This window comes from Takifugu flavidus, chromosome 17 (assembly GCF_003711565.1).
Source record: "Takifugu flavidus isolate HTHZ2018 chromosome 17, ASM371156v2, whole genome shotgun sequence".
NCBI classification, from domain to species: Eukaryota; Metazoa; Chordata; class Actinopteri; order Tetraodontiformes; family Tetraodontidae; genus Takifugu; species Takifugu flavidus.
The window spans coordinates 6,367,652-6,509,459 of record NC_079536.1 but is presented as its reverse complement, the minus strand read 5'-3'; the positions used below and the strand labels follow the sequence as shown (position 1 = coordinate 6,509,459).

Genomic DNA, 141,808 nt, shown 5'->3' with positions numbered 1-141,808 from the left:
TACTGCCTCCGTCTTTCAGCTGTTGCCCAAGACTCACTGTCAGCCCAGACAATGTGTAACCCCTGCTAACATCCATCCTGGGGGGGGGCATTGGCCCTCAGCCAGACAAGCTTGAGCCCTCCGTCGCCCTAAAAGACCAAAGCAGCATAAATGGTTAAGTCAGAATGGAGGGAAGGACGGGAATGGTCGTTTGAATAGGATCCAGTTTAAACTGCCAGGCGCATATTCCAATTTCATTAGGGGGCCAAAGATGGAGCCTTGTGTCGGCGGCATTAGCGGTTATAGGGGTGACCGCGTTTGTCTGCTTGACACTGCGTAAAAGAGGGTTAAAGCCAAAGGGGATGACGAAGGAACAGGGGGCGCAGGGCGGGAGAGATGGGAGAGATGGAGGAAAAGGAAGTTCGCAGCCCTCCGAGTTAGGTTATGGCGCTGCAGCACGGACGGCTCATGAGCAAGCGAAACCACTGTTTTAAATAGCAGGTATCTGGTGTCGGCGTGCCCTGAGAGAGGCCCTCTCCATCAATATGCTCCTTTTCCCTTGTCTACTCCTGATATCTTTATCTTGTCAGGACCTCTCCTGGATGTTCCACCTCAATGCTTCCGTCTGTGCTCGGGCCTGTAGAGCGCAGATGGGCCAGTGCTGGGTCTGGGCTCCGCGGGCCAGATGGGAGGCGGAGGTGGGGTGGGAGGGTTGGTGGGGGTGCAGCAGGCTAAACTCAAGGCAGCTTCATGTCAACCTGTATCCTACTGGGGCCTCATTACACAGACGCCGATGAAGAAGCTTTTAGAGGGTAATTAGACCATTACAGATAGCTGGGGGAATAAACGAGCGCTCCCCAAGTCCTCCCGACAAATGAGACGGTCAAAAGTGCATCTATTTTTCCATTAGTGGCGCATTTGGGAAGAAAAGCCAGTAGTGCTCAAAATATTCCGATTTTATAGGTGTTTTTTAAAAAATGGCGTGGTGAATGTGTTGACAATATTAAAAAAAACAGGGGAAAAAACAGCAAAACCTCCACATTTAAACAGCTTTTAACAACATGCTTTTAAAGTGATTCCATTTCTTAAATAGATTTGATTTGTTTAATCGAGCCGCATTCTTGGAACTTCCTCCGAATGGAACCCCGTGCGGCAGCTCGGCGGCGAGAGGAAGCCTCCGCTGCTCTTTCCTGTAATTTCGGGCTTATCCAGGGATGAAAATGGGAACGGGGGATTGTGGGAAATGACAGATGTGGCTCGGGAGACCCATTGGAGGGGTCATATGTCATCACGGGGTCGCACACGCTCTTTGAGCTAAGGGGCCGAAAGCGGAGGGGGGCTGGGTTGAGGGTTCGCCTTCCCACACTACCTGGCGGGACAATGTCCTGGGAATGCGGCTAACGCGCAGCCGACTGTCTCCACTCACCTGTCAGTCTGGGCACACGTGTGTCCGGGATTTATGGTGGCCAGTAGTCTGTCTGACTCTGTTCTGCTACATGAGAATCTCAGCCGCCCCAAAAATGTGATTTATTCCCATAAAACCTTTTCCCTTTGACCAAACCCATTCTAGATCCTCTTTGCCTCCGCCTCTGTGTAAACGTCCTCCATGTTGTGCTGGATTATCCAGTGGTACTTGTGCTGCCATGTTCCTCTGGAATGTTCTGTCCCATCAGAGTATCTAACAGACCCACGCCGACTCCATATTTAATCTCTGTATTTTATCTCTTGCAGCAACGCCTGTGTGTGCCTGTGCGCGTGCGTGTGTGTATGTGTGAGTGAGAGAGAGAGTGTGTTTGTGATTTTAATAGCCGCCGGTTACCTGCACACATATGATCTCCCTCCAGCCTGCCGATGCAGATGGCTATTATGTTCCAGTTGTGAAAACCTAGCTTATCCAAACACAAGACTAAGACATGCTGGATCGTGTGTGTGCGTGTGTGTGTGTGTGTGTGTGTGTGTGTGTGTGTGTGTGTGGCGATGAAGGCCGCTTCTCTGGCGTCTGTCATGCGCGGTACATCCTGTGGAAATCATTAAGTAGGAGCACAAGTCCATCACTTCCTGGCAAGATGAAGAGCTTTATCACTTTCCAGGACAGGTGGGGGAGATCGCTGACGGCGGCCCGATCAGTGTCAGACCTGAAGCAAAGCTGGAAAGTCATTTTCACTTTGGACGTCTGGCCGCAGCAGTTTGGACGTCCATCTCTGCGAACATCCGAGCTTTTAAACCCTCCCAGCGAGCGTCTCTGCTGGTGTGCAAACGTCCGATCTGCTGACTGTAAATTTCCACTTTCATGAATTGTTCATTTTCTGTCTGAAACCCGAACTTGCTGCTGTCCTGAAACCCAATCGTCCTTTTAGCGTCGACGCTGTCCTGCCGCGTCTCTCATGGAATCCGCCACCATCTGATAGCTGTCTTGAGATTATTGATCACACCCCGTTGAGAGGGAGACATTTATTGTAGCCGCACGCCGGAGAGATCAGGCACAGATCAGCTCGATGGAGCATTTTGTAGTAAATTATTCAGTCGCTAAGGAATGTTGTCTGTGTCATATTTAATAATTCATGTTAATATCAGAAATTCAGAATTTTATAGAAAGTGAAGGGATGTGAGTAATACATTTCCTGTTATTCTATTTAGAATAGTGTAGCAAAGATTAAACACATTTAATTTAATCTAAATTACTAAAGCTAAATACTTACACGCTCTCCACGTGATATTAGCAATTAATTATAGGGTTGGATGCAATAATTATTAGAAAAATATGTAATTAAGTTTAAACTTTCTGTTTTGACATTTTATTACAGCTTTAAAATATTGATCACACTTATTGTTACAGTAGCATCTTGTCTTATAAATATGCTGTAATTACTTAAATATGCCATACTTATAAATTAAACTGTGACATTAAAATTACATTTTGTTTAAAATAAAATTTAAATCTGACCTCTGACCTTTTTATTTACTTTTCGCCTTGTGTGTAAATTCTGATTCCCTCTTTTTTTTATTTCAGAACAATAAAGTTAAAATCAGGAATTCAATTATCCTACCAGAGGTCAAATCCATGGAAATAAAGTAAAGTAATACAGACTTTTAAAACTGGCCATTAAAAACGCATCAATAAGTAAAGAGTTTTAATGAGTCCGGGTGAAGAGTTGATTATTAGTGGTGGTGAAGGTTAAGAGGCCAGATCAGGTGTCCTGCTTTGACCTTTGACCTCTGCGAAGCCACCAGCCGCTCTGCCTGGAGACCCTGAAAGGCCTGTCCTCATTGGTGGACACCACTTCCGTGTTCATATACCGCCATCTACTGGCCAAAAATGATAACACGACAACTATAAATAAGAACGCAGTAGAATAATGCAGACAAATAAAAGAAATTATTCCTTTATTATTGCTACTGCTACAAAAAAGGACCAGTCCTCCAATCAGAATTTTCACCCCCTGGTTTAAAAATGCAGCCAAGGTCCATAAAATCATGCATACACGTGGAAAAAAGTGAATCTGAAAATGCTCTTTTGCATCGACAACAAAACAAACATGGCAGCAACCCTGGTGTGCATCCAATATATGCCGGCTTCATTAAAATACTAACGACCCGAGCTACTATCAGAGAATAATGAGCTAATATGGAGACAGGGGGGTGCTGGAGGTCCCTGCACTCTTGCAGAACAGCGCCTCGCTCGGCCTCATACGAGAGCTGCGTGAACTTTCCGCAGATGTCACCCTAAACTCTTGGACGGCTCTGGCACAAATCCTCATCTGCCAGTTCTCCGACGTGGAGCGAAGAGAGGATAAATTGCTTCTAATTGCGACGCTTAGACCATCTCTGCCCTGACTATTATTCAGCTTGACTGCTGCCTGAGGCTTTGTGGTTTAACCTAAATTGTTGTGAGCGGCAGCGGGGAGAAGACAACACCGCGTCTGCGGCACATGCTAGCGAGGGAAGACCACTGGGAACCTTTTTTTTACAAAACTGGGGAGACAGTGATGTCATCAGTGTTGCTTTATCTGAGTTGGGAACTGAAGTCAACACTGGGGCCCAGGGGGAGGAGCCTGTTTTAGGAGCCCAGCAGTCACCACACCTTTGTTGCATTATGGGCCGGAGCCAAAGGCCGCGCACCGTGGACATCCCAGCGAGACCCCCAGATTGGCAGCTTTCTGACACGCCAAATGAACTGGGACAGATATCATCACTCTTGTGAGCCCAGTCCCTATTTCTTTCTGTTAAAACGGAGGTTTAAAAATGTTCCTACTACGACCTTTTCGTGTCCCTCGTGACACATTTTCTCGAGGAGTCGCCAAGTTTTTCACCATATCGCCATGTTTGGTGTCACGTTACCTTCAAGACAGGATCGTGAATGAGAAAAGAATTCGTGCTGGATTTACTCATAAAGCCCGTGAAGTTAATGAAATTAATGAAAGACCGCTGCTCAGAGTTCTTGATTTTACCATATAAAGCTGGATTTCTAACCGAGCTTAAATGGAATTTAGCCTCTTTAGTGTGTGTGTGTGTGTGTTGTGTGTGTGTGTGTGTGTAAAAATGTAATTAAGTTTCATGTTGATGTTTGATTGCTAACAAAGTGAAAACTGAAAACTGAGAATATCATTAAGATTCTAAGGTTCTAATTGCCATGAAAATCTGGTTTACATGTATGCAGCTAGCTCATCAAGCTCCTAACTTTAAATGATTTCTTCTCAGTGTTTTGGGCGCAAACTTATAAAGATAAATATTATGTCCATGATTCCAATAAAAGAAGAGGAGGCATTCTGAGGCTCTGTGGCAGACGCCCGTAGGCGGGGGAGTTCCAGTCTGCGTTCCAGCCACATACAGCCTGATTTTATGGCTTTGATAAAAAGTCCTCAGGGGTAATCGTGACAAGCAGTTGCCCCCTTTCATGCCCATGCTGCCACAAGAGAAAAATCACACATTCCAATTCTCACAGTGACCCGTCCCACTTACTGTGGCCCAAACTGTGTTTAATGGACACCCCCCCCCCAGTTCCCCGCAGATGGGATAAATATGACATCAAAGCATCTTTAATGTTTCACAGTGCAGCTCGTATTTCCCCTCCGTATCGAGTTCAAAACTATCGCTGGCTGCGTTTTTACAGTAGATTTAATGGATCAATGTCCATAATCACATTAGCACTGGCTTAGCATATAACAAATTTCACCATACCGGCATCAAAGACCTGACCTCTCGGTGGAATCGGCCATGGCATCTTTTCCTCCACTCCAGAGAAACAGCAAAATTGTCAAGGGGGTGATAAGCTGTAGTGAACGCAGCTCAGATGCTAAAGCATGGCAGAAAAAAAAACATTTGTCCCCCATAGTTGGACAGTCTGGGACCCTTGGAGGCCTCCTCGCTGTTTTCACAGCACAGGCTGATAATCCCCTGCTCCAGCAGCTCGACCTGCTTCAATAGAGAATCGATGGCAAAAACGGGACTTTTTTTTAGAAGCTGGGAGCAAAAGGTGATCAGATGCAGGCTTTTTTTGAGGCGGTGGGGGGGTAAAAAGGGCGTGATGTATTATGTCTGAGTGGAATAAATAACATCGGTCTTCCTGAGCAGGACCAACAGGCCAAATATCCCAGATTAGCAAAAAAATTTAAACAGACAAACTGCAGACAAACTAAAATTGATGGCTTCCACCGAGCCGCTCGGGGAGCGGGGCATGATGTAAAAGGAAAAACATGTTGAGTTCCCCCGGCCAGGTTAATCAAGACAAGCCTGATCTGCAGGGGGAAAAAAATGTGTATATGTGTGTTTGATTGCATCTCATGTGTGTGTGTGAGAGCCCATTCCTTATTCATTATATGCAATCTTATTTTACGGATGATTGTGCGTCTTTGCCATCCAAAGGTTGAATGCATGAGGCCTTCCTGTAACCGGCACAGCACAAATAAACAGGAACATTCAATAATCCATCATGCTGTGTGCTTTGTGAGCATGCTCAACACAAACACGGCTTCTGTTTTCTGTCCGTGTGTGTGTGTGTGTGTGTGTGAGGGATGTGGACAACACTTATATTAGCCTTCTCTTCATGATGGTGAAACTTAAACTTCCTGCATTAATGAGGATTATACAAATGAGCTTCCTCTTTCGTCTTTATTTATTTGAGTACCTGAACATGACACAGAGGGGAGCGTGCACCACGTCCCACAATCCTTTGGGAGTCCTTTGAAGATAACCAGAGAAGGCCTGATTATAATCACATATTAGCAATAAAGCGGTAAAGAGTCTATTTGTGAGTTATTCAGCTGCTAAATAAATTCAATTAAAGATGTTCTAAGCAGGAATTAGAAGCATGGAACCATTAACCACCACTGGTGCCATAAAAGAGACAAATAGCGCTAATTAGCAGCTAGCTCAGTGTTTGAAATCCACACAAGAACAAAATGGGATGGCAAAATATGCTAACTATGATTGCTAATGAAAGTACATGCATAGATTCCAGAAAAACTACTAATTATTGCAGCAAAACCTTACAGAAATGTATATTTGGTTTGAAAGATTGTGATATAGTCTTCTATAAAGCTCTCCAAAAGGCCAGAATTGGGTCACATTTTGCCCAAATGTTAGCTAGTATAGGAAACAGGAGAGTGATAAATGAGCTTTAATTTTAGAAATATTTCTTGACGTCATATATGCTTAAATATTTATTCAATAAAAAACATATCCCCATAAAGTCCCAGAGAATACAGATGTATCCAGAGCTAATTCGCTGTGTGAGAGGGTAATTGGTGTCTCATGCTTGATTTATGATAAAAACTGACCTCATCCCAGGGGCGCCTGTGAGGAGTGGGAGGGGAGACGTTCTGTGGATGCCGCTGCTTCGAGGGCCCGGGAAAGTCGCTACCCGCCGTGTTTATATTAATATAATAGCAAAACCATTTACCAGAAACTGCCAGAGGCTTTCTTTCCCATTTCATTTTCTTTTTTTTTTAAATCATACCTATTGATTGCTGTGTAACAGCACTATTGTACCCAGAATGCACCTCATTCCTCGCATGAGGACTTTATTTACAGAACCCGGTAGGTAACGCAATGCCACGCTCTGATCACAGAACCAGCCCACTGTATGTAATTATCCCCGGCGTGCTCTCCAATCCGTCACTGCCCGGCCTGCTTTGGGAAGCGTGTGATTAAAGAAACTTCTGCGCCGTCGCAGAAGTTTGGGGGGGGGGGCTTCCCCACAGCTCCCCCTCCAGCTCCGCCATGGCGGGGGGGAGCCGGGCAGATGTGAGCCGATCGCCAACAATGCAAATGCGCGCGCGGCGCTGGTGCGGCAGCCAGGCCATAATAATTACAGACATGCAACATCTCAGGACTCCATTAATCATGGTTTATATGGACTTTGAAGCTCTAATCAAAAACAGCCGCCCTCTCCGTGTTTATTGTGTCTGTACAAATTGTGGTGATGGTGCGTGCCAGGAATGCCCCCCCACGCTCACACACACACACACACACACACACACACAGAGTCTCTGCTGGCTGACCCGTTCTTACAGGGATGTGGTGATGGAAAACGAAGAGATAAAACGCTGGGGGGGAAGTTAAGCGATGGGTATGCAGAGGTCAGAGGTCAAGAGTGTTTACGTAGACGCCGAGCGCCGTCCGGTCAGGCGAGCGCAAGCCGGCAACAGTGACAGCAGCCTTGCAAACTGGTCCTCTTCGGTGATTCATGTCTCCCACCAGATTTTTCTGCCGGGCCTGGCAGGGCCGCTCTGGGGATCCACCTCTGGCTGTCACGCGTCACCATGTGCGAGTTGCTATTAGGTTCTCCGATGCTCACCCTGATCTCCAGTCATCTTGAAGGTGCATTAGAAGCGAGATCAGAGCGGGAGATTACTCGGCATTAAGCTTTCAGTGCCAGAAATGGAAATCGCAGCGATGCTGTCATCGCCGGAGTTCTCTCGCTCCCCCGGAGAAGGAGCGGTAAAGCCGCGCTCAGCGCTTTTCATCCCGATGGCTTGTGACGGGTCCCTGGCAGCACCATCCGTGGTGAGTCACAGCCAAAAGTATGTAGCCTATGGAGCTCTCTGATCCAGGAAACATGCATCATCTGACAATAAAAGTCCACCTGGCATGTCTACAATTCAACGTGCATCGATTGAAAAAAAAAAAAAAGAGCTTCTATTGTGACGTGTCTCATCTAAAGATGGGACGACGCTGTGGACGGGCAGAAATAAACATCAAATAAATCAGAGATAATCATTTTGAGACAGTTGAAGCTCCAGTAAAGCTTAGCAATGACTCATTTCCTTTTCTAGCAAAAGCTCTTCACTTACAAATGTGACTTTATGGGGTGTTGCTGACAGAAAACATCTGACAGGTAAACGTGCACCGGTCTCTAGGAGCAGACAAAATTAGTACAGCTTTGTTGTTCTTAGTCAGCTCAGCCGTGACCCCCGGGGTCCGTTGTTACTGGAGAGAAGAGAAGTGCTGGGCTGACACCTTAAAGATCCTGGGGGATTAGGGTGTATATATTTATGGGTATTTTTCAAGGTTGCGGTGGTTGGAAGCAAACCTGAAGACATTGTTACCTGAGCAAATTCAATTTTTAACATTATGAGAATGTTCAAGCATATTACATTGGTCTGAGTAGAAAAGGAAAAAGTTTAAACGTAATTTTAGTTTATTTTTACTGTAATGAAACTGTTAATGTTTCCACAGAGATAAAGAACTCATAAAGCTCTAAAAGTCAACCTGTGTAGCACTGCCCTCTAGTGTTCTAAAGATGTATTACTATCCAATTTCTTGACGTTTTAAACTTCAGTTATTTATTAAATTAGATTAGATTAGATTCAACTTTATTGTCATCACACATGTCACAAGTACAAGGCAACGAAATGCAGTTAGCAACTAACCAGAAGTGCTTAAGTGCTTAACAAGTCACTTTAATTTAATGTTGACTTTAATGATAAACAAATTTACTTATACAAAATAATAATAATTCTGAATTATTAGACAGAGTAGCAGCAGTGATTAGCAGTTAATGAGATCCAGGTTTGACTCCACCTGGACTCTGAATGTTCTTTTGGGGGATTTCCAGTGTATTCCACTTTCCTACAAAGTCCCAAACCATTATCACAAAAATAAATTTTTAAAAAACACTTCAAAGGTAACAACAGGAAAAGTTGAGGCAGCTTTAAAGAAGGATATCTGCTGCGACTAGACTAAAATAAAAAAAAAGAAAAGAAGAAAGCATTAAGGATGTATAAAGTTATTTAACCTCTGTTTGGGTTGTTCTTTGGTTCCCAGGCCGTCCACCTCATCTGCCTCTCGGCAGGCTTTTTTTGGATGCAGCTTCAGGTAGTAAATCACCAGACACACCAGCCCCAACACTGAGCCAGAAGCCATTAAAACGCTGACACACAGCAAAACTGAAAACGCCAATAACTCTGGCCTCAGGATAAACAGCAGCAAAGGACCTAGGATGTTTATCAAAGAGTGGAAGAAGTAGTAGATGATCATGACATCTCTAGTGCCCTGGCCTTTGACGTTGAAAAACGTGAAGGTGAGGATGACGCCCACGATGGCTCGATACAGAAACTCCAGGCTTCGGGATGAGCAGAAGTCCGTGTGAAGAGAGTGTGTCCAGATCGTCCCCACCAGCCAGATGAAGGCGAGTGCCACCGTGCTGTAGGTGCTGAATATGAGGAACAGGGCGTAGCTGAAGATGTGGCTGGTAATGGTAGACAGTTTATAAAGGAGGTAGATTACTGTCGGGAAACCAAAGGGCATTTCGTTGACGTCAGGAAGAGATTTGCGCAGACACCGCCGATAGTCCACCAAGGCCCAGGCTGCATTCAGGAAGGAGATCGTCATCCCTACACCTGCAAGCGAAGGATGCATCAATAATATGGATGCAAATTCACGCCTACTTGGAAAACTTGGCTTGTCTTACTTTGAATGAGCGAGCACTCCTGTCGGCCCAGTGTGATGTACAGTTGGAGGAGCAGTTGGGGAACACTCTCCAGGAAAGCCTCCATCAGTCTGAGCATGCTCAGATCAGCAGACAGCCTAAACAAGCATTGGTGCTGTTTGAGCGTTTCCCCTGGAAGTTGTGCAGTCCTCCAGACCAGCCTGAACCCTTCCCTCAGCAGGTGATAATACCTGTCAACATAATGAAATCCATCCATTTTTGCTAACCATCCCATAAGTCACAAGTAAAAAGGTGGGAACACACGCTGACCATGTCCCAAGGTCGGAACATTCACTCACACACTCTCAGCTGGGGGACGTTTAGAGTCCCCAGTCACCCAAGAAAACCCACCCAAGAAACCAGTGAACGTGCAGATGATGACGCATGTTTGAGAACATGTTGCTGGGATGTCTCCCAGAGCTACAATGCAGTTAGACCCGTTTGCACATTCCACAACATGGAAGCACTGGTGGTATTCACATTTTTCAGGTATGATAACAGAGATGCATCCGCTCTCACAGCTGTTCCATACCTGACGAAGATGCCCATGCCCAGCAGGTGCAGGGCAGCAAGTCCACATTTGGACACGCCAAGAAGGGGCATTTCCGCCTCTGCTTTGATGAGACCAAGGTTCAGGTCGTCCAAATACCAGGCTGAGCTGAAGAGCTGCGTGACCAGCAGCCCGACCACGACAAACAGCAGCGTCAGCGCGGCGAAAGCAAAATGTTTCTCCTTAAAGTACGTGAACACCAGTACGGCGTCCGTGCAGATGTCTGCCATGTACATGAACAGCCCAGCGATGGTCAGAAACCATCGAAGTTTGGTGAAGTAACTCATTCTGAAAGAACTTTTTTGCAGGTGGCGTTATGGTTCCTTGTCCCAACAGCTGGTCTGTGGAAGGGGGTTGGTTCCGTTGCAGTAATTTCTCTGTTAAGAACAACAATGTGATAAAAAGCTGACCTTTCTGACATTTTAGTTCCTGATCTCTTGCAGCACACAACGACCAGGATCAGGTCGGTACCATTCTAATAAATAAGTAACATGCTTATCAAATTTAGAAGAGGTATATTTATTTGATTTTAGTTCGTATTTAGCGTTTCATAGACGGTAAAACACTACTCACCAGTGTGCAGCCATTGAAGCAAACCTTGTAGTGGGAGTTCTTTTTCACTTTCTGTGAAACCCATAACCTCCACCGGAATCAGAAAAGGGTTACGTAATGATAAAGATTTTGTTCCAGGGTGCACTTGATGAGGGTGTGTCTGACGATGGTCACGCTTGGCTCACACGGGTTTTACCCTGCAGGCACGTTGCTGCTAAGCACGTGGAACTGCTGCTCGATTCTACAAGTGGACTGTGGACAAAGATTGTTGTCATTCGTCAGAACAAACACACCCTCACACTTTTTACAGTAAACCTAGGAAGACCAGGAAGTCACACTCAACTTCAGATACCCTTTTAACTTTTTAAAAATTATTCTAGATGTAAATATAGAACATTTTGAGAAGTAAAACAAATGATATCTTTGGCTTACAAGCTGAGAGTTTGACAAATAAGTTATAAAACTCACCTCAGTCAGCGTTAATAGTTCTTTTTTATAATTTTTGGTTTGGTTGTCAATTTTTTTTTCATTTAACCACTAATTTACCACATAATGATGTGACCATTATTGATTAGGTACATGCAAACATTTTCAAGAGAATTCCTAGAGTCATTTATCATTTTCTTACTACCACCTTTAACTTCATAAATTTTAATTTTGGCATACACTTCTTGTGTTCTATACTCAGTCTTATTCAAAATCAAGCTGTACAATGTGCCGCGTACTAACTAAGTAATTAAAGTGCCAAATAAATTATACTTTAGTTGACCTGGCATAGAAATGGGATTGGCAGATGTGCAGGTGGTTGTAGTTCTCCTCCGAGCCGTTAGATGGCAGCACCGCCCACGAGGCGTCTCCCCTCTTCCTGAGCGTCGTTGGGCAGGCGCGTGGGATCCTCCCACTAGCTGAAGAATGACACGCCATTCAAGTGCAGCCTGCCCGGCCCTGCGACGAGAGGAAGCAGAAGTGAGCTCGGCGCGTCCTCGGACTGAAGCCTGATTATATTCTCTCCTGAACGGAACCGACTGCTCCTTCTCAATATCCCGTCAAAACCCACGGCGTCGACATGCCTATCCGAAAGAAGACGAACAAGAACCCACCCGTGATGAGCCACGAGTTTATCATCCAGAATCATGCAGACATTGTTTCCTGTGTTGCTATGGTGTTCCTCCTGGGGTTGATGTTTGAGGTAAGTTTTCGCCTTACACTTTATGGCTTTTAATCGTGCGTGCTGTTGATGATACTCATAAGGACGGCACACCTGCTGACGGGGAAATGGGGTGTCCAATTCCCGTAATCATTCAGTGAATACGAACAAGCCTATCTGGTCTATTCTTCACATTAGTTCCATTTGTGTTCGAAAGTTTTGCTGTTAACGATGACCCAATGCCCCCTTCTTCTATTTAAGTTATTGCAGATGCACTGATTTGCATTTCATACATTGTGATCACCACAACATGGAAACCAGCCGCTACTTCTACCTGATTGTTTCTATGTTGTATTCGGTAATTCAGAGCACTCAAGCACAGGCCCTGCGCTTATTTAAAAGAGAAACGGTCTCCAGGGCATAGTGGTTAACGGAAATATGTCTTAATGTTGCAACAGTGTCGACAGAAGGGTGTTAATAACACCAGACACAGCAGTTGCATCTGGGCTACTTTGTGCGTGGTTGTGTTACGTGGCAATCGCACAGCGGCTGAGAGCGCTGTCACTGCACAAACCCGCTCGCAGCTAAACTGAAAGTTGACTTCTTTCCGGTGCTGTTTGCTCAACGCTGGTAAGAGCTCAGTCCCCACACCTCGTCGGCATCCGTGCTGCTCTACTTTAACGCACTTTTTGTGCTTCTTTAAGAAAAAATGTTCTCGGCAACAAAAACTGCACCAGTAATATAAAGCGAAACTTATTTCGAAGTATTTCCTTTTTATGGTTCATAGAATAAAGTGCAACCCATAACGTTTTGCTACATATTGGCGTAATTAATGTAATAGTGTAATGGCAGTCTAAACGTATATGTTTACTTTTAAAAATATATTACAATTGACGTTGCTTTATGTGTAGGTTAAATGTCTCTCAAACTGTAATTCTTTTATTTTGAAACTACTTCCTGTGATGATGCCGCTTTTTCCACTGCATGGGCAAAGCTTGTTTAATAGTTCATTTACCTCGTTTATGGTGAAAGCCAAACCGCAACACGTTATTATTCACTTATTTAATCCTTAATAAAACATTTTAATCTTGTTTTTAGTCCCCCCCCCCATACTTTGATAGCTTTATCACATCATTTTAATGTGTTTTTCTTGCTTCTACAGATCACCTCAAAATTTGCAGTGATATTCATAACTGTCCAATACAATGTCACCATATCAGCAAACGGTAAGTTAAGGATAAAATAACAGGTGGGAATCTGTGGTTAACCTATTATTAACCTATAATGCTGTGTTTTCACCAGTTGTTTCAAGAGAAGTCAGACTGCTCATTGAAATTAAGGACATTTCCTCTCCCTTTGCCAGCTAAATTTAGGCAGTCTCATTAAAAATGTTCTCCTGTGACAAGAGTGTGTAAGGTGAATTTGAGATGAGGGCCTCTCAATTAAAGTGCCCCTCACTTCAAGGTTAATTTCTTTCAGCTACTTTTGAAAGATAAGCTTTTTGTACTCTGCCTGGAGCTTTTCAGCCTGGTGGTTTGGCTCCTATCTTAAAAAGAAATCTTACTCTTGTAACTCATTTACAGCCCATATCAAATTAGGTAAATAGCACACCAATCTCTATTTGGCAAGAAATTCAATAAGCCTATTGTTTTGTCTCCGATTACTTTTGAGTAATGATTAGGTTTTTCTTTAGGTGGATGTGCTATGTGATACTTCTGATGTTTTAAACATCTCTTTTGGCAAGAGTTCATAAGAAATGGTGACGTTTTATGAGGCATTTAATACTCAAGTCGGGACACATTAATCCAAAGGGCTCACCTGCGAAATTCCAGCTAATAAACACATGAATCACCGTCTGTTTTGAGTTGTTGCTCAATGGTTCATATTTAGGATCAGATGAACTGGGTGCAATATGTGTTTTGAAAGCATAAACAAATTTCCAGATAAAAATGAATATGTAATTATAAAAAGTTTATTTAATCCATTTGACGTTTGTTCAGAAGGTCCAGATGAGACAGCTGTAAATTACTTCCACCATGGAATAAAGGACCTGGCCACTGTCTTCTTCTACATGCTGGTGGCTATCATCATGCACGCCATCATTCAGGAATACGTGCTGGATGTGAGTGTGACACACGGGCACAGGAAGCACAGGGATAGCTCGGAATTATTCACCGCCATTTGTCTTTGCAGAAAATCAACAAGAAGAAGCATTTCTCCAAAACTAAGCACAGCAAGTTCAACGAGTCGGGTCAGCTCAGTGCTTTCTACTTATTCTCCTTCGGCTGGGGTGCGAGCATCCTGCTTTCTGTATGTATAGTAAATAACCTGGGGTGTTTACTCATTTCATTTGTTCTGAGAACAAAAGCTAAAGGATTCTAAGGTAAAAATGTGTTTTTCCCTCTCTAGGAAAACTTCCTGTCAAATCCAGTCAATTTATGGGAAGGATATCCCCATACACTAATGCCGTAAGTTGTGCTGCAGAGGGAGCGTTTGATGCAATGTTGTTATCTGCATCTGAATCTTGAAACTATTAATATATATATATACTTTTTTTTTATAATTCACATGAAGATTCCAGATGAAATTCTACTTCATTTGTCAGCTGGGCTACTGGTTGCACGCACTCCCAGAACTTTATTTCCAAAAGACAAAGAAGGTGAGTGTGTTTTTTAGCTTGTGTTTAGACCCTGAGGGTATATCCTGTTTGACTTCCCTCGGTTCTTTTGCATTGTTTTAAAGAATTACATTCTTTACTATTAACGCACGGCCCGAGGCTGCTGTAAATATTGACATCTTCTGCTCGCCCATTCTCTGCGTTCAGGAGGACATTCCACGCCAGCTGGTCTACATCTTCCTGTACCTGGTCCACATTGCAGGCGCCTACATTTTGAAGTGAGAACCTTCACATAACACAAACGGCGACATCGTCGCGATATCTGTGCCGTCGGCGTCCGTTGTGGCTGACGTCAATCGCATCTGTGTGTCCTTCAGTCTGAACCGCCTGGGTCTGGTCCTGCTGGTGTTGCACTATTTCATCGAGCTCCTGTTCCATGTTTCCCGTCTGATCTACTTCAGCAATGAGAACAGGCAATTCGGGTTAGTTCTCAGATTTAACAGTGTCAGGCTGCGACGGGAGGTCTTGGTTAACAGTTGGCCTCGTATCTTCCAGCTTCACCATATGGGCCGTCTTGTTTGTCCTTGGACGACTGCTCACCCTGTCCCTGTCTGTCCTCACCGTGGGCTTCGGTCTGGCCACAGCTGAGAATCAAGGCTTTGATTTGGCAGCAGGAAACTTTAACATTGTTTTTGTCCGGTAAGTGTCCCTGAGAAGAAAGATCCATCTGCAGCCATACTGTAAACATATTTTCAAAACCAAGAGTCTGCTCTAAAATGCCTTTAAATCATTGTTTTAGAATTCCTTAATGCAACAGTCTGAGCATTTAAACAGAAAAGAAAGGTGAACTGAGCATCTCAGGCTGGCTCTTGATCTGTATTTTTAATCTAATGTCTCTTTTCTCTCAGGATAACTGTCCTGGCCGCCATCTGCCTCTCTCAGGTCTTCATGATGTGGAAATTCATCAACTTCCAGCTTCGCCGGTGGAGGGAACACAGCCAAGTTCAGACCTTGAAAAAGAAGCCAGCTCCCGCCAAGAGCAAGTCAAAGAAAGATAAAGGTGAGCTACGAGCCCAGAAGGTTTCAAGAAAGCACCAAATATCCTCCCAGGAAATATAATTGAGATGGACACTCAGATATAATTCTATTCTGATTTTGCTTTGATTTCTAGCCAATGGAGTTAATGGAGTGAACTCCCATGCAGCCGATTCGCCAAGAGCAAGAAAAGAGAAGTCATCATAAACGTGCCCCCTCCCACCTATCAAAGAACTTCCCCCACTGACCTGAACGGCTGTGTCAAACCAGCACCTCCTCCTCCACCTTATGCATTCCCAGCTCCGACACAGGACCCCCCCCAGCCGGACCTCCAGGGTCTCAACTGGGCAGTTTCACTGGCTGTCCAGCACGCCTTGATTAAGTAGTCAACAATCGACTGTGCCATTTTTCAATGAAAAAGGAAAACATTAAAAAAAAATACCAACATGCTATTTAAAAAGTGCCTAATGAAACAGAGTGTTTTGTACAGGGTAAGTCATTTTAAGATTATAGGAACTATGAGGATGGTTTTAGACGTTTCTGTCAAGTCATTTCATGCTTCGACCTCAGTTGTATTTTACGTCCATTATTTCCCTTTTCTCTACATGCTAATCCATGCCCCCGCTCACTTTTGTTTAATGCAAGGAGTTTATGAAATTGTCGATTTTTGAAGACTCGAGCTTATCTCCATCGTTCAGATAACACTGCATACTGCCGTTGTACGTCTTCGCATAAAAGTTGCATCAGGCCGATGGCTGGAAACAAACTTTTCTATTCGGTCATGCTGTAGATTCACTGTTTCTATTGTGCATAACTGCACAATACTGATGTAGCATAACTGAATATTGTAGTCTACTGCAACTTTGTAATCTGAAACAGTTTCACCTCCTACACTAGAGGAACACCTTTATGTTTGAGCTGACATGATCTGGGTCAAGATGTAACTTCCTCATGGTTGAGTTACTCTCATTTACACTTCCTTGTTTCTTTGCTCTGTAAGTGGAATGAAAAAATACTGACAGCATTTGCCATAAAATCTCCAGTAGGTAAATGAGAGGGCCCTGTTTTTCTGTTTTCACTCCCATCTCAAACTGACTGTGCCAAATGAGCACGACCAATAAGTGGCAACGTATTTTTTTGCAGCAAAATGCTTCTGCGGTGTTGTGGAAGTGCAATCAGCCGCTTTGTAAAAACAGTCACCTTGGCAACGTTGAGTTATTCTAAAGAAACAACAATTCAAAGACAGCCACATCCATTGTTTGCCTCCATACGGTTTTGCCAATTGCCTCAATGTTTATCCTAAAGCAATGAACCTAAAGCATCTAGTAGAATTATTAATCAACTTAATATGCAAAACAAGATTTGGCTTACAAATTTGGGCTCACCAGAAGCTCAGTACTTAAATTCAGCAGCTCTCCAAACATGTTGTGGACGGGAGAAAAGTGTTTTATGTGCAGTAAAGCAATGATGTAACGTAGTCACGTTTGGGGGGGGCTCAGGTCCACGTTTGTGTTGAAGTTCCACCCAACGGCCGCTTGGTGTCGCTGTCGCGCGCTCTTAAATTGGACGAAAGCGACCACCTGCGAAAATGGTCCATGTTTGACCACACGACGCGTCAAAAATGACCTCTCAATGAGGTTTTACCCGCTATTTCTTTTACAACCCATGTGCAATTAATTTATTAGACTGCTACCCAATTGACTTTGAGGGGTAGATCCAAAGCAACGACCCTTGTCTCAAAAGTTAGTTACTTTTACTTTTCACACGAGCGTCCTGCTGCTCACACCCATCATTCCACCCGCCGTATTGTTCTAAAGCTTTATGACTTTAATTGTGCATTAATTGCGCATTGCGTGATGGTCAGAATGCGATTGTAAAACACTTCATGCCCAAAATTAAACCCCTCGATGGGTTGTAGTTAAGTGTATAATTGTGAAACCCCGGTGATACCATTAAAATGAGCAACCACACTAACACGGATGTGGTGTTTTCAAGTCACCGGATTAACGTCCTCCATGAGCAGCCGAACTGTCGCCGTCGCGTTCGCGGAGCTCGGCGGTGACTGACTTGAAGCTGCCGGAGCCCCGTGATGTGGTTTGGTGTGGGGGAGGATAGCAGCTACCAGCCAGATAAACACTCAGCATTGGTTTGCACAGCAGGAGTAACATGGCGGCACAGTTAGCCAGCAGAAATGTTGTTTCACTACAGCGAAGGTCAGACCTGCGCTGCTAAAACGGGATTTAACGCCGAGGACGCCGCGTAAAGTACCAAAACGTAAGTGGCCACGGGTGTTAATGCTCGCCGTCGAGGCGATTTGTTGTGTTTTGGTTGTAAATTCCACGGTCCGACGCCAGGTCTTCAATCTCGGCTGTGTTTCTGTCTGGCACAGGCTGTCGCTTCGGCGTTAGCCTATTAGCCAGCGTTAGCTTCCCGGCTAAGCCCGCTGCCCGTGTCAATAGTGTTCTATGCAGCAAACTCAACAGGACGCCTCAGACAGCGGGCTTGCAGGCGAGTTGTTGCAATGTTTGTCAGCCGTATTTACATGCTGCTCTCACAGTGACGCGTACGTTTCATGTCAAGATCAGCATAGCGTGCAGAGTAGCTTCGTACGGCATTGTTTTTTATGCTGAGTGAGCGGGCGACCGAGCGCACTACACCGGACTAAGTTCGCCCCAACAACACGAACGTAGTTAGCATGCTAATTGTTTAGCTGTAGGCTAGTGGAGCTGGTGGAACGTCGTTGTCAGAATATCGGAGTGAGTCGGGAGTCAGGACAGTTGTTTGAGCCGTCTCTCGCTGCTGTTTCAACCCTACCCTGGCGCTACTTGTTACGTCGGGTAAGTAAATCACATATTCCGGGTCGGTTCTGGCTGCACGGACGCGTCGATGTTCAGCGGAACTGTTTCTGTCATGTTTGGCTGGTGTTACTATGTGGACTCCACTCATGCTAGTTAGCAACCGAGCTGTAACGTGAGCTCGTTGAAGGCGAACAACTCGCACCTTCGAGCCTTTTTATAGTGTTTTTCCCCCCTTTGTTTTTAACCCAAAAAGTTCTCCAAGGACCCGTTTCCAAGCCACCACCCCTAACGTGCAGGGTCCATCCGCGTTTAAAAAGGGGGGGGAGTGTTGCACGTTGGCTCGGTGGTGTTGTTGTGGCACCGTTTTCCAGAGTAGTAAAGATCTATTTGCACATCAACTACGGACGCCACTGCGGAAATGTGGTGGAAGCAGGAGCCGAGGGCGCCGTGCGTTTCCCCGCTTGCGCCTGTTCCGTGCGCGTCGCGCTCCTTTTAAGGGACTCTCCTGACTCGGGACGACACGGGCAGACAGCTTGTGCCATGGCGATGATTGTCAGCGCTCCTCCGGGTAACGCGCCAGGAACGCATCCCGCCGAACCAGTTGAGCAGATTCTGTTGCATCACTCTGCCCACCTGATGGTGCACGGCGCTCGGCTCACATCAGCCGGCCGAGATTGAACCTGACAGCTTATCCAGCTGCAACTCGGAGGCTCCCGTGCTGATGGACAGTCGCATGCAAGAATAAACCCAGGACAGGTTCTTTTTGACATCATTTAAGGTGCACATGCGCCTTTTTAGTCGGGAGTTCAGGTGTTTGCTACCTAAGTATTACGTTTACCAGTTATACTGCATATTTATGTTTAAATGCAGGGGTGTGCTGGAAGCTAATTGCATCTTCTTTTCTACAGATGGTACAGTCCTGTACAGTTAATGTAAGCATGCATATGCTCACTAAAGGGGAAAGTGTGCAAGTTTTGACTCAACAGTGTCGACTTCCTTTTAGCAATTGGTGTAACTGCTGTATATAGATTTTTATACACTGGCTCAGATCGTGAAATACAGGTTTTGCAGTACAATTGAAGCCATGTAAGCATGTTGCTGATCTCTCCTTTAATTCTTTCTTTATATTCCATCCCGTTGTCTCGCTAGCTTTGGTCTTCTGGCTCCCTTTGCTGTCTGTATCTGATCTAAGTGTGTTGACGAAGCCTCAGAACCCCCCCCAGGAATCGCACTTCTGCTCTGGAAGCTGACGCCTGAGCTGGATTCCTCCCAGCACTCACCTCCGCCGCTGCCGCTCGGCTGAATAGCAGCAGCGGCATAATTCCCACGCACGTGCGGTGCTGAGGTCTGGAAGATCTGCTCGTGTTCTCTTAATTTATTCCGTTCGATTGGGCGTTGATTGCAGCGCTTTTGTGACCAAGCTGCAAACGCAAGTTTGATTTTTAATTTAATTTCCCCACCTAGATATCGGTGGTAAAGTAGTTATTGTCACCTTGCTGCCCCCCCCAGCAGCAGAGGTGGTTATTTTCCCAGCGTTTTTACAGACAACCCTTCTGTATTTACTGACTTTTGCCCTGCACCTTGTTGCATAATGCAGTACAGTAACTGCCTGACCTTTGCTCTGTGGCACGCTCTCCTAATGTTTATCAGATAAACACAGATTTTCCTTGAGTTTAAAATAGATATAAAATGATGGGCTAAGCCCATAAGTGCAATCTAAGGGATTTTACACAGATGTAACAGTGCGAGGTGGATTTAATCAGGTTTTGAGCGAATAGCTCTATCTTCTGTCTTTCATCCATTCCACTATCACGACTGGTGTGTTAGCAACCCGGCAACAGTTTAGACTTTAACGTTCGGCAGATCCCCTCTTTAAATGCAGCAGTAGATTCTATCAAACGTGTTCATACGTGGCGCGAATCAGGCTTAAAAATAGATATCGACATCCTTTTATTCCCGGCTTCATTCAGGAGACGCTGATATGTTAAAGAGAACTGGGAAAAGATGCCAAATCTCAATGGCGTCCGGTTGAGGTTGGTTGGTTAAAAACCCCCCACCACAAACCAGCCTGTCCATCACATGACCAGGCTCCACGGTGAATTCCTGACACGACGCGCCGCTGCCGTTCGCCTCGTCTCACTGGGCATCTCACCCTTCTGTCTCCGTGTTTTGTGCTGTCATGGCAACAGCAGTATGACAGGTCCTGGGTAGGCGTGAGGGATGAGCTGTGGGGAAACGGCCAGGATTTTACAAGGAGGACGGAGGGAGAGCGCGTGCACGGAACAAGGAAGAGCGCCTTGATACAGAGGAGGAGAGAGAGTATTTATCCCCCCCTCGCTCTGCTCCGGGGCACGATGCTATTGTCTTGTTTAGCTGACCTCAAATCAGCCAAGCCATCTATCTGTGTAGAGACGAGAGCCTGTCTTGTAAACAAGGGGCCGGCCTGTGCGATGGGTGTTCATTTTATTAAATCTAGAGAGAAAGAAGCTGCAACTTCCTGCTGCAACATAAGGAACTTGAAAATATTGATGCCACCATTTGACCCCCCCCCGTTACGGCCTATAAAACGGATCAACCGGCGTTGAAAATATCCGTCAAGCATTTTTATTAGTTCGGGTTTTTCCTTTGGTGGGAAGGTCGTGTGTGTGTGTGTGTGTTTTCAGATTCATAACATCACACGCCACATAACGCTCTTCTCCCAGCGAGGGCTCCCAGGATCCTGACGGGGAATCCAATGATCTCCACAGTCCATGGTCTTCCACTTAAGTAGGTTAGCCACTGAAAAGTGCATATTGATCTTCCCGGCTAAATGATGCGACGTCTCCCGCTCGGCGCTCAGAAGGTGCCCTCAGCCAGCGAGCAGAGGAAGCAGCAAAGGTCACATGACTGTGCCTGCGCCTCCGCTCCGGTTTGTGTTCTCTGGTATTGGCGTTCGACGCGCTCACTCATCCATCTTTAAAGCTGCAGGTTTTACTATTTAATTGTGGAGATTTCTGAGAGTCGTGCGATTTAAACAGCTAAAGTGTTTCTATAAGATTCCGCGCGCATCACGAGCAGAGCGGCACGATCCGATGTCTGATGTCGAGATGCATTAACCACATTCTATGGTAAATTTACATTGAGGGTGCATCCACAGGGCTCTGGCTGCTCACATGTAGAGACTGTGGATAGCATGAACAATAAGAGCTCTTTAAATATAGACGAGATGTAACAAGCATAGGTTTTATGAAGTCGCTGCCCCAGTTTGGAAGCGAGAATCCAACTTCCTAAAATCAGTATTTTAAAGGGGATGATGTTGCTGGTCCATCCACATTTGGAATCAGTATTTTAACTACAAGTCCAAAAGCACTGGTGCACTTTGCATTTGTCAAGGCAGTTGTGCAGCCGCGTTAAAGTGCACTCCAAAGTTTTTTTGTGTGTGTGTGTGTTTATGTGTGATTTTCCCCTTCCCCACAGTGATTTGGGAAATGGGATACCAACACGTGAAGGGCATCTTTCCAACTGAGGTAGAATCTTTGGCACCAGGAAGGCGGAACAATTGAATTAGGCCAGCTGCCTGATGGTGCAGGACTGGTACTTCCAAAATAAAGTTTGTAAGGCTTCCAAAAAAAAAGCGGGGGGAGTGAAGGTTTCCCGTTTATTCTCTATAATCCACATACGCATGTTTGTGTATTGGGCCTCCACTGAGGATAAAGCCATCAGCTAAACTAACTGTTTTCCTTGTTTTAATGACTGGGAACATAAAACTAGAGATTCATGAGCCTCATATCATGCCCGTTTAACTCCACCAATGGGCCATAAAGGCTTAAGCTTAACAATGCCACCATCCCCGTAGCACCTAAAGGTGCACGCGCACGTGTGCTAGCAGGTTCCTGTCCCCCAGGTTATGGACAAGATAGGCTCCACACTGGAAAAACAAGCCAGAACGCTACTGAACTGTAATGTTTACAGATCATTAGAGAGGCCAGATAAGGTGCTCATGTGGGATCTGATAAAGGCAGCTGTTAGATTATAGCGTGACAAAATCAAGCTACATCAATTGTGACAGTTTATAAAATCAAAGGTACTGCTTTAAGAATTATTTCATGCCTTGCTAAAATGTACAGCTTTTCAGGGTTTTTACATCCTTGAATTCATCAGGAGGGTTCTGCAGCCTGACTTTCAGTTTGCTGCTGCAGCGGCTCTCTTGATCAGGCCATTCCAGGGATTTAAACACACCATCCAAATGACCACGCACACGTACTGCTTTGCTGGAACAGACGTGCAAGCTCTTTTTCTCCAAAACCTTCAGGTTTCTTTAGCCACTGCGTGTACATTCTGTCTGACTGCCGGCCCGCTCGCCTCGCTCCAACGTTCTTCTGATCAACTGACAGTTGTTTCAGCGGATCTTTTCTCCTCCTTGCTATGCTAACAGGGCACCTCCTTATCCGGAGCGTGTTGCCACTGTACACCCTCGGGCCTCCACGGGAACTAATTCCGTACAGAGTGTGACAGCCAGTTAAAGATGGCACTCGCACACAATAGTTACGAAATTGGCATGCAGGGCAGTCACAGGATGAGTTCAAAATATTTTTGAGAACGATACCATCAGCTCCGCACACAAATCTGTCCCTGACCACTCCGTGCTCCCTCTGTATCTCTGGCTATTTTAGTTTCACACACTTTGAATTTGTTTTCCCTGCTCAGTTCATCCTACCTTTGTTTGTGACACATTTATTGAATGGCCGCAGCATTTCATACATTTAATATAGATATATGTTCAAAAGTGGGCTGATATTTGCCCCATATTGCACGTATCCTATTACATATTTGATCTGGGCTCATTTTTAATAGGAAAGAGCAAAATGTGCCGCCGGATTGTGTCTGTGCCGCATCTGTCTGAAACCACGACTGCAGTATGCTCCGGCACCATTGACAATTGTGTGGGACGCACGGCACAGCATTTACAGTAACCTGCTCTGACATCACAGCGTCCACTGTAATTATCCCCAATCCAAACGCAGTTCTCTCTTATCTCTGTAAATATGCGCTGCTGTTCCGTAGCATAAACCAGCTGTTTGCTAATATAAATGCTCAGTCAGCATCTGTGCGGGGAGTTAACTCATTTCACATTATTATTTTTATTATTAAGCTATTTATGAGCCAAAGCTAATTTTATTTAAGTTAACACTCTGTCATAACTAAGAGAAAATGATCAAAAAGAGAAAATAATCCTACATATTTGTATTTGCTGTTATTGAGCGCTAATACTATTTTAACTGGATATGGGAACCGCAGAACTGCAAATTAAGAAACTTTGGTCTTTCTTTCATATAGATTTTCTAGCACATCCCCTTTTACATATATTTATGTTCTGTGAGTTAAATGATATATGGAATTCCTCACATGCGTGTTGCGATCAAATGCTGAATATGCGGACACATTCCAGTCATGTTTGCTCGTGACGGTTGTTACCTGTTAGCTTCCTTTAGGGTAGTAGGGAAGTTGGTTGGCCAATCTGCTGGTTTAAACGCACTGTTCTGAGCTTATAAAACAATACTTCTTTACACCGGACCTGCCTAAAGCCTAATTTGTGTTGAATCATGTATATTTTCCGACCCGGCGCTTAATGCATATGACAAAATCCCTTTTTTCCCCTCCCGTAATCCGATCATGCGGTTCATTACTGTTGCTTGTTTGTAGCCCCACCCCTCTAAATGGAACAAAGTCAATTGATTATTGATTACAATTCAGATCTTGTCCAAATGTCGGTGTTGATCGGAGCTAAAAGGCAAGGTGTTTTCATTAAGGTGGTCACTGGCCTTGATTCTTATTGAATCGAAGGCCATTAGCCTTGCCGGACCATTGAAGAGGCGACCACTAGGAGCTCCATTGGTGTTTACCCCCCCTATGACCTGGCCGTTATGTTCAATTTCTAGCACATGAACTATCTGCCCTTTGTCCTGCCTGAACCTGATTAGTAGGCTCATTAGTATTGTTGGCCAAGCCCCAGTGACAGTCAAACGAGTTGCACATTGCCAAGTGTGTGAGAAAGTAGTGATTCCAACCACTCACAAGGCTGGGCTTTAAGCAACATTTCTGCTTACTTTCCATGGGCTCTTTGCTTTGTTACAGCCAGTTAGCATATCTAATTTAGTTTAATAGTACTACTGTTATGGAGTTTCACAAAGTTAAGCACATTTAGTGCCACAGACTCCCAAATTTGTGGATTTCTCCTGCGTAATGAAAACTGGCTATAACCAGTGTAATTGTGTGCAGCCTGAACTTTCAACCCGGTGACCCTTGACCTCTCTTTAAATGCCAACAGATGGCTGAACCGCGCATGCACGAGGCAAATAAGATATCCCCTTATCCCGTGTCATGGTTGGGAGAAGATGTGCTGCAATTCTGGATATCTGTGCCTGTCCAAACAGGCACCCGGCACCATTTACTGGGACGCAGCATCGCTGGTTGTGTTGATGTGCGCGAGCGCGTATTAAGCTTAACGCGGAACCTGGAAGTGCCGCAGCAGCATTGGCAGGGTTGCGCGTCATTGTTTAGGTTGCACATTTCTGTGCCAACTAGTGTCAGCGCCGCTGTGCCAACTAGAGAGTTTGGAACCGTGTTCCAGTCTGAAGAGCAATAGAGCGATTCCAGAGTCATCATACCGCTGACCACACCAGTAGGGTGCAACCGTGAATATGCAGCCCTAATCCCTATAAATCTTTTCCCCACGCTCTCAGTTTTGATCCAGTTTGCTCGTTTTTAATCAATATACTGGCTCGGTATTTTCACACTCTCCATTATTCTGAAGTCAGCTTAGAGATCCAGGGCTGGACTGAGACTGAGCATGTGAGAGCATTAAAGCGAAGAGGAAATTCCTCCAGAGGATGAGAACTAAGAGTGACGCCAGAAAGTCGAAACGAAAAGAGGAAGCCAAAGTTAAGATAACCCAAGTTATGCAATTTAATTTGGCAGCTTATTGATAGAAGTATTATTAAGCAGATGGAAAGCATCCCGTCTTTAACATGGGTTATTTTGTACCTATGATCCTGGGTCGACTGATTATAATAGTTAGAATCTCATTTGCTGTATTTATATTACCCAAGATGCCTTGCTGCTCAAACAACACCAAAAGAACAAAGCTTTTACAGCTCCATCCATAAAAGCGCACACACCAATCCATTCAGTCGCCTCACCTGACAGAAAAGCTGTGCGTTTGCGCCACTCTGGGATCAATTCACGCCGTTGACGTTGAACCTCTTAAATGTAGCTGCATTTCTGGGTCCAAATGTTCAGGTTAGAGTGTTTTAAAGACACGCTTGTGGTGCATTTTGCATCATTCCTCATCATGACAGTTGAACGTTTTAGTCCAGATTTTGGAATTTCAGTTGCTTTTTTTGTGATATTAAATCCTTCTTTCTGTCATTTCCTTCAGCAGGGTGAAGTGGATGATGTGTAAAGGTTTCCTATCATTACTCTCCTGCAGCAATGGCCTGAGGGACTCTCTGGACTGAAACTGAGGTAAAACAACTCAAAACATGAGCAGTTTTTTTTCAATATACGATAACTTCTTTCAGAGCTGCCCTTTTTTTTTTTTTTTTATCATAACACAGCTCAAGGACAAGAAAAACAGGTTTTTTAAAAAGCAAATAGGGCAATGGTGTATATTACTACAATACTGTTTGTTCTGTCAAGAAACGCTCTGAGTGTGTGTGTGCAGGGGGCAGGGGGACCAAGTGGACAACATTTTGATTTTCTATCTTTATTATAGTACGAGACCCACTACCGTGTATTATTTTAAATGTCACAAAGAAAATAGAGACATTCAAATGTGTTCTGAGGCTCTGAGGCATAATAGGATGCTATTTTTAGAATGATTTTGTGTGCTTGAAGCTGCTGTGCATTGTCTATGTGTCAGCGTCATTCAGTGAAACCGTCAGCTGGCTGTTTCTGCTGCCCCACAATACATTTGTTTCCACGAACAAACAAAGCAAAGCACGGTGTCGACAGAGATGACACTCATATGTTTATGATCGCCGGGGAGATGCAAATATAACGATTAATCAGGAGTAGCCGAGCCTCTGGGCAGACAATCTGAGCACACTCTCTGAAACTGTCAAGTCAATCTTCGATCCAAGCTCAGCCTGGGCCGATTAAATGCAACACGCGGAAACAGGAAGTGGGATATTTCCGGTACGGGAACGCCGGCAAAGGGAGCGGCAAGTTGCGACAGATTCGCATCTGTGGAGACGTCCTCCGAAGCAGAGAGGCAGCCGGTAAGAGGCAATCATTAGCTCAGCCACGGTTCGGCATGTCACTCAGCAGACGCAGCTATTGTTTACCTGCCAGAACTTGACTGACCTCTCTGAAGGGTCGGAATTTCAAACCATACCCCGAGAGGAGTTTAAAGCCCCTTTTCACACCAGGTTCATAGGAATGTAGTTCTAGGAACAGTCCTCTTCTAAAACAGGTCTGCTACTAAAGCGTGCTTACTCATTTGATTTGTATCTACATTTTGTTTGAAGTGACCTAAGAAAAGGAACTGAATAGAGAAGTCAGTGCATCCTCAAATCAGAGAAAGGAAAAGGAAACCATCTCATTTCATCATTTGAGTGGAATCCAGTGGAAACTGGGTCGATGTCCCGTCCTTCTCAAGTTGGGAAAGATGCACAGAGGATTGACGAACTTGACAGTCACCTTTATTTATTATTCACACAAACGCCTGAGTCATAGTTCTACCAATATTTTTCCAGTAACAATGCCGCCCCATCAGTCACACTATCACGCTGTTACGAGGTGTCATTGAAGCATGTGTTTCTTTGCTTTAAAGCTAAACACAATGAAGTCTTTGCCAGTGGGTGGTGAGCAGCATTGTACTGAAAACTGGAAAAACCCAACATGTGGCATAGATGTTCATAATAATCATTTGGAATTTCTTTAAGAAAACGACCGCAGGTCAAGAGGACAGGCCATCTAACTTTGACATGATGACTACATAATGTCCCTCAAAATAATAACTTTAATACCTGTTTAATACCTTTAATCCAACTTCCCTGTCATTGATGATTAGAACCAACATTTTGGGGGCCTTTCTGTTGCTCCATCGCTGCGACAAATATAGAAACCTGTAATTATTTTTGTTATAGCTTGAAAATGGAGGGAGCCAACCCTTAATGCAGACACTCCTTCTCCTCCTGCGCTGGGACAGCCTGAAGTGACTGCCAGGTTTAAAGATTCATGACTGTGATCAGCTTTCATCGGATGGGGAAGGGAGTGGCTCCTGGTTTGCTCTCTGCCACTTTGTGGCCATTATACCTGGCAGGGATTCTGGAATGGCCAAGCTCTTGAGTGGGATGAAGCAGTGAACAGTATTTGTTTTTAATGAGAGCACTAAGAAGTGATTTTTATTCTATACGGTGGCAGTTATATAGATGTATCTCTCTCTATTGCTCAATTCTTTATGACTCAAATGCCATAACATCTGTTTTAAGGTAGTAATAGTTGCAAGCACGGCAACAGTTTAGTGCAGACTCTCATCAAAGCTGATTTCTGGTGAATCCGGTGCAGATTTCTATTTGTAATAATAGCCTGTTTTGTGGTCGGAGACTCTTTCTGCGCGTTTTCGTTCCCTCAGCACTTCTCACCCTTGCAAATATTGAGAAGTAAAAAGAAAAGTTCTTTGTTACCTCATTCTGACCTCCCTTTCAGAGCAGGGGAAAATGTATGTCTCATGTTGCTGCTCTCCCCAACTTCTCTTTATTGGCATCTCTTTCTCCAATACTCTCTGAGGCCCCCATTTTGCCAAGAAGACACGTGAGGACAGATTACACATCCGTGAGCGATTGCTCTGTGTGAGAGTTTCAGACTAGTTTTGCATTCTCTGGAACAGTAGGAGACTTCAAAAAGTCCCCCAATAGCCTTTGATGGAGTTTAATGTACAGTTATGCCCACCATTTAAAAATCAAAGTCTTGCTAACCCTCATAATTACAGGAATGACAGGGTGGCACATGCCCTTCCTCCTATGTGTCTCCCACCTCCCACATCTTTATACTATGACTGGAATGGGTGATTCAGTGTTTTGGTTGCCCCACCCCCCGTCAAATTCACACAGCTCAGCACACTCTGTGCAGTTATGGCAGCCTCTGAAAGATTAAAGGTTTAATAGTTGGAAGGAATTGAGAGAGAACTGGCCCAGCTGCAGGGCTGTTTGTTTGTTTTTGCAGGTACCGGTACATGTCATGTTATCCATCACATGTGCATAAAACTGTTGTTACTATGGCGTGGACAGTTGTGTTAGCCTTTAGAAGAAGATGATTGGCATATGGACCTCAGCAAGACAGTTCCTAGTTTGATTCCGTTTCAGGCCATTGAATCTGAAACGTGCATGTTCTCTTTATGTCATTCTCGGTTTCATCTAGTCTGTTTAGGAAGAGAAAACTGCTCAGTGTGGGTGTCTTCTGTTGGGGACCTCCAGCCTGTCCAGGCTGTATTCCTCGAACAGTGATTGCTGGGATTAACTTCAGCATTCCAGCTTAGAAGGATTTTAGCTGTACTGATGGGGAAAATTGCCCGCTCCCCAGATACAGATGGATGTTTACATTGTTGTACGTTTAGATTTATTGCGTTGTGATCAGTCATCAGCCGTACATCGTGACCCAGGTGAAATTGACTGGAGAAAATGTCGGTCCAGAAGCAGCTACAACCTTGCACCGTCTCTGCATTCCTCCCTCACCAGACAGGTCGGCTCCACCACAATCCTGGAGAGTCTGCTCTGGTGACACCCAAGACATGAGCAATGACACATCTATGATCACCTCAAGTGCTTTCAAAGTCAATAGATTTTTTTATTATTTAAAAAAAAAAAAATCTTTCTACTGTCTCAGAGTAGAAGCTGATTGTCATGAAAAAATAAAACCTTCATGAAAAAAGGTTGAGATGAGCAACACCAGTGCAGTGCGTCGTATTTAGGAAGAAATCCCTGACTATTCTGCCTGCGTGAGTATCCGGCTCCTTGGCAACAACAACGAAAAACGGTCTGCCTGCTGGCCGGGCTGTCTCGCAGTCTGCTGTGGTGTCATTGAGACGTGTCTTGTACTTCCAGGCTCTTATTTATCTCAACGAAAACCCAGCTATCATTACTGCCATCTCAAGGAGACCAATGCAACCAATCATATCCAAGCCTCTGGGATGAGCAGACCCAATCAGGCCTGGTTTTACCATGGTAACTTGCCCAGGCGCGACCAATTGGGATGTAGAGAGCCGCTTGGGCTGTGAGAGTTTAATGGCCTGTTTCTGTTGTCATTATTAAAAGTGCATAACCTCCAACATAGACTGTTATAATTTTTGTGGACAGCCCGTTGCAGTAGCACAAAGACACCTTGATGGCGCACAAAAGAGCATCATGCAAGGACACATGCACAGTATTTGTGTTCATTACATGTCAATGTACTGTACAAGTACCAGTCGTGGTGAATCGTCAGGAGTAAAAAATGTGTTTTACCCTTCAGAGTCTCCTCTGCCTCACTCTGACCAATCAACACGGCTTTGACTCTTCCATTTAAGCACAGACCCTGCCATTAGCTTAAAGTAGGTCACTCCAGACCAGAAGGGAGACAGACTCAAGTTTGCATGGTCACTAGCTCCCTTTTTTAGCTTCCCCTGCTTCTGTTAAGCTTTGCTTTTCTTCTCTACATTGTACTCTGGTGTCATCTGTTCTGTCTTATGTAATGGGTGAGCAATGAGTGTGTGTCAGCTGTTTCTATGGTTATAGAGTGGTTGAAGCGCAAGTGTGTCGTATTGGAGCATGCCTCACTCCTATGCTGGCATAAAACCATTGTTTTGTATTCCATATTTGTCTTGTTTTTATTTAGATGACTGCTCAAACACTTGAATCCAGATGTTCACATGGATAATAGTGCAATTGTTATTTAGATTATGGCGGTTGTGATTATGTCAGAAGACAAAAATGCATAATGAATTCTTGAACTTTTGTTTTCTATTTTTACATCTGACACGCTATATTGCACCAGCACTATGACCGTGCAAAATATAAATTTGGAGAATGCTAAGTGTTCACGTCTGGTATGCAGCATATCATCTTATATTGAGATGCGAGTCCATTAGCTACCATCAGAGTTTGGAGCCAGAGATGTAGCTAATTAATAAGACATTACTATTATCAATAATTGATTATCTTTCATTTAGTGACATGATGTTTAAACTGCACTGATTCAGGGTTTGTAGCATAGGGGTATGTCTGGATTTTTGGCCTTTACCAAGGATTAAACCTCCTGAAGAGGCAGGACTTTCTGAAGGCATTCCATGTTATGGCAACATAAACTCCTGCTACAGTGTAACAGCATTTCTTCTACAGAGGAACCCCAAAGATAGCAGTTTTCAACAGCCCTGAGCCAGCATGTCACTTAGAATAACGCAAAACAGTAACGGCATGAAGCTAATTCTTACTACAATCTTAAATGAGGCATTGCTTGAATATTAGAATGGTTGAGTAGCACTTACAACTAAACTACTGCCAAAAACTCACGACAAAGACGTAAATGCGAGTTGTCGTCAGGACCCCTTTTTGTTCCCGCTGAAAGCTGACTTTGCCCGGTATCGTGTAACGAATGGGTTTTTCTTAGTACGAGTTTGAGCGAGCAGCCGAGTGCTGTGGGCAAAGCGCCGTGTTCTCATTTCAGCCTCTCTAGGGAGGGCTGCACCATCAGAGAGAAATGATTGAATCTCTATCTTCGCTCCATTTTTACTCATGTCTCCTGGAGTGGATCAGCCACTGCCCCCAGTGTTGGTGTGTGTCTGTGTTGTACGCAGAGGCCCGGGCCGGCCTGTTCACACCCCTGAGTTATAGTGGCAGTTTCCTCGTTATTCTGCTTGTTGGAGGTCAATATTGATTGTTGATGTTGCCACTAGGAGAGGGCGGTAGGATGTGGGGGCATTCGGAAATGTACAGCACCATCACTTGACTGCCAAATCTGTCAAATGCTCTTCTATGGTTTAACTTACAGCATCCACAATATTTTTGCCTTTTTCAGATTGGGCCTTGAATTCTGTCGCTACATTAAAGTTTTGCTGTTTGCATATATGCTCAATTAATGTGCTGTGTTTGTTTTTTAGACGCTGATATGCATTGATGATGAGTGGAGTCGGTGAAACCCCATCTGACCCTGCCAGGGCAGAGCCGCGAAAACGCAAGGATTGTTCTTCAGAACTTTTAGGACCCAGGTGAGACTTTTTCTGAAATCAGACCTTTTTTTTCTTTTTTTATTTGGTTACTGTGGTCGATGTCTGTATATACATTTCTGTTGTTTTTCATTATATCCACGCTTGATCCGGTATTTTTTTCTTTCATTTTTAGTCCCAAGCGGAGCAATGAGAAGCGCAACCGTGAGCAAGAGAACAAATACATCGAAGAGCTCGCTGAGCTAATCTTCGCCAACTTCAATGACATCGACAACTTCAATGTCAAGCCTGACAAATGTGCAATCCTGAAGGAAACTGTGAAACAGATCAGACAAATAAAGGAACAAGGTAGATCCTGTTTTTTTCTATTACATACTCTTAAGTATTTACTGTGACTGGTAGCATGGGCCATCGACAAAAAAGTGTCAAGTCACACGCGGTGGTGTGATGACAGCCACATCCAGGGTGACGCTTTAATGATGGTGTGTTTGGATCAGCGCTATTGACGCCATTGCAAAGGTCACCACATTTGATCTAATATTTTCAAACACTGGTTTTGAATTTAAAAATACCTTCGAAATAAAAGACAAACACTATATTGTGAGAGAGCTTGAATGATGCATGCCTAACAGACAACCAGGCAGCTGGCAACCACAGAGGGGCTCACTCCAGCCACACATGAATCGGACCAGCAGATGATGTCATCCATTTTCGGTGACTCACAGATCTGCGTGTTATGTAATAGTGACAAAGGTTTGCAAAAATCACACGCGCACTCAGTCTGTCCTTGTTCATTTCGCCCTCTTCTTTGAGCTTGTAGTCACTTAGCAGGTGTCCCATCATAAATGCCCTAATTATCTTTTTACATTAATAACCAGACAGTCCCTGTGCTGTTTAGAAGTTTAGATGTTAAAGCCCTTTAGATGCTCTATACGTCAGTTTCAATGTGGCTTATTTACAGCATAGTGGCAGTAGGTTAAATGGACATGATATATTGATGGGCTTCTTTCTTATTCCTCCACTTGTAATGCAATTGTTGGTGATCTACTATTAAGAACATCGCAAAATAAATTAACAATTGCATCACTGAGGTTGTTGATTTCCCTGTAAAGTCTTCGATGCCTACTGGCACCAAACTGTCTTTCTGACCGGGGCTACCAAACCTTTGGCCTGTTGCTCAATGCTACCCAGAAGCTTGAAACCCTTTCTTTGTTTTGCTGTCGTAACTGTTAATAAATAAAAGTTAGGGAAACGCCTAAATTCTCTTCAAATTTCGTCAAGACAACAGCATGTTCAATATGTGAGCATGCTTCTGACAAGATAACGAACGGTCTCTGGAGGAAGCTCCTTCCTGACCTGCAGTGATCCATGAGGAGCTAACTAGAAAGGTTAATATCCCAAAGGTGTGGTTGATGTATTTTCTGCAGATGCAGGTTGTTTGATTTGGTGATTTATTTAGTCTTTTTTTTTTACGATTCACTTTTTCTTGTTTATGAATTAAAAATGGTGTTTTCAGGGGCTTTTTAAATGCAGGTGAAGTGGTTTTATGTTGTCTGTATTCAGAAAACCAACATACACTTTTGCCCTGGTTCTCATGGTGCCTTTTTAGATGAGTGATAGATCCACACCTTCAACAGCTGTGCCGGTATGCTAGGCCCTGCTAGACCTGAGACGCCCTGCTGATGCACACATCATTATTGCTGAAAAAGATAAATGCGGGTCCACAATCTCACAAACCGGGGGAAAAAAACCTCATTTATGTTATTAGAGGAGACAGAAATAAAAGAAAATGTGGTTTCTGTTTTCAAAATTACCTTCTCACCGTGTAGAAAATCCATTTTCCTTCCTCTGTTGGAACAGTCTGACAGTTCAGTTTGTGCGCCCAACAGCCTCCTCATATTCTGCTTCTCATATGATCATCTTCAAAAGTAGGGCAGCCTCCACTATGAACATAAGGCTTCTCTGCATGGTTATTAACCCGATCACTCACACGCACTAATGCACAGCACCGTCATGCAGGTACTGAAGTTAACACAGTATTTCCATCCCTAATTAAATCTACTGTAGTTATTTTATTTAAAGGTTATGGGTAAATATTGAATTGAAACATCTTTTTTTCCTGTTCTTTCCTTGAATATTTCTTTTGCACATAATTCACAATCCATTTGTTGCACAACAGTCAACTTCAGTCGCTCCAACAGTTTTTTAGTTGAAGATGTTTAAATCTCCTCGGAAGTATGTGGGTTAGTTTTGTGGGCGTGTAGGAGTCAGCATCTTTTTTTTTTTCTCTTCCTTCTAAACTGTTGCATTTGGCTTTCTTTTTAACAGAAAAGGCAGCAGCAGCTAATGAGGAGGAAGTACAGAAGGCTGACGTGTCATCAACAGGTCAAAGTGTGATTGACAAAGATGCCCTGGGACCAATGATGCTAGAGGTGAGCACATCTTTGTCAACACTAGAATTATGACAAATTACCTCTTGTATAACACACCCATAAAGAGACATAAGACATGTATTAAACAGTAGATTGAAGAGCACTTGTCAGAGAAAACAATTGCAAAGGGCCATTAGTTGCTGTCATAGTGTGGTTGTGAGGCATTAAAGCTGCCAGCATCTTGAATCTGCTCTGGGTTGGCTGTAAATCACCAAGTGGAGCAATGGCCTCATTGTCCCATGGAGGGCCTCTCAAGTGCTTACGTATACCAGCAAAGAAAGCAACTGCGCTGGCGAATGAATTAGTTCATTGAACTCATCCTCTCACTCATCCTCTCATTTCCCCTCTCCTCGGTTTTCTATTCTCTCCCACTCCATTTTATCTGCCTTTGCTTCTAGATCCGTCCCGTCATAGGATATTTATAGCTCTTCTGGTCTACCGTCACTCAATCGACATACTAACCCAGGCTAAATATAGCCCGGTGCAGCCTGCATGCTTTCCCATCTGTCAGCATCCCCCAAAACGGAGATTATCCATTCACACCCACTGATGGTGTCACTCTGACATAACCGGATGCTCTGAAGACCATAAAACAGAAACTTATCCATGCTGTCCATAATGTTCCTATTTGATTGAATGCATTTTTTAAAAGTCATTTTTACATAATCTATGCCATTATAGGGTAAAAAATATAAATGCTTTTCAAACTATTACATCCAGATACTTGTAATCATTAACTAAATACAACTTGGAGCCAAAGCAAACAGTTGTGAAATCGCCCTGGACTCTGATGCCACGCGTCTGTGGTGTCTCACCCAATTTAAAAAGCACAGCTTACTTTGATTTGTCAGTTCACGCAACTTCTTTTGTTGACACATCAGTTGCGCAACTAAACACACCTGTAAGGGTTTTCTTAAGTTAGTGATATGATCTATTATTGGCCCGATCTAATCTGGGCTGCAAGCCTGTGGTTACTATTAGTCATTTAGTCAAAAACTAGAAAAAGCATAGTCTTGTCTTCCAAACCATACAGCTCTTTGTCCAGCATCTGCTACGTGTTAGTCCTAGTGAATGTGGATGTGAAATGTTTTAGCTTCTGTAAAGTCGCCTTTTGAATATAGTTTTTTATTTGATCCAGCAAGATAGAAATATTTTGTCATCTACATAGTTTAGTGAGGATTTCTGTGGAGAAATACTGTGTGCAAAGCACCATTATGTCCAAAATTATATCTGCCCGTCAGAAGAAGGGTTATTCCGATACTATTCCCTTCTTTCGGAATTTCATCTTGCTCTGAGTTTAACGCAGTGGTACATTCCAATAGATATAAAATGGAACAGAGAGAGATAGTGATGAGTTGCATAAGAAATTTGTGCATATTTCTGTGCAGCAGCTTTACTTTTGTCGACAGTTCATGTTTGATCAGTTGCAATAGGCTAACTGCATTTTGCAAGAGTGCCTGGAAGAAAGCTAAAGTTGGCACTGAAGAATGTTTGCTCTGTTTCTGGTTGTCCTACTTGTCCAGCGTGTGTTTTTTTCCCATTATTCAGGGTGAATATGCACTGTCATTTTGCTTTTTTCAGTGATGGGTGACATCTCTTTAAATCTATTTTCAGCGCGAGCCCATTTGTTGTAGGCAAGACAAAACATTTTTTTTCTCTTTGTGATTTTATGCAAATGGTAGGCAAGGATTGGCTAATGCAAAGAGTTAGCCTGTTGTTAATTATGCGTCGTATACAGGGACTGTGGGATTTCACAGATATTAACACATGTAACTAATGTTTATAATGTAAATTATAGGCAGTCATTATGGAAGGAGAAGTGAAGAGCAGGCACTTTAGCTGAAAACTCTCCTCTGAGCAATGCATTTTATAGCTTTGCCACACTACAATTTCCTTTTTTTAAGGCCTCTGAGTGGTTTGATGGCCTAATTGACACCATCTTGCATGTAATGGCTGACCCGGGGCTGTATTTTTTCAATTAAGGGTTCCTCCTGCCTCACATCCTTAGGTCTCTACAGACACATGCTGTTATCCTGCTTCCTGTCAGATGTACTGATCCTGAGCATCCGCAGGAGTGATGGAAGCAGCCAGCACACGATGTACTTATTGCATCCATTAAGGAGCTTGAGTTATGTGCTGTGCATATGTTAGTAACAAAGGGGCATGTACAACCCTACTGATTCAAGATTCATAGATTTAATTGTTGCTGTTGAAACCCAAATTTCAAAATCCCTGATGGAGATATTAAACTGCATTTGTCTAAAAAAACACACAGGTAAAGCATTTCCTTTTCCACCTTTGCAGGCCCTGGATGGCTTTTTCTTCGTGGTTAACATGGAGGGCAACATCGTGTTTGTGTCTGAGAATGTGACCCAGTACCTGCATTACAACCAGGAGGAGCTCATGAACACCAGTGTCTACAGCGTGCTGCATGTTGGAGATCATGCCGAGTTCATCAAGAACCTCCTACCAAAGTCCCTCGGTGAGCCAAAAGCTTATTTCCCACCCAACCTTTATTTTGCTTTCTGGATTTTTTTGTTATTTGCAGCTTTGGTGTGTCACACTTTCCCTGTTTTCTTCCATGTTGCATCCTCCCCTTGCTTCTGATCACATCCTCCCTCTTCTCCTGAGCTGAGATGTATAACTGTTAGCAATGGAAGCTGTTTGATAATGCCAGTTTTATTAAAACACTAAACACAAAATCTAATACACCAACGAGGTTCTTCATCTCATTTGCTGTGAGCTCAGACTCCTGCTTCTCTTTCCTTCCTATGCAGCTAATTAAGTTTCTCACTTCTCTTCTTGACATTATCACTCCCTGCACATTTATTTTATGTCTCTTTTCCACAGTTGTGTTACTTTGACACATACACGAGTCCCCATTTTATGTGCTCACTTTCCCACTTCCCAGCTTCAGGGGGGGAAAAAATGCCGTCTACCTCTAAGTTCATAAAAACTGCCCGAGAACTCCCTTAAGACCCCCCCCCTTTCTGTCAGATCTGGCTTTTTATTTGTCACTTCTTTTTCTGCTCTGCATCCTGCTGCTGCACCTTCACCATGCAAGGGTTGATTTAAAGATACGCTCGAGCCCTCTGTCAGAAGCTATTTCTAAGTCCCTTCTTTTCTTACTTTGCTCATTTCTCCTGGTGTTCCGGATTGAGGTCTGAGTGCCGAGCCATCTGGGTGGGGAAGCGGCACTACAGACTACCCTGGAAATGATCAGTGTCCCAGATACTGGGAGATTATCAATGCAGCGAATGAGATCACAAACCAGATGGAGTGTGATAGGACTTTGTGCGTGGCTGCACATGCCATGTGTGTGTCCACAGATCTGCTTACATGCATTTGCACATGCAGCCCTTGTGCGTGTTTGCTCACGCCTGTGTAAGTGTTATAGAGAAGAAGATTGGCTAAGATGTTGTAGTGGACGCGCATATGGAGGCCTGGCTGTGATACATGGCTGCGGATGGATGGCAGAGGGCTCCGTGTTCCAACTGCTCATTACTGAGCTCTACCCAGCAACCACTTTCTCACTTTCTCTGCTTTCGGTTTTTCTCTGTCTTGCTCTCTTCGTGTCTTTCGCTTGCATAAATTTATCTTCTCTTGCTTGTTAAATGCACTTCCCCTGTCTCACTGTTGTTTAGTATCTGGTTGCAATAAATTTCACAAGAAGCCACATTGAAAAAGCTTCATCAGCACTCCTTTCTTTCTCTGCAGTGAATGGCGTCCCGTGGTCCAGTGAGGGTCCCAGAAGAAACAGCCACACATTCAACTGCCGAATGCTGGTCAACCCTCACAGTGAGAACCCGGAGGAGTCGCACGAGCACGAGCCGCAGCAGCAGAAATACGAGACAATGCAGTGTTTCGCCGTTTCTGAGCCCAAGTCCATCAAGGAGGAAGGTGACGGTATGTAAGAAGAGAAAAAATACATTTTATTAACATTATCCTAAAATAGGCACCATCCTGAGCGTGGCTGCTCATCTCCTCTGCATTTTCGAAAATAAAATATACATAATGTGCGTGTAAAGGCTAAATATAAACATAAAGAATTGTTAAGCTGTGCAGATGTTAAACTCATCTTTGTTTGGTATAAATATCTTACAGACAGTTCACTGTAATATTTGAATAGATATCCATCATAAATAAAGCCACGCTAAAATGACCAAAATGCTATTTTCACTTTAGTTTTCAATACAAAACTGTAGAGAAAATACAATGGCTCTGCCTGAGTTAATATCAATCTGTCTTTTCCCCTTTCTGGCATTCCTTGCATAAAAGTCATTTGCCAACCGTACTTTGGCAAATAGAGTGAGCAGGACCAAGGCCAGAAAAGAGTGTGTGTGTGGGTGTGTGGGTGTGTGTGTGACAAGGTGCAATCACAGTTACAAATATCTGTCCAGCTATTGATAGAAAGAAACGGGAAGGATGAAATAGATCTATAAAGGGCCAAGAGTGTTTTAAAGGATTCTCAGATCTAAGGCCTGGACCACCCAAGTGGCTCTATTTATAAGGCAAAATAAGAAGTTCCCGCGTGTGTAATTCACCCATGTCAACGTTGGCATGCAGCACTGCCAGAAGCAAGTGTGGGATTATAGATGCAAGCGACACAGGAAAGTTTGATGCCAGTTGATTTCGAGGTCAGACGGGACCAAAACTGTTTTTGTGTGTGTGTCTGTCTATGTGTGTGTGCGTGTGTGTGTTGGTGTGCAGCTGTCATGATTGAGCTATGGCAGTTTTTTGTAACGTTACGCCGGGTGCCTCCCGTGTAATGTGACCATGCAGGTGAGACCAACTTGAGCGGTGCATACATGCGGCCCCCCCATGTCACACTTCATCATCCCCCTTGCCAGCTATCTGCTGCTCTTTATGAGAGGAACAGAGCCACGATCCCCATGCTCATTAATAACTATATTAATTATGCTGCCTGGGAATAACATGCATTTCATTTTCTGTCCCTCCTTTTTCCATCATTCACACCACCACCCCCATCCCCTCCTCCCTGTCCTCTTTCTAATATCCACCTCATCAATTCTTTCCTCCACACCTTCTCCGTGTTCCTCCCTTTGTGTCTCCTAGATTTGCAGTCGTGTCTGATCTGCGTAGCTCGCAGGGTGCCTATGAAAGAAAGACCAATACTCCCCACGCACGAGAGCTTCACCACACGTCAGGACCTGCAAGGTACACCAAGCCAATCGTGCTGTTATTTTAAAACATGCCAAACAACCATATCACATATAGCCAGCCCATAAAGACACAACTAAAATACGCATATGGATAGTTTACACAAGTGTTACTGAACATTTTTCTTTGAAAGCAGTAAATAATTTAATAATTAGCCTTTTTAATCTTGTAGGTAAAATAACATCCTTGGATACCAGTCTGCTGCGTGCATCCATGAAGCCAGGCTGGGAAGATCTGGTGAGGCGCTGTATCCAAAGGTTCCATTTGCAAAATGACGGAGAAATGTCTTTTGCCAGGAGGCATCATCAGGAAGGTAATGATGCCCACTCAAAGTGGGAGTATTTAGTGTAACTTTTCCTATACAGTACAGAACAACAGGACATACAGTAAAGGCATATTGTTATGCTTCTTTAGTTATGCGACACGGCCAAGCATTCAGCCCCATCTACCGTTTTTCCTTGTCTGATGGAACCATTGTGTCAGCCCACACTAAAAGCAAACTGGTGCGATCTCCCGCCACCAACGAGCCCCAGCTGTACATGTCGCTGCACATTCTTCAGAGGTATGTCTCCGTCTTCGCCAGGAAGAGAAAAATCAAAATGCGTGAATTGGATTGCAAGCGTTGGCCTGTTGGAGCCCCGCTCCCTTGTTTGTTACATTTTGTGTAAATAGTTTGTGTGTAAACTAATGATCGGAGATTTGCCGTATACGTGGTCCTGAAATCTGCCTTCAAATGACTATATAACGAAATAAAAGGACAGTAATAATGGTTTCTAATTTTGACTGTAATGTGCACTGTGTACCCAGGCAAAGCCTTCTGTCTCTGCAGATTTCTGCAAAAAAAAAAAAAGATTGTACTGCTATTCTGTTGAGCTAATTATAGCATTTGTGTGTCCAACTTCTAGGGAGCAGACCGTGTGTCGAATGGGTCAGGACATGGGTCCTGGCAGTCAGGCTACAGGGATGGCACCAAAACCTATAAACTCCTCCACTCCATCCATGACTCCCCCAACCCCAGGCAGTTTGCCAGGTTCAGGTCCTCAGGGCCAAGACACTTCTTTCAACAGCAACAGCACGCCTTTTTCTCCTCCAGGCCCAACTGGTCCCAGAGAACCGGCAGCCATGGGAGGACATATGCAGGGCTACCGATTTGGCTGTCCGCCACCTCACAACCACGCCACGGGAATGCAGCCACCGCAGCAGGGCCCTAACTGGAGGATGAATAGTCCATCTCGTGCTAGCCCCAGCCCAGCTGGTGGACCCCATCCACCTCAACAGAACTCTATGCTGTCACCCAGGCACCGAGGTAGTCCTGGGGGAGCGGGTAGCCCTCGTGTAACAGGTCTGCAGTCACATTCTCCAGTGGGGATGTGTGGTGGTCCTGGAAGTGCAGGGAGTGGTGGCACAACTGGCACCCATGCTAACAGCTACACAAGCAGTTCTCTGTCAGCTCTGCAGGCCCTGAGCGAGTGCCACGGCGTGGGGCACGGGGGTCCTCACGCGCACACGCTGGGTTCTCCCGATCGAAAAATAGGCTCCCCCGCCGGAGTCACACAAGGTTCGGGGGTAAATGCTCAACTGATGTCAAAACACGTAGGAGTTGCTGCTCCTAACAGCGGAGACTCATTTGGACCTCACTCTGAAGTAGGTCAGGGGCAACAACAGGGCCAGACAGAAGGCTCTCTTACTGAACCCAAGGAAGAGAGAGAAGGGCCCTCTGAGGGCCTGGATGCTCACAGTCGTCTTCATGACAAGAGCCACACCAAGCTACTGCAGCTGCTCACCAGGAAGCCAGAGCCTTTGGAGACCCCCTTATCACCTGGCTCTAGAGGGGAAGGTAAGGACCAACCTGGAACCGGAGCCCGGGCTGGCCATACAGGAGGGAACCCTCATGCTTCGTCCCTTAAAGAAAAACACAAGATTCTTCACCAGTTGCTTCAGAACAATACTTCCCCTGGTGATCTTGCCAAACTCACTGCAGAGGCAACAGGCAAAGAACTAAACCAAGAACAGGGTGCTGGTGGCACAGCCCCAGGGGCAGAAATTACTCCCAAACAGGAGCCTTTGAGCCCCAAGAAGAAAGACAATGCTCTGCTCCGCTATCTGCTGGATAAAGATGACACTGTAATGAAGGACAAAGTTCCAAAGCTGGAGCCAGGTGAGGTGAAGGTCGAAGGTGGCAAACATGCTCTTGTCAAGACGGAGAAGCAGGACGCGGGATATGACCAAGCCGAACAGGTACGTTTTTACAAAAATCTCTTCTTGAATCATCTGATGGGTAATGAAACAACCAGAACAGCCTTAAAAAGCAAAAGCAGCCATTTCAAACACTAAACTTTGCACTGCTCCACTTGCCTCTGTCTCAGCCTTAAACTGGGTTAGGTAACAGATGTTAGCTTCACAAAGTCTCATGTCCACAAAGGATGGCCCCGCTAAACAGCACAGCCATTTCAAGGGGATGGTATTCATAGCAAAAATTCCGTCCCCTTCAGATGTACAGTCTTGTCATATACACTTAAGACGTCACGCGTGATTTTTCTTTTTTTCTTTTTAAACACATCTGCTCCGTTCACTGCCTTGTTGTTGGCAGTTTGGGCATAGAGAAGTTGTCTGCCAGCTTCAAACAACTGTGACATTTGGAAGGAGCCCCTGTGGTTCTCCAGCCATTTGATCCTTTCAAGTTTGGCCAGAATCCTCAGGTTTGGCACTGATCTCCGGTCAGGCCTGCTGATGCTGAAAGAGAGCAGAGGAGAAAAGAATTGCTAGTGAAACTCAAATTCTCTATAGCAGAGGTTTCAGTTAGCTGATTCTTTGCATATTAGTGGGGGGTTTTTTTCCTCCATGATAAGTAACACTTTTTACAGGAAACTGACACACTGAGCTAAATACATTAAAGATAAAAGAGCTGCAGCTATAAGTCGTGACTGCTGAACCATAAATTACAGAGAAAATCTGTCTCTGTCTGTCCGTCTTTCTATCTGTCTTCCATACTGTTTGCCTGTATTCCTCTCTGTTGCTTCTGTACCATTTCCTGAATGTTACCTTGTGCTGCTATATTCATTCTATTATTGGATACACATGTGTACGTATTTGTTGGGATTTGATGGAACTGCAAAAGGAGGATAGAGAAAGGTGAAGTTGCCCCCAGGAGAGCCCAGCCTCCGAAGGCAGCGTGAAAACGGCAAGCCATATGCTCCTACATTTCTTCTCTGCTACCATGGAGATAGATGGTCGAGGGAGTGGTGTAACTGTTGAACGAGCTCCATATGAGATACAATAGAAGAGAACATGGAAAGAAACAAAGGTTTTAAGTACATGTTTTATTCCTGGAAATCAACCCCCCCACACACACACAACCTTTTATGGTTTCCAGATCTTCACAGAAGTATTTGTTCCACGCTACAATCACCTGTTTTAAAGCTGTTCCAGCATGTGTGAGCTGGCCTGTAGTTCCTCCTCAGAGCCATGCACACCTGTGCTAGGTAGAGTTCCTGTGTTCCTCTGTACCTCACCTACTGTTCTCTCTGCTACATTTCCATCCTCCACCTCTCCCCTCCCCTTGATTGTTTGAGGTCTGAATTATTAATGACAGGCGCGGGGCTAAATGACAAATCAGAGCAGAGCTCAGCAGCGGGGGCTCGGCTTGCTTATTGCTGAGTGGGTGCATGGTCAAGGAGAAGACAGAATTATCTACAATTTTTATGATGTATACATTCAGGTTAGGGGTAGTAATTTCTCTCAGCCTACGTATGTTTTGACAGAACAATGTCAGCGTTTTAGACTTTTGGATTTTGCAGAACCAAAATGGAAATTGCAATTTAAGCAGTAAATTACATGCTTGCATCGAGTTGTTTTCTTTTTAGGTGTCAGTATGCCAGAAGGATTATGGGTCAGATGACTTCCCTTTACCTTACATGGCACTTCTGTTTTGTTCACACTATTTCACAATTCGCTCTTCCTATCAAACAGAAATGGTTAGGTCAAAGGCACAGCAATCCTGCCTACAGAACATTCATTTGGCAGCATTTGGAACCCTTTGCTTCCAGTTGGGTTTATTTGTGCTCAGTGCATGAAGGCTTTAATGGTAACTGTCCTCTTTGATGATGACATGATGTCTCTTCAGTAGCTTTTCAGTGTGCGTCTAGACTCTGGACCCTAATGTGAATAATGTTAGCAATCATATGTTTATAATAAATGTGTAATCGTTATGCAGCTTTCCTGCAGTTTGAGCAGAGCATGCTGTGCAGAAGAACAGGGTTTACATCTAAAGACGTGCATTAAAAAGGTAACTGGGATTGATAGAAACAGGGCCCATCAAGGGTAGGAGCAACTATATGAGAGAAGAGACAGTGGAAGAAGTAGTAGAGGAGCAAAAGAGCAAAGCGGGAGCATTACATCATTCCTGACCTCATTAGGGCTTTTCTCTCTCCCACAACCCCCTCCTCTCTGCTGCTCTTCCCAGTTCCTCTATATATCCTATATGCTTGTCTGCATCATGACATGATTGGAATTGTGAGGCAGTTTGTCCATATTGGGGTTTATAGCTGGATTCTGAGACAGAAGAGCAGATAATATTAAAATTTCCAGCATGCAGGCTGGAGTCCTTGGCCACAGTAAAATGACCCATCCATCAGCCATTCTGACAACCTTGCAAGTGCTACTAGCAATATTGTTGCTGCTGCTCATTGTCTCACACATCAGCAGCTAGTTCAGTGTTCATCACTATAACGCTCTGCTTTACCGTATCACACACAATCAGGAGCCATCACCGGTTCCAAATGGTGCATAGTCAGAACCATTCTCGGCTCGGCTTTCCAAATTGTGTTTCAATTTCATTCCATCTTCTGTTTTATGTCAATACTGGCTGAAGCTGCTAAAAAGAAGTAGGTGGTAAGAAATTCTCAGCAAGTGTGAGCACGAACTCCAACATCATTGTTTCAGTTCATATTTTGTCATCAACTACTATTGGCTCGTCTATCTCATCACTATTCAGCGTTATGTTCTTGCTCATGAAGCAGATGCAGTTGTGGCTTTGCAGTTTCTAGTAGGTAAGAGATGAAAATCTAAGTCAAAGTGAAGTGTGGCCTAGATTCAATATCAAGTGGCCCATTTTTTTCAGAGGTTATCACTTTCTGAACAAGGCCTTGCCATTATTTCCATGTATGAAAGGAAATGCTCTCTCACAGCAATTACGCTCCTCCACGTGCACACTCTATAATTGTGTCTACAGGTGAAGAAGCAGTTACGGCCTAATTGTTTTCCCATTTTCTCCTCTCTTGTCTTTGCAGTCCTCCGAACTAGATGACATCTTGAACGACCTGCAGAACTCTCAGTCGCAGCTTTTCTGCGAGCTGCGGCCCGTCACGTTGCCCACTCCCATGGATAAACAGAACATCATCAACGACATCCTGCAGATGTCTGAATCCAATCCTGCTTTAGCAGCACAGCAGCAACACAGGGGGATAGCAGCCGGCATGGGCCCATCCAGTAAGTCCCACATGTACTTAATGCATAAAGTAATAAAGTTAGTGTTCCACTTTTCACGCCTTCAATTTATTCCCAGAAAATATTCCCAACTTAAGACAAAAAGCCTTTGGATGCTTTTGTTCTTTACCTTTAGCACACTGTCATTTCTTTACCTACAGACTTTGGGAATGTACGACCAAGCCAGCCAGGCAGGGGTTTGCCTGTGAGGAGCGGGTCTTTGGACATGAATGTGTCCCCACAGCCAGCGTCCTTACAGTACCCCATAAGGGCCACAAGCCCATACACTGTCATGCAGCAGCAACAGCAAGGCATAACAGGAAATCACAGCATGATGGCGAACCAGGCCGTTATGGTCAACACAGGTGAGGGTGCTGGGTGCAGTCATGTGGTCAGTTCAAGATGATTACATTATCTTTGAAAACCTTGGCAGGAAGTATTTTTTCTAACATGCAAGGCTAGAGCTGCACAACTAAAATTCTTTTGCATTCACATATTCCATGATTATTTTTGAATAAATGCAGGTTTTTGCCTGATATCGTCTCACTCTCACTATTCTACCATCAGTAGAATCACTGCTCTGCCCACTGGCCTTTGTCACCATGTCCCTTGTCTGTGTGCGTTTGCTTCTCTAGGAATGATGGCTGCCGGTGGTCCGCGGCCAGGGATGCAACAGCAGCTGCAGGAGGGCTGGGGGGCTTCAGCTTCTGCCCCTCCTCTGGGGCAATCCGGCCCTACACAGCAAGGCGTCATGCCAGGCAGGATAGGTGCAAACACTGCTCCCATGAGGGCCACCAGCCAGCCTCGACCAATGCTTCAGTCACCACTTATGGCCAATGGTGAGACCTGTTTAACTTCAGTTCAAGCTTGTTTATGATCTATTACAGAGTAAAAAGAGATAATACGTGAGATTCCAGATGTGACAGTTATTAGCATATGTGGTATATTGTTTTCAGTTTTCAAGCCCCCCCTTCCTGAACTATCAACCTAAGATAACTGCTGTAGAGACCTTAATTCACCTGTTTTACTGTACATCGCCTTTGTTTGCTGTTAAAGGCTGCCACCTACTGGTTATCTAGGGTACTGCTTATAGAACCAACGCAGTGGTTTGCTGCTATTTTTGTTGTTTCTTTAGCAAGATCGTGCTCTTATCTTTTCTCTTTCTCCTCCCATTTAGCTCAACCCGATATGGATATTGGAATGGCGGGCCACAACTTCACTCAGCAGCAGGCTCCACCCAATCAGACAGCACCTTGGCCTGAAAGCATGATGCCTATTGATCAGACTTTTGCAAATCAGAACAGGTACTAAACTGATTTAATGCCATTTTTGTTTTTTGGGCTTTTTTTATCACTCTTCTCCTACTGTAGAACATGAGTCACATAAGTTTCCATTAACCATTTGCAAAGTTGAATGAACGTCTGTTAATCCTATAGCGTGTAGTTCAAACACAATGTGAAAATGTAATGGTTACGAACAAAACGCCTCCCTCATAATGGTTATGAAAATAAGTATTTACTAATGAAGCCGCTGTCTTTTTCCTTTTTAAACTCAGGCCCGTGCACGCTGCGCCCCAGGACGACTTGCTTTGTAACACAGAGCTCAACTCTGGCGATGGCACTGGAGTCGACGAGGGTGCTCTGATGTCCCAACTGTACACGGCACTAAAAGACTTTGACGGTCTGGAGGAGCTGGATCGTGCTCTGGGGATCCCTGCTCTGGTTGAGCAGGTGAGCTACAGCCTTTCAATGTGACATCTTCACACTGACAGGCTGTTGTGTTAGCTTTATTTCTGTATATTCCTGTGGCTACCTTTTCAGAACCAGTCACTAGAACTAGACCATTTCTCACAGGACCCATCCATGATGATAGACCAGAAGCCACCCATGTACACTCAGCAATTCGGTCCACCAGCATCCCACATGGCCCACCGGGGCTACCCTGGTTCTGCTATGCAAGAGCAATGCTTCCATCCCATGTCTGGCCAGATGGGTCCACGGCCAGGCTACCCCATGATGAGGATGCAGGCTCGGCCTGGACTCAGACCATCAGGGGTGGTCCCCAACCAGCCCAACACACTACGGATGCAGCTTCAGCACCGGCTCCAGTCCCAACAGGTGCGTGCATGTCTGCTGTGCCCTGGTTCTTCTCACTGATTGTTCAGCCGTTCTGTCGTAACCATTTGTTTGATTAGTTGCTGCGCGCACAGATAAGAGTTAATCATTTCTGATAGTTTTGTGTCTCCATCTGCCCTGAGGTTGATTGCATTGAAATGATTAACTCGATCTGAAATTGTGCTTTAAATGAGAATTGTTATCAGTTCAATATCATTTGCCCTGATAAATACTTCCTTATTATCTATATGAATTTATAAGTGGTATTTGCTGAAGTGGTTTTATGACAGGAATCTGGTTGTGTTGAAGTTCTTTCTTTATTCCACCAGAATCGCCAACCGATGATAACTCAGATGAGTAGCGTGTCAAATGTAAACCTACCTCTCAGGGCCAGTGCTCCAAACCAGGTACGAGCGCCGCTGCTGTCATATATGTGCATGCTGAACACTCGAGTCCAATTTTACCCAGTTGGATCAAACCATTCTGTCTAATTATTGCACAATTGACCATTAAACATGTTTTTTCCTTCAAATTCAGCAGTCATACATAACTGTCCCCTCGCACAGTGTAGGCATCAGCGAAGTCACATAAGAATGCAGACGTGTCTTAGATGTACCATCAGAAATGGCTGCTCAGCTGATCGTTTACCTGTCGTACTACATTACTTCTCCCACTTCCAGGGGACCATCAATGCTCAGATGTTGGCGCAGCGTCAGCGGGAGATGCTGAGCAATCACCTGAGGCAGAGGCAGCAGCAACAGGTCCAGCAGCAGCGGATTGCCATGAGGGCTCCGGGCCTCAACCTGCCCCCCAACATGGCCACTGGAGGCATTAGTAACCCCAGGATTCCCCAGGCCAACCCTCAGCAATTCCCCTACCCTCCCAGCTACGGTACCAGTACAGGCTTGGCCTCGCCACCTCCCCCTACAAGCCCTTTCTCCTCCCCTCTCTCCCCAAGCCTGCCCACTCTCCCCCCTAACCCTCAGCTCCACTTGCATGGCACCTCCTCTTCTTCCACTTCCTCCTCCTCACAGATGATGATGGGAAACACAAACATGATGGGCGGACAGTACGGGGCCGTACTCAGCCCCCAAATGCAGCACAGTGCCTTTCAGTTTCCCAACTCAGGTACTGTTCCCACACCCCCTGCCTGCCACCACACTCTACTCCACTTCCTGTGTGTCTGTTTGCCTTTGTCTCTGCATTTTTGTTATTCAAGCTGCACAGCATCATACGCTTTTAGCGGCAGAAGGCATTTGATTCTAATCTTGTGTGAAGATCAATGATTTTTAAAAAAAATTATTTTATTTAAAAAACGGAATTGAAATCGAATTGAAATCACTATATTTTTTCGCCACCAGGGGGCACACGAGCACTATAGCGTAGGCAGACGTTTGATTCTAAAGATGAGCAGTAAACAAACCTTTGCCTCTGAGTCTGGTGGTGCCATGAATATTTATTATGAAATGATCTCATATAATACCGCTTAGCTAAATTATTTGTGCTAATTCTGTGCTCCATGCTCTTTCCCCTTTTCCCATTTCTCCTGCTTTGCTTGCCCTCCTTGTATGCACGTAGTATGTGACCTCCTGTCCTTTTTGTATTTACTTTTCATGGATTTTGCATTGAATTGAGTACTAACCTTTACCACCGCTCAGTATTTTAGAATGAAGTTACTTCTTTGCTGTTGCTGAACTGTCTTGGTGCGTCTACGGCAGGTATGAGCCAACAGGCAGATGGAGGCTTCGGAGGTACGGGCACGCCACAGAGCCCTCTGCTTTCTCCACGCATGGCCCACGCACAGTCTCCGATGATGCAGCAAGGCCAAGGAAATGCTTCTTTTCAGGGTTCTCCTGACATGAATGGCTGGCCACAAGGCAACATGGCAGGCAACAGGTAAAGAAACGTGCTCAATCAACCCTCTAGTGTCTGATTGAATTAAACGTGAACATTTATTGACCTGTCGTGCTCGTCGTCTCTCCACAGTATGTTCTCACAGCAGCAGACGTCTCCACAGTTCACCCAGCAGAATAACAACATGTACAACAGCAATGGCATGAACCTCAACAGCGTCTCCATGGCTACCAATATGGCAACCAGCAGCATGGGCCAGATGGCCGGACAGATGAACGTCACGTCCATGGCCTCGGGGCCCTCGCCCGGCTTGCCTTCCATGGGGCAAGAACAGGTAAACACCAGAGCAATCCACATGATCTGGGGACGGAGGAAACCTAAAAGCTTTATCTTTGTGTTGCCTGTGTTGGCCAATTACACTAGTGAATAATTGACTCCGTAGTTTACTTAACTTTTCTCGCTGGACTTGTGAGGCTTCCCTTGAACTTAGAGGACATTGATGAAATCACCAGCGGGGCACTTTAGAGCCAGACCATCTCTGCCGCTTAGACGCGTAAAGCCTGGACTGTCTTGGCTTTTCTTCAACGGTTGTTTAATGCCGACCCAGTTAATCGTCTCCCTTCTCTTATGAGCGCGCCGTTGTTCGCCATGATGCTTTTAAGTCATAAATATTTAAGCACAACGCTGCCTTTGATTGTCTGCACTTCAGACTGTTGTACCATACCAATATATCTGTCTCTTGATTCATCCCCCTCTCAGGATTATTGAAATATATTGGCACTTAGATAATTTCAATTATTTACCCTTTGGCCATTAGTGCAGCCTTCTGTGCTTTAGTTGTATATTGCGGGATTATACCTGGTTTTCTCGCTTTTCTCGCATTGTTTCTGATCCAGAAGATGAAATTATTTCTCCCTTTCATTGATTTGTTCAACTCACTCTGATTTCTCCCCAGAAATACTGTTGATCCTCATGGAGCTCTTGACCTGAACCTCAGAGATCAGCTGGTGCACGGAGCACATCGGCCCTTTAAACATGTACAAACGCATAACCCACTGAGCAGCCAGGCCATGCCCTCAACCCGTCTCCCCGACCCACGATAGCTCCAGGCCGACCCGGATTGAGGAGCCTTTGCCCTGAGCAGACAGCGGAGCCCGGAAACAGGAGCGGAGGATCTCTTTACAGCACGCCTGAACCTCCAGCGGGAGAGCCTTGCAATGAGCCAGTCTGTCCAGCCGCATTCACCGTAGTGTGACTTACTTTGGGCCTCCTGGTGGTGGTGGGGGGGGGGGCACTGACCCACGAGGGCAGCGGTGGGTGGGAACTCATGTTCTGATGAATGTATTCCTCTCACTGGACAGCGGCCATTTTACAATCTCATCTCAAGATCGATTACACTGATTTTTTTCTTTCTTTGCTTTTCTTCTGTCGTCCTCCGTTCCTTTACGAAAAGTTCCATCGTCCCAAAGTGGCAGCAAACACTTTGTCATGATCAGAATCGTGGACGGAGCTCAAGCCGGTTTTGCCTTTTTCGCTGTCACGTTCCAGGACCTGTGCAAAGGACCTATGCTAGGTGTGTTTCCGTCACGAGAATATGTAAAATGAAGACGTGGTTGAAAATTTGAACTTGAAAAACACTGCAGAGAATGGTTTCTGAGTGGGGGGGGGGCTGGTTTGTATGCCTAGACTGATGTAGTGGAAAGGATTAAATAGTGTATTAAATTAAGTTTTATTTTTCTGTATAGATTCCTTTTAATTATTGTAGATGATTCTTAATCTTGGTAGCAATGAGAAAAGATCTTTCTGCAAGTGTGAAAGAGGCACTTTTTTATTGTTTTAACTGTCATGTCTGTACTCTTTCTGAGAGACTTCTACGATTAATCTGAATAACGGATTATGCTTTGGTCCTGAGGGTTTCAGAAGATGTCAAAATCATATATGGTTTAAAATGAATTACAGAGATTGTAAATAACAGTAAGTAAACCTTTTCCTTTCCTATTTATTTTGTTCCGTATGGTCCCCCTACGTGGTCTGGACTGCTTGAGGAAGAGGAGCAGTTGGGTTTTTTTTTTCCTCGAGGAAGGTGGGGGTTCTGGTACGATGCAGAGGGGTGGGGCGGGACGTATGTAATGCTTGTATAGTTTGCTGTGTATACAGTGTACAGATTATTGCTTGCTTCTCTGCCTTTAGCATAGAATGCCACAAAAAAGACAAAAAAAATCACTTCAACACAGCCATACAATAACTCAAAAAAAACAAGAAGTGTGCTTTCTATGTTGTCTGGAGTGAAAAATGCTTCATACGAGCTGCTAGGTGCAAACTGTTCTTGTGTGATGTAAACGAGCAATAATGATTACTTGAGAAACTCTTGGGTTTTTGGTTGTTTTTCTTTTCTTTTTTTAGTCGTGTTTTTCTTTTTGTAATTTTTGTACAGTTTCCTGAGTAAAAAAAGACATTTTTTTCGCTCCTTGTTGGATGCAGTATTAAACCTTTTTTTTCTTCTTTCGTTTTCTTTTTTTAAATTGCAGTTTTTTTGTACCAAGATATTCTACAGCCACACACAGCGTTCCTGTTAGATTATGCAGCTGAAGCCTGGGGGGGGCAGAGGGAGTTTGCGACCCCCCCCCCCCTTTTGTTGACACGTGCCCTCTCTTCCTCCAGCCGCTCCTCTATAGCGGAGGACAGAGTTAAGACTGCATGGTTTGTGAGACCTGCTCTGACAGACACTTAGCCATATTTTATGACCTCAGGCAATTAGTCCGACTACAGAGCGTCCAGTAATGACGCGGCATTCTCGTGCACCAGGGGTTTGGGTTTGACCTAAGGCACGTCAACGTCTAACCTCAAAAGTACATTTTCCTCAAGGAAACGGTCAACTTTTATATCAGCCATTTTAACCCAGGACAGACTTTGAAAAAGCCAAATAATCCACGTATTTGAATTGGATTTCGGAATTTTACCAGCTTTTGTTTTCCCGGCCAGACACGAAGATGTCATTTAACAGGGTGGCCCGCAGCAACAGGAAGTGAATCATTCTGAATGTATTGACAATTAAGGACTACGTTTGTGACTGGTGGCGCGTGTTATCACCATGCCTGCATCTTCAGGGCGCCTCGGTAGGATTTAAACCCTCAGTTGCTTCTTATCTAATTGAATTCGAAGCTGCGGGATAAATGCGTGATTGTATCTGCAGGAGTCTCCTTTTTCCAAGCCATTTCAAAGAATGATTCCCAGCCCTTCGCAAATTTCCAAAGATTGTCAAGGGTTTTTTTAAAAAAAACAAAACAAAGCCATGTGGTACGGTAGCATGCACGTCTTTCCTTTTTAGCATTTATAATGAGGACAGGTGCAAATCACTAATTTTTGCCCCTTACAAACAAGCAGGATTTACACCCACTAAAACCTTTTTTTTTTTCTTTTTTTTTTTAAACTAACGGTTCAGGAAAGAAAATGATATGCCCTTTTGTATTGTCTGACAATTTCTTAGAGCTACGATGCAACTTTGAAATGCTAAAAACCCCAGCAAAATGCCTTAGATTTTGTCCGTTCTTGTACATTATGCCTCTGTCTGTATAAATTTGTACAAATCTGAATGGGTGCGTCATTGCTCAGCCGTCATTATCACCTCTGTTCTGTTGGAAACTGTCATTCAACCCCTAATTGCTCTTTGTCTGGGAGGAAAATGATATGGACATTAAAGCAATATGTAGTTCTAATGTATGGTCTTTCTGGAGAAAGCTTACTCTTCTGTTTTGTTTTTTCCTTCCCCCCAAGATGTCTGTTTTTTTCTGCATTTGTTCACAGGAGTCACACTGTGCCGCATCCACCTTTGTATCCATAGTGTGTGTGAGCGTTTTATGCAAAATTAGCTATACAAGACAAGTTAAATCCACAGTTATGCAAGTTGTGAACAAATATGGCTTCGCTGATGCTATCTGCCTTGTAAATAAAGAATTCTGTTATTGCAATATTCACTCTCATGGTTATTTCCTATGACTGTCTTTGTTTTATTGTATTTTCATATTTAATAAAACATAGACAGATGTCTTTAAAATTCTAAACTTTGGGGATTAACTGTGGGGAATTATGCACATTCCTTGTCACAAAATCGGGAAGTGACCTAAAATGGCATGGGAAAAAAAAAGTCTGGGCTTTCAACAGTTTCATTGGTTAAACCAAGATTTCTTCTTCCTAATGCGACGCTTCCAGATAATAACTGTACTCCGCGGGGGGTCCCTCCGATAAAATCCAAGCGTGTATGCGCGTGTTGGGGTGTGTTTCCTCGTATGGAAATGTTTGGAAAACCCATCTCAATCAATTGCATTGTGTGGCAGCGAGAAAGGCCGGCGTGGAGACGTCAAAGCGGTGGGCCGTCCCTGAAGAGATGCGCTCCTGCGGGGCCATTGAGATGCATGAGTCCGGGCCGTTTCTCGGCCAATAGGAAGGAAGTGCAGGCAAAGCATCTCCAGTAGACCTGGTCGTGTACAGTAGGTGCCCTCAGATGACCACAGACCATCATAAAGACACGGAACAGCCCGAGGACGCATGCAGGCGCGCACGCATGAGGGAAAACCCTGCAACGGTCCGGAGATCTGTCCTCTCTGATTCTTTATTCACAGCAAGGTAGAAGCAGAAGCCTCAGGAGATGTTAAAGACAACGCTGTAAATCACCAGCACATTTCACAAGGTAAGTTTCCTTTAAAATGAGTTTAAACTGATTTACACCTCGTGCGTAGCCGCTTGTTTTAGCCGATTCTGTCTGAATATCAGAGTTAAATTATTACATTATCTGAAATTCACTCCACCATTTACCTGCTGTCCTTCTCTGGCCTGATTATAAGGATCGTAAAGTCTATTCAAAGCTTCATTAATGGTGACCTCTGCTCTCGGCCGGCGCGCCTTAAATTAGTGTCATGACCCTGATTTGTCTAACTGGTTCTCTGGTAAACGCTTCCCCTGGAAAGACCGCATCATATTCTGGTGGTCGTTTTAGAGCCTCAGATGAACACCCGAGGTGTGTCCGGCTCGTGAACCTCTCAGCTGGAACTATTGCAACGTCAGCTGCAGTGGACATTTTATTTTACGCGCGTTTATTCGCAGAATTTTCTTCAAAAGTAAAGACTTTTACATGACGGCTCTTTAATTTTCCTGTATTTTCTTTTTCTTTTTTTTAAATATGAACGTTTTTAATTCTTACTTCTTGGCTACCTGGTTTGATTTCGTGTTCCTATTTTTTAGGTTTCCTGCAATAAACTTTAATAACTTCGCTATCTTTCTCTCTCTCTCTCAGGGACTCGAACCCTCCCTCACCTCCCGGTGCTGTCATGTCCGTGTCCTTGTCCAGCATCCCTGCTATGCTGAAGGACAGGAGTTACCACGGCGGGATGCTGAAAGGGACCCCCGTACGGGCTTTCTACCCGGGCCCTCTCCCTGGCCCCCATAACCCCTATTTGGACTTCTTCCCGCGGACTAATAACCTCCTCAACCCGCTCAAGTCCCTCGGTCGGCTGGTGTCGGACACCCCGGCGCATCTGCCGCTCAGCCTGCACGGGGGGGCCCCACCGTACCTCGGCCATGGCGCCCAGCACGCACCGGTCCTTCAGGAGCCCATGTTGAGCGCCTCCGGGCACCCGTACCTCAGCCAGATGTTGCCCGGTCACGCTCTGTACTCCAAACCGGAGGAGCTGGCCGCCGTAGTGACCGAACACGCGGCCGGGCCGCTGTCGTCGGACTTCAGCAGCCCTTCCAGCGAGAGGTCGACCTCATCCTCCGGGTCTACTTCGCCGCCCAAGGAGAGCTTCTACCGGTTTGGAATCGCGGACCCGTCCCCTAAAAAAACGCGCACCTCTTACAATTTCACCGAGGACGATCTGTTCATGGTGCTGTACGGCTACTCCAGCAACCAGGAGAGGAGCGTGGGTCACGCCATATCGGGCGTGGCGCTGCCCGAAAAGCCAGGTAAGACCTCTACTGCGGCGGCCTCATCTCGCACATTAAAGCGCGGCGCATTTAAAACTGTCTCCTCCAGTGTCGGACTCGCACCCCCTCCCGCTGGACAAGCAGGCCCTGGAGCTCCCTGAAGGTAAGCCCCCGACACCTTTATGGCGTCCCATCTCGGCCCCGTTTGAGGTGTAACTCTTGGGACCTCCAGGTCTCACCATCCTCCAGGCGTGCTGGGGAAACCTGTCCCACCGCGGAGTGTTCGCGGACGCTCGCAGCGTCCATAAAGGGACGCGCTTCGGACCTTTCCAGGGGAAACTGGTCAACACCAGCGAGATCAAAACCTACGATGACAACACTCTGATGTGGGAGGTAATGCTCCAGGATTCGGAGTTGTACACCTGGAATTCCTTCGAATTCTAAACTCAACTATCCACTTTTTTTGTTGCTTTCAGGTGTTCGAAAACGGCAAGTTGAGCCATTTCGTTGACGGCAGGGGGGGTTTAGGGAACTGGATGTCTTTGGTGAAGTGCGCCCGGTTCCCTGACGAGCAGAACCTCATCGCCGTGCAGGTGGAGGGGCAGATTTTCTACGAGGCCTGCAAAGACATCCAGCCAGGCCAGGAGCTGCTGGTGTGGTACGGCGACTGCTACATGCAGTTTCTCGGCATCCCGCTCACCCTGAAGGAGGCCAGAGAGGACAGCGAAGCGCTGCTGCCCACTGAAGGTCAGAATCTCACCTTCAGCCGCCAGAGTTTTTAGGATTTATGTCATATTTATTAAAAAAAAAGGGGGGTTCCCTTCCAGATGCTGGAGAGGGCTTCAAGTGCGACCGGTGCGGGAAGGTGTTTGCCTATAAATACTACCGGGACAAACACCTGAAGTACACCCGCTGCGTGGACCAGGGCGACAGGAAGTTCCCCTGTCACCTGTGCAACAGATCGTTCGAGAAGAGGGACCGGTTAAGGATCCACATCCTGCACGTCCACGAAAAGCACAGACCCCACAAGGTAAGGAAGCCTTTTCTCTACCACCCCGCAGAAATCCCCCCCAAATTGATGGTGCTGAACGGACAGCTCCTGAGACGTTGCCATAGCAATATTTTATTTTTTCGAATTTGCTTTTCTATTTTTTTTTTTCATAAAAACGAACAATTAAACGAAACGAGGGTCATTTTGAGTAGCTCTTTGAGCTAAATTCAACGACATGTTGAATGTTTTCTTATTCCTCAGTGTTTTGGTTTTCATTCCCAGTGTTCCGTGTGCGGGAAGAGTTTCTCCCAGTCGTCCAGTCTCAACAAACACATGCGCGTGCACTCCGGAGAGCGGCCATACAAATGCGTGTACTGCAACAAGGTAAGAAGTTCATTTTTATGTATACATCAGAAATAAATAAATGCGAAAATTCCGAAAATAAATCAATGCGTCTATGTCCGGTGGATCGAGCCTTGGCACCGTTTCTCCTGGATTATTGGCTCATGAAAAGGCCCAGGACCCGCAGGCCTCCGCTCCTCTACTGGAGCCATTTAGGGCATCCACGGCGCATTTGGCCCCGGCCCCGGGTTATTGTTTCTGTGGACGGACACGTTCCGAGGAGACACTTACATGTTAATTATCGCCAGATGCACACCCACCCTTTTGTCCGCTCGGATTATTCTGAGTATTTACGGCCTTGGAATGAGCAAGGGCGGGTTTTTTTCGTTTGTCCTTTAAGAAAAACCCAAACCTCTGCTGATTCCCCCTTTCTTAAGGATTCTTGTTCAACCCAATCCTCCTTTTACTCCTCCTGATCATTGAAACAAATGAGGCCGAAGTCTTATTTGCAAACGGGAATTTCCTTAAAAAAAGCAGACCTGAAAAAATAATTTCACGACTAAAATACTAAAAAGACACACTTTTATACAGCCCAAATAATAGTTCTATATTATAACGATTAAACAATAATTAATTATTGACGAATACATTTTATGGATCAAATTAAATGCATTTAAAAGATTAAGGTTTATTCCTCGTGTCCTCCCTCCAGGCCTTTACTGCCTCCAGCATCCTGCGCACGCACATCCGCCAGCACTCCGGGGAGCGGCCGTTCAAGTGCAAGCACTGCGGGAAGGCCTTCGCCTCTCACGCCGCCCACGACAGCCACGTCCGGCGGACCCACGCCAGAGACAAGCCGCATGCGTGCGAGCTGTGCGGCGCCGCGTTCCAGGAGGACCTGGAGCTCCAGTATCACATCAAGAGCCACAAAAGTGAGACGGTGCAATTTTCTTGACTTTTAAATTAATTTCCGAATGTTCAAGAAATTAAATGAACTGATAGAAGCGAATCGGTGTAAAATGCCAAGCGTAATGAACCGTGTTCCTGGAATTATTATCGCATTTTTCAGTGAACTTCTGCCTGTTTCTGCAGAAATCCTGGACAGCTCAGGTCTCCCGTCTCCTCCACACAATGGTTTACAGAAGGATCCCCTGTTTACAGTCACAGACAAGCCCACGATACAGAAACACTGCGGACAAAACCTCCCCTTCCCCAGTTTAACCATCCCAAACTCGGAGTACAGGCCCTGGAAGTGAGGGGTCATAGCGCAGAAATAAAGCCTAAAATAATCCATATTCTGATGTCACAGAAGGATAAATAAGATGCTGCTTACTCACAAAAACTATCGAAAATAACGAGCCTATTTAAATGGACATTACATAATTTATATTGTTGGCTAAATGTGTGTATTTATGTGTTAAAATATGTTGTCTGTTTTGTGGCTAAAGCTTAATCTCCCCAAGGTATTATTATTATTATTATTATTATTATTATTATTATTATATTATTATTATTATTATTATTATTATGCTTTAAATAGAAAAGCCATTTTTATCACTGTAGATATAAGCTTATTTGTGCATAAAATGAAAGTTACATCCTTCCTTAATTTATAAATGTATATGACATTTTTACTGTAACGTGAGGCTGCAAATGCAAATCAAAATTGTTGGTATTTGTCATCTTTCACGATTAAAAAAAGCAGAAGCATGAAAGCAATGGTTTGACTTTGTGTTTGGATCCAGCGGCTGTTTGTTTTAAACTGTAAAATAGGCAGAAAACACATAAAACCCCATTGATTTCCCAGTTCTAAAGACATACATGATGTGTTTTTGTTTGGTGTTAAAGAGAGTGGCTCCCTGCACCTCTGCACCTCTCAGGCCCAGCCCTCCTCCCTTCCTTTGTGCTGGTGTGCAGCTGAGTGAACTGGGACGGTGTGTCCTCCCAGTAGAAACTGAACAAACCCCAACTGGAGCGAATGAATGACAATAGTGTGCAGCAGTGAGGTGGTCTATTGCCCCTCCAACAAAGGAGGTCGTCATGGCTGACATCTGCCCTCACACTGTCACCAACTGCCCCACATGTGGGATGGAGGGAGGGAGGGAGGATGGATGGAGGGAGGAGGGAGGGATGGATGATGGAGGGAGGGAGGAGGGATGGATGGATGGATGGATGGATGGATGGGTGGATGGATGGATGGATGGATGGATGGATGGATGGATGGATGGATGGATGGATGGATGGATGGGTGGATGATGGATGGATGGGTGGATGGATGGATGGATGGAGGGATGGATGGATGGGTGGATGATGGATGGATGGGTGGATGGATGGATGGAGGAGGGAGGGAGGGAGGGATGGATGGTTGGATGGACGGACGGATGGATGGACGGATGGATGGATGGATGGATGGATGGATGGATGGATGGATGGATGGATGGTGGATGATGGATGGATGGGTGGATGGATGGGTGGATGGATGGATGGATGATGGATGGATGGGTGGATGGATGGATGGAGGGTGGATGGATGGATGGGTGGATGGATGGATGGATGGATGGATGGATGATGGATGGATGGGTGGATGGATGGATGGAGGGAGGGATGGATGATGGATGGATGGATGGATGGATGGATGGATGGATGGATGGATGGAGGGAGGGATGGAGGGAGGAAGGGAGAGATGTGTGATGTCTGTCTCTGTGTTCTGTTATGTCACCTTTGACCTCTGGGTCACCACACACATTAAGTGCATGTTGGCTGAGGTTCTACTGCCACAGAGGTGTGAAATGACAATCAAGCGTTGTTAGAGGAGGAATCGGAAGTGTGTGTGTGTGTGTGTGTGTGTGTGTGTGTGTGTGTGTTGGGGGGGGGGTGGTAACCTTTTCTTTTTCCTGACAGCGTTCAGTATAAAACAGATTGTAATATCTTTTTCCTGCAAAGATGATTTCAAATGGCCTTCGGAGTGTTTGTGGTTCGTGGGGCTGTTAAATGTTTTGTGTTTATTGCTCTGAACGGATGGACGCAGCCTCCGGGGGCCAGGGGTCACCGCTCCGCTCAATGTGTAACAGCCGCCCTCTCCTCTTCACACAGCCAGAATATGGCCTATTAAACAAGTGTGGATCACCCTTGGCTGGACACGCACCGCCCACATATACAACCCTGCAGAGGCTCAGCCATGAAAGGGGGGGGGGGCCTCCCCTCTGTGGGCTTCTGATAGCAGAGGGGAAGACAGAAAGGCAAAAAGGAAGACAGAAGGCGGAAAGAGGGGAATGAGCTGTCGGGGATGGGATTGTTAGCAAGCTGTGCTAGGAGACTGGTTTTAGTGGCAGCTCCTTGATGGGCTGATTTAAGAGTCCAGACTAATGTGGAAGAATTTTAATCCACAGATTGATTTCACATTTAACCTCCTGACAGGAGAACACAGCCCCCAGAGGGGCTTAACTGGATTAATCTGGATTAATGTGATATTAATGTCAGATCACTGTGGTTAAACTCCCACAGCAGATGAAGCCAAAGCCCAGAAAGGTCACCAGAACTATTTCCTCCTCTCTCCTCTCTCTCTCTCTCTCCTCTCTCCTCCTCTCTTTTCTTCTCTTCTCTTCTAGTGGAGCTGAGTGGTCAAATGGTCTGATATATTAACTTTTATTGATTGCCTAATAGCTGTGTGTGTGTGTGTGTGGTGTGTGTGTGTGTGGCCTCAGACTCTCCACACTCTGAGTAGACTCTTAAACTACAACCACTCTGTTCCTGAGCCTCAAACCACACACAAGCCCTGTCAAGATGAAGAATTCTCTCCTCTCATTATTCTATTTGCTTCAGAGCCATAACAAGTCGTGGTCCTCACCCAGCAGAGCGCCATTAGAAGTTTGCGCTAAGTGCTGTTACTTTTTAACCGCTGCATCTGTTCCTCATCTCAGTTCAACTCCACGAGCATCTTCCTGAGGGAAACACGGGAGTTTTTCCCTTTTTCCTACGAATGAATCCCGTTCTGCCATCAGTCCAGCAGGCGCCCCGCGGAGAGGCTGCGTGCTGCCACGGGGGTGAAAGATGGATCAAATGGTGCCTGCAAAGCCCCTCCATACTGCCCCCAAAGCCTCCGTGTGTGTGTGTGTGTGTGTGTGTGTGTGTGTGTGTGTGTGTGTGTGTGTGTGTCTTGGAGGTGCGATTGATGCATGAGGAGGGCAGATGGTCTTATCCTTCACAGTGGGGGCTGGTGTGAAGTTCCACTGGTCCCATGGGGCAACATATTTTGTCTTACTACCCTGTTCTATCTATCTATCTATCTATCTATCTATCTATCTATCTATCTATCTATCTATCTATCTATCTGTCTGTCTGTCTGTCTGTCTGTCTGTCTGCCTGTCTGCCTCCCTGCCTGTCCGTCCGTCCGTCCGTCCGTCCGTCCGTCCGTCCGTCCGTCCGTCCGTCCTCCATATATTTTGGTACAGTCCTCCTAAACTACAGTATTTTGGTATTTTGGTATCTTGTCCTCTACGAACCGCTGACCCGCTCCAGCCCGGGTGAACTGCTGGGCTCTTCTTTCAGCGGCGATTCATATGCGACCCAGTGGAAAAGGAGTAAATCTGCCTGTCTGGTGACATCTGGCTTTGTCATTCAGGGTGTCCGAAAGCGTTCTGGGGTGGCTCTCCCCATGAACCGCGCCTTACAATGGTCCTCGCGGGCTACGCTCGTGCCTTTTGTTTGAGTGTTATTCCTGAATGATGGAAGCTGCCGGTTTGGTAATGTTACAGCACTCCTTCCCTCACTCATACACACACACACACACACACACACACACACACACACACACACACACACCATTTTTGGTGTTTCCTTCAGCCGGATGTTACTTCCTGCATACCTAAACACCAGATTTGGCTCTGGCAGAGTGGTCTCTCTAATTCCTGTATGATTTGAATGATCCCATCAGGGTTTGGAAGCCGAGGATCTCTCTTGGAATCTGGGGTGTCTTTAATTGATACTCCAGGACAGTTGGACCACATGCTGCTGGAACACTGTTAGCCTGGATAGTTGCATGAGTGTGTGAGATCATCTTTGATCAGGATTCAATCCTGGATTAAAGGGGGAAGCTAATCTGGATCCCAAATCCGTCGTGTTAAGACATATTGATCAGGTTTAAACATACAACTGATTAACATTTTGCACATATGTATGTACTTTAAGCAGAAAAAGACCGCACGTGCTGTCCCGAAGGGCAGGATTTACAACATATGGACACTGTACTGCTGCCACATGCGCATCCATGTGCACACCCGAGGTGCCCTCCCTGCCTCTTTGCCGTTAGTCCAGCTAATCCCATCTAAGCTGTCCATTTAGGCAAACACCTAGAGGGGCAGGCTAATGTAAGGGAGTCGTGGATTCTGCCCAACAGCTCTGTTTGCTCCATCTCTGTTACTGTCCAAGGGGGGGCTGAAGAATGCTCTGGGTGTGTTTGAGGAGAGGAATTAGCCATATGTGCGGCGTGTTTGCGACAGACAGCGCGAGTGCCACTAAAGTGAGTGGGAAGATTTCAGCACTCTCAAAGTGGATTAGCTAATAAGCACTCTTCTTCCCTCATCGCTTCTTTTAGAAGGAAGGGTGACCAGCCGCACAGGACAGCTGATGATTGATTTCCCCGTGGGCCATCAGGAGAGTACAGGAGCAAGCCACATTTCTGCACCATACGCCTGCAAAAGGGGAAGCTTAAGGAGAAAACACGAGTAATGGACACGACAGGCCAGGGCAGCTACATATTCATCAATAGCTGTCAGTCACATTTAACAGAAGCTAACGGCGCAGGGACAGGAGTAGACAACTGCTTTATCAGCTAATTAGCTGCCTCCACCTTTTGGTGCCTCTTCTACCTCGCAGCACGCTGCCTAAGGCGGCGTGCAGCCAGTGATCGGACATATAAAGCTATTTCAGGCCTCTAAAATGATTTAATTTAGTCATGATATTGACACAAACACGCAGAAAGGTATCTGGGACAGCCAAAAAGATCTTTTGTAAATTATTTTAGGTTTATATAAAGACATGAATGGTACATTTCAGAGGCTGCACTGTTAATTGAAGCAAAAAAAAACTGTGTACACACACACACACACCCCTACCATATGTAGACATATTGGCTGGATACTTTTGATGATGTAATGTTTATGCCAGGGTCAATATCCTCCTCCTTCAGGGTCTATTCCTTCCTTCCACTGCTTGTTCAAAAACATGGCTCTATAGTCTCTGCTGCTATCACAGCAGCGCCGCTATTGTTCACAGGACAATTGACCGTGACCCCAGGCCATTCCCAAAGGCATGAGTGGGGGTCAGAGGGGAGAACGAGCTTAAAAGGCCCTGGGTGTGAATCTTTAGCAGCGACCTCGGGGCTGGAGTGACTGTTTAAGCACCTGATGCGCTGCAGTGGTGCCGGCCATTAGCGAGAGGTCCTAGAGCAGCATGCCCGGGAGGTGGGAGGCAACGATTCAAGCCCGAGCACGCCGACAGTGATGGAGATGAAGATGGCGGAGGATGAGAAGGTCACTGAGTGTACATGCTGGGTTTGTCACGCCGTCCGTGAGTATTTCCCGACCCTCCTATCCCCCACCCCAACACTGAGTCATGATGGCTTTTTGACAGACGATCCGGGAGACGAATGCCCCCCACCCCCCACCCTTCTGAAACATTCATGAAGCCTTATGACCCTCTCCTCCACCTAATGTACCCTAACAGGCCTTTATGGCTTCTCGAGCCTAGCAGCACCTCAGCGCTGCTTCCCGGCATCTAACTTCTTAACACCCTGCTTCCACTTTTACACCCTCTCAGCAGTTTCCTCAAGATCTTACAGCCCGGTTTAGCAGGGACCCCCCCCCCCACACACACACACACACACACACGCACACACACAGACTGACATACGCGCCCATCTCTCTTTCTCTCGCTGCTCTCCTTCACGTGTGGTCATTGACGGCCTTTGTAATCTGACTCGGGCGCATTGATCTGTTAAGATTGTCGCTTTGAAGAAGCCCCATTAGGGTTTTAGGGTTTGACAGCTGATATCAACATCCTTCAGTGTTGTGACACAAAAAGCAAAGGGAACAAGAAGTGGAAAATCTATCCAAATTACTTCATTTAAATAAAAATACCCATTAAGCTGCTCTTCCGCCAACAAGTTTGACCTCGTAGGGTAGGACCTGGCCTTTAGGATGTAAACTTGTGCCTATTATCTGTTTAATTACTAATACCTGCTTCTGCTGCACTGTTTAATCTTGTGTCCTGTTATAAAAGGAACATGCAATCCTAATCTTGTTTATTCATTAGAAATTTTTTTTTTTTTTAACACGATGGCTATGGCCGTAATCCATCATAGCGGCTAAAATTGAAGAGTACGTGTCAAAAGGTAGATTATAGTTTCACATCTAATCCAAAAGGATTTAACAAAAGTGAATGAATGATGGAAACATACAGCTTATTTGTAAGTGCTTAGTGAGGCTTAATTTCCTGCTTTTCTTGGTTCTGAGGAAGGCAGGATCATGTGACCGTGGTGGTAAATTTGGAGAAAAGTTTAGATCCTAAACCGCAGTCAATGTGGGTGTAGAGTGACCTCGGGGTGTCATTGGGTCTGTGGACACTGCGTCCTCTGTGTGTGTCCAGCCAGAGTAGGTCCACGGGGAGATCCAGGCCTGAGCAGCGTGCTCCGGCGTCCTCCCGGCCTCCCCACCGTGTTTACCCCTCTGTGATAAAAACGCCATATGCTGATCGGGTTTGTGTTACGGCTCCAGTTACCAGGCGCCAGGCCCCCACGCACGCGCGCTCCCCAAAATCCACGCCGCATAAAGTGGGACGCCATTGATCTGTTTGGGCTCCGTCAACAATCTCCAACACACGAGCTTCAGCTCTGATGGCCATTGATTCATCTGGTAACACCGCGGCAATTAATTAGCGGTGGCAATCACGGCAGCTTTTATTGGAGCATCATCCGTTACCCTGGCTCAAACGAGCAGCGGCGCAGGCTCAATAAAAACAGGGTGGGTTATAAAATATACCTACCATTATTGTCTTATCTAAAGCATCGATACTGAAAAAGATAAACTACAAATCCCAGAATCCTTTACTGTCAGTGTTATTGCTGAGGAAATGCTGCAGATGGTTGGGGCTCAGGAGACACTTGAAGACAGCCTATATGTCTGATAATGTGCGTTTGCCAGAGGGAAAATGCTATTTTTTTTATTTATTTTTTTTACAAAAAACAGGAAAAACAAACTCTGAACAGCAGTAATTAATGTGGAACTACAGATTAGGCTGAAGATGTGATGAGGTCAAACAGCTCCCAAAAGAATAGATCATCAATCTGCACATACGCAGTGAAACGCCTCGTCCTCGGGTTGTCGCTGGACCTCTGGAAGCACCGGTAGCAGATCAATGCCTCAGTAATGGAGCCGACCCACAGCCACGTTATTGGCACGCATCATCTTAACAGGCTCTTCCCAGAAGACATGAACATTCTCACTCATGCTCCAGAAGCAGCAGTATTTAGCACCGCCAGCCACGCTAACGGAAAAGGGGGTCACATGACAGAGGGATATGGGACTAAAGCAAAAAATTTAAGCCATTTCTACTCGGTACAGTTTAGCGTTGCCGCCACCTGTTGCCCCTCAAGGTGCCTTTGTGCTTTGACCCCTTTCACAATCTCTTATTTCAGGGATTAGCAAAGATGTCACCTTCAAAGAATATCTGGCCACTTGTGTACAGACCACATTCATGCTGACTGCTTCCATTGGAGGTCAGATTAGCTTCAGCCACAAGCCCCTTGTTTCCAGGTCCTGCTGGAGCTGAAAGGCCTCCTCAGGGGAATAAGGTTTAGAAGTGACTTTTCTTCATCTGTTACCTACTGGATGCTGCCAGAAAAAGAGGCCTCCTGGGTCCAGAGTTGTCTTCTGTTACAATATTCACAGAAAGTTAAACAAAAATAGTAATTACTGCAGGAAAATGCAACAAAATGGGGAAATGGGAGGAGTTTTTTTGCAACCACTGTTGCTCAGGTTCAGGGTTTCAGACGATTTTGATTGCAAAAGATGTTTAAACTGCTGGATATTTCGGTCACAGTGTCTTAAAAATGACAGATTTGAATGTCTTATTATAACTGGGTAGCATTAGTTGTGCATCTTAGGTGTTATTTAATGGTTTGTAGCGTCAGTTTACATTCGAAAAAGAATCACCTTTGACTTTAATTGTATCCTTTGCAACTCTGGACCTCCAAAAGTGATGTGAAACCTCTCCTGAACTATATCCCAAATTGTAGAAGAAACATTTCTGGGTCCGTACCAAGAGAATTGGCTGCACAGAGAAAGCTGTGAGGTCCCCGCGACTGCGAGTACCGCAGGAAAATCAATCCACCTGTCCTCTCCCCACCCAGAGGCCGGATTGGTTACAGAGGCTAATCATGTGCGATGACCTCATCCTGCTGCCAGCGCGGAGGCCCGTATACAACAGCCTCCTCTCTGTCCTTGCAGTGTTCAAGCCCAGCGCCTTATTGATCAGAATGAGTAAGTTAATAAGCTTTGGGCTCATTCATCAGCAGGGTAGAGACTGGAACTGCACACGGCAGCCTTAATCAAGCCATCAGCGGCTGTCAAGCATGAAGAGAGTAATTAAAGGAAGAAGGAGCATGAAACGGAGGAGAGAGGGGGTCAACGGGGGTCTACGGGGTTAGCAAAGGAAAGAGATAGAGAACGTGAGTGAAAACAGGGAAGACAGCGAATACATGAATCACTCTTTGCTTTGTTCCTCATGTTAATCCAACCGCTGTTAATCAACGCTCAGCCAGGTGACCCAAACGGTGACCTAAGGACCGACAGGTCACCCCACCATGAACGGGTTAGTCCACATAAACAAGACAAAGACCAACACCGCACCCCCCTTAATGACATACGCACAGATGAGGAAATCACCAATAATTGCCGCCACCGGCATCCACAATATTTCACCGCCGCAAACGCAGGCCCGGAAAATGATGAGCTCGTTTCCTGGCGGATGTCTGAAGTCGCCGAGATTGACGCCGGCGTCCGCAAGCGACGGCGACGTGAGCAGAACTTTTGGGGACGGGGACGGTCGCTGAATATTGACATTTGACCTCCTCCCTGTCAATCATTCTATTATTAGAAGGCAATCAGAATATGGAAAAAAGCTTTGATGACTGCGGTGGCGATAAATACTCTTCACCCACAAGGTTAGAGGGTCCAAAACACAAACAAGTCACTGGTTAAAGGAAAGAAAACAAGTGCTTAATGCGGCGTCCTTCTGCAGATATTTGTCCCTTAACTGTGCATCTGTGGTATGCAGACAGGTGTGTGTGTGTGTTTGTGTGTGTGTGTGTGTGTGTGTGTGTGTGTGTGGTGGGGGGGGGGGCCTTCAGGTGCCTGTATCCCCCTGTGCCCTATTAGCCTTAAACCTGACCATTACTGTCCCTTCAGGTGCTGCGGGAAAAAATATACACAACTAATGATAGCAGCTCCCAGATTCAGTGTCCATTAATTGTCATTGTTGTTGACCTGTGTGTGCGCGCGCGTGTGTGTGTGCGTGTGTGTGTGTGTGTGGTGTGTGTGTGTGTGTGTGTGTGTGTGTGTGTGCATTATGGCTATTATCACTGGATGGCCACAGAACACTTGTGTAACGTAATTAGTGCTCCTCCTCAAGTTTGTTGCTTATCTTCAAAGTTCTCTTCACGTCATTAAAGTTCATCAAGAGAAAATCAGTCAAATCCAACAGGAATGAAACAAATGATGATCTTCTTTGCAGATATTTCACTGTGGCCCCCCCTCACCCCCACCCCCACCCCCCCTCAGTCTCTCTAATCACACAGCACAGTGGACAGACTGAATACTGATCCCCCTCAGGGACTCAAACCAACAACCGCAATCACAACCTGCTTTACAACTCATAATTAGCACGGGGAGCGCATCTCCCGCTTGGGTCAGCAATGCGAGCACGATCCTGCGGGAGTGTGTGTCTGTGCAAAGAACAGCGACACACACACACACTCACGTGCACGTGCCCAGAGAACAACTCAATTACATCGAGAGTCCTACATAGATCTGTTAGCTTATCTGATAGGCAGATCGCCTGATCGATGGGGGACGACCACAGAGGGTTTATTTAAGTCCGGCCTTTCATCGACGTGCAGCAGTGGAGACCTGTTGAAGTGCTTAGCAGCACACACCCACGCAGAGGCTTCACAAGTCTGCTTCATTTGATGCGAGGTGTGTGTGGGGTTGCGTGAAAGAGACAGTGTGTGTGCACCAGATTACAAAGGAAGCAGCGGCTCTTCACATCCCAGGTAGCGAAGGACCCATCTTTATTGATCCCCATATAATCATTGACAGAGCAATCTCTGAACGACTGGCCCGGGGATTCAATTAAAGGCCCGGCCCACCGATGATTTCTCTTTATTTCCAGGCGCCGTGGCCCTCGCCGCCCCTGCTGCAGCACGGCACCTCCCCAATTAATGGATAACCAGTAAAAAAAAAAAGAATGACCACTTGTTTTCCCTCTCACAAAGGGAGCAGCACACTCCCGTGTTTGCATTAAAGCGTCGTATAAAAGTTTGCCCCCATTGTGCGGCACCCTTCCCGGCCCACACCAGGGGCTACTGTCACTGGGCTAATTATGCCCCTTTTTATTCCCTTTTGTTGTGCAGCACACTTCTCTTGTGTGTGAGGGTGGAGGGGTTGAAAGAGAGGCAGACTTTCGGGGGGGGGGGGGGGGGGGGTTCGAGGAGGGTTAGGTGTCGCTAATGATGAAGGAAGAGGCACGTATGGCCGACAATAGATGCTCCGGATTATAGTGCAGACAAAGACAAGTTGTGTCATCATTACTGCTGCATTGTGTGTGTGTGTGTGTGTGTGTGTGGTGTGTGTGTGTGTGTGTGTGTGTGTGTGTGTGTGCTCAGAAGTGAAGGCGCTGCTCTGTTAGCAGCTGTGTCTCAAGATCGCGAGGACGGATCTGTGAGGTAGAGCTGCGAGATGCAAAAGAACCTGCACCTGCAGTTGTGTGTCTTTTACTCTCATTAGAGGAAAAGCTTGGTGGGAAGGTGTGTGTATGCGTGTGTGTGTGTGTTGTGTGTGTGTGTGTGTGTGGGGGGGGGTTGTTGCTTTTGCTAAGGATTTTGTAACTATCCTCTACTGTATAGTCTACCAAAGTGAGGACATTTTGGCTGCCCCTCACAACTTTAAAAGGACATTTGAGTGTTCAGACATGGTTTTAAGTTTGAGGTTAGAGTTGGACAGAGGGTTAGTTAGGATGGGTTGGTTAAGGGCCTGGTAGTGTATTATATCAACAGAAGACACACCCATAAATATTAAATGTGTGTATGTGTGTGTTCTTGTTGAAGTTACCATGAGGTTGGAATTGGGTCTAGATTAGGGTTTAGGTTAGAGGTTTAGTTTCGATAGTTAGAGTAAGGAGCTGCGTATGTCTAAGTTCTCACAAAGGTAGACTTACAAGGATGTGTGTCCATCCATCCATCCATCCATCCATCCATCCATCCATCCATCCATCCATCCATCCATCATCCATCCATCCATCCATCCATCCATCCCAGATCCAGCCTTCCTCCTAGCAGACACGTTTGCAGGAAGGCTAAAGGTAATTAGCGGGATGAAGTGGGCAGAAGGATCTTCTTCGGGGGTTAAAAAGGGATGCGATCAAGTGGCCCCAGCTTCTGAGGAGCTGAGGTCAGGCTGGGAGAACAACAATAGGGAGGAGGATTTCCCGCTAGGCTTAATCCAAGCGGAGTGAGGCGGAGGACACGGAGAAACGGGCAGCTCCATTTAGACGCGCGCCTCGTGTCATTCGTTGATCACCATTTCTTCATCCGTCCTGCGTGAAATTAGCCGTGAAACTAGTTTTGGTTCCCCTCTGTCTGAACTCAAACCCCAAAGTTATTTTCCTGAGCGGATGTCAACAGGCGATCGAGCCCACCCTCTGCTCAGGTGGATGATCACCTCGGCCTGAGGGCCCGGAGAACGCTCACATACTCGGGCTTAAGCCTCTAAAGGGCAATTATTCCATTCATATGGACTTAATTGTGCCCCATGAATATGAAATGTTTGCCGGGCCCTCCTTTAACACTGCGAGGGCCGCGTGGACGCTCTTGAAGGAGGACAAAGCCCCCGAAGGGACGAGCCATTTCCATATGTGTTAGGGGAATTGAGGAGGACTTGAAACACCCCCGTGTTTACTGTAAACTGGGGCTCTCTTCTGCCAGGACGTTTGCTTTAGCTTCACCTCTGAGAACCAACATTAGCACCCTTTTTTTTTTAGACTTAAATAAGCAAAAAAGTTTAACAGGTACAACCGACGTGGGATCAAAGGGAGTTTTCGGTAAGTTCTCGCTCATCTGGGTAAGAAACGCAGCGATCAGTCAAACACCACCCAGCAGGAGGGGGGCCGTATGTTATCAGTGTTAGAGATTCCCCACAGGGAAGAGAGCCGTTGTGAACATATTTGTTAATGTCCTCCTGATTTATTAGGAAAGGGACATTCAGCCAGTCTTTGTCATGGAGGAGCTGGTGTATAAGGCAGCTCATTGAGGGCCCCAGCCTGCCAGCCAGGCCTTTGGATGTGCTGCCTCATGGGTCCTCGGAGGAGGGGGGAGTAGTTTTGCATAAGCATGGAGCCCAATCTGCTAGGATTGCTCTGCACGGTCAGGGGCCTTCTCCCAGCTGATCCTGGGGGTCTTTATTTTGGGGCCCTTGCACTTTTTAACACAATTACTACAGCACCCTTCTGCCCTGATCCGCTCCCCTTTTATTCATATGCATAAGTGGCTCTCTGGGCTGCAAAGTTTCCGCTGGCCTTCCGGGCTGAAAGGGTAAACTCATTTAAAGATGGGTCCTGACGACAGAGCTGGGCGTCTGTCCGCAACGCAAGAATGTTGACCTTAGAATGCAACACAAAGGCGGACGGGTAATTTAAAAGGATGCCTTTTCTGTGGTAAAACAGTACCACGGTAGGTTATAGTTCAGGTATAGAGTCCTCCTATATCTTTGAGTGCTGCTGTAAAGCCATTAGCTGATGAAGCAACGCAGTTGGAGTCGATTTGGAGTTTACTTTACCTCTTCTTTGGACAAAAGCACTAAAAATGTAGCAATAACACCAAGTCGATGTGAGACAGGTATCCTGGAATCCCACCGAGCCCCGCTGACTTCCAGTTACACATGCACACACCTCGGTGTCTGCCGTTATTCCATTTTCCCGTATGTTCGTTGGAGGATATGATAGTCAAGCAGGAAAGCAGAGTGGGGGGAGGGGCGGCTGAAGTGTATTTATGCACATGCACGTCTGTGCACAAGCGAAATCTCTGTGGACTCGCACATACACCGAGCTGAGAAACAGACAGCGTTTCATCAGTGATTCCTGTAACGTCAATAAAGTTGGGATGGTTAACAGGAAGAGTGTGGAATGGAGACGGGCTGGGGAGAAGGGCCCAAGGCCATGGGAAGTGTCGGAGCAGGCGGAGGATAATGTTGATGTCATCACTCAGGAGCTGACAGGAAAAGAAACAGGTATCAACTCGGCATCAGGAAGACCTAATACAGGATGTGCGTACACAAGAAACATAACCCAATATGCAATGATAGCTTTGTATAATACCCCTTAAACTTTTTAAAAATGTTTTTAAAAATTTCTAATCCATACAAATATTCTAACTTCCCTCCACTTAGCTCTTAGTTTCTTCCTAAATTATTGATTTATTTTTATCAGATGTGCTGTTGGTGCTCTTTGTCGGTCAATATTTACACAGTGACGACCAGCAAGATGTGATAAAAAATCTATAGACTTCTTCGTTTATTTGTCATATTATTGATTTGATAAGTGGGAAGTATACACTAACTTAATAATAATTTATAATAATAATAATTAAATATAACTATTCAGATAAAGGGCTGCTTTGGTAATTTATTACAGCGTGCTAGCAGAATTAGTAAATTAGTCAGAAGCATGATGGCGTTAATATTTAATACTTGCTGACAAACCTGCATTTTAGTTACAGTAGTTCAACAGGCAGCCGACTATTTACTCCAACAATGTTGGTGTTGTAGCGCCACCTGTTGGATATTTTGATGAACATACGTTGTCTGCAGTTTCGGAGACACTTCAATATTAACTCACTAGAGGGCGCTGTTATACTTCATCTTCCGTCACAATGCGCTCAAGTCAAACCGCAAATTACAGTGGAAATCCAAGCGAGTCCATCGTGCTATTTATGAGCCTTCATCTTTAATTTTAAAGAATCAAGAGGAAATATGGTTATGATTGTGTCTATTCTGTGATCTATGTTAAATAGCTCTTTGAATAATATGCTATTTTTTAATTGCTTCTCATGTGAGAATGAGCTACATTAGTACAGGTTGGCAGCTGCTGTGGGAATAATTTAGACACAGCACCTCCAACCCTCGTAAAGTGCAGCCATGTTAGTTTCCATTGTACTAATCACTTGTTCACATGGGAAGTTCATTTTGGGAAGTTTGTTTTCTTGCACCAAAAAACAGACTCTTTGTGTTCATCTGCTGCAGCAACACAATCAAGCCAGATTCTTCCCATGTGGTACTGCACGGCACTCCATTGAAACTGTTTCTGAGAAGGCATGGACATGTTGACCCTTGGATAAGGCTGTTCCTTTAATCTGCGATGTGTTCAATCCCACTGTCTGTTTTCTGAAGAAGTCTGTGGTCTGCCTCAGTCTCACAGAGACAGAGTCCACTGATCCTGTATGATACTTCCCATTGATCCTATTTGTGTGACCATTGAGACATTATCATTCAGGCACAAGCAGAGATGAAAAAATGAGCCGTGAAATTCGATGTTAACAAGTCAATGTGTGGCCCCCAAGGTTTTAATGTAGAGAGACATCATAAATTATTAGAACTCAACCCAGACGATAATCAGTCATTGTTAAATTGTAAAGTAACACAAAATCCCCCAAAGAGGAGGAGATGCGAAGAAGGATGAAGAGAAGGAGGAGAAGCAGGATTGATCACCCTGCCTAACTTTAGCAGGAAACGAATTAATGACCTTTGGCCGAAGTCATTCATCCTGTTGACAGGCAGTGACATTAGCACTGTCTCAACAAAAGGAATGGCTAACTGGAATACCGTTTCATTATTTCTTTATCAAATATCATTTAATTGACCCAATTTAGTACATTATCCAGTGAATATTAATGTTCCGTGTTTTTCGCCTTTCGATTGTCATGTAACTGCAAACTGGACCCGTTATGTGTACAAGCCGGCGACCAGGCAATCACTGCTGGGTCAGCAGCTGTCCTGGTGACGTATTGTGGCAAACAAGCGACATATGGAGCCGAAAGGCATGTCGGAATATGGAGTGCTTTAGTTGGAGTTTTCGGTTTTATCTGAACATTACCGTTCATTTAACTGATTATTCACTTGAAATTGGAATTGCGTCGTGCTGAAAGGTACAGCTTGAAGTAAGCGTTTGATTTTACGCTCATAAAGTGGGTGACACGCAATTACACGTTAGAAAACAAACTACAAGTCTAAATATGGCGGATGAGGAAAAACAATTCGCCTCTTAAACGTGATGCGTTTAGTTAGTCTCCTCGCTATCTTGTACGGACAATATCACTATTTGGGAATTGGGAAGATCACGAATGCTTTTCTGTTTAATCAGAAAAACCGACAGTAAGAGGACACAACATCCGGGTGAGTTTAATTCATGTTTCACAAATGGAAACCTGGTTTGTAAAGCGCTATTTGAGCTAGTGCCGTTATACGGACTTGATTAGTTGCTAAATAAAAATGGATCACAGATAATTATTACATTAGACAGGTGGTTTTTAATCGTTGATTTAAAATATGTTTACCGAAAGTAATTGATAAATTCTGTAGTTTAAATATACTTTATCAATGCGTGAACCTGCGAGTATAATAATTTCCGATAGCCATAAAGGCAGCACTTTCTGCAGCGATCCGAGTCAAGCAGATTTCATTCAGTGAACAGCGGCTCCGTACGGAACAACAGGCTACCTCCCCCGTCCTGTGTGAGTATCACAGCCTTCGCTGCCTTCCTCCCCGCTGCTCTCTATTTTTTTTTTTATGTCTCGTAATATTTGTCAACTGCCCTGTCGCGGCTGAAACAAACTAACGCCCGGAGTCGAAAATGTCTGGTTGAAATTGAGGGGTTATTTCTTTCCAAAGTCAAGGGTGACGCGTTTGTGGACAGCATGGTCTTTTGTTCTCCAGGTTTTTATTCCTCGTTTTGTAAAAGGGGAGCTGGCTGTCATTTACGCGTCACCCTCAGCGACATTATGATAAATCGACACCCTTTTATTATTTATTTTATACTGAATATTTAATTTGCGTTTCTATTTTCATGAACTCGTTTTGTTACAATTCATAACCTGCTATCCTAGAGGTGATAATAGCTGTATATAAAAGTAATATTTTTCTGTCAAAAGTTGCTAATGTGTTTTTTTATATATATATATAGGATGCTGCACAGCTATGGGACAAAGGAATCGACACACCTTGAATCAAGTTGCTATCAAACAAAGAGCCATAAACATCAGCGTCAACAAAGGATCCTAAATAGGGATTTATTTATTTATTTATTTAAAAAAATTGGCAAGCTTTTGAGCTGCCCTACGTTTAAAAGCTCCCTACAAAGTTAGGGTTGAGGGAGGGGATTCTCTGCTGTGAGCAGGCAGGATTCCACCATCAGTAGTAGCTTGTGAGAACAGTTTGGCATCATGTGGATTAAAACATGCGCATGAGGGGTTTGTTCTGCCCCAGTCCTGCTGGCAGGGCAGAGTCTTCTGTCCAACACCCCGGCCTCCAGCATCTATTCTGTCTTCATGTGGTTTTAGTTGCTCACTGAACCGATTAGAAGCTTCACCTCCGGCTCCACCATGACTTCATCCGACAACGATGAATCGGAGAGCAACTTCTCTGGATCCCAGGAGATCCATGAGCTCCAGGACCACTACATGGACCCGGAAAACGGCTTCAAATCCAAAAGCCTGCCCGTTCTGAACGGCCCTTTTCAAGCGGATCAAAAGGACGTGGATTCTCCGCTGGTTGACGCCACACGCACCTGTGTGGCCGTGCAGGCGAGTAGCGGACTGCTCACCACATCACCGGACTTGAGTCAGGCAGAGTCTCCATCTTCCAGGACAGACTTTTCCCCCTCCATCTCCAGCATGGTGGGGCTCAGCAGCTCTTTACCTGTCGACGGGCACAGGGATGCTGGGTCTGGGGGTCAAAAAAAAGGCTTCTCTCTGACTCGCATTATTCACATCCCAGCCAGGAAGTACGTGCGGGTCATCCTTCAGGACTCGCGCTGCTTCTTGTTCTGCATGTGCTACCTGACTTTTATTCAATCCCTGATGGTTTCGGGCTACCTGAGCAGCGTCATCACTACCATCGAGAAGCGCTACAGCCTCCGCAGCTCTGAGTCCGGCCTGCTGGTCAGTTGCTTCGACATCGGCAGCTTGCTGGTGGTCGTCTTCATCTCATACTTTGGTGGCAGAGGTCAGAGGCCGCGCTGGCTGGCGGTGGGCGGTGTTGTCATCGCCATAGGAGCGGCGTTATTTTCTCTGCCTCACTTCATCTCACCACCTTACCAAATCCAGGAGATGAACTCATCGGCGGGTCACGAAGGCCTCTGTCAAAGTCTCAACGGCAGCGGGCGCGAGCTGCTGGACGTGGCGTCCTGCCCTCGTGACCAGGAGGGTAACGAGCACAATCTCTACGTGACGCTCTTCATCTGCGCCCAGATACTGATCGGCATGGGGTCCACGCCAATCTACACGCTGGGGCCCACCTACCTGGACGACAATGTGAAGAAAGAAAATGCATCCCTCTACCTGGGTAAGATGCTTTGAATATAAATAGGAGCACTTTAAAGTGAGATTTATTTCTCCACAGCAGACAGACATTGTTATCTGCTCTCCTCTGCAGCTCTGCAGCAGTGACCTCTGGCACACTCAGTGTCAGGTGTACCAGCCGATCTTATTTCCATTAGAAACTGTTTATTTTTGGAACAATTAAATCCCAGTTTCCCACCTGTTTAGGCTTGCGGGTTTTTATCAGTGAGGTTGTGTACAGCGCTGCATCGCCCTCTCTGCCCTCTGGACCGATGTTTTGATTGAATCTCTGCATCACGTAACGCCGAGGTGAATATACTGTAAAATTCAACCCCGGGCCTCAAATATTTGAGGGGAGTGGAGGGCAAGAAGCAGAACCGGGTTGCTTATGAGTAATGTCCCATACTGTGTAGGTTTGTGTGTGTGTGCACTGAAGGTTGGAGGCTGTAAACCTGTAAAGTAATCATTTTTGTCTGAATTAGTGTTACTAATGAGGTCATATACATTTCTCTGAGGTCATTGGATCCTCTAATCAGTCTGGTATGTCATATCTCTGAGATATGTTGTGAATATTGGGATAATTCCATCTGTCTGCGCTCCGTTGTTGGGTTATTTGGACGTGAGGCACCCGCCGCCTCTCGGTTTGATGCAGGTCGCGTCCTCCTGGTTGGACTTGATGACTGTTTTCATAATCAGTGCTGTCTTTTTTCATAGTTGTCCAGTTACATCTGTCCTCTTGCCTCCCAAAGTTCACATTACCCACCATTTACTGTGACATTATTAAAAAGTGCAGCAAATTTACATTAAATTACCTTAAATTTCATTTACCCTCCTTAATATCTTGTCATACTTCCATTAGTTGCCCCGATATCAGCCCATCTATCCGTTCCACCACCTATTTTGCTGTTGCTGCCTGCTTCACTGTCCTTGGTAGCCAGTGTTGATCACGTCACTGCATCACAGGGAGCTAGAACTGCACATCCATTAGAGAAGACACAGCCTGAAACACTGGCCTGCTGTGCCAGCTCCCCAGTTAGGTTCTCCACAGCAAGTGCACAACAGCTCATAAGGCTCATCGACCCTTTTCTGTGGAGACAAACCTCTTTAGATATCCGGAAATTCACTGTTGTCACTTCTCCCCGCTGACTATTTTGAGATGGCTGGCAGACGGATTATCTGCTCTAACAAAGCCTTGTTTTTGAAAACACGAGAGGATGTTCCGCCACATCAGATGGAGCAGAGTGGAAGAGTGCTCTTCCTTTTTTTACATGACAGTTAGAAAAAACATTCATGAGAGTGCTTAACACAGTGTTTTTCCATGATTATGTTCTCTGAGGCGCGTGTTATTCGAAGTCTGAATCACCCACAGGTGCCAGCCTGGGTAGATTTCAACCTCGGGGCTAAAAAAAATACAACATTGTGTATAAGCCCTGAACCTTCCCCGTGTGGAGTTGTGTTACCCCCATATCTCCAGGAGGATTCTTCCCACGGTCACCCGGAGGTGTTTCGTTTGCCTATATCAACCCATTAATGTAAACCCTGTCTCAATTTCCAGTGGCTCAGAGGGGAGGAGCTGCTCGCCACGGTCCACACCGAGGGGTGCTCGTGTTGCCCTTGGAAAGACGGGGAGTGTGTGTCCTCTGTCACCGTGTTATCTTTGTGTATGCATGCATACACAGTTGAGCCTTTCACTGACCTGCCACTCCATTTCCCAGCTCTGGCCCCACATCGCTATGGTGATGGAAGAGGCGTGGCAGCTAGCAAAGAGCCTTGTGAAACTGTAGTACAAGTTTTTTTTTAATTAAAAAGGAATACAATTATTTTTAATAGGATTATTGTATACATGTCCACCTTTCCTCTCTTTATTTACACATTTTCAGCCTCACTGGAGGGAATGTTTTCCCTTTGCCCTTCATCTTGTCAAAAGGGGGTTATTGGTGCGGCTGTGCTCCCAATCTATCATCATTTGAATCTGGCGTGGCAACATAACGACCCACAGGCCTAAATGATCAATAACTGCGACTCTCCTCATTTAACAGTTGATCCATTCGGAGCGTTGGGCACTGGCTGTGACCTGCACTTACGAGAATGGGCCATTTTTTCCTCCCTCTCTTTGATGGCCTGACGGCGGTCGTGATTTACAAGCTAATGATGCTGAGAAGCTGTTATCGATGCAGCATGAATGGAGAGGTCAGGTCTGATTAGACTGCCGTCCTCCAGAGGACTCCATGCAAGAAACTGCAGTTTTTACCGCCTCCTTTTTTGATATCTTGGCTTTTAAGACTCCCCACATACAAGCATACGTGTAGCCACTTATTTCCAAGCATGTTAATGCCAATTGATTCATCGGGGATGACATTTGCCTCTGCATTAATGAGTTTGCAGGACAGCCGGAGAGAGCGCGACATCAGGGGTCTGTTTATTTATCAAATGGGAAGAAAAGAGGAGGCTCAAGCTTTAGGAAAAGGGAGCTTGCTTGAGGACAATGGGTGTGTTCTCCGCTGTCCAGACAATTTTAGAAAGAACAGTTGCTCTGTTTCTCCGACGAGGCGTGTGCCGTGTGTCACACCGCGCTGATTTTCAGTTTTTGTGACTGAGGATTGTCACACTTGACTCATGCCATGTTTTTTAAGGATTAAAAAGACAAATGAAGCCTGATTTTGAGGATTTTGTGACATTTTTATGTAGGTGTTATTCCACCGTAAATAATAACTTTCAGTTGGGTTTCTTTTCCCAACTTTCCAGCTTTTTGCAGGATTATGCACTTTGACTGAATTTTCTCTGTGTTTTCTCTCTATTTTATTAAATGCCTGTCCTGTAACAGTCTGGAAAAATGCAGATTAAGGTTACTGCACGAGTCAACCCAAGTCCTGGGTCCACTCCAACCAGACGGATCCCTTTTCAGCATTGGTCAGGGTAACACATTTGGCCCAATTATACCCTGGCATGTATTTGGAAAATCTGGTGTCATCACTGTCTCCGGGCCTGCTTTCAGCCCGGTTTTAAATGTCCTCTCTGGTACACACAAGCCCGTGTGGTTACTCAGCACCAAGGAACCTTTTTAGCTGCTGACTGATGAAATTTAACACTGTCCACCAGTACCCCTTCGCCACTGTCTGTTGTCTGAGCTCCTGTTTACTATTGTCTTTCCTCTCCAACTACCCACAGTCCTCTGAAGCAGACTTTAATCAGCCTGATGGATGCGTAGGAGTGATGGAGAGAAAGTCCAACTGAGTGTGGGAGTTCCGTTTGTTTCCACAGGCGGGGATCTCGTTCACAGCTATTGTATTGTGGACATCACTCAGGCTGGTTGGCTGATGACCTCCAGCCTTTTTTCACTGTTCTGTCCAGTTTGTTTTGACAGTGTTGGAAGGTTCCTCGGGAAATGCCAGCGCATGTGTTATCGTGGAAGCTTTGTTTTCTGTTACGCGAGCAGAAGAATCGGACATTATTTCTTTGTTCTTGCAGGTTCTCAGATCAATGTTGTTCCAGGTTCTTCTTGATCCCAGGCTTTATTTAGCCCGCGGTAACCTTGAATAATTCCCCAAAGAAGCTTTGTTTCTGGGCAACAATTCAACTCTACATCACAGTAAGGAACTATTTGTGTCCTGTTTGGGCCATTGACACATAGACCCAGGTTATTTAGATCATTTATTACCAAATAAACTACCAAACTTACAAAAATATCTTTTTATTAAGGAATTTAAAAAAAAAACCCACTTCACTGCTGACACCCCTTTTTTTCCTCGTTGCTCTTAAAATCCTCGACATCTGTGGGGGTTTTTTTTTTCTTTAATTAAGCTAATCGGTGCTCTGAGGACAAACAGGCCCTTCCTCTGCCCGTCTTGTCGAGCCAGGAAATGAGTTGCTGCCCACAATTACCAGATGTGTATCTGCTGCCAGAGGTACATTGTGTACGTTGCCACTAAGCAACTGAGATGGCTGCGACTGTACGTCAGCATAAGCTGGCCTGTACATTCAATTCCAGTCACATTCCCTTCCCTCCATTTTCTATATCCTGTCTAGTTAGCCCACCATGTGAGTGGAGCCAGTCTTCAGGGTGTTGGCAGGCAGACTTGTTTTTTTCATTCAAGTGTTATGTCCTGAGGGATTTGGACCAGTAATTGTTCTCCTTGACCTCCGATGAGGGTGGTATGGCTGCTGGAAGGGGAAATTGTTCATCACATTGAGATGGCTGCAAGAATGTGCGGAGGACAAACACGTCTGTGTTCACTAATGTTGGCATTGGTGCTAGGCATTGCTGGGAAAAAACCTGCTACCATGTGTTAAATATGTTTTAATAATCGTGATATTGTTTTTTTTTTCTGCTGAGGTTTTTTTTTTAATTCCTAAACTGGCAGCTGTCCCTCTCTGACCTTCAGCTGTCGTCCAACTGCGCCGGCCGTACAGAGCGGACCCATGTGTTGAGTGTCCCAGAGGGATGGGAGCCCACTCTGCGTGTGATGGATGGCACTAAACGCCTTCTGCCTTCACCCTGGGTGACTGCTGCTCCGTGCAGATGTGCCGGAGCAAGGGTATATAAAATCTACTCAGACGGGCATGCGTGTCGGTGGGAATTTCACCGTACGAACCCATCTGTGTGTCTGGGCGTCTCTGCCAAGCTTGTTATGTCATTAAATTTAGCGTTAAGCTGGTTGGCCATTATATAAGACAGGCTAATATGTAAGAGCAATACAGTTTAAGCTTTTTATAATAGGGGTGTTTTTATGGTTTCAGAAGCCAAATGATTTCTTTAATAGTCACAAACATGGACTTGAGATTCTAATTGTAATCCTGTAGCCCTCAGGATGATGAGGGTGCAGCTGTTGAACGCCGGCTGGGGTGGGTTTTTTCACCCCGTGTGTGTGTGTGTGTGTGTGTGTCTGCACCTGCTGGTGGCGCACGCAATGGTCTTGTGTTGCAGATCATGCACTTGGCTTTGCTGCAAGCATGCCGCTGGTATTTGAGCATATGTGCCTGTGTGGTGAGACCACAGGGGAGTCTGACCCACTAATGTCAAGGCTTTCTTCTCTCACTCTCTGGCAAGTGTGTAAGAGGCTCCTCTACTGCAGAACAATGTCAACTGCAGAAGGTGGACGCTCGGCTGCAACATTTGTGAATGAAAGCACTTGTGCAGTCACTCCCTCTGCTGTGTTCACCGCAGCAATCATTATATTTCTATGGATATTATACAGTTTTACGTATTCATTTAGTGCCTGAGACCAACAAGATCTCTGTAGATTTCAGTAAACAGGCATGCTCTCACACACTGGCCAAAATTCTTTGGTGGATGGGGGGTGGGTGCTACTTTACGCACCATTTAGCAGATTTCCGGTGCCATGTCTGTCAGCCAGAGAGTCTGAATTAAGCTTCAAATGCAAGTCTGATCGCTCCTCAAGTTCAAGGTCTTCCACTGACAAATAACAGAATTGCACCTGCCAGTTGGAGCCTATTTGTGAGGAATGAATGAGGGTTATTTAAGGACTTCATCATTTATCTATTTTTTTAAAAAAAGGCCTTTTGTTGCAGTCAATTTTTCCACTTGATGCACTTTTGCTGCACCTTTATTCTTGTCAGGATGACTGAATCAACCCCAAAACTAGCCGACAGTGTCGTACGTGATTTACATGCACAGAGACAAAGACTGATGAGTCTTAAGAAAGAGTATTGACTTAGAAGCTTGTGCAGAGAATGGAGGAAGAAAGAATCGGCATTAGACGCAAAGAGCCAAACAAATACAAACTTTTATGCTGCATATGTTCAATCTCCTCACTTGCATCACAAATCCACAGCTGTGTGGATTTACAAACTAAGTGCACTTGGAGTTGTTTGCAGTGGGATTTATTGAGCTTTTCCAACAGCAGATTTGCAGTTAGAACATTGCATTAACAGTGGTTCAGTTAACAACCCCATCTGTCAGAGAAGCTGTGAAAAGCTGCACAAAACTGGTTGTCGCTCCAAGTTAATCCATCACTAACAATCAGGGTACCAAATTTTGCATTTTGAGACCACAAATGTCTAATCCTGACTGATGAACTCGGAGGCCCGGTCACATGATTTAGTGCAGCACAGACAAATAAACAGCTGAGGTTTGGTGGTTGGGTTTTCCTGTCGCCACCGTGTTGCCTGAGCAGTTTTTGGTGCTTTGCGTTTCAGATTTCTATGCATTTAGAGTCTGCCTTCCCCCTTGTGTCGGCCGTTAAACATGGTCAGCAGCATATTTGTGGAAGTCTGCTGCTCGTGCAAGTTCAGAAGTCTTAGGCCAGCATACGAATCAGCAGAAAAAGGTCATTCGGTGCCAGGGTTAAGATCCGTGACCCCTCTGAGGCATGCAGACGCTTCATTGTGAACGATGCGGGCTCCTTCCCGTCACAGTAGCCCAGTGTGCCGTAAAGTACCAAAGTCACCCCGCCGCTGCAGCAGCCGAGCTGGCTCGACGCTGTCGGCTATTTTCTATCCTTAGATAAAGAGCAAAAAGGCCCATTTCAGTAGAGCAGCATGTACAGTGGATGCATCGCCCATATCCTTGTGTCCTCCTCATGTCTCACCTCTGAGCCATCAATCACATACCACAGGGCCACATGACCTACATCTTGATTTAAAAACATAAATAAATATATATATGTATATGTATAGTGGTCAGTGGAATGCCAAAACCAGGAGAGGGGGGATGAGAAGCGGGAACTGGGATCAATCTGCTTGTACCCCTTGTGATCAGTCATGTCTTTGCTTAAGGGGATTACGTCAGGACGCCGAGAGCCTCGATGGACGGCTCAGAAGTTAGATTTGCAAAATTTGACTTTGATGTTGCTCATTAACAGGTCGCGTCCAGCTAATAGAGCCTCAAGTCTTGGCTTGTACCAGTGCGTGCTGACTGCAGACCAGGGATTAAAATGCTTTTAATGTACTTGATCCACGAACAGGCCTTATTATTGTCTTGTACCACCCACATTCTGCTATTTCATGCCAAGTACTGTGTTGATCTGTGAAAACGGCCATTAAAGGTTCATGGACTGAAATATCCTAAGTATGATGGGACTGGATTCATTTGAACAATCTTATAAATGCCCTGATTTATCAGTTTAGAACTCATTTACATGGTGGAGTTTGTGTCAGGATCGTCACTGCCAATATTTATAGACCCGCTGTGGCTGTTGTCTGTCTGGGTGCCCAAACATACGGATGGTGCCGGAATGACTCTTCATGTCTAAATCTGTATCAGAGGGACAGTATCGGCTGTTGTGAGACACGGCTTCACCATATCGTCTCCATTATCTATGAATTTATATTGTGTCTTAGTGTCTATTATTGTTATTATGAAAGGTTTATTGTTCGTTGACATAGTGGTGCTCTACAGCTTTTAATATGAGAAGCGTTATACCAGAAGATGACCTATTATGCAAACTTGCAGGTTGCTGCAAAACACACACACACACACACACACACAGTTCTACACACACACTCTTCCTTTCGATCTTAATATAATATTGTTTTAATTAAATGCTTCAGAATAAGCATGATGGAGTATTAGCTGCCTGGGATATCCCAAACACTCTCCTTCTCACACACACACACACCACACACACACACACAGTTCTACACACACACTCTTCCTTTCGATCTTAATATAATATTGTTTTAATTAAATGCTTCAGAATAAGCATGATGGAGTATTAGCTGCCTGGGATATCCCAAACACTCTCCTTCTCACACACACACACACACACACACACGCACAGCACTGCCCAGTGTGCATGTGTGTGTGACTGCGAACCAGAGTGGGGGGCCTCAGTCCCCACCTATGCCCTCTGGGTACAACTGTAAGGTTAGGACACGTAAGAAGACACTGCAATGTCAGCAAGTCACTGTGAGAATGCCTCTATTCCCCCTATCTCATTCTTTCTTCACTCCTCTTTTTCTCTGGGGGGCAATAGGAGGTTGCATAACTGAATCCAGGCTCATAAAACGGCCATACAGCGAGCGCCGTTCTTCTGGTTTCAGCCGCAGGGACCACATGGGTCCTTTATCATAAAGCTGTGGCCTGCAGCTTTGCTTCTGCTGAGCCTTAAAGTGTTCACGATTCTTCAGAGTGGAGATGTTATTGGAAAAAGGAATAGTTCATTCAGGATTTTCACTAACTCTACCTGCGCATAAAACGACATAGATCAACCCAACGTGGCTCAGAGAGGATGCTGGGGTTGTATCTGCCGCAGGTTGGACAGCTGAATGGCAACAAACTGTAAATCCAAGGTTGGGTGCACACATGCTCCCACCACTGGGCTGGTTGATCGGGCAGGTGCCAGGAAGAGCATAATTTAGTTAAACCAATGCTCAAACTAAAGAGCTGAGACCTGTTATTGAGGTATTGCTACATGCTAACGAAACAAATGAGCCATTCTGCACTTTAAACACAAAGACGCAGCCCAGTTTAGTTTCAACTTGCGGGGATATGTGGCTCCAGCTTTAAGACAAAGGACTCGGTGTCTCTGGCTGTATTTTCTCCATGTAACTAAATCAAATTGTTAATCTGTGATAATTCATTTGAGCGGCAGGAAGGGGGGCGATTCATTAAGGTGGGCTTCCTCATCAGGTCCAAAGTCAATCTTAAAAAATTCTCTCCTGCAATTTTAGAAATGCGTGCCCGCGATTTGATCTGGTAATGATGTGTGTGTTTAGAAGGGATGTGTGTGTGTGGGCTCTTGCATCAGAAAAGCGTATATGTGTCTGCTTCTAAGCCTCTCAGGAGTGTGGAGGAGGCCGAGCGGAGACAACAGCATCACCAGTCCCTCAAGGTTAGACATAAGAGGGATGCTGCTGAGCAAGCGTAACGACTCTGTTACACAGCAGGATCAGTTGATCAGATGGTCTCCTCGCCTTCTCTTACCGTGTTACTCTCTGTTCACCCCAGCTTTGTCTCTTGATCAGCGCTGTTTCTATGTCTTTTATACCCATATGTTTTCTGGACCAAGGATTAACTCTTGAAAGCCATCATAACCTCCAAAGCTGAGAAATGAGTTCAAGTCCAATCTTGGTCTGAAGAAACAGAGTGGGATTTGGTGGAGAGCTGATTGAAGGGAATTTGGGTTTGAGCCAATAATGCATCACGTGACTCTCTCCTTCCTTTAGTTTTCCTTATGTCGTTGCACCTCTCTGTCATCGGTCTACATATTTACTAGGCAGAATTTGTCTGAGCTTGACTGACGTCACTGAGAGTTGCTTTCCACTGTTCACAACTGTGTATTTGCCCCAGCAAACTTTCCGAAAACTTCCATCTTGTTGCTGGTATTGAAATCTGTACGTCATGTAACGGCTTCTGTGCTCTTTGACGTGATACTCAATTTTAATCCTTCCATGCATGGCTAATAACAAAGTTGCCGCAGCTCATTGAAAGTCTTGCCTGACTTTCAATGAGCTGCGTTTTATTGACGTTTTATTGCTGACTTTGTGAAACATAATCAAGAAAAGCCAATAATTCCAACCGAGAGCTCCCAATCCATTACCTCTGTATGCGTCGGAAGCAGCATGGAGCCTGTAATGCATCGTCCTTCATGTGCTGCCGGTAAAGGTCTATTGCGTGATTCCGTTAAGTGAGTCTGGTGCGACACTTCTTTATTGGTGTGCCCCCCACCCCCCACCCCCTTCCCGTGCTCTGCTGGCACGTGTCACTACAGCACGTGCGTCTGTATGTGATGGAGCCGCTGCTGCGCCAGCATATTCCTCAATCTAACGACCTTGCCGCGTCCGTCCTTCATCGGCAGTCGCTGGTTTCAGGTCCGTCCTAAGCGGGCAGGTTCAGAACCATATTGGTCCTTCATGTCATTGATGGACACAGGACAGGGTCTCAGACAGGCTGGGGGCTCAAACAAAGGCAGGAAGAAGCTTAAAAGGGCAACCAAAGACTGTGATTGGCTCTCAATAATGGTTGCATCTGAAGTTTTTACTCATCTCAAGGGCTTTTTCTTATCATTATGCTGCGCCACCATAGAGGGAATTCTTCCAGAGTGTGTTTAGGAGTGTGTTTTGTTAATTTCAAGATGGGCATGCTGAGATAAGACCCCTGGCTGACTTTGTTAACAAGAATTCTTTGTTTATCTTCCTGCTGTGATCATTTATCCTGTAACATTGTCCAACAATGTACCTACCGTGGTAAATCAAGTCCAGCCAGCAGGATATGAGAAATGGCGTGCTGAAAGGAATTACAAAAGATGGATTATGTTGCCTGTATGGAAAGAATCAGAGGTGGAAACAGTGAAGGAGAGGTATGGATATCAGGAGGTGTGAACAAACTGTGTCCTATGTAGGGACCGTGAACATTTAAACAGATCCACCAATATTCAGTTGACCTTTTCTCTATTTAAATCGTTATTTTGTCTTTAATAAACACAGAAACTCAGCCGCTTAATGTGAGCATCATCGTGCCTTGTGTGTTTATGTGGCTGCGTTCGGCTGATGAGGTGTGTTCAAAGTCCTGTCCTTTTCCTCCTTTTCTTTTCTTTTTCTGTGGCTTTTGTTTAATAATGACACGATTTAATTGATTCTACAGGGGTGTTGGAGGTCTGGAATGCTATTTGAACTCTGCTGCAGGAGTTCAATCAGCTCTTATGTAAGAATGTGTAAAGATAAAGTTTTGTATTACGCTGAAACAACAAAGGATTAACAGACTCGGAGTGGCATGAGAGTTAAGTGTGTTTTGATTCCAGAGAGGAGATGTTATCTGTTCCCTGCGGACACAGCATGTGTGCACATTAACAGAATGCATGCACACACACACGCACAGTCTTTTTGGCTATACTGTTTCATCTAAGAAATGGACATTTGTGGGAAAGAGACCTGCGTCTTCTTGTGGGCGTGAGTTTTGTCCTCCGCGCAGCGCTGAATATGCAGGCACCTCTCAGGAAGCGCTAATCCCCTCTGACGGTCACACAAGGACCGTCCCACAGACTCCCACAGCCTGATGGCTCGCGGCGGTGTTCCAGGTGTAATTATAGGACGTTTTGACCCGCGCTTAGCGCCGGTAAATGGCTTTGACTTGCATTTTGGCTCAACGTCTGCGGGAGCTTTTTCCACTCGCCGAACCGAGGTTATCTAACTTTAATGAGTTTTTCCCTTCCTGTGGCGAAAACGATGCAGCGTTATTGTCTCAGCCGCTTATAGAGTTAATGTTTAGTCCCTTAATATTGGAAGGCTGGAGCTCCAGGTGTGACTCCCCGGGTCAGCACATGACCTCTGGGGATTTGCTCTTGCAGACTCTGTTGAGAAGTGGTGAGAAAAGACCCAACAGAACAGACCATTTCATGGTAATGAAATATTCTCACAGGTCTAATTTAGACCGTCACGGTGAGCAGGGATCATTAGGCTTAATTAAAAAATTGCTCACAAAGTACTGAGTTCTTGTTTTAATGAAAATCGGCAGTTAATGCCAATAAAAATGTCTTCTTCAGCCATCATGTATGTGATGGGAGCCCTGGGACCAGCAGCCGGGTACCTCCTGGGAGGCGTCCTCATCGGCTTCTACGTCGACCCCAAAACCGTCGTCAACATCGACCAGAGTGATCCCCGCTTCGTGGGCAACTGGTAAATGCACACATCTGCCCCGACCCCTCAAGTGTGCACTTCCTGTTTACAAAAGCAACCCCGCTGTCCCTTCCAGGTGGAGCGGCTTCCTCTTGTGCTCTATCGCCATGCTCCTCGTCATCTTCCCCATGTTTGCCTTCCCCAAAAAGCTGCCGCCGCGCCACAAGAGGAGGAAGGCGAAGAAGATGGGCTCGCCCGGCGGCAACTCCAGCGACGACGACATGATGAAGGAGAAGTCCAGCGGCAAAAGCCAAAATGTGTCCTCCTCCATTGGTTTCGGAAAGGACATCAAAGGTGAGAAACCTTTAATATCAGTCCTCGGTGGCGTCCCCTCCTTAAAGAATAATGAGCTATTGATCCACAAATGGACCATAATCCAATCAATAACCTGGATTAGTCGTTTCATCTTCCGGGGGAACCCTCTGTTGAGATCTGCTCCTTTAAGATGTTATTGATTGGGGATGGATGAGGGTGTCCGCACATCGGACCAATGAAGCAGATAATGCAGTGTAAACAGGCGCTGCGGTAGCACTAATGGAATCTGTTTACTTGAGTAAATGAATAGTAAACAAGGTTTAATGTCATGGTTTGATAAATGACCTTCATTTAATGGATTGGGGTTTATTTTGCCGACTTTGATCCGTGAATGAGGGCGCCATCTTCCCAAAACGAGCCTTTTAGTTCGCATTAAAGTAAAATCAGAGATGGTTGACGAATGGGGGCTTTCTTCTTGTTGTTGTTGGGTGATCTACCAGGAATCTCCTATTCTGCAGGAACCCACCCCGTGTTTCCCCGTCTCCATTTTTCGAAGTTTCCCCCGTCACCGTCTCTCTCTCCCTCTAATGAGCTCCCCGGGGAGCCTTGGTCACGTTCCTCCACGCAGCAGCAGACTGACTCTGCAGCAGAGACACGTGTGCTCCTTCCCTTTTAACACAATCGGGCTCTAATATGTATTTTTTTGGGGGGGGGTCATAAATCATTACTTTATTGCTGCAAGTACATTTCACAGATCCCAGCAGGATGATTTCATCCTCAGTTTCATCAACTAGAAAGTTTTGCTGACCACAATGTTTTGATGGGTGATGCTTTTTGGGGCCGTGCATGTCCTTCTGTTGAAGAGTGTGTATGTGTGTGTATGTGCGTAACACATATTCAGCACTTTATGAGACAGAACACCGAGAACAGCAAACGCGGAGTATTTCCAGTAATGTCCCTCAGAGGGACCCGCTGTGATTTATCAGTTATCGTACGAGTTTTATGATCAAGGCGCAAACGGGAGAATAAAACGACGCTTGAAAGTGGTACCGAAATGAGAGTTAAACCACCGCGAGCCAGCGGTGCCTCTGATTTAGGCAGCAGCTGCTGCAGACATCAACATGACCCCCCCCCCCCCCCCCTCCATCTGCCCCTTTGCAGACACCATGCCGGCCCAGCTCTTACAGGAATTAAACCATTAGTTACTGTTCTCTCTGAACCGTTTGATCTGAGGTAACACACTGACATCTCACGGTGCCGTGGCCAATCTCAGCCTCACAGTAAGCCCCAAATAAAAGGCAATAATAATCCACTTTACATTCACCCTTTTTGTTCGATCCCTGCTAACAAAAAGTCCCAAATTTCCTTTTTATCTGAAAGGAACAAATTTTCAAATAGTGTAAATCAGTGAAACTCTCTAGACACTCTGATGTCATACCTGCTTGGAGGTTGAGGTTACTTCCTAGTGACCCCCATATCAGGTGGAACCAAACACCACTTTGCTTTCGGGAGGAACTGAAGTCTGGGGTCCCCGAAGACTCCAGAGATCCTCATTCTGTCAAACCTGCTGCTCAGGGCTTTTTTTTCCTCTCACTGTTGCTGCGATAAAGCGGTTTGCAGGCTTCTGTGATCTGATGGCTTTTTATTGCAAGTTTTCTGCCGTTTCTTAACCTAGAAAGAAAAAGGAAACGTGCATGTGCGTCACGCTGGGGGAAAAAAATGTGTGTCACCGGGTTTTCTTCCTTTCTTCTGCCCGGTAACAGCCCCGCACTCTAAGTACAGTCTGGTCACATGACGGAACGGCCGGCCCTTATCTTCGAGCGAGACATGAAGGGCACGCTTGCTCTCATTAAGTTAAACCAAGGTTGATGGCATTCGCAGGGCCTGCTTTGTTTTGAGGTTCACAACACGGCTACGCATGATCTCCGCACTTCATCGGACAGCGCTGACTGCGAGCTATTTGATTCTCCTGAACCGGGATTATTCGGGGGTAATGTTTACATCTATAAAACAGAAATGCACCACGGGCTATTTAGCATTAGCTGCAGCTTTTTCAGTAACAAAGGTCCCGCTGGGTTCAGTTTGTGTGGGCCCGGGAGTCAAATGGAATCGGCTCGCGTGTTAATTGCACCACATCTTGTGTTCGCCGGCAGATCTTCCTAAGGCGGCGCTGCGGATCCTCAGCAACATGACCTTCCTCTTCGTCAGTCTGTCCTACACCGCCGAGTGCGCCATCGTCACCGCCTTCATCACGTTCATTCCCAAGTTTATCGAGTCGCAGTTTGGCATCCCGGCCTCCAACGCCAGCATATACACAGGTAAGGGCAGCATTCCTCCACCTGAAGAGGAATTTAGTGGGGTTTTGTTTAAAATAAAGGCAAGTGGACGTTCAAAATATAAATAGCTTTCCAGATTTGATCTTGTCTGACACTTTAAGTATGCAAACGCACGTTTTTCTTTTCTCGTGCGCCCTGTTGCTGCGTCCTGCCCTGGTCAAGCGACACTCTCCCGGACTGCTTCCTTTCAAGCTGCCGCATTGCTTCACACGTACGTGCTGACTCGCAGTTGGCGAGAAGCCCCGCTGATATTTGCTCAGGAATAAGTTTCCGTTACAAGGCTGTTCTCCGAGGGAGCCTCGTTCAGCATCGCACATGCACAGCCTGTAATTTGTGAACAGTGAACACAGAACAAAGGCGGTCTTGTGGCTGGTTCAGGGATCGGAGCGTTAATCATCGGCTGCGGGCCTTTTCACAGCGAGGGCTGACTGACGGCTCGGTTATGGTTCCTGAAAGCACAAAGAGCGCGTCCAAACACTGGCGGTTAGCATACGGTCATCCCGAGATGCTGGCGTTCCTCAGCACCGTCGCCTCCTCTCTGCTGCCTGTTGCCAGGATACAAGGGGTAGGGGCAAACGGGTGGTGCCGTTGCCATGGGTACCCAGAAGATGCTATGATGTAGTGATGTGATGATGACCGGAGAGGAGGAGGAGGAGGCATCAGTGCTCCTACAGGCAGCCAGATGGACTGAGCAATTGTGACATTTTCCTGATGATGCCTCTACAAAGAGGAGGAAAGAGTCTTCCTGCTCATCACGTCTTTGACTAATAAGAATTCCCGGCATTGTCGGAATGTTGACAGATTAATCCTCCTCATAACACTTCTAATCTGATCTTGAATGCTCCGGTTTGATGTGATTGGACTTCTATTATCATGCTTGAGTGTGCAAATACTGCTGTCACCATCTATACGTTACTGTTTCCACTGAAAAGCCCCCCCACATCCATCCTTTCTATGCTACTGTGGAAAGGAGCTAACTTTCACTAGCACGTTAGCGACACGTTTCTTTCTATTTTTACCGTCATCACATCAGAAGATCTCACCAGCATGTGAAAATGAGCGAACCAGAATGATAAACGACGTCACCCCCCCCCCACACACACACACACACACACACACACCCCTCCCCACATCCAGAAATAGCGCCTGATAGCGCGCAAGACACCTTTCAGATCTACTTTGGCCTGGTGTGCCCTAAAGCAGAGACACTCTGGACTCTTTTGCAGGCTTGATCATCGTACCAAGTGCTGGGGTGGGCATCGTCCTGGGGGGCTACATCATCAAAAAGCTGAAGCTGGGCGCCAGAGAGTCCGCCAAGCTGGCCATGATCTGCAGCGGGGTGTCCCTGCTCTGCTTCTCCACACTCTTCATCGTGGGCTGCGAGAGCATCAATTTAGGAGGCATCAACATCCCCTACACCACCGGGTGAGCAAATTCTGCGTTGGCATACCCGCACACGTGTTTCCGTCTGTGGCGTTCGGGTACTTCGGGGCCTGGGAGGCCGTCGCTGCTCCCAGGCCATCGTGTGCTGTCTTATGTGGGAGCGTGAGCCACTAATGAGCAACACTCCTGTGGCTACGGTGAATCACTCTGTCACCTCTATTCCTGCCCGACACCACATCGACAGGACAGACGCAGATGCACAGCGGCGTCAGCTCATGACAGTTCCTTCAGCTGCTCTCCAGATGTTATTTATAACAATCAGACTCCTGGTGGCTCAGCGGCACCACCGTTAATGCTTCGTTTGCTAATTGACTCGTGACAGAACTGTTAAGCAAAGCGATCGCTCGGGAAATAGCAGAGGAGCCCTTTACAGTCTCGTAGCTGACCGTTTTGATAAGTGCAGCCTTTGTTGGAGCTGGTGTTTATTAACGGGTCATTAGGACACGTGAGCCAGTGGGGCTTCTCATTACGAGCGGCTTTGGGCTCTGCTCACCGGTACCACCTCTGTGAGGAATGTTCCGCTCAGGGCCTCCATTGATGTCTGGACTTTCACACTAGTCTAGACAAAGCTGAAGGGAGAAAGGGGGGGGGGGTCGCACCGAAGGTGGTGCCGACCAATGAGTCAAAAACCTAAAAGAATGCAAAGTTTGATTCCCAGGTTCAGTTGGGAGGCATTTCGAGCGTGTGTGCCAGAATCACTCGCGGGCAGCTGTGTTGATAGGCGCCATCCACGGTGGTTCCGCTGGGCTCAGAGCGGCGCTTCCCGACAAAACCGCCAGCTCGCATCACTGCTCCCGCTCAAGACCGAGCCGAATCCCTGTTTGGTTAGAGCGGCTGTTCCCACACTGCCTCTCTTGACGGCGGAGGTGTCACTTCCTGTCTGGCCGCCTTTAATCTTCATGTGAATCTGCTTTGGAGCTGCTGCCCTGTTGGGGAAAAAAAACCGTTTATTTAACTGTGTTACGTTGCTGCTGTTGTTTGTTGTTGTCATATGTTTCCTGCGTCTCCAGGCCGACTCTGACGATGACTCACAGGAACCTAACAGGAAGCTGTAACGTCAACTGCGGCTGCCGGATCCATGAGTACGCTCCCGTCTGTGGCTCCGACGGCATCACGTACTTCAACCCCTGTCTGGCTGGATGCAGCACCGTGGGCAACGACAGCACTGGGGTAAACACACACACACACACACACACACACACACACACAAAACGGGTCAGATACGACATCAAACATGATCTCATTAAAGTCGAATCTGTTCTTTTCTGCCTCCAGATTAGGAACTACACCGACTGTGCCTGCGTGCAGAGCAGGCAGGTCATCACTCCGTCCTCCGGCAGCCAGGTCAACCAGCTCCAGCTCGTCATCGTCAAAACCTACCTGAACGAGAACGGCTACGCCTTGTCGGGGAAGTGCGACCGCACGTGCAACACCCTGATCCCGTTCCTCATCTTCCTCTTCATCGTCACCCTCATCACGGCCTGCGCGCAGCCCTCGGCCATCATCGTCACCCTCAGGTAACAGGCCGCCGCTTTCCGTAGGTGGAGTTGGTTTGAGTTCTTCCACAAACGGTTTGTCGTTGCAGGTCTGTGGAGGAGCAGGAGAGGCCTTTTGCTCTCGGCATGCAGTTTGTGCTGCTGCGTACTCTCGGTAAGTGAAAACAACCTTTTAAACCATCATTTATTGGAGCTAGTTTGATCAGAAAGTAGAAGGAATTGAGCACAGAAGGTACAGCAGGGATGAACTTGGTACACGTAGACATAAAGACGAGCGAAAACAAAGCAAATACCTGTATTCAGGTGTGTGATGACATCATCTCTCTGCCTCAGCGTACATCCCCACCCCCATCTACTTCGGCGCCGTTATCGACACTACGTGCATGCTGTGGCAGCAGGACTGCGGCGTGCACGGCTCCTGCTGGGAGTACGACGTCACCTCCTTCCGCTTCGTCTACTTTGGTCTGGCCGCCAGCCTGAAGTTCGTGGGCTTCGTCTTCATCTTCCTCACCTGGTACTCGATCAAGCACAAAGAGGAGCGGGCCGAGCGCTGGCGCCAGCGCCTGCCCCCGCTGGGCACCGTCAGCGAGCTCATCTGCCACGCGGGGGGCCAGAAAAGCCACGCGCGCACCCGCTCCTGCCCCGTGTTCATCCCGCCCCGGGCCGAACCGCCCGCCGCCCTGCTACTTAACCGCGGCCACAGCAGCCTCAGTTGCCCCGGCAACACCCTCAAAGCAATAACGCCTCCCATCCTGCTGCCGCCTCAACACAGAGGCTCCGCCCACGTTTGAGAGCACACCAGGCCTTCCTCCTGAGGGCTTTATCCATGACACGTGCCTTCCCGATTGTGTTTCACACGGTGTCCGACAGGCGGGGCGCTCCAGCTGCTGCGCTGCTTACAGATGTGCGCCCACCACAGTTTAAAGGGCTGCTCAGCGTTAACAACAACAGGAGACAAACACATGGACAAAGCCTCAAACTGCACCTCCAGACCTCTACGCGAGGGTCGGGACAGCGTGAGGACCTCGCCCGGTGCTAACGTTCAAGGGTCAAACCTCTCTAGGGACAGATGAGACGTCATCAACAGCAACTAAAGCACAACTGGCAACCCTGTACTATGCAAGATCTACTGTACAGCCTACTGTATCCTCATCTGTACCTCTCCTCAGCTCAGACACTCCCACATATCAGCCTTGTATTCTAGCCATTCCACCCCCTTCTCTTATCCGGTCGATGTGTCATTCATATTTTCACAAGCGATAAAGTGGGATTTCGGTTTTGTCCTTTTATTTCGCTACAGTGCCTCATCCAGCTGTCTAGGCCAGCCAGGTAAACAAAGCGAGCCACCAGGATAAATGCTATCTCCTCAAAACGCCAGTCGGCGCCGCTTTTCGGGCAAGCCATGCCAGTGTGTTTGTTTGTTTGTTTGTTTTTTGGTAACATCGTGCTCACATCCTGGTTAGGTAGCCGTGCAGCTGGAACGCTGTCTAACTGTCAAAAGAAGTCTGTGTACGTCTTTCATAACTCAATAACAGGGAAGTGGGAAAAGGGGTTTAATAGGACAGCGTATCTGTTAATGTGCAGAAGCTACTGTATGATCAAAACGTGCGATCGCCACGAAACTGGCAGAAATCCAAGTGTTTTCACAACAGCTGACCACACGACTAGGGTTGCCACCTCTCCCCTAAAACTCTGAATTGTCCTTTAATTGGCGAGTAAATTTTGCTCAATACTGGAGGTAACTTGCTCCATATTTCCATAAATGTCCATAAACATGTCTGATACAGAGATGTGTGTGACAGAATCCAAGATTATCCAACCTGATCGGGAGACCACCAGAGGAGTGAGAGGCCTTGGGGGCACCAGGGAGTTTGTTGTCCTCTGAGGTGAATTAATAAAAGCATATTAATTTTATTAAACTCTAATCTGGTAGATTGATAGGCTAGCAGTGACAGGGAAAGTAATCAAAGCACAGCTTTGTTTAATCACATCTAGTTTCACTGTTTCCTGCTCATAAAATGGGTTTGTCTGTTGGCTACTCCAAAAGTTAAAGTTCTTATTTAAGGTTTGCAGTAATGTAAAACAAACTGGTTCCTTGGAGCTATATTATTAAATAATGATGATAAATGTCTTTAAAGTTATGTGTGTATATCCCCCCAACTCAATCCTTTTTGAAGGGTGGCAACTCTACTTATGACCTCAGAGTGAATTAATGTATCATTTTGGCTCTTCATTGTGAAGGTTCTCTGTTCTGATGGTCCTCCAGTGTACATAGATGGTGGCCTGGCGGTGGTGCGGTACTGGGGTGTTTGGTGCCCCCTGGTGGACGGTGGGGGTTGTTGCAGACGGGGTGTAAATGGTCCACTCAGCAATTAGACACTTTTGATTGAAGGTTGATCACAAACCTTAATCACTGTAGTCCTGGAGAAAAGATGAGGGATGTTCCACAGTGTTCAGGAAAGTCAAATTGAGGCTTTAGGTTCTGTTTTCTCACTTTGGGGGTCCTGGGGGGGTCCCAGCTGTGCTGTGGGTGGAGTCCTATGTGAATGGTTGTGGGTTTGTGCTCAGGGGTACCTTGGCATTGCTCTTGTGTTTGTCTATGCTGGGTCTTGAACCAGGAACCCTCAGAGTCTGAGCCCAGTCCTTAACACACTTAACACACACACTACCCCCAAAGTGGTAGCACATGTTTGTTCAAAAATAGCTATATAATAGCAATTATAAGCTGAAAGCATAAGAACGATGTATTTTATATCCTGATGAGTTCCTTTTGATTTTAGCCATTAAAAGTGGGCAAATGTGATGCTGTGGATTACATTTACAAAACAAGATTTATGATCGGCAGTGATTAATAGTATTTTAGCACCTCAAATGACAAACAGATGATGATTGTGTAAATACTGACAGAGCAAGTGAAACGTATTATTGAGCTCATGCATAGTTAGGAGCATATTTATGAACTAACCCATGACATTGTAGATTTTAAAAAATGATGCTACAAAAAAAAAACTTTTTTTGTTTCTCGCTGTGCCTGAACAGTATTATTCAAACGGGAGGGGATGGATTTAATGTCAAAGGGGAGGTTTCTACACAACCCAGTTGATGAATTATGCTACCCACAATCTGCGATGAGTCTGATAGAAGTAAAACCAACAGAAATATCAATCAGGAGTGCTGCTAATCTGACTACAAAGCCAAATAGAATAAAATAAAAAGGAAGACTGATCTCTGCTCAGAGAAGGTGAAGGAATCTCCCAGGAATACTAAAGTGACCATGGAAAATGGCGAATGCGGGCGTGTTGGCCTTTACTGCACGGTGCTACAGTTGGACCGTAGGTTTGCTTTGACACTTTACATCTGTTTGAACTAAAACCTTCTTCCTGAACGGAGCAGGAACAATGTTTCTCATCTCGTCGCGTTTGTTCCTCAGAAACCGAAGTCTAAGTTATGTTTGTGAACACTTGGTTTACAAATGCCTTGAATACTTGATATTTGTCATTAAATCGAAGGGGGGAAAAATCATTTGTGACTGGATTATTGGATGTTTGTTTTGAGATGTGCAGAGGACAATAAGCAGCAGATCAATGGAAAATTCATAGATTATAGGTCATATAGAGCAAAGCGTATTAAAACGTCAAGCGAGGTTGATCCGTGGGTGGGGTTTAGTGCCATCTGGTGGGCGATGAGAGAATTGCACCATGGTATGAATGTCAGACTTTAATAGAGTTTGATTACTCCGATGTATAAAGAGGATTTATTACCCAAACTAATCTATTTAAATCATACTCTATTTAATGAACATTAGAAATGTTTCCTTTGGCTCTTTAATCTTGCATGCATTTTTTAAAGAGACATGAAGGTGTTGGGGGAAATATCTTAGGGCGTGCTCATAAAAATAACAAAAACAACGAGAACAAATATTTAAAAAATTACAAATACATGCCACGGAACAACAGTTGAAGCACAACCATCAGCAGGAATGCTGAAAGTATTTATTGAACAGCTTCATTCGCAGCTTTCCTGAAACCAGCTTTGCTCTAAAGTTACACACTGTTGAGAAAGAGAGAAAAAGACATCATGGGCTGTTTACAGGATCAGACGTCAACAAGTCGCTCATTCTTTGTTAGCACCAAGACTACCGCCAACAGCAGGGGGGAGAAACACCTCCAGGCGTTTGATATTTTGGCTTCGGTGACCTTGAAACAGGTGCCCGCAGCTCGTGTGAAGAGAATCTGCCGCACTGGGACCAGTTTAAACGGAGCTCCAGTCCCATTGAACACCACTGATCATCGAAAAGACTCCAGTTCCTCCGAACAGCGCCGCACCAAATGATGAACATGTGACCTTTGTGACAAGACCATTTTTGACCCTTGAGGGTGGTGAGCGCGAAGGGTGAAAACCGCTGGTGCGTCTGACGGCGCGTTTACGGCCAGTCGGTTATTTCCAGACGCGCCACATGCACGTCGCACCACAAACAGGCCAAAACGGCGGAAATCAAAAATAAAAGTGCGTTTGGGGGTCAAATATTGCTCTTGCGTGTTTATTTAGGGTCACGGTAACAGTTTAATTGAATTGGAGCACACTTAAAAACTGGCTAAATCTAAAAGCTGAAATGGTTTCACCACTTACACTCATTTTTCCATTAAAAAAAAAAAAAAAACTTTAAAAAAAAATCAATAGTGTCATCCATATGGATTTTATCATATGCAATCGCAATACTTAAGTTTAGCTGCATTAAGGCTTTTTCATTTCATATATAACACTGTTTACATGTTTATATGTAGGCACCAGTATAAAAATAAACAATAAATTTAATACTCATTATACAACTCTTACTGGCTGAGGCGGTGTCACTCGCCAGTGTTTTTGGCGAGCTCATCTCTCAATCGTGGCGTCGATGTGATCTAGCAGCTCATTGGCCGGGGGGCCGACGCGTCTGTCTCACAGTGTCTGATTGGAGGCTTGGGGGCAGAGCGCCGCTGCCCTCAAAGTCCGAGGGGGGGCCGAGCGCCGCGCGTGCCAGCGCCTGCAGGGTCGACCTGCTAGTCTGGGTGGTGGGGGGGCTCAGCGTCTGTGGGGAGAAAGGGAGGTAGCCTTGGGCCTGGAATATGTCCTCCTCTTCAGGGCTCAGGCCCAGAAGTTCCCCTCCGGGACCCGGGCCGGGCTCGAGGTGGCCCTGCCGGCTGCTGTGGGTGCGCAGCAGGTTGCTGTGATGGGTCTCCAGCTCCATCAGCCCGTTCCCGCTGAACACTTCTCCTTCCATCTCCTCCAGCTGTGCCCACATGTTGCTCTGCAGGACTCTGCCTCCGCCGGAGGCCGCCAGCGACGGCGTCGCAGGCCCGGCGGGTTCGTCCGAAAGCCTCTCGGGAATGTCATTGACAACTGGTTCCGGTTTCCTTTCCGGCGCGGGCCTGGCTGTGTGTGGCGGTGCTGGTGGCGTTCTGCTGGGGGCGGGGGTGGTGAGGCGGGCCTCCGTGGCCAGGTCAACCAGCTCCTCTCCGCTGCCCTCTTCAGGGCCTCCACCCCCGGCCCCGGAGCCCAGCTCTGCTAGGGTGGACTCGTCAAAGGTGTGGGTTCGGTTGAATATTTTAAAAAGACGTCGCAGTGCAAACATTTTATCTACATCCTTCTGAAAGTTGACCCAGTTGTCTGGGCTGGGGCTGCTGTCAGGCCTACATTCGTAAAGGCTTTCGTTTATACTGTACAGATCCTCCAGTCCCTGCCAGTTCACCTCCTCGTCTGTCAAGTTGGGGAGTTTAACCCTGTCGTCCGTCCCATACGGGCTGTGCGCTGCCAGAAACAGAGACAGAAAGCGTCAGAACCTGCCCATGTTTCAGGTTTAGCCACACACCATGCAGCCGTGCCCAGCTGCAGCTCTCTCAGCCAGTTTCAGGGGGTTCGAACCCCCAAAAGAGAGTTAGAAACACACACCAGCAACGCTAAGCTGAAGCCACCAGTAGTGCAAAAACATGCTGCCTTACAATTTCACAGACTGCAAAAAAAAAAAAGAATCAAAATAATGATCCTTGCTAAAAGCCTAGCATAGCTGCAAACAAGGACTGCAAGAAGTTCAAAACAATAATGCCGGTCTGGGTAGCAATGCAAAGACAACCTGGAATAAAATAACTTAAGCAGAGGAAACAGCAGCGATGAGATCAACAAAACTGGAAGAAGCTCAAGTCAAAAGGAAATGCTGGTGCTGAATGGTGCGCTCTTAAAAAAGGAACCGAAAGAGGCAAATGGAAATAAAAACACAGCGAAAAGCTAAACCAAAACTGGGCTCAGGTTGATGCTAGCGAGTCAAAACTGAAGAGAAGAAGCGTCAGACTCTCTTAGGTGGGCTTTCCTCGGAGCTACAGCGGCTGGAGAACAGAGGTGGCGTTTAAATAGACTTGGACACTCACAGAAAGGATAAGCTCGGTCTCCTCTTTGACCATTTTCGATGCTGCTGCTGCCTGGTAAGCAGGTGCCAAAGACACAGATCAAAATGGCAGAAGTCAGTGGGAGGACAGAGAGGACACAGCAACTCAGGTGTCCATTCTACCACTAGCTAACATTACGAGCGAGGAATGGAAAGCTAACGTTCACTGGTGGAGATGGTCAAGATGGCGTGGGGGGTTTTATATGGTAATGTGATATACGCATCGCTTAACATTTTGGGAAATCGGCTCATTCGTGTTGTGAGAGTGAGGACGAAATGGCAGCCAGGACGAGCAGAAAACTGGACAATTTCAGGCTGCAGTTTGCTATTTTTCCCATCAGCCTCTCAGCAAGAAAGCGTGGAATTTCCCAAAAAGTGGATTTTTTTTTTTGGTTCATGACAAATGAGATGTATGAGGGGAGGATCACACAGTGTCATGCATCGTCATTCACGTGCACTTGATCGGCTGCGTCTAAAAGCACATATGTAGCAGCTAGCATGAGCCAGTCCTTTTTTTTAGCCATGCTTTCGGAAGACTGATCAGCTCCAGAGTATATTTTTACATCTGTGGGACGATATTTCGTTGAAAAGGCTGCAGACAGATGATGTGCACACATTTGACAACAAAATAAAGCTGCTTTAATGAGAGGGGGGATAATAAAAAAAAACATCAGACATGATGCGTTAGCTTGTTCCGAGCATGCAGCCACAGATTAGGTGCCAGCGCTCCACAGATGGATGTATTAGTGCGGATGAGGCGGTGCGGCCCATGCAGGTGTTAAAGAAAAAGCCACTGACGAAGAAAACAAAAAATTGGTGAATACCTGTGTGGCTCATAGCTTCCTCCATCTTTACCTCCTGATCGGGAAAATAAAAGCAATCGATTGTTAATGCTTTGATTCAGGGAGATACTGGAGGGAGATAAATGGAATCATTCACGCTGAAGAGTTCTTCATGCACAGCTGCGACTCCCTACGGAGAAATGCATTCATCCACGCTCAGAACGAGGAAAAGGGAGAGCTTTGGAGGATGGAAAACGGGAAAAGTGCGAGAATTGAAGCCGACAGAGGAGACGGGTCGGGATATTTGTGAGGTGTTGTTTGTCCCCCTTCCCCCCCCCCACACTTTTCCGTTTTTAAAAGCAAACACACGTGATTATCCAGTCAAGTGGTGATTGTCACGTTCTATAAAGAACTGCTGCGTGGAGTCAACCGGACCGGTTAAAATCAGCATTCCTCCAGAGAAAACAACACTTGATGAGACCGCAGCGGCCATTATCCGTGGTCGGAGCTGCTGGAAGGCGAGCGGAGCGGCGGCGGCAGAGCCTCGGCTGCCTCGTGAGACGAGGCTTTGACAGCGCCTTCTTGCCAAGACTGAAACTTTATCGGTTAATTCGCAGCGGTTCTGCCGCCTCAGGGCTCCGCTCTCCAGCTGGTAATCACAGACGTTCCCTTCTCATCCCCCTGGATATTCGGTCGTCGGATCGGAGTCGCCGTCGTCGGGTTTACGGTCCGATCTTTGGGCGGTGTTCGTGTGCCAGCGGAGCACAAATGAGGATAAAATTTTCGTGAGGAAGTGACATCACGGCGAAAACATCCAACGCCCATCCAGACTCTGGTGGCCAGACGCATGCAGCATGCACACAAACCCAAACAGTCTCACTCGAACGCAGCACGAGGCGTCGGATTAGACCAAACGCGGTGCGTTTATGTGCCGTAAAGCGGGGCCTTTTTACCTGCGTCCGCGCCTTTGGGTCGAGGGTTGCACTGCTTGTAGCCTTGGCAGCTGCGCATCTCCATGAGCTGAGCGTGGAGCGTGTTGAGGATGTCGCGGTCCACCGTGTACACGCCGTTGGTCAGCTGTGGCGGGGGGGGGTTAAACGGTCAACGTTCAGAACGCTGAAGCAGAGACGGGTGAAAGCGGCGTGGGCCTACCTGGTACGGGTCGCTGTTGAGGTCAAAATACTCCAGGAAGCCGGTGGAGAACTCGCAGAACAGCGTGTTGTGCGTCTCGTTGATGGTCCTCAGGCACCAGTAGGTGTTGTTGTTGGAGCTCGTGCACGCGCAGAATGGACCCACTGGACAGGAGCGGGGATGGAATGTGGTCAGTACCAATGCTAACTCTCAAGGATGAATGCTAATGAACGCCACGTACGTGACCAGAACGGCGCCGTCTGCCAGTGGTCGTTGTTGTGTGTGAAGCACGTGAGCCCGGGCAGGCTGCAGTCGTCTCCCTTCCTCTGCCGCTTTTTCTCCTTCCTCTCCTTTTTCCTCCTGCGGATCTCGTTGTACAGCTGGGCCTTCCCGTCTGCTTCCTGCGCCGTCTCCCTGCGGGACAGAAGAGCGCCAGCGGGTCAGAAAAACGGCCCCTTTCAACGGCGGCATCAGCCGCCGCCCTCGCGGGCGCCAACAGGGGGCAGCGCTCGCGCCAGGCCCTGATTCTCCGTGTCCTTTTTCCTCCCTTCATTAAAAGACAAGAGACAGCTGCTCCCTATTGGCACAAGCCGCTCTCAGCGTTTCCCGGCGCAAGTCGATCACGCCGCGTGAGGCGCGCAACCATTTCCCCGTCTGTCGAGTCATCCTATCTTTCCATGTGACTCAATCTGTTCCAGACACGCACATGAAACGGGGGCCCGCGCATCTGCTGCATGATTTAAGCGCAGTCCGGAGAGCAAACCCTGACTGACAGCGTCTACATAACGAGCTTCCTTTAGGGACCGCAGACATCAAATAAAACACGCGCGTACATGTTAAAATGGCCGCCTGGGAGGAAGAACCGCGTGAAGGTGAGCCAAGGTGATGACAACTAATGCGCCGTCCTGCATTTAGCATCATATAACACAAGACGGCCCTCGATTTAGAGGAAAAGGTAGCACACTCACTTAAAGGGGTGGAGCTGATCTTTCCTGTTCTTCGTCCTCTCCGCCTTGTTTTTGTCTCCTCTGGTGTAATAGCTGCACGGATAAACAAAGGAAGCGGCTCAGGACCCCTTTCACAGCGCCACATCGGGCCGTTACAGCAGCTTTATTCTGTGCGTGGAGGAATTTAAGAGATTTCGCTAAAAACCTTTTCCCGTCACAGTCGCACTCCTCCGGCCGCGTCCTCTTCAGGTGACCTCTGACCTCTCGCAGGTTTTTGATTTTGTCTTGGAGAGTTTCAATCTGGTGGCAGATATGCAAATAATGAATCTTAAATGACACATCAGTGCGTGTGTGTGTGTGTGTGTTAGGTTAACAGTTCCTTATGAACCCACCTCCTGGTCCACGTAACTCTTATGGTCTTTCCATGCTCTGGAGGACTGATAGATCTCTCTTTCACAGCGGACGCTGTCGTTCATTAGGATGAAACACCTGAACGCAGACGTAAAAACGTGTCACATGCGTCACTGTTACAGGATAAACGACACATCTCAATGCTTCAGGGACTCTTCCATACTTGTGGGTGACTTTCAGCGAGTTCGGGTATCCGACAGCATTAGTATCGTCCCCCAGCATCTCCTCTGAGCCGTCGTCCGAGCCCAGGTCGTACTCTGGGTCCTCCGCGTTGTGGTGACGCTTTGAAATGGCACGGCGGCGTATGCCCGACTGATCATCTGCTTGGAGGTCAATGTCGTAAATCTGACCTTCAAACTCCACAGACAGAGACCTGGCCGGACGGGTGTGGACGAAACGTGGCCGATAACCTATACAAGCAAAGCAGATGACACCCTATGTGTTATTTGTTTGGGATTAACGTTTCAGGAGGATAATATACATTTATGCTTTTGTGACTTTGTCGTTTCGTCGATTCCAGTTGCAGATCTTCCCGGCACCGCTAGAGGGCACTAAAACACTCAAGACGAAGAATGCCAACTCAGGGCAGACGCCTCTAAAATCATCCAAAGGAAATTAAAACCCTTGAATTAATTTAAATGTTTTAACTTCTAAAAGACTAAAATGGAAATAACACAATTTTTTCTTAAAAATCACCCTGCACATTTTTTTACAATCTTATATCATACTGAATGTTAATAAGCCCATCTGTGTGCACTCACGCTGCCCGGATGAGAGCTGCCTGTGAGAACGTCTCTCCACTTTGGAGGGTTTGAAGGCAGCTTCGCCGCAGTCGCAGCCCCTCTCTCCGTTGTCGTAACCGCTGCGAGGCCTCAGGCTGCGGACTCGCTTCCTGGAGCTTTCTTTGGGGCTGCCTTTGCACTTCTGAATCCTCCACTTGCCGGTGATCTCCTCCACGCAGTGCCATTTCTGTCGACAACCACAGAGAGCGGAGAAAATCAGAAGAGGGATCTTTAGCGGGCATTCATTTTATTCATGTCAACAGGTTGCTGGCAGAGCTCAAACACTCGTCTGCATCCGTGGGCTTTCTGTCCAACCGTTTCCACGGGGAAGAGAAAGCTGAAAATAATTTAGTATTGCCGGAAAGGCATAAATGGAAGAGACACATCCGCAGACCACCGTGCAGATCAGTGGTGAGTGTGGGAACCGGGGTCCAAACAAAGGGCCGCGTGGCAGATCGGGTTACTTTTGGACGGCTCGTACAGCGATGACGGTTCTAAGAGACCAGCGGGGCTGTTACATCAATTATGGCTGGAACGGACAGTAATGGACAGAAACTATCTCTGTCTTTCTTTAACCTCGTCTCTGACCCTTCCTCCCGTGGGTTCAGTCAAACCGCAGCAGTAAAGCAGGGCTGGAGGAGACCCTGAGCAAGACTCCTGTAATGTAGGTTCCTGGGCGTCCCCGCTGGGTAAACCTGTGTGGCCTCAAATAAATAAAACGATTACTAATGATTGACTGTGAAAAATGGCTGCAAAACCTCCACAGGAGAAACACGTAAGAAGCCGTGGCGTTCCAATAATCTGGTCTGTCTCAGGGTTTAACGACTGACGTACCAGTGGAAAACTTCCCCTCGGGTCGGACCAAAAAGTAGCAAAGTTGGGAGAAGTATTTAAGAAAACACTCGACAAAACACTTTTATCACCCCTGACTGTCTTTTCATTACTGCTTTAAATTGATCGTTCGATTTGTTCTTACCGAGGGTCACCGAGGACAAAGGACGTCCTGATAAACAGAGAATTAAACGAACAACAAGAAAACAAAGCAATCATTTAAAACGATTCCCATCACATGCACGCAGCATATTTACGTGACCACAGGCCATAAACTGGATCCCGATCACAACGGCCTGTCCTTCAGAAACTCTGATTTAACGCCGTCTAACCAGTTTTCACAGCGTGTACTCTGTGCACCAAAACCACATGCAATAAAACACGCTGAAGTAATTAATGAACGCAACGTGTTTGTCATGACTGAAGTGAACTGGAGCCGACTGGGTGCAACTAAGTGCCGCTAGGAACCAAGACTTTAGAGGAATGGATTATTGGTTTGCGACAGTTTGACGCTCAGAGACGATGTGGTGGCCTTACCTGTCCAGGTTGTTCGCACGGTGTTTGGAATTCGGCTTGTTGGCAGGTTTCTTTCACCTTCTTGTACTTGGGGAGGCTGTTGGTGTGCTGCGTGCTCGCCGAGTCGTCCTTCTTTCTCAGGATCTTCCTGCGCCGCACGAATATAAAGCACGATGAAATGATGAGCGTCGCCGAAGGGCTTTATTACAAGCTGCGTCTTGGTGTTGTAACATTTCTAATGCAGTCTGGAGAGGCAGCACTGTCCTCTTTTAATCATTAAAATGCCATTGGGCTGAATTGGAGTGTTATTCCATTTAAGAGGCTCTTGTCCTTTTTCCCCCTGCAACAGTCCCTCCTGTGTGCTTCTCATGGTCATTGCCAGTGAAAGGATAATTTATGTAGTATCTGTGTTGTGCCAGAGGGTCTGGGCACAGAGTTCAGCGCAGCCTCGCAGCAGCTACAGGCCAAACTGTTTGACCTCAGCTTGGCATCGCGACCAGCTGCCCTGCCCTCCTTCCCTCTGCTACCAACACAAACTGGCGGAGCTTCTGCAGAGGCAATTCTAAACTACCGCCTACCCCCCTCTCAATCCCCTACCGTCTGCCAACACGGCCTGGCCGCTGACGACACGCAGGCATAATGTCGGCGATGAAGCTGCACAGAACGAGCCCTTTAAGAGGGGTCTGTCGTGTTGTCCAATCCCATCCCGTTCGAGAGGAAAAGAGCCAAAGTTCACACACTGGCTTGGCTGTGGCCGCTCTCCTCCAGCCAAGAGTGATTAAACAGCTAACATTGCTGGGATGTCACCCTTGATCGCTGCATTACAGAGATGATTGGATTTGCAAACAAGTCAGTAGTGTAAGGTAATACACGACGGTTACAGACACACCATGACAAGCGAGAACATTGTAGCACTAACACACATCTGTGCCTAAAAGTAATGGAATGGAAGGGTTGCAAAGGCTAATCTCAGCATTTCTAAATAAGTATGGATTAAATGAGGAATGGATTAAATGAGCTAAAGCTCCCGTGGGTCGTAGGTCACAGTCTATTCATTTCATAAAAAGCAGCTCGTTGCAGCCTCACAAGCATATGCCAGGAGGGCTTTTTTTTTTTTAATTTAGGGAGAGAAAAGAATCAATTGAAGGGATATTGAAGGGCAACACAACAGCGGTGATGTGAAAAAACAACTGTAATAGAGTCCATTGCGTAATGTAATACAAAGCAATGCCATTACACGTGCAGGCTGAAATCTGCCAGATAATGTATGTCATTCCTGCTTTGAAACCTCCCTCCAGATGTCTTTTCTTTCTTATGGACTTCATTTTGCCCCTTTTAATCAGTTATTTGGGCCATCAGATCAAAGGAAGTGGTTTCTCCATCATTCATTTGGCAGCAGGGTGGACATTAAATTAGGATTAGCGCGTGGTTCACAGGATCACATCCTGTCTAGCGCGGACTCCCGTGGCTGTAAGGTTCCACCCCGGAAGAACTGCGGACACACGGAGGTTTGGACTTGTAGCCATTCCTCAAGTAGCCTCACCCCCAGCCTGTATAATCTTTGTTTATTATGCGAGTCTGCAGCGAGCAGGTTACTAAAAATGATTTGTCCATTCCCAACATGACAGGAACGGGAGGATTAGGGCCTCCATTATGTGCTCACTTATGCAAAGCCCTGTCAGAACACTGTTTGTTTAGCTTGTGTTAAAAGTTACAAATCAGCACCTCTTAAATAAACTGTCAGAATTTTTTGTCTCTTCAATACAAATATATATATATATTCCAGTCTTTATTCCATTCTTCGTCTCTCAGATAACATATGATTAGGAAATGTAGTTATGTGTGACGCAATCTTACCCTCGTTCCACAAGGAATGTGTCTCTCCAGACTTTGGGTTTCCGGTTGGGCTTGAACCTGTGGGTGGGGGGAATGGATATCATCATTTGGCCTATGCCCTCAGCATTAGGAGAAGTGAGTCTAAGATGCAGGTAAATGAATCTGGAGTTTAGTTTCTCTAAAACTACTCTGCAATGCAGCTGGCAGAAACACAGACTGAGTATTGCACAAATGTCTGGTGAAGGACAAAGGTTTTGCACTCTCATCTGATGATGTTTGTACATCTGGGTCAGCTGGGGAAACCTGATTAAACCTGCCAACAAATTTTATGGGAAATAGGAATAACCTCAGCAAAATCCCATAAAGATGGGAATTTCAGACTGTGTGATGCCGAGATGGGCCAAAAACACTTATTTAGCACAATGAAATCCTAATTTGCTATAGAAGCGTACATGAAGATGACACATATGAACATTGTAGTGCCATTACAGTAACAAATGATTACGGTCAGACCTGTTGCCAGTCCTCTCTTGTTCCAGCAGCTTAAGGAGAGACTTTCCGTCCATGTCTGGAGGAGTGTCTAGCCCGGCGATATGGAGAATCGTGGGAGCTAAGTCAATGTTCAGCACTAGATGAGGGTTCCTACCAGCAAAATAAAAAAAAAAAGATTACATACACTCATCTTAAGCAGCAAAATAGAAGTTGGAGGGTCGCATTTTCAGAAGGAAACCTTGGATGATGGCTTTTCTATTTACTTACACTGCCCCTGATTCAACATTAGGTCCTCTTAAGAAGAACGGCACGCGGATGTCGAAGTCATAGGGCATCGATTTGCCCTTGACCAATCCAAACTGGCCAATGTGGTAGCCGTGGTCGGCGGTATAGATTATGTAAGTGTTTTCAAGCTCTCCAGTTTCTTCTAGCATGTCATAAACCTGTAAAAGAAGCAGCCGTGAGAAAACTCCACGCAGCCTGAATTGTTCAAACGCAATGTGGTGCACACACGTACCTTCTGCACCGAGTCGTCTACAGACATTAGCGTCTGCAGCCTCTTTCGATGGAGGAAGTTGGTGAACTCCATGTGGATTGGTCGCATGGGGCCAGTGTATTGCATGATCCAGTGTTTGTCCATATTCGGAGCATAGTTGTAGCTTGGGGTGCTGGAATGGTGCAAAAAGTCAGAAGAAAGGTTTTAAAAAAATCTGTCTTCAGGATCAATAGAACAAAGGGGCACCTGATAGTTCCATACAGTAATAGTAAAAAAAAAAAAAAGTTACTTGAAATGTCAAAAAACACACGTGACCGCTACTTTTCGCAATCTTCTGTACAGTAATAAGTGCCAAGTCATCACTGGTTTTGGACATGCATAAATAAATCCTGACGGGGAGCAGGGGGCACCTCAGCTGTTTATCCACACCTCTTTTACTTCTCCTTCTCTCATAAAGACAAGTCTCCCGGCTCCGCTGCATTCCTGGCGCAGATCGCTCATTTGAGTGTTGGCATATGCTTAAGAAAATAATGGAGACCTACAGTAAAGTTTGCAATGGTTTCTGTTCCAAAAACCTAATGTGGCATCATCGTTTAATCGAGGGAAAGGATAAAGCCGGAAGAACAGATCGCTACTTGTGATCTAAAGCTAAGAACAGTAGTCCAACATTTGTGTGTGTGTGTGTATACTGTATCATGAATGTATTTGGTTTGTTCTACTGACCAAAAAAGATAAATGACTGAGGATCTGCGCATTTGAAGGACTTATCACATGGTGCTAAAGTTTGTGAACTAGAAATTTCTTGTGAATAATGTTGTAGTGTGAGGATTCAGTGGCAGAACTAAAATAAGCTAAGCTAAGCTAAAAGAGTAGCCAGTGACCAGAATACTGTGATGATTAATGAAGACCTATACAGGAGCCTGCGTTGACTTGCAAAGCTGCCTTCTAACCTCACCTCCCTGGGCCTACATTGTGTGGTGGGTGAACTCTTCACCCACCAGCCAGGCGGTCTAATAAGCACCACAAAGGAAGCTGTCTCTGGGCAATGGGCCACCAAAGTATGGGGCCCTGGGCACCAGGAAACCAGGAATGCAGAGGTCAGTGGAACAAGTCAAGTCTATAGGAGAGGTCACACCTGCCACCTGTCGCGTATAAGTTGTGTGCTGCGGCGTTAGCTTTGGATTATAGCAGCCTGGGCCCTGGGGCTCACCTCAGAATGACTCCTGATTTTAGAAAACCTAACAGAGACACATACAACCACAGGAGGCTTGCAGAAATTCCCTGAAGCAACTTGCTGAGCGTCATCCAGGATAACTCCTATTCACCCCCCGTCTACATGCCATTGAGAAACCGCAGCACATCTATAGTGTTTAAAATAAATCAGGAGCTTGGCTCACATGTAAGAGACACCTTCAGTAAGGAATGTTAATGACATTAACATCAAAACCTCCCCTGCTATTGTTACTGTCAAAATACAGACGCTCCTTTGATTTATGAGGCGGCTCCTCCCTAACTGTCACGCAGCCTCTTCCCCACTTTGTGAATTAGGAAGAGTTGTGTAGGACAGAAAGTGAAAGAACAGACAGCATGTGAGCATGCAAATGCTTTAAAAGGTATCTCCAAATTTAGCAAGGATGTCATCCGTTACCCACCTTGCCGTTACCACATATATTAGTCACACTGCACTTAGACGACCCCTTTCAGTCGCCCCCTTCACCCCGTGGCTCGACCTTAAAATTAAGAACGTCACATTGGGTGCTCCAAAACCCACAATGCATTCCTACAGCTGCAGGCGAAATGCTGACTGATAGGGACAGAATTGGGAAGCACTTTGTGCAAGATCCACAGAAGGCGGAGGGGGGGGGGGGGCACGGAAGGGGTGGGATGTGAACGCAAGAGGGGGGAAAAAAAACAATCGACCTAACTACCAGACACCGGCGTGGACAACCCAGCTTGATGGAACGCTGCCACAACCGAGCGACGAGCATTGTGGGAGGCCAGCGTGAACTTGGCATGGGCACAGTGCTCCATAAACAAGATGTTTTAAAATGGTATGTGCCCCCGCTATTCTTAGATGATAAATCATTTCTGACTTCACACTTGCCAAGAGACTGGCCCTAGAAGCTTTTAAGCAACTTGTCATCAGTGGTGATGGAGGGCGAGTGTGAATTAGAGAAAATTACAAAAAGAAAACCCTCAAAGGCGGACAGGCTGTCTGTGTTTACTCTAAACGTCCGTATGCAAACATCAATGATTGATGTACAGTCTGTGTCTGAGCAAGTGGGAGAATGTGAGCCAGAATGTAACTTACATGTGTTGGGAAGCGTTTGGGAAGTGATCGGCATACTGCGGAGCCGAGTCCTCTGGGCCGTGAGGGGCCGCGTGACTAATGACCATCATGACGGGACGGTGAGGAAACATCCGTTTGGAAATTCGGAAGAAGTTGATGCTGTCGTTGGTGATGAGATCTGTGAAATAATCCTGGGGAAGGGGGGGAGCACAAATACCGTCATTAAGGTAGAAAGGGAGATTTTCAAAACAACACAAGCTTTGATAAAATTCATTTCAATCATCATGGCAGATTTTTCCTCGTCTAGTGATTTTCAAATAAATAGAATAGGGCCAGCGGGGATATGAACCGGGGCCATTGAGTACACTCCGCTACCAATCTGTCGAGTCAACAGCTGGCAGCTTGCCGGTGTGTGTGTGTGCGTGTGTGTGTGCTGGAGTGTTTGTATATACAGTGCATGAGCTGTTGCCTCATCAGTGAATCTCTGCACTATTGAATGTGACACTACTTGATGGCGAGAGGAGCCTGGCGCTCTCAAATGGTATGTTATTATGACGGCTCTAACCCCTCGCAGGACTATTGGTTTTCTCCTATTTAGCTTCATTTTTCACCCCTCTTCATTTAACATGTTTTCTTTCCTACTCATTGGAAAGTTCATATCAGGGACCTCAATAACCCCGAAGGATGGGAACCTCAGGCTTTATTCTCGGTATGACCTGGAATGAACAATGAGTTTTTCATGTACCAGAAAGGGACAGAAAGGTTCCAAATGGAAGCAAACATCCATGTTTTGGAATATTAATTCCATAGCCAGGGAGGATAGCTGAATTACTTTATGTGGACCTTGAAAACAACCCCCTTTTTTCTAAACTTTTTCCCAGCCATGGCGAGTTCACAGTATGTCACCCTCTGATCTAAAATTGTCATAGAATTTACCAGGTTTCCAAACATAAATCAGCCATACTACCTGAAGCCTTGGCAGACTAATATCGGGCACAGAATATCCGGAAGGATGTTCCGGTTCAGCCTGAAAGGGTAAATGGCGATTTCCTTAAGATGTCAGAAGTGTTTTTGGCTGAATTAGCCCACCTCTATTAATAGATTTTAAAGCCAGCTTTAATGGCCTGGCAGGCTGCACGTGCTCATGCAGGCTGGTGGCTGCCTGCACATGGCAAAGCATTCTCATACTTTCATCCATGTGCCCCAGCTGCCAAGGTCTCTGGCAGGTCAAAAGGAAGTGGAAGTGGCAGTGTCTTGGGGAATGCTTGGCTAACTGTGATGAAATGATCAAGGCGGTGAAGAGTATCAGTTTTCTAGAAAAGCTGGATTTGAAGAGGATGGCGTCTAAGAGGAAGTCACATGATACAGACCCCTTTTAATTAAATGTCTATTTGAATTGACATTGTGTTTTTGTGTTTATTACATACATGGCTGGAACGTCAGTGTTGCAGGGCATGGGCTTTAAATTACCAAATTTTCTCCAGAGGCCGTTGCTTTCTCAAGCAGCTTGATTTCTAATCAGAGCAAAGTTCTGCTGGCACTGTCAGTACCAAAATATTAAATGTGGTTTTTGAAGCGGGTTGCTTTGTTTCTTTGTGATAGTCTATTTCTTGGAAGTCAAAGGAGCAATACATGTCACAAAAGGCCAAAACTGCGATACCTTTTCCCCAGATAAAAGAAAAATGTAAACCAATCGAAGAAAATTACAAGGCAAGATGACTTATATTGATTTTATATACCAATAACATTTAGAATAGGATATCGCGACCTTCTCACCCTATGGGAATCTAAATAGAGAAGACGTGTTTGTCCCAGTGTTGGAGGTTTAATGGCTTTTGGCAGTAAATTGCAAATAGTGTGTCCATTTGGTTTAAAACCACAATCTGCTGACCAAACCCATGTCTTGTAAACACCTTGGCCTCAACTTGTGGGTAACATTAGACTGAAGTCTAGGTTGGCAGAGGAATAGCAGTCCAAACATTTGTTTTCCCATCTTTTGGGCAACCCATCATGAAATTTGACATCTATCCAAACTGCAAAGCCACATGAATTCCTGGTATACTCGGGGGCGACGGCACCTAGGAACATATTGGCACGGAGTTACAAAAATAAACTGACAGCTCTTGCAGAAACATTTGGGGAAGATTGATTACCAGTGCCATTCAGCACCAACAGAGATGGCACAGTGTTCGTATCCAGAGCCGAACCGTGGCTAACTGAAATTTCCCCTCATTTTTTATTGTTTCGATAAATCACAATATGTAAAAAAAAGTTTTAAAAAAAGACTGGTTGACAGAAAGAGAGACAAAAGAAAAAAAAACACAGAGTGGCATTTACGGCATCTTCGAAGCATGTTTAAGTGTATCGAGTAGGGTGCACGATAATAAAAGGAAGGTGAAGAAAGCGTAGACGCCACCTCACGGCGGTTCATTCCCTTTGATTCTCCAATGAGAATTCCTGTACGCCTGGATCACTAAACCATGATAAGTCAAGTGCTCCTCTCCCTGTATTTATAAGTGTAGTGGAACCTGCAATTTGTCAGGCAAACTCTTTACATTAGGTCATAAAAAGGAAACAAATGGGCGATTGACTTAATAGCCCCTTTTTTAGAAATGATGGGAACACATACCTTAGCATATTCTGCACCATGCTTCTCCTTGTAACCGTTCCGACAGACAGTGTAATTATAGAAGCGGGAATTTTTTATCAATCCAACCCATTCGCGCCACCCAGGTGGGATGTAACTGCCGTTGTATTCATTGAGGTACTTGCCAAAGAAGCCTGAAGAATGAGAGGAAAAAATGTGCTGTTACCCCCATGAAAATACTTTCTGCTTTATCGCCTCTGACGATTTAATCTAGATCTTTTTTACTTTTAGATCTTAACACTCTCACAGGTGAGGCTTGAGGTTTGAACGCCCCACAGAAATTGCATGTGCTAACCAGCGCACCGGACTGAAAACCACAGGCCGTGCTGTTGTGCACGGCAGACTTCTCCAGTCCGATGACTGCACGACATTCATACAGATACAGTTCAATGAGACGTGACTGCAGCCTCACTGTGTTTGCATTCCTCACACCAGCCAGTCTGGCAGGCTGGTGTTGTGCAGAAAAGAGGGATCGATATTAAACCCAAGAAAAGGGCAGCATTTTACAGCTTCCCGATTGCTCAAAAAGTGAATAAAGTCCTGCATTTTTCTTCACCAACCTGTCCTGTATCCAGTGTTGTTGAGATAGACGGCAAAGGAGCGCGGTTCGTGCTGTGCCTGCCAGGACGGCGAGGAGCAGTTCTCGTTGTTGGTGTAAGTGTTGTGGTTGTGGACGTACTTGCCCGTCAACATGGAGGACCGTGACGGGCAGCACATGGGTGTGGTGACAAAGGCGTTGGTGAAGGTTGTGCCCCCGTCTTCCATGATTTTGCGGGTTTTATTCATTACCTGTAGAGAACCTGTAGCACAGGATGTTGAGTTATTGTTTCTGATTAAGACATTTTCAGCACATGCCAAAATAGCCATTTTATTTCCTTTTCTGAGCCCTTAATTTCTGCAAATAATAATCATAATTCAGTAGTTAACAAGCCAGATGGTCATTCGGCTCCGGCTTGTGGCCCCCAATTAATATTTCATTGTGGAGAAAAACCCGACCAAACACGAAGGTGAACCACAGAGAGTAGAGAGAACAATAGGAAACAAATCATTAAACTATAATAGCAAAAACAACACCTACAGGAAAGTAAACACAGCCTGTATTATTCCATTAAAAACAAGGAAGCGTGCCAACCCACCCAACTCAACGTCCTGGTCGTCGGTCATGATGAGGATAATGTTGGGCCTGATGTTCCTGCGGTCTCTCTGGATGCGACCCCTCAGACCCTGAGCTCTGGTGGTGATAAAGGCCAGGCTGCCTGGAGCCCATTCCAGAGACAGCAGGACCAACCAAGCCACCATCAGCATGGTGTCTGACCTGGGATGGGTGGATGGAAGATGGCGAGAGGGTGTAAGAGGTCCAGCCAGGCTATGCACTCCTGCTACTCCTGCAGCTGTGCTAGAATAAAGAATAAAAGATTTAATTGCATTACTGTCATTAATACATCAGTTCAAACAGTTTATTTTCATATTGCATGTGATGGTCTCATACGTCTTAACTTACCTACTCAGAGTAAAGTAACCCCGAAGCTACTACTAGCAAACATCAAAAACCTGGCCTTTGAGAACATAATAAGCCTCATTTTATCTCGTCTTACATGCTGCCTGATCTTATTTGGGGTTTTTCACCCTCTTCTTCTGTGCCATGGCAGAGTTTTTCTGCCCTGCTGCAGAGGTGTCGTCCACTTTGCTGTTCCAAGTGCGTTCCATTGGCTGCCTGCTGTCGAAACAGCCACACCCACTCTCCCTGCCCAGCCAATGGCAAGGCACTTTCAACCCGTCACTCAAAAGTCTCTCTTCCCCATGAGTCAAGCTTGACAGAAGGTCGGTTGGGAGGATGGGACCACACCAGAGGGGGGAGGGGGCACGGGAGGTTGGAGCGGGGGTTCCGCTACATTAACCCTAAGGCCACTGTCGTCACTCACAGTTTAACACAGATTCCTCCCAGCTCTTTGCAGACCCTTACTCACACAGCAGCCTCACAATTGGTCATGCAATTATCATCAGTGTCTTTTTCAGTCTGTGGATGACTTGAAATCAACTGTAAACTAATCCACCAATAGGTGTAATGTTAGCACCCGGTGCAAATTCAATTTTACATGCCAGTGGCTCACTGGTTCCCAGCAACAGCCCCTTCGTTCAACTCACAAGTGAGAAAACAGACAAGTTTCACAGAGTGATGCAAACCGTCTGGCACTGATGTGGTCAGCCAACTGCGTATCAGTTCCTGTACAGGAATAAGAATAATAAGGATGTGACGGCATTTGGATCCGTCCAGTCTGAACTCAGTTTAACTTGATCCTTTTTTCCCCACTTACGCATTTATACCTCACTGATACCAAAACATGTCTGGGAAATGTGCACTTAGAGCAAACCCTCGTAACAGGAAATTGTTCCTGTGTCATGCAGATATTGAGAACGTAAGTGTTGCCTAATCTAAGATGGCCAGAATTGTCAGTTTAATTCTGGGCCAATTGTCAGGATCATCGTCATGTTAACCAAATTAGATCAGCCCGTTTAAACTGCCAGACTTTGGGGTCGTAACCAAAAACACAGAATTTGTTTAAATCCAGTTTTAAAAATGCTGGAGGACATTCAAGCTAAAAGAAGCATCCAGACTATAAATAATATAAGCAATAAAAGGAAACTTACCAAAACTCTGAAAATTATGTATCTGGGCAGTAAACTTCAAACGTTACCCACCTTCCACATGTAAGTATGCCAATATCATGACCTCATTTTAAAATCTGCGTGAGAATAGGAGCTCAAGACATTTTAATGACGTTTCCACTTTCTATGAGACATTTTTTGATTTCATCTAGCAATGATATAAGTAGAACAGGCCTCTTTTATACATCTGCACAACAAAAAAGGTCTTTATTCCTGGACATCCGGGGGACTGGAGAGACCATTGTTTCCACTCTCACGATGTTTTGGAGGATTAGCATCAATGACCCTTTAAATGACCCTTTACTGTACTTATTATGGTTAAGCTGAAGAATATTTTGGAGGGGCAGGACAAAAGTGAAATGGCCAGGGGTTCAAAGGACTGGAACCAAAAGACTACTATAGAGATTTCAAACGTACAGCTGCCAAATGCCTAAAAGATGTGCAATTTTCAGATTAATGGCCATCAACACATCGGGCAACCCTCAACACTCCGCTAATCTTGACTTTAATGAAAGTAAAGTTTTTCCTTTTTTTACTCTCAGAAAGCAGCTCCTCTTTCTTACTCTCGCTTGGCACATGCGCTGCTCAGTGATTTACAGCAGTGCATTATGCACCACGTAAAGCTGAATATAATGGGGTTGCTGCTTGTCTACCCATCTAGGGCAGCACACTTTGGCTGGTTAGCAAGCTATGCCCTCCAGTGTGGGCCTCAAACCACACACCCTGCTGCACCGCGACCCTCCTCTGACCCAAGTGGTAATATGGCTTTGATGGTGGCTTGTTTAACCTAACCTCAGAGACGTGAGGCTACCCACAAACCAGGGTTAAAGGGGGGAAAAGCTATGGGAAGAAAATCTGAATGAAAGGGGCTCATAACAGAGACATGCACGTTACAAACATGTAAGAGCAGTCTGTGGTTGGACTATGTTCATTTCATCTACACTAATCAGGCCACCTCCAGCAGAGGCTGTTGAACAGCAGTGGTAATGTACACGTTTCATCGGCCACTACCAAAGGCAGTAGATGCATATAATCGCAAAAGCGCATTTGTCAATATGGAAACATGCTGAATGACATGTCTTAGGGCACCATATTTGTCATTTGGAGTGTCTGCTCACAGCGTGTTTGAATTTAATTGAAATGATTGAACATGGAGGTTTTAGATGCAGGATTTTAACGTGTAAGTCAAACCAGATGGTCATGCCGCAATAAATTCTCTTCTTCCCTCTCTCTTTGCCTTGCACCTCTCTACAGCAGAGGCCAATATAAACTGTTGCATGGACAGGATTTTAGGGTCTATCTTCATATAATTGCAAATGCCATGCTAAAAATGCAAATTCAGAGGTATGGCAGTGCAAAAGCAGCACTTTGTAGCAGTCAAGGCCCAACTGTCATCCACAGTGAACTCAGTGAAGGAGAGCTCTGTCCTGAACATTCGCTGGCCTGTGGCCCTCAAATCATAAAATGCTTAGACTTTGGTGCTTTAAGACTCTTAACTTCCCTGCTTTTCTTGTCCGAAATACTCAAGGGCTGTAGGTTACGTGAAAAAAAAAAATCCAAGGATGAAAACCGGGTGGAAGGCAATCAGGAATGCCTGCAACCTGTTTAACCCTTCCCAAATTATGTACATTTAAAACAGGCACAAAAGTCCCAGCTCCGTAATGTACTCTGATGCACTCCGTCAGTATCATGGCAGCAACTTGGTGTATAATTAAATGAATCCAGGTCTACAAGACTTCAAAGTGGGGAAAGCTTGTGAGTCAGCAGGTGGTCTGTTGGAAATAATGAAGGAGTTCTCAGCAAACTAAGACGCAAATGATTGAAAAATGCATATGATTCCTGGAATGCCATGCTGACGAGCATAGCGGAATATTTACAGGCAGAATTCTGCAATCACTTTCTCTTTGAGAGTCACACTCCAGAGAAAGTTGGCAACATGATGGAGAAGATCATACTTCTCACTCATGGCTGGTTTTCTTGTCTCTTAAAGTCATCATATAAATTATTTCTCTTACCACAAGAGAGCTATGGCAAATTGCTTCAATGGTTTCCACTGAGGTAATTGTCATGAAGAAAGAGGTTGGCACTGGGTTATTTTCCATTAAATCAGCAGCATGGTGGCAAATATGGAAGGAGGAGGGAGGGAGAGAGAAGAAATGAATGTTAAACAGATAACCTTGGGATATTTACAGATTTTAACAGACTAAAACAATAATTTTGGTATTTACATAAAACCCAAATTGGTGGGAATCAAAGAAAAATGGTAAAAAAAAAACATTCCTCAAGGTGAGGTGGTGGTGGTGGTGGTGGCTCAGGGTGCTGTTACTGCTGGCATATGAAACTAAACACCCCAAAAATGTGGAACATGTGCAGGCACATTCTCTTGGAACTGTAGACAAACATAGACCATGAGAACCAGCCAGTATGACCCTGGGTGCCATAAACATACGCCACGGCTATGACAAACCAACACGATACCACTCATAAAAATGCATTTGTGCAACTGCACCTGTGCCTGTTCCCCAGCGCCGCCTGTCCCGGCCTGTGGGCATATATGCGTGCGTGGATTTGGATTCCGTCTACTCTGTATGTGTTAGTCATTAGACACATTGAGTCAATGAAAAACTAGAGTGAGAAACAAACAGACATGCAACCTGTAATTTGTACACAGGGGAGACCTCCTTGCCATTGCCTCTGGCTCCATGCGCGTCTTTCCAAAGCATGCCGTAACATCATTGGTAATTCTATTAACTTTATCCTGCTTGGCAAAAAAAAAAGTAAAATCAATAAATTCAATATCTTCTGAAGAACCAATTCCACTAAAAATCCGAAACGTAACCTTTCCAAAAGGTTACATTTTGAGGAGGCAACTTACAGCAACGGGGCGAAGGGGAGCTGGGTGAAGACATTGTATCGTGTGGGGCTGCATTTCATTAGCACAATCATTAAATGCTACAACAGCACAACCATCAACGTCGCAAAATCCTCCAAGTGAGTGAGGGCGACCCACAGCAACAAGGCCCGCTCAACAAATATAGCCCATTTTACACGCACACGCATAGATACACATGAAACGAGGGCTGGCAGCGCCTGAATGTGTCCGCCTGCTCCGGGGGATAAGGGAAGAAAGGAAGCAGAAGAGCTGAAACAAACACACGCTGGCTTCTATTAGTTGAGCCGCGGAGTGAGATGGAGGGGTGAAAAACGTATTCATACCTTCTGCCCCCCCCCCCCTTCCTCCCCAACACTCTCACCCACTCGTCCGCTCCTATCCCTCCAACCCCCCTTCCCCATTATCTCCATTCTGGCAAGTCGGCGGATAAAAGGGACAACCCCCCCAGCGGCAGAACTTCTCCCTCCCAACTTAGGCTGACGAAGTCTGATGGCTGCTTAATTGTACGTGATACAGACAGAGCCCTTTCTCTTTCAAATCTAAAACAGATTGCTTCTCCCTGGGGAGGGGATTACTGGACAAGTAGAGATGACAAAGCAGGGACAGTGAAGCCCCTCCGGGGTTTGAAGATGGAGGGAGGTTAAGCTTGTGGATAGTGTGCGAGCACACGTTTTTCCACGTTTCTCTTTTGTATACGCCCGGGCCACAAAGAGATTAAGTTTGAGTCCGCGTGTTTCAAACACACGCACGTGTGAGTGACACTCTACAACACGTGCACGAGATCAAGCCAATGACCACAACAAGATCAACGGGGTTTTCAGCCCACTTAAGTCTCCTTCTTTCCTCCATTAATCACAAATTCACACCTGTACTTATCTTCACCTCTTCTATTTTATGCCACTTCCCCCTTTTGTGCCTCTTTTGACCCGGCGTTCCCTTTCTACCCCCTTAAGCCCGTGCTGCATCTCAGTGCGCTGACATTTGAACAAAAGCTCTCCGGACATCAGACAAAAAGCATTAAAATCCTCTTTCCCCCCCATTTATTGGCTAAAAGCTCACGTTAATAAATGATGCCTCACAGGAACTGTGCATCTCCTCTTTTCCTATTCATCCTAAGCACAAAATTACAAGGACCTGGTCAAGGGTCAATCCCTGCTATTGAGCCAGAGAATCTACTGAGAACTCCTACACCTCCTCATCCGGGCTAAAGAAACAACTGACAGATATACAGAAATAATACAGAGGAGTGAAAATGGCCCGTTCTCTTAGGCTCACGCATTCCTGCCACTGGTGAGCCAAATGTGATATTTACATCTCCTGACCTTTGGTGCTCAAATGAGAGGCTGAACAAACACATGGGGCTTCAATTGTGAGCAACCTGATAACTCCAGAATAGCTAATGCTGTGCGTCTTTGTGCATCCAAATATGTATGCCATATTTCCCCACGGCCTGATCTCAAAGTCAAGGACATGAGAACAGGCGATGATGGCGGCGGCGGCGACTGTTCTTTAATAACAACAAAGGGACTGAGAAAGTGGCTGACTCATCTAAAGATAGCCTTTGCAGATCAACTATAAATAAAAGCATACCAGATGCTAACTAACACTGGCCATTTGTAGCGACAGGATGGCACCATCTGCTCCGGCACTACTATGTGATCAGGCCAGCGTGAGGAATGCTGTGATTTAGCTGGAATTATTCTTTCAAAAAGAAACACAGCAACTGGGCACAATCTGATCAAACAAACATTTACAGAAATGTAAACCGCGCTCAGGACGTTCCTCAGATCCACTGCTTGAATTGACTGAATTCATGAGCTTTTATTGTGGGATTAACCAGAGGTTATACTGTACACTGTCATTGGAGCATGATAACAGTCTGACATAAACCTGGAGCGGTGATTGGTAGGAAGGATAATTACACGTCTAGAGATAATGAGAAATGAGATACAGACAATGGAAAATCATGTGACACTGCTCACATACGTATGTTAACTGTACGTAACTAACACATATAAAGTATCTGGGTCACAATCATGTGATGTGAATCACTAATTATAAAGTCTCCTATGACTGTGATTAAGCTTGTTGATCACTTTGCCTACGTGAAGTCATGCCAGTAGTCTAGGAAACCTTTAATTCAATGGGGACACTCACAATAAACACACACACACACACACACACACACACACACACATACACACACACACACACATACACATACACATACACATACACATACACACACACACACACACACACACACACACACACACACACACACACACACACACACACACACACACACGGTAGATTCAAGTGATGGCAGCGCTGCTACTGGAACGTTTGTCTTGGCGAGTACGTACCCCCCCACCAGAACTTAATTATTTGCAGCAGCTGCTCGTGCTCTTGTTTGTAACCCAGTGGAGCTAAACAGTTTAAAGGATCTCCCCTCTCCTTTCAGCTGGCAGTCATGGCTGAAAAAGGGGAAGAAAAGCCCAAAGCTGCTTCACTATATAGTGGGTAAGGTAATCACAAATGAAATCACTGTGCCGCTAGGTCAGATTGATTCTTCTATAGCTTTTTTTGCTTAGTAACGGAAACTGGTACAGCAAACATTTAATGGAAGCCGGTCTGTAGTTTTTCTTAGCGATCGGCTATAAAGAGGACTACAGCTAAATCTAAAGGATAAATTCAAAACTGCAATCAATACTTTTTAATCCATGCATCTTCAATGTCTTTTAGCTCTGACAAGTTCTATTCACTGTTTGCTGAAAGCATGTGCATTGCATTTAAGAAACAAAAAAACAAAACGAAAGACTCTCTACGGGCTTTAAGTAGCAGTCATCACAGGCTATTGGTGGTTCTGTTAAAAAAATTCAAGTAACAAGCAGGAAGCGCAGCTATGGCTGGTTTACCTGAGTAAACACGAATTCACACAACAGCAGCTTTCACCCGTACAACCTCAGCTCTTCTCAGACCGGCTGCTGTCCACACAGCCTTTCACAGCTGCACAATCTCCATTAGCAAACACCTCACACACACACACACGCACGCAAACACGCACACAGAGTGCCCGGAGTTGGATATAAATACTATACATCATATTCCCACTCTGCTGGCAAGTTTCTCTTTTCACTTGACTTGAGCTAAATAGCTGGAGTGATGTATACATTCTCCCAGTCTCTGCTCTCTACTTAGCCCTGACAGTTTGTGCGGAAAGCGCTCTTCAGCAGCTCATCCATTTGCCGGACACTGACACAATCTGCCAGAGGTGCACTCAGCCCAAGATTTATGAAAAACTTATCAGAGCTGAAGTGAGGGATTGCTAAATGTCACACCTACTTATGGAAATCTAGAATAATCGAGCCTCAACCAGTGCTTTAATGGACCTGACAGATGTCTTCAGAAAACAACTGCTCTCTATAGTTTCACCATGTAAGTGCTCCAACTAAACTAAAATCCACACTTGGCTGTATGTTGTATATGTCTAAAACAACAGGATGGCGCCACTGTCATGATTCACATGAATTTCTAAATTGTTTCAATTTAAAGATTTTCCCTTTCACTCACAAACTTAAAATCGAACAAAGGGTGCCCGATGAGTGGGAAAATATGACATTAATGGAATGTGCTGCTTTCTAATCCCCTGAGACTGAGGAATTTGCGATGGAGGGAATTCCTGTCATTCAGGGAGAAAACTATGAAGTCCAGCAAACACAGTGCTGCTGTACAGACAACATAAACTCTGCACTGGTGAACCCATTCTGGACTGTGTGCCATGGACACCATGAACTCATTGGCACTGCCGGAGCAGAGCAGCAAGGACAGAGGCTGCAAAGCCCGAGAACAGAGCAAAAAGGAAAAATGAAGAAGCAGACTGAAAAATGCCAGTACCTGAAAAGCAGGGGAGCGGAGAGCTGGCCGGGTGAGTGAGTGAGTGAGGATTCCTCTCTGCCTTCCCTCTCGTGTTTCTTCACCAGATCTCCCGTCGCTCATAGAGGGGCTTGTACCTTGCTGCTGGGATTTTGAGCTGAATGGTAGTGGGGACCACACAGCTCCTGGAAGACAACCTCTCTCCTCTAATCCTCTCGCCGATGTGATGACACTCTCTAACCTCGACCATCTGTTGAAACACGTCCTGGAGCAGTCAGCGCTGCGCTGTGTCAAGAACCCCACTCCCCTGCCCAATCACAGACCGGCTGCTGGGTGGCTCCTCGCTGCCAGGAGGCAGGGACAAGGACACGGCTCAGCACTGAGGGGAGACACACAGACATAAACACGTACGCACATGCACACACGGTCACACACAAACGTGCAGAGAAACTCCACGAGATGGGAGCAAGAAAACCCCCAGTCATCGTAACCTGAGAGGCAGGGTAGGAGGAAGGGACAGGGAGAGTGAGAGGTGTGGAAAGAGAAGGAATGGGAGGGGAGAGAGACAGCAACAGTACAGAGAGAGAGAGAGAGAGAGAGAGCAACTGTGGGGGGGGGGGGGGGGACAGCCAGACTTACAGACAGAGAAGAGTCTTCATGGAAAAAGCAAAAACATAATAAAAAAGATGCAGACACAATCTGCTTCTGCTCTCTATATGAAGTATCACTGCAGCTGAACTCAAACACACACATTTTAATGACTTCTGAACTTCTGAAATCCTGTCTGAGTACTCAGTAGACACAAAATATTTGAACCTCTCTCCCTGACCCTTTCCTCCCTCGCATCCCCCTGCAGGCGCTGAGTTTGTGCGCTAAAGATTCCACCTGAAAAGCAATAAAAGCCTGGTGGGAATGCTGTTGGCACTAAACTGTTACATCTGCGAGCACAGAAGAACAGGCAGCAGCCTTCACACCTCCATGTGATAAATCCTTACAGTCTCTTGGCTGCATTCCTGCCCTTCACCACCTATTGCCTTAAGATAAAATGGAAAGAAGAAGGGCAGAGGGGAAGGCACTAAAATTACAGCTATTGAAAGGAGAAGAAAGAAAGAGGAAAAGGAGGACAGATAAGAGAAGGTATTGGTTTTACAACTAGATGGCAGCATAAAGACAATGCAAACATTTTGCATCATTAACACCATCATCAGGGCATTTCCTAAAGGAAAGAACCAAGTTTCAGCCCATTCATGCCAATCGCAGAAAATTAAGTGAGAAACAGTCACATTAATCTTTTATTCCTGAACCTCTGTCTACTCAGTGATCCATTAAAAGGGGATTACAAGACCCTGATGATATTCAGGAGCAGCATCAAAGGGAAGCAGTAATTAGTTAACACGGGCTTGATATCCGACAGCATCGCGGTGAGTTAATCAGAGGTGTGAACCTGCAAAGAAAAGGTTTGAAAGTGCTCCGTTTACATTCAAACAGCTTCACGCATGGTTTGTAACAGTCATTGATCAACATTCATCCAACATCTTTTCATCCATTATAAACATTAAACTTGTATTAGCAAGCACCGTTTTTTCCTGTAAGCTAGATTTGCATAATTTGCAAACGTATTAATGACAAGAGAAGGCCTGGCCCACTGTTTTCCAGTAGGTGCTCATGTCCCATATCAGGATATTGGATTAAACCCAACAAAGCCTATTTTCTCCAGAGACACGTGAAACTTTCCCCAGCTTGTAGTGATGTTTTAAAACAGGGGCAGCCGTGAGGGAGAAAAAAGGGCCTTAGGGGAAAAGAGCTCAAATTAGATTAACTAAATTCACAAAGACTGTCCCTAGCCCCTCCTGCATGGCTACACACATCCAAACCCACACCTCAGACCCCCAGCCCCCATTCTCACGGCCGAGAGGTTTCCAAAGGGCCTTCGGGCAGGCCAGGGGCAACCAAATCCCTATGCTCTTTACTGGATTAAAGATGGCTGCGCTACTGGGAGGGGGGGGGGGTGTTTTTATTCATAAGCTGAGCACATCTGTAAACATGATAAATCCATTGAGACAGAAAAGGTTATCAGGTTGTGGAAAACATCAAATGCAATTCTCACAAATTATACACCTAGAAACCAGAGCAAAATGCAGGAAACTTCTTTGGGAACACAATTCCCTCATCACCATTTTCCATTTTCTTTCTGATGAACATAGCAGCAACAACAGGGTGCGGCGAGGTCTGAAATGGCCTCATCTCATGAATGACTGAATGACCTGCAGGGGGGCAAGTGCTTCTCTGGCAATACCCCTCCACTCCAACTCAACGACAAAGAATTCAGACTCAGCCGGGAAAATATCTGACTCAGAAATAAACTCGACGTTCAAAATTTCCCTAAATTCTGCGTCCACGTGCAATAAAACCACAATTTGTGTCTTCAGTCTATACATTTCACAACACACTTCACTCCTTTTTTTACTTCCTAGCTTTCCAACCATCAGCTAGGCCTGCAGGTGCAGACAGAGGCCTGGAGGAATTATCGGTTCACTACCTCCATTCTCCTGGACTGAATGAGATACCATAAGGGTGTCATAGCTGTGCCAGTTTTGGAGTGCCGGAGCTGAAATTGGCAATACGGCCAGGAAAAGCAGAAAAGTAAATACTGAAATACTTCTTGGAACACTTCTTTAAAGAGCACTTGAAGGTGTGTTATTAGAGGTGTAGACAGATTTGATTGGGATTAGAATTCCTGAGCACTGTTTTTTTTAAATAAATAGTGTACAATTGCTGTCGACGTGCACTTTCTCAGGGTCTCTTACACGTTAGGGGGTTGTATCGGTGTCATCTTAAGTTAATGCAAGCGAGGCACAGCAAGGAGCCGCGCATACAGCAGGAAAGTAAAAGAGGACACGCGCAGTTGGTCATGAAAGTACAGCGCTGGAAGGAGAAATGAAAGGCAAGAAAACTGAAGGACAGCAGGAAGATAGGAATACCACAGGGACAGAGGGGCAGCGGGGCTAAGAAAAATAAAGCAAGGCATAGGAGGAGGTTGAAGGGCTTCTGTGGTTTAGTGACAGCTGAACAGATGTATGGAGAGATAGCTCTCCACACGGCACTCTCCTGCTGGGCCATACATTTGCCCTTTACTGCACGTATGTAATTTAACACGCATGAAGAGCACACGTTCACGCAGGGATGAAGGGCAGAAGCAGTTAGAATATCCCAACAAAAGCCAGCTACAAATCAGTCCTTGGTGCTAAAAAAGCAAGTCGACTTTTCAGGTCTTTACTCAGTGACTTAAATTAATCAACGTTCTTTTCAAAATGTGGAAACATTGAATTCATTTAATCTTTCAATCAGCCATTATTAGAATAAAGATCCAGGCTGACAAGCTGTCATGAAAAACCCATTCAAATAACTATCAGTTACTGTCACAGACAAGGCAAAGGACAAACCACATAATGAAGTCATTAACAGAACTTTGTCATCGGGTGTGAGGCAACGATGATGGGATTAAGAGGACTGAGAACACTGAAATTTGTTAGATGTGCCACTGTCTCACCTCTTTAGCAGGTGCTTGATGGTGGTCCTACGTATTCAGCCAATAGAGGCTGAACCACACTAAAGAAAAAAACAAAAGTTTAGAGGAAAGATTCAAATCATGTGCTTCAAAAACAGGTTTTAAATCAATCTCCGACAAATAATGTTTTAGGTTTAGAGAATATAAAATCTAGTGGCAGTACACCTAACACCTTCTTTAGAAATGTTATAGACCACCCATGAGACTCCTTAAAAACAGGATCAGGACCCTCTAAGAGCTACTTAACTTGGTAAAGATAGCAGGAGGAACCAATCCTATCATCTCCTTTATCTGATGGATCACACAATAAAGGGGATGATTTTTGGATAGCCTTAAGGTTCAGAAAATGGATAAATGGCTGGGAAAGGCAACCACTGCTGTAAGCCAGGAAAGTATGAAATACAGCGGCGAGATACTGATCACTCTCCCTGGGTCAAAGCAAGAAGATGAAAGGCATTCTAGCAGTTAAGACAATAGCGCTCATGTAATAGCAAGGTTTCACAAAACGCCCCGGGACTTTTGGAACGCAGGGCATCCAAGTCCCACATGTATCACATCTGAAGAACAATGCTTAAGTGCTCCATTCCAGTAAACAGCCACATTTATTATTTTGACAAAAACGGTTCTTACCTGCCTGCCCCACATGCTCGTGGTCTTGAGAGTTGCAGAAAGCCTACTTCAAAAGTATTTAATTTAATGTATGGAAAAAAAGCCAAACATTTATCAAGTAAAAGAAGACTGCCTGAGCTACAATATTGATGACTGGCTGAAACTATGCAGAAAAAGCATGCCAGCACAGGCCGATAGGCTGCTCACATTAATAGTTTCCAAACCACAATGAGGCCAGTTCTCTCAAACTCTTCAACTTTAAGCAGCCAAAACAAGAGTGAACAATTTAGCAGATTAAATGAGCCCATTTTAAATCTTATTTCAGTATTTCTGCACCAACATCCAGGTGCTCATCCTCTTTGATGATCCGTTCCACGTTAAAGCCATGCAGCACCATGGAGAACCCTGGATCCAGGGCTCCAACAGGTGCAAATTCCAGTAATGCCTGTATGTGTTTGGATGCTTTTGTGCCTCCATTAACCTGGGCCAAGCAGCTCCCTGGAGGTGACGTAAAGCAGTGGAGTCTGACAGCTACACCTGCTTTCATGCTCCATATCAGACACAAGCTGAAGATAGATGACATGAAATGGTTTCAATTCATGGGAATTAATTACATTGAATTTTTTCCTCCAACATTCAAATACAAAATGTCTGTCATGGGGATTTAATCACATTTAATATAAATTCTGTCTGTGGAATTAAACTGTAACATAATCCCTGGGTTCTTATTTCTTGGTCACAATATAAACCGTGTGTACTGACAGATCATAGAGGAGAATTCAGAGTCTGGGGCTGTGTGGGTGGGAGGGCACTCATTGGAAGAAAACTCCCAATAATCAAATTAAGCACATCATTTCCTTTATTACACAGGAATTGAATTAACTCTAAGAAAGCAGCCAAGTCAGAGAAAGTGAAAAGCAGAAAGGGTGGACATTAAAAAGGGCAAGAAAGACTTTTTTGGTGTAATGTTTAGCTGTTACAGTGAATAAAGTCCAAACAAAGCTTTGCAGAAAGGCCCTTTAGGTCTTGACAAACATCGAGGGGCCTCCTATGTTTCACTTTGTTACCCTCCCGCTCGGCTGGTATTCAGGTCTCTCGCTCAGGACGAGGCGATGCAGAGGACACTTGACCGTGTGCCAAGCTGCTTTTCACAGGAACTGGGTGTTTGCACGTCTATATGCTAGAATATGCAACAAAAGGGATGGGGCTTGTTTTTAAGTTCCAATGCTGGAGCAATTAAATAAAGACAAAAAGGAAATCATTTTTTTTAAAAAGAAGCTTCCTGAACAATTGATATTTACTCTGAAGTGGTATGGATATGAGCTGCTTTCGGTGAATACCCAAGTAGAAAGAAAGGGACATTAGAGAGCAGAAAAACAGTAAAGGAATTTGGAATATCCTTCTCGTAAGCGCCTCTCTTCCCTCAGGAGGCATGGAATCTCAGGAACAATGATGAAGCCAAAAAAGAATAAAGCAGGTATCAGCCTTAGAATAGACTGTGTGAGTGTAGGTTTTATACACCAACATCATTTCATCTGAGAATGACAATATTCCCGGGATCCTCTGTCAAAATCTAAGCCAACGCTAGAAGGAATACTACAAAACATGTGACAATTAGACTTATTGGACATTAAGGAACGTATAGTTCATAACAACTCCTGCCTTTCTTAATTCGTAAAAGTTATAGAGAAATAAGGAAACAGGAGGGGGGCAGGAAATGGTGGAAGACAATATATTGAAGAGAGTGTCTCAATAGTGTAGTCTGGGTTTAAAGAGTGCTCAGGCTCCCTCACTCAAACTATATCCTGAATGAAAACCCAACTTAATTCCCTATTCTTCATTTCCTGCTCCCATCCCAGTCCAGATGGCCAAAGGATCCACAACATCCATAACAAAATGAGTGAGACTTTCCGAGGTACTGAAGTTCCACATCGATACATCACCATCGCAAATAGAAAACACATTTATAATAACCTCTCAGAACACATTAGGCGTGTTTTGATAGAACTATATAATATAAAGAACCATAAAGAAAAGCAAAAGGGGATTCCTAAAATAAAAAAGGAAAAACAGTGTCTGATTTTATATGATAAATTCATGTCCTTCATTGGTGTCCAGCATACTGTAAATGAAGCATTAAAGAAAACAGGGTGAAGCTTTTATGAATCCCTGGCCAAGCCTGAAATGAAAACTATATCATGACTACATTAAAAACAGTCATAAATGGTCCCTCCTATTTCCTAGGGAAAACATTCTTTTGGGAATGCAAAACAGGATGCTGTCAGTGTTTTCTGCACGTGTGCGGCATGTGTTAATGGCATGAAAATGGACAGATTTGCTGTATTTTCAGCCTCAGTGCTTTCAACACAAGAACCACTAGCCAGCAAATGCATTTAACTTATACATCATGGGTAACATGTGGTTCTCTCAGTTGTACCATCACTTAATGTAGGACTGGCTCTTTGGCACAGCCTTATGTGTCCAGCATTACGTTGATCTTTTCAGATAAACTGACCATGAACAGGTTATAGTGCTTCCGGAAAACTCGTGACCTTTGACCCGAGTTAGAGTAGTCGAGGATTAGCACTTTAGACATGGACTTCCATTAAATCCCCCACTTGTCAACTCTACATAAGGCATAACAGTGTGTCAATCCTTCACAATTTACATGGAAATTAAGGCAGAAGTTAGCAACAAAGGCCAAAAGGAAACACACTGCTAAAGGCAGCCTGCTTATCATTCCTGCATCAACAAAGATAAAGCTAAATGTGCAAACACGACCTTATAAGACGGGATGCCAGAATCATGAAAAGACAACCAAACCACTTCAGTTTCTGCATATCTTGCCTTAAATGTTTTGGAAAAACCCGAATGCAACATTTGCTGCCAGATGAGCTGTTTATTAGTCCGGTGTGTCTGGAAGGATCGTCACCCCAGGCAAACTAGTTCTCATTTCACATCACAATAAAAGCAGCTTAAAAAGTACTCCCCTCTTTTATTAAAACTGGTATTTATTCTCATATAGCTTTTTATGGCCCCCAGCCTTTTATTCTTCACCACATCAGGCCATTCTCTTATTTGCGCACATAAACACACTTTCAAAAGGTCAAACTTTGTCTTTACCTGTTTGGGGAAGATTGAATACTATGTGGCTGTGGCCAAAATACTGTACAAGACACCAAAGGAAGCCGTTACGCAGCAGGACTGAGACCAAGAAGGAGAATTTCCGGAACAATTTGTGTTTTCTTTGTAAAAGGAAAAACGTTACCCGTGAACAAGTTTCACTCCCCGAGGGAAGCAAACATGCTCAGGCCAAATGAAAACGCACTGAAAAATCAAAACTCTCACTTCACTTTATCATTAGCAACAAAACAACACAACAGCACTCTTCTTTTCCAATGCAAGACTGGGCAGTGTCTGTATAATAAGAAAATGACTTTTGCAGTATTATGTTTGCAAATGTGCTGCCGACACGACATGGCTATGGAGTTCCGCGCGTGACATCAGCAACAGCTCGGTTCAGCGCTCACATACCAAACATTATAGGCAAGTTTGTTCTGGCCGTCACTGACTGGAGGAAAGTTATCGAATGTCAGCCCGGTTGTGTGACACCCTAAGGCTTTTGGCTGCAGAAAAAAAGTCTTGCTATAACAATAATGCATTGCAAATTATAAATGCATTAATGACATTACTGCAAAGGCCCTCTCAAGTAATGTGCATACCTTCATTAGTCATATTTTAACTACGGCAGTCAAAGGTTTATAATTTCTAATCAGATTAATCACAGGGTTACTGTCAAGGTGGCGGCATGTCACGAATCTGCCTAATCAATTCATGGTTGTGGAAATGGGTGAAGATAAGACAAAAGACTACATTTGGATATATTTGAGAGGGCCAGCATGTTATTTGTGTGGGTTTTTCAAATCGTTCCACTCAGCTCTGCTGCCTACCTGCAACTACATAACATCACAGGTTACACAAGAAATGAAAAGACCCATAAACCAGAATAAATATGATAGGGCCCAGAATCACCGATGCCATGTGGTATGTACAAAATAGTCTTTGGAAACATGTCGCCATTTTAAAAAATACTTACACGTGTCACTGAGTCAAATAAGACATTGATTTAAATAGATTTTAACAGTGCTGGTGTTAAATAAATCAACCAAATTATAATGCTATGTGGTTCCACCTTTAGGAAAAAGAAGAAAGAGAGATGGGAAACAATTTTGGAGGGATTCATTGTTAAAACACAAACCCAGTGAAGAGTAAACATGCAAGCAAATTAGTAGATGGTATCAGCCAACTTGTTTTCATTGTGGTCATATTAGCAGCTTAAGTTCAACAATATCCGGGATATTTCCAAAAGGTATTATCAAACTTCTCACAGAAAAGCAACAATTAGCTTAACACTACAAATAAATCAACTAGTAACCATATTAAGCTTATCTGAAAGATCTACTGTATGAAAATAGCATTAAATCCTTCCCACTAATGGTTAAAATAATCAACAGTAACAATACATTATGCCGATCTATAGAGTACAAGAACGACTCTTTATAGTCACCCATAAACTATGTGCAATTATTTTTAGCACAAAGGAATATCATTTTGAAAGAATACTCTTCCAGATATATGCATTATTAAATCTAAAGAAATTACAAAATATTATATTTTAAGAAAATGTGATAAACATGTGGGCCACCCAAGTGGGCAAAAACTTTAAAAAGTGAGTTATTTTTTCCGAAGCTGAAGTAAACAAAAGAGAATTAAAAAAAAAAAAAAAAAATCAACCATTGTGACATAGTTCAAGTGGATAAAAAGCCAAAACAGTCCCTGAAGACAGAAAATGTTTAAAAATCTGCCTCTGCTGCTAAGACCCAACCATGTTTCTGTGGCTGAGTGAGGATAAAGGATCCATCCACAGCTGAAATATTCCAAAAACTGTGTGTGTAACCTCTGTTTAAGGTCACAGGAGCGGTGGTGTTGCAGAGCGGCTTTCACCTTTGAGTGGCATGTTCCATCAATACTGTCAGTAAAGTCCAGTGACAATGTGGCACCGACTGTTTACAAAGTTGAGCCTTCTTGGTAAACCCTGTCACTCAACTAAGATGTTTTCTCAGTGAGAAGCAAAGCCTTAATAGGCATCAGATGTGGTGCAACAGCTTTCAGTGATTTTCTTCTTAACCCAGCTTATTTGGAAACCCTCTGGAGGGGGGGGGGGGGGTGGAAAATGAATCGCACTTCTCATCCTTCTCATCATTACCACAGTTAAGGGACAATTAGACCAAAGGATAGCAACACTGATGTTTGATGGTGCCGATGCACGTCTTACAAATGAAAGACACAATTCACTCCATTCTACTAAGCGTCATCTTAAAACCGGCATCAAATTGTCCAGATGGCCCAACTCAGCAGTCGCCGTGTTAGCTTTCAAAATATCCCCAATCAGTCCTGAGTGGCCATTTACCTGAGGCGGCAGGACACTTCCTTTTTGATTGCTGCACGGTTGCTCTGATCTGTCAAGCAGAAAAATAACCAGGGGCCACTTCAAAGAGGAGGCAGCCGAGCCCAAACTGCTACTGCATTCAACCCAAAACAGAAACGCCAAAAGGCAGTTTTACATGGAAATTGCTAGAACGAGTTAAAAAACCTAGGTTCCTTTGTTTTGTAAATACATTTCTCACATCCATCTATTTTCAATTAACCTCTTGTTATTCATCAAGGAGACACCTAGAGGCAGTTTGGAGTCTCTAATCAAGCTTAATGTGCATGTTTTGGCTGTGTGAGGACATGCACAACTTCATAGAAAGGCCCGGTCTGGAATTAAACTCAGATCCTTCTTGTAATCACATCAAAGTTTTTACCATTTAACATTTTAGTACCGTCAACAGCACACAGAGGAAAACATTTAAGGTCTAAAAACATATTTTTTAAAACAGCCTTTAATTTCAAGAGCTAACTTTAAAACCCTTAAAAAGTGGAATGTGAAATTATGGGTCATTCGCACCCTTCAAGGTGACCTGGAAAAGCTGTGCAGCTGTTACTAACCTGCAGTTACAAAGTTAAACCTCATTAAGGAAACTGATATCAGACACATTATACTCAAATAAGGGAAGAGGGAGCCCCAGCAGGGAGGCATGCTGTAGCAGCCCAGACTTGGGCACCACAGTGGTCTTTCTTTTCAAATGCAGCCATGGAGGGGGGAAACCAATCCAGTACTTCCTTATCTGATCAGAGATGGCTGTAATTTCTTACCTCGGCATTGGCAGTTGAGCGTTTTCTAGAAAAGTGGTTGAATACTGATACTACTGGAATGCAAATACACATACAAAATGCTTCAAAGTTAGTATGGATGACTAAAAATACCTCAAAGGTTATTTGATTACTATTAATATCTTTCCAAATAGGGTCATGTTAAATGCTCCGTCATGGAGAGCAACCAGGGAGAGGGATACAGGCAACCCAGAAGGTAATCTCTCCAAGCTCTGTGTGTCTCCTGTTTCAAAAATGGAGACAATAAAGTAATCTGACTGGGTCTCCCCAGATTAATTTTGAAGAATAGTGGGGTTATGGGTTTGGCTTGTGTTACCGGGCTCTGCTGGAGCTGACCTGAGTGGACCCAGCAGATTAAAAAAACATCTGGGAACCGAAACTTGAGTCTAGGAGAGCACCAGCAGAACCTGGTCAGTGCTTTTAATTATTAAGATGTGCACATGTGACAAAAGTTCCCTTCACTTATATTTATTATAGGTACTCAGAAGCCAAGCTGTAAATATGAATAAACAGTTGCAACCCAAAAAAAATGGTCAGAGAAGTACTACGAAGATTACGATTTCCCAAGAGTACAATAGATTTCAGAAGGATTTCACATTTATTCATGGAGCCTAAAGTCAACTCAGCAACACGATGAGACTCCTATTAGTAAATCAATCACAACTGATCAAAAATACCATTAATTGTATCTTACAATAATATACAAACCAACATTCTTGAAACCAGATGTGAAATTCAAAGGGGATAATGTTGCCCCTTTCACTTAAATTAAAGTTGATCTGGTGGATATTGTCAACATGTGTTCTTGTTTCCAGCCTTGAAGAACAAGAGCTGAACATTTTCTACCTTTGTCAGCTTAATGTAGATTTGGACACTGGCTGATAAATGTTAAATGAGCTGACAGGACTTATCCACTCCCTGCTCTTCTTTCACCTCCAATTACAGTTTCTTCAGGAGTTCTACAATTTAGCCAGAAGGACAGGAAAATGCAGAAATCTGGTCCTTCTGTCCCCTATTACACTGAAAAACTTTAAAGATTTCTATCAAGTTGTGTTCATCACCATCTCAATTATCTACCTGGCCATCAGCCATGTGAAATCCACATAAGGCAGGAAGGGAAACGGGGGAATCGACACCAGACAGAAGTGATTGAACATCATCGCTATAAGTGCTTGTTCTAATGACAACCCCATGTTCCAAACATGGGCCTCACAGCTGCTCTGTTTAAACAAGCCCACCGAAAACAGAAGATCGGCATACCATCTGGCGGTGTCCTCTCCTTCAGATCGTTAATCATACCTCCCATTGCTGCAGCAATGCCATAGAAGATATGGCTCTGACTGCACCAGCTTGGAATAAATAATAAATCAGGGTTACTGTGTTCAAAAACATAATCAGTTTAATACTATTATTAAGCCATCAACATTTTCCAATCGAAGCCACAGAATTTAAATTATGAAAATGTGGTGCCTTTGCAAAATTTCCTGCTATTAAAGAGTATCTCCTAAATCATTATTTTATTGTTTTTGTGATCACTGGATGCCAAAAGTAATAATTCACTGAATGGGTCCAGCCGAAGACAAAACAGCCCATCAAAAGTTAAAAAAAAAAGGAAAGAAATTCACCCTCCAGAGTGGAAAACAGATGCAGCTGGCACCAGAAAAACCTCATCCACAGTGTCACAACAGAACCCCAGGACAGCAGAACCCTGAGAGATGGCTGCACCCATGCTGCGCCTCCCAGCATCAGCAGTAACCACAAACCTCTAAAGCGAGGTAACGGATGAAACAGAAACACAGGGACGTCATTTTAAACTCCGAGCTGAGGCTAAAACAAGATAATAACACGCGAGGCCTGTTAAGATGAGCTATAAACAAAGGGAATTGAGACAGGGTGGTTGCATATCAGTCTGGCACAAATGGCAATTATATGTACAATTAGAGTCGATAATTTAGAAAATGTCTACAGCAATAAAGTTGAATAATAAATATTTTTTAATTTTTGGAATTGTAAAACCTCTAAAATCAACAAAACATCCATCATCCAAGTGAGTAAATGTTTAATATTGGGCATCTTTTAAGACGACAGCGCAAATTCCACTGAACTTTAGATGTCAGGCTCCTTCTCGGTCAATATCAACTATTATAAAGAAAAGTCAACTGTCTGTGCTGATTAATGTCTGTGTTGTCAAGCAGTTTAATGAATGCCTCCATTAACTTGTGGTTCACATCTGGAATGGGAAAATCATACAATTCTAAATGTGTTTATCGTGTCTTAAATGCCATTCTTTAATGAGCTTTGTACCACTATTTACCCTCTTTTACCATTGTTTCCCAGATTGCATGTTCCCTCTGTGGCAGCATGAGTTTCTCTCCGACTCCCTCCAGCTTTCTCCCAAAGTCCAAACACCTGAGCTTGGATACAGGTGAATTGGTAACTCCAAATTGAACTGAAGCGTGCATGTGCGTGCGTGTCTGTGTGCCAAAGGATGCTTGCGACTGTATGTTACTGGCGACTCGTCGAGGGGGATCACCTTCTAGGCTACTGCTCAAGCACAAATGTCAGTGAAGACTTAATTGTCTGGTTGGACTTTATAATGATAGCAAAAGTGTAAAGCCTCAATAAACAAAGAAATTTGACTGTCCAGTGTGATAATCACATTTACATATACACACAAGACTTTTAAGTTTAAAAAAAAAAGTTTTCTGTTCTGCTCTCGTGATATATTTTGCAGACATAAAGCACCTAATTAGTTAATTACTCATTTCCTGAGAAATTGTTCATTAGGGATTTAAGGTCTTCTCGTTCAGTCTAAGGTAAAAGCCAATGAAGCCAGATTCTTGATGGTTTTGCGGCTTTCCTGCTTCACACTGCTTTATGGGAGAGCACATGTTCTCCATGAAGACCTCCAAAGCTTTAAGAGCACTTTTGTTGTGATTTAGCAATGAAGTCTATCAAAATAGAAGCCAGGGTTGAGGGTAGTAAAAGCACGGCACTGTAAAAGATACAGGGCGAAGGGTGAAGTCCCATCAAACCACCTGATGGTTTATTTAGGACTGCACCTCCACCAGACTAATGTTGCCTCCGGGACATTTATGTCAAACAGTAAAATGCTACAGAGACAATGTCTCTGGTGAATGATGAGTCCGCATTTAAATGTGTTGACTACACAAAATAGATATAGTCCCCCCCCCTTCTCACTCTCAAATTTGCTGATTCAGATTAATAATACAGAAACATCTGGATCCAGTCTCAACGCCTGTCCAGAAATGGTTTAGGATACTGACTTGGCTCCATTTGCCTTGGAGAATAATTCTGTGCAGTGCAGACTGAATAATAAGGATTTCTCTTCCCCATTAAGTCTCTTAAAAACCAAATGCCTGCCAAAGCATCATAACTGACCAAGTAAGTGGTCAGTGAACCTCTGGAGGCAACCATACATGGAAACACTGATAAGTGTAAGAGAGAAAATGCCCTGTCATCATTATCTAAATACAAAAGAAACCACAGTGGAAACCTAAAAAGGACAAGTCAATAGAAAAACACCAAACTGAGAAAAATCCTCATCTCTTAGTTTGTTAATTTGATAAGTTAAACACCCCATTTAGGTAATGGGTTAAAGCAAGCATGTAGCTGGGGTTTGAAAAATAAAAAAATCTGATTCCATATTATTAACTTCACTGAATACATTACAGCAAACATACATGCATGTAATCGGAATTCAGTCACTTGCCACTCTTTGTCTACCTTTTGATTGCTTTATAAGAATGGCACAGATTTGTAAAATACAAAGAATATACAAGTCTTCGTCTTGCCTTTGGTATAAATGTTCGATCCCACATAAAGTATGTTTTTTATGTACCATTTCTCCTTCTATCTTCCTCAACTTTGTTTTTTTGCTTTCGTTTTTTTTTTCTTTGTGTGTTTTACATTCTTTTTATCTCGTCAGACATCACTCTAACTCTTCTAGCTACTCCTCCACCCAGTGCGTAATTAGACCTCACCTAAACTAGCCCAGTCCTGTATGTCTGTATAAGGACTTGCTGAGGTGGCATGTTTTCTTTGGGAAATGACTCATAAATTAGGGGAGCTCCAAGGCTGGCTGTGAAAGGGCCAGACAAGGGTCTCTGATTAGTGTGGCTGGGAGAAAGGCCAGACGGACCAAGGCTGCAGGAGCTATTTAAGACCATCACTGGCTTGAAACAGGAAAGATAAACATATTGATCACATTGCACTGGTTGCCTTGTTCTTAATGGGTTGGGACCAGCAGATTTTGAGATACCGCTGGAATAAGTTAAATATCGCTCAGGTCGCCTCACAGAGATATCTACCTTTGGATACACTGACCAGAACCTGTACTGCAGCCTAACTCCTGGTCAACAAACACAGGAAAACTTGCCTATAAGAATATGTGCCGCAGAGATGAATACCAGAGACCTTCGTATGAAGCTGTAAAAACAAAGCATGTTGATGAGTTATACTAGCACTCAGGCTCTGGACGTACTTCAGTGGTTTAGAAAAGATCTGTCAATTGAGGAAACCCAGGATGAATTTCCCAGGAGTTACTCAAGTCTTTACTGTCAAGATGTTTTATTGAGTGGTGATAGCGTTATATTCTAAAGAGCAGACATTTTAAATCAAAGACTGGCTACAATTCAGGGAATTTTCTGTTACAATTTGTGCACCTTTTAAAGAAGACTGCAGTGCTCTGGTAACAACCTGCATCTCCTTTTCAACACCGCAGCATAAATCATTTGATATGCATGCGCACAGATAAGCCACATGCTTGATGCTGCAATGTTTGCACCAATTTTGCATGTGAAATGCCCCTGCGTTATCCTCTCCGCGTGACTCATTTTCAGATCCAAAAGATAAAAAGAGAGGTTACATCAAACTTTCAACTAAAGGATCAAATAAACTTAACACAGATGTGAAATAGCGCACAATAAATCCAGTTGGAAAACAACGTTGCCTTTGTTACACAAGTTGGTGTCCAAAGTTCATTTTATTAGTTTGTGGACATTAATCTTTTTTCTTAAATATTTTAAACTGTGATAATCCGAAAGAAAAACACGTTTAGATGTATCTGTTGTCAGGCCACTTTGTTAGGTGACTTTATGCAATCTGCAAAGTTTCTGGCTGATACTCAAAAGAATGTCCACGAAGAACAAGCTGTCTCACCTCCGAGCAAACGGCCTCCTAAATATTACGCAAGTGTGTCTTTGAGCAGCGATATGCAAGAGAGGAAATGTCAAGCTGAAAGAGCCTCCAATAACTTAAGGCATGTCCTGATTTTATCAGCAGGTCTTACCAGCTCGGCTGGAGACCGCATCCTCAACCACGCCTCCGGAACGAGTGATTGTTTAAAATGCAAAAGCAGCAGATGGATTAACTACAGAATACTCATATTTCTAACCGACTTTTGCATTTGTTACCATCAAACAGCAGAGACTTGTAGGTGCTTGATGGATAGTTGGGCAATTACAACACTTTACTGCCTACAACTAATCAAACAGGGCCTTAAACCGCTAACTTTAATTTGGATCTTTGGTGTAATTCATATGGATTTAACAAGAAACAAAAGCAACCTCTGGGTTATTCAATCCATGTCGTATAGCTTTCCACTCACAGAGACAAGAGGAATTTAGTGGTGAAATGAGTTTGGGTTTATGGGCTCTCCCAAAGGATTCATAAGAGCACAACAGTTTAGTTTAGCGCTTGCTCCAGGGAGTTACTGCTAACCCAGTCATCAGACAGACGTAAATCTAGTGCTAAGTAGATAATAATTAACTGTCAAAAAACAAACAACACATTCACAACCCAAACGGATGCATTTTTTTTAATGCAGTTTGAGCAGTGAATAAAAAGCCTGCTGACTTTAACATGTCAAGCTGTTAAACAAGGTCTTCAAAACAAGTCAAGCATGTTTAACATGCAGGAAATTATGACCCTAAAAACAGACTTATATTCAGTCTAAGTTGTGTTTCAGGATGGCCAGGTGTTGTCTACACTTTTCTCAGTGCAGACAACAGCAGAAACTCTGTTGCTGCAGCAGGATACGAGTCAGAGCGACTGTGTGCGTGATTTCCGACGCGACAATTTGGGGAAGAGAATAATAAAACCTTGATGACCGTTTTCTCACGCAGTCTGCAAGCTTCACAGCAGCTGTCCCTCATCTATATAAACTGCAGGATCCTGGTCAAGTCTGCTCTCAGCTGCCAAAAGACAAAACCCACAGACAATTGACTGGCTAATTAGCATTTTACAGTCTTATAGTCTGAGAAAGGTACAACTGAGTAAATGGCAGGAGGTGAAAAAGAGGGAGGGCAGCAGGAAGTAAAGACTGGAACAGCATTGTGGTGACTGTCACTTATACTGGTTGTAAAAGAACAGCCCGGCGTAATTAATGCAAATGGATTTCCAAGGCCTCATTTTTCACTAAAAATATTACTGATCAGAACAGTTTAAGAGAACTGATGGTGTCATTGAAGTTTGAAATGTGGAATTTTTGACAGCTTTGCATACAAGAACTTTCTATTTGCTCCTGATCTGCTTATTTAGCACATCAGTGTTAAGAGCCATGGAGGGATATAACTCACAGAAGTCTACCTTCGCTACAGCCGGACACATCAAGTGCGTGTTGATGCCATCCCACCGATTCATTTCCGAAGGGACCTGTAAGGTAAACAGCAGCAGGATGGAGATCGTTCTACAGCAATCCCAGACTGCACACATGCAAAACACAGCCAGCCGCATGGCCTGTTCCCACTTTCCCACTTCGTCTCACATCCTCCGATATCCTCATCACCTTCCCCCGCACAATCTGACTGAATCCATTTCACAAGCCTCGTAAACAAACATGCCAAATGCTAAGATTGCATAACTTAATCACTTGAAGGAAGCCAAACGCCGTCTCAATGCACGCTTGTCTGCAATTAGGGAAAAGAAATTACTCCCCGAGCGTCCCCAAATAAACAAGCAAGCTTTGCTTTCCATTCAATATATCTTTGCACCCCATCCCCTCTTTTCTCAGCATTTTTGGCCAATAGGTCCTTCCATCTGTTACCCAGCTGGTGGAAATAAAGAGTAGGTGGGGGCAGGGATGGGACCACTCCACCCAGTGTTTCGATGCTCTCAACTTTCTTCCACTGTATGCATTCTTCTGTGGATCTGACCCAAAGCTGAGTTCACCGCTCTGCACCGTTTCACATAAGACTACAGATGTCATGCGTCTCGATGTCCCGGCGTTTTATTGAACTGGGTTTCAGCAGAAAACAAAGTGGTCAAAGTCAGAAAGCTAATTTGCAGGCGCTAAAACAAATATATGAATATTCATGAAAACAAATGTTTTGCATATACATTATGCTTGGTAAACTAATTTAGGGAAAACAAAGATATACAGCAATGCAATTTGTCATTAGTAAGAAGGGAAATGGGATATTGCAAATCATGCATCGAATTAAAAATTGTATATTGTATTTTTCAACTATTTATGATCAAAATTAAGCTAATGGGGTTAATTGATCAGCGGACCCTGACAGATGAGAGAAATGTGAAGGTTTGGACATAAAGCTTCTGACCCTGTTCTCTAAACATGGAATGGATGAAGCCACCTGAAAATTTCATCAAAATGCATCAACTTTTTCACCCACTTGTTGGAAAAATTAAATCTTTGATGCTTTTCAACATGGAAAAGAATGTAAAGGATGTAAAGGAACAGAGCACCAGACAGGGGTTTGGTGGAAGATAACGGGCTCTGCAAGACAGCTGAAGAGATACATGTATGCTGTGAACTGCTTGAATGACTGTGGAATGTTCCCCCGAGATAAAAAGAAAACTGGAGTAAATTGGTACAAGGGCATCTAGTTGTTCCTGGAATAGGGGGTTTCCACCGTAGAATAAAAACCGCAGCTTTGGCTTCGGCCAGCGGACAACTCATGTGACGTGTGTGTGACTTGTGCAAGAGAATAAACTTTTTCCACTTTTGTAATTAGATGCTTCCTGTGTATAATTGTTAGCAGAGAATTCACCTGACACCACTACACCTTACACCTTCTATTTCGGCGCCTTTGCTGACAGACGGGTTTAGTGCAGGTCCTGGGTCAACAACGTGAAACCTGAATCTGGCCAACGCTCGCTCGTTCTGTATAATGATCTTGGCATCGCTCCCGTCCCTGATGTTGCTTTAACCTGAGCTAAATGTGTCAGTTCTGCTCTTGTGAACGAAGTTCTGTTCAACTGGGTCTCACAGAAAGCACCTTGAGTTTCTGTCATGTCTGGTGTCAAGTGTGGTTTTTAAGTAGCACTTAGAAAGAATGAACTTCACAAGTGATCATGTAAGTCTGTATGACTGCATTGCTAAACATTTAAAACTTAAAGCAAATAGTCCAAAATTTATATTCTTTTTACGAATGGAATCATTGTCAATAAAATTTGAGTTTTTTTATTAAAGAATTTACAAGAAACTATATAAATATAGCGTATATTGACTGTAGGGGTCAAACGTGACTACTTAAACTGTCAATTTAGTGAATATATCACAAATGAATGTATTCTAGATAATGTCTCTCTCTAAACAACTGATCTCTCATTCCTTTTGAGTCCTTTTTCTTTGAATTGATAAATTCATAATTAAGAAAAACCAGGGATCTTGCACATAAATAAGGCAGTGTAGGCTTTTTTCTCAAACTGAGTGACCATGCAAGAAATGTTAATACAGGCCACCCACAAATCATGTGAAATGGACCCAATCATGCAAGTAAGAAGCACAGAAATGGTTTAAAAACAAGAACACTGTTTTCATGCATCTAAGTCCAAACCCAGATGACTGTGCAACAGAACATTTGTGGCTGAAGTTGGAAAAACCCTGTAATTCACATGAAACATTGGTAAAAACAACACCCTGACATAAGGTAGTCCACAATACTGAGAATATATACATACATGTTTACATTATAAATACTAACTTGTGAGAAAATACTACTTGGAAGTAGCAGAGATACCACTGATAACTTATGCCGAGAGGCTCTCTTTCTTGCTTCTTCTGGGGCTCTGAGTGAGCAGAAACAGTTCCAGACTTGTATTGTCATGTCAACCTTCCTGACCTTTCACCCCTCTGTGTCCTACACCTGTCAGCAAGTCACAACCACACCGGAGAATTCCTCCCCCCATTTTACTCATATTCTTAAAGAGGGTCCAAAGGTACAAGACTCGGTGTCAGCACACACCCATGATTAGCGCGTTTAAACATCCCTGAAGGCACATTTGCAACAAAAATCAGTATTGAGTTTTTTTTAAAACCATCGTGTATTTCCTGAAACCATTTGGATTTTGTTTTGATGAGGGTTGCGCTGGGAAAGCTGAGATCAATCTGAGGAAATCTGTTTCTACAGCTCCAACTATTACAATATTATTCTTACTACTTAAGCTCTTCCACGCTGAGCCAAGTCGTCTTGGGTGCAATTTTGGAGATGCTCTTTGTTTCCCTTTGCGAATGTTCTGCCGTTTCGTGAGTTCGGCACAGCTCTCAAGAGTAACACAAATGTGCTCTGCATGGAGAGAAACGGACCCAGATGATTTCTTAATCTTTGTTTTACAGCGCCGCAGCCTTCTGTGGAGCGTCAGAAGGGCAAGGCCCTGAACCTGCCCTGAGAAACCACCATTTTGTGTCAACCGACCACATGTCCTGCACAAAGATTCACATGGGCAACTGGTTCATCAGTGTCAAAAACGGGTTTTTCAGTCCCAACATCAAAAGAGCTATTGTCGTCTGCCCGGACGATTCAAAAAAATACTGACCTCATCTCGAGCAAACACTTCCAAAATCCCTCCTACACACAACTTTCTCTGCCCGTCTACGACATCCCATTCAGAGTTAAAGCTCTATGTCTTCCCTCATTCAATAAGATGCCGGTCTATTCTAGCCGGGGTTCCCATGTCTCCAACTACAGACAGGCCGGCTCAGAAGAAAAGTCCACCTGAGAGAAAACCCATCTGTGTCCTCATCCATTCTGCTGGTCTGGACATGAGCAAACAGCCTGCTTTCACTGCCGTGGCAACCCTTTTCTCTTCTAACTGTCAGGCCGTTGGACTCTCCACACACTCTCTGAATCAGGGATGGTGACAGCAAACAAAACATCCTCAGCCATGAATTGAGGGGAATAAACATTTTAGCAGAAACACGTAGAACAAGACTTCCTGGCTCTCTTTGACATCTGGAGAATCTGGAAAAAAAGAAAGAAAAACAGGAAGAA

At 45.1% G+C, this 141,808-nt stretch overlaps 6 protein-coding genes across 17 annotated transcripts; 4 read left to right on the top strand and 2 right to left on the bottom strand.

Moving 5' to 3' along the window:
• Positions 1-8,775: 8,775 nt before the first annotated feature.
• Positions 8,776-11,170, bottom strand: xkr9 (XK, Kell blood group complex subunit-related family, member 9). Its single transcript, XM_057012617.1, has 4 exons — positions 11,031-11,170; positions 10,440-10,834; positions 9,890-10,098; positions 8,776-9,818 (listed from the first exon to the last, which is right to left on the bottom strand). Exons 2-4 carry the CDS (start codon positions 10,742-10,744, stop codon positions 9,190-9,192), a joined length of 1,143 nt encoding a protein of 380 aa, XP_056868597.1. The 5' UTR covers positions 10,745-10,834; positions 11,031-11,170; the 3' UTR covers positions 8,776-9,189.
• Positions 11,171-11,789: 619 nt separating this feature from the next.
• tram1 (translocation associated membrane protein 1) lies at positions 11,790-16,859 on the top strand. Of its 2 annotated transcripts, none has more exons than XM_057012619.1 (11): positions 11,790-12,198; positions 13,319-13,382; positions 14,160-14,278; positions 14,350-14,466; positions 14,566-14,624; positions 14,731-14,815; positions 14,981-15,051; positions 15,151-15,255; positions 15,329-15,472; positions 15,682-15,833; positions 15,945-16,859. In XM_057012619.1, exons 1-11 carry the CDS (start codon positions 12,076-12,078, stop codon positions 16,013-16,015), a joined length of 1,110 nt encoding a protein of 369 aa, XP_056868599.1. In that variant the 5' UTR covers positions 11,790-12,075; the 3' UTR covers positions 16,016-16,859. The 2 variants fall into 2 exon arrangements, with proteins under 2 accessions (XP_056868599.1, XP_056868598.1); XM_057012618.1 differs by having other exon boundaries at positions 11,855-12,198; positions 14,157-14,278.
• A 917-nt stretch (positions 16,860-17,776) lies between these two features.
• ncoa2 (nuclear receptor coactivator 2) lies at positions 17,777-52,819 on the top strand. Of its 8 annotated transcripts, none has more exons than XM_057012615.1 (22): positions 17,777-18,082; positions 26,024-26,109; positions 31,721-31,828; positions 31,962-32,134; positions 34,115-34,218; positions 36,523-36,700; positions 37,936-38,124; positions 39,295-39,396; positions 39,572-39,712; positions 39,814-39,961; positions 40,305-41,637; positions 44,688-44,886; positions 45,045-45,248; positions 45,519-45,722; positions 46,061-46,187; positions 46,439-46,613; positions 46,704-47,000; positions 47,327-47,404; positions 47,678-47,888; positions 48,716-48,893; positions 48,984-49,185; positions 49,807-52,819. In XM_057012615.1, exons 3-22 carry the CDS (start codon positions 31,737-31,739, stop codon positions 49,816-49,818), a joined length of 4,347 nt encoding a protein of 1,448 aa, XP_056868595.1. In that variant the 5' UTR covers positions 17,777-18,082; positions 26,024-26,109; positions 31,721-31,736; the 3' UTR covers positions 49,819-52,819. The 8 variants fall into 8 exon arrangements, with proteins under 8 accessions (XP_056868595.1, XP_056868590.1, XP_056868588.1 ...); XM_057012610.1 differs by having other exon boundaries at positions 17,778-18,082; positions 26,027-26,109; positions 47,678-48,125; XM_057012608.1 differs by having other exon boundaries at positions 17,778-18,082; positions 47,678-48,125.
• A 216-nt stretch (positions 52,820-53,035) lies between these two features.
• prdm14 (PR domain containing 14) lies at positions 53,036-57,818 on the top strand. Its single transcript, XM_057012616.1, has 9 exons — positions 53,036-53,538; positions 54,142-54,809; positions 54,880-54,933; positions 55,003-55,163; positions 55,247-55,517; positions 55,598-55,800; positions 56,044-56,145; positions 56,816-57,035; positions 57,196-57,818. Exons 2-9 carry the CDS (start codon positions 54,176-54,178, stop codon positions 57,357-57,359), a joined length of 1,809 nt encoding a protein of 602 aa, XP_056868596.1. The 5' UTR covers positions 53,036-53,538; positions 54,142-54,175; the 3' UTR covers positions 57,360-57,818.
• Positions 57,819-72,803: 14,985 nt separating this feature from the next.
• On the top strand, positions 72,804-95,606 carry LOC130513680 (solute carrier organic anion transporter family member 5A1). The gene is made up of 11 exons (XM_057012594.1): positions 72,804-72,818; positions 73,058-73,156; positions 73,606-74,984; positions 86,422-86,554; positions 86,631-86,848; positions 88,963-89,127; positions 90,372-90,570; positions 91,599-91,758; positions 91,864-92,105; positions 92,174-92,238; positions 92,418-95,606. The coding sequence occupies exons 3-11, from the start codon at positions 74,024-74,026 to the stop codon at positions 92,873-92,875; spliced, it is 2,601 nt and encodes an 866-aa protein (XP_056868574.1). The 5' UTR covers positions 72,804-72,818; positions 73,058-73,156; positions 73,606-74,023; the 3' UTR covers positions 92,876-95,606.
• Positions 95,607-96,040: 434 nt separating this feature from the next.
• Positions 96,041-121,578, bottom strand: sulf1 (sulfatase 1). 4 transcript variants are annotated; one of them, XM_057012592.1, is made up of 21 exons: positions 121,124-121,577; positions 112,803-113,062; positions 112,227-112,466; positions 111,649-111,800; positions 109,041-109,210; positions 106,751-106,901; positions 106,501-106,676; positions 106,255-106,383; positions 105,763-105,819; positions 103,927-104,053; positions 102,538-102,745; positions 101,940-102,186; positions 101,758-101,854; positions 101,571-101,665; positions 101,387-101,458; positions 100,660-100,832; positions 100,440-100,582; positions 100,241-100,364; positions 99,330-99,363; positions 98,489-98,539; positions 97,564-97,874 (listed from the first exon to the last, which is right to left on the bottom strand). In XM_057012592.1, the coding sequence occupies exons 2-21, from the start codon at positions 112,969-112,971 to the stop codon at positions 97,841-97,843; spliced, it is 2,649 nt and encodes an 882-aa protein (XP_056868572.1). In that variant the 5' UTR covers positions 112,972-113,062; positions 121,124-121,577; the 3' UTR covers positions 97,564-97,840. The 4 variants fall into 4 exon arrangements, with proteins under 4 accessions (XP_056868570.1, XP_056868571.1, XP_056868572.1 ...); XM_057012593.1 differs by lacking the exon at positions 98,489-98,539 and having other exon boundaries at positions 121,124-121,576; XM_057012590.1 differs by lacking the exons at positions 98,489-98,539; positions 99,330-99,363 and having other exon boundaries at positions 96,041-97,874; positions 121,124-121,578.
• Positions 121,579-141,808: the final 20,230 nt, after the last annotated feature.

Bases quoted from the DNA above. Each gene is read 5' to 3' on its own strand.
- xkr9 (XM_057012617.1), bottom strand. From the start codon at position 10,744: ATGAGTTACTTCACCAAACTTCGATGGTTTCTGACCATCGCTGGGCTG. The intron at 10,099-10,439 runs GTATGGAACAGC...TTATGTTGACAG, and splicing joins GGCATGGGCATCTTCGTCAG to GTATTATCACCTGCTGAGGG. The intron at 9,819-9,889 runs GTAAGACAAGCC...CTTCGCTTGCAG, and splicing joins GGAGTGCTCGCTCATTCAAA to GTGTAGGGATGACGATCTCC.
- prdm14 (XM_057012616.1), top strand. From the start codon at position 54,176: ATGTCCGTGTCCTTGTCCAGCATCCCTGCTATGCTGAAGGACAGGAGT. The intron at 55,801-56,043 runs GTAAGGAAGCCT...TTTCATTCCCAG, and splicing joins AAAAGCACAGACCCCACAAG to TGTTCCGTGTGCGGGAAGAG. The intron at 57,036-57,195 runs GTGAGACGGTGC...CTGTTTCTGCAG, and splicing joins TCACATCAAGAGCCACAAAA to AAATCCTGGACAGCTCAGGT.
- tram1 (XM_057012618.1), top strand. From the start codon at position 12,076: ATGCCTATCCGAAAGAAGACGAACAAGAACCCACCCGTGATGAGCCAC. The intron at 12,199-13,318 runs GTAAGTTTTCGC...TTGCTTCTACAG, and splicing joins TCCTGGGGTTGATGTTTGAG to ATCACCTCAAAATTTGCAGT. The intron at 14,625-14,730 runs GTAAGTTGTGCT...ATTCACATGAAG, and splicing joins TATCCCCATACACTAATGCC to ATTCCAGATGAAATTCTACT.
- LOC130513680 (XM_057012594.1), top strand. From the start codon at position 74,024: ATGACTTCATCCGACAACGATGAATCGGAGAGCAACTTCTCTGGATCC. The intron at 74,985-86,421 runs GTAAGATGCTTT...TGTCTTCTTCAG, and splicing joins AAATGCATCCCTCTACCTGG to CCATCATGTATGTGATGGGA. The intron at 91,759-91,863 runs GTAAACACACAC...TTCTGCCTCCAG, and splicing joins TGGGCAACGACAGCACTGGG to ATTAGGAACTACACCGACTG.
- sulf1 (XM_057012590.1), bottom strand. From the start codon at position 112,971: ATGCTGATGGTGGCTTGGTTGGTCCTGCTGTCTCTGGAATGGGCTCCA. The intron at 111,801-112,226 runs GTTGGTGAAGAA...CTCATTCTTCAG, and splicing joins CAACACTGGATACAGGACAG to GCTTCTTTGGCAAGTACCTC. The intron at 101,666-101,757 runs GTGGGTTCATAA...ATCTGCCACCAG, and splicing joins AGAGTTACGTGGACCAGGAG to ATTGAAACTCTCCAAGACAA.
- ncoa2 (XM_057012610.1), top strand. From the start codon at position 31,737: ATGATGAGTGGAGTCGGTGAAACCCCATCTGACCCTGCCAGGGCAGAG. The intron at 39,713-39,813 runs GTAATGATGCCC...ATGCTTCTTTAG, and splicing joins CAGGAGGCATCATCAGGAAG to TTATGCGACACGGCCAAGCA. The intron at 48,894-48,983 runs GTAAAGAAACGT...GTCTCTCCACAG, and splicing joins GGCAACATGGCAGGCAACAG to TATGTTCTCACAGCAGCAGA.